This window comes from Talpa europaea, assembly GCF_964194135.1.
Source record: "Talpa europaea genome assembly, chromosome: 11".
NCBI lineage: Eukaryota > Metazoa > Chordata > Mammalia > Eulipotyphla > Talpidae > Talpa > Talpa europaea.
Genome location: NC_140078.1, coordinates 73,818,515 through 73,962,354, shown reverse-complemented (window position 1 = coordinate 73,962,354; position 143,840 = coordinate 73,818,515). Strand labels below are relative to the sequence as shown.

The 143,840-nt window shown below is 44.6% G+C and overlaps 4 protein-coding genes across 8 annotated transcripts; 2 read left to right on the top strand and 2 right to left on the bottom strand.

The window, feature by feature from the left end:
• Positions 1-38,902: 38,902 nt before the first annotated feature.
• KIAA1143 lies at positions 38,903-41,556 on the bottom strand (the record flags this gene model as incomplete). The annotated part of the gene is made up of 3 exons (XM_084247693.1): positions 38,903-39,114; positions 39,771-39,915; positions 41,449-41,556. 3 exons carry the CDS (start codon positions 41,554-41,556, stop codon positions 38,903-38,905), a joined length of 465 nt encoding a protein of 154 aa, XP_084103819.1.
• Positions 41,557-41,822: 266 nt separating this feature from the next.
• Positions 41,823-95,399, top strand: KIF15 (kinesin family member 15; the record flags this gene model as incomplete). The annotated part of the gene is made up of 35 exons (XM_084247404.1): positions 41,823-41,841; positions 44,295-44,337; positions 44,809-44,992; positions 47,514-47,590; positions 50,911-50,948; positions 52,071-52,168; positions 53,381-53,560; positions 55,406-55,615; positions 57,991-58,116; positions 58,787-58,909; positions 60,778-60,901; positions 61,406-61,482; positions 61,707-61,916; positions 62,667-62,844; positions 72,054-72,213; positions 73,316-73,457; positions 75,589-75,786; positions 78,177-78,284; positions 79,355-79,460; positions 80,250-80,415; positions 82,223-82,373; positions 82,569-82,654; positions 83,627-83,696; positions 84,300-84,386; positions 84,959-85,063; positions 85,831-85,953; positions 87,646-87,792; positions 88,496-88,597; positions 88,876-89,040; positions 89,738-89,844; positions 91,490-91,562; positions 91,989-92,026; positions 94,217-94,382; positions 94,637-94,768; positions 95,337-95,399. The coding sequence occupies 35 exons, from the start codon at positions 41,823-41,825 to the stop codon at positions 95,397-95,399; spliced, it is 4,182 nt and encodes a 1,393-aa protein (XP_084103530.1).
• A 1,646-nt stretch (positions 95,400-97,045) lies between these two features.
• TMEM42 (transmembrane protein 42) lies at positions 97,046-100,348 on the top strand (the record flags this gene model as incomplete). Its single annotated transcript, XM_084247597.1, has 3 exons — positions 97,046-97,335; positions 99,408-99,554; positions 100,208-100,348. The coding sequence occupies exons 1-3, from the start codon at positions 97,144-97,146 to the stop codon at positions 100,346-100,348; spliced, it is 480 nt and encodes a 159-aa protein (XP_084103723.1). The 5' UTR covers positions 97,046-97,143.
• An 11,316-nt stretch (positions 100,349-111,664) lies between these two features.
• On the bottom strand, positions 111,665-143,166 carry ZDHHC3 (zDHHC palmitoyltransferase 3; the record flags this gene model as incomplete). Of its 5 annotated transcripts, XM_084248281.1 has the most annotated exons (7): positions 120,503-120,816; positions 123,203-123,333; positions 125,582-125,663; positions 126,322-126,418; positions 132,719-132,843; positions 142,345-142,442; positions 142,857-143,166. In XM_084248281.1, the coding sequence occupies 7 exons, from the start codon at positions 143,164-143,166 to the stop codon at positions 120,658-120,660; spliced, it is 1,002 nt and encodes a 333-aa protein (XP_084104407.1). The 5 variants fall into 5 exon arrangements, with proteins under 5 accessions (XP_084104406.1, XP_084104407.1, XP_084104408.1 ...); XM_084248280.1 differs by lacking the exons at positions 120,503-120,816; positions 142,345-142,442 and adding an exon at positions 111,665-111,925 and having other exon boundaries at positions 142,861-143,166; XM_084248282.1 differs by lacking the exon at positions 142,345-142,442 and having other exon boundaries at positions 142,861-143,166.
• Between the last annotated feature and the right edge of the window lie 674 nt (positions 143,167-143,840).

Below are 143,840 nucleotides of genomic sequence, written 5' to 3'. Positions count from 1 at the left end.
CTTTGAATGTCACGAGTGTGGGAAGGCCTTCATTCAGAGTGCAAACCTTGTTGTCCATCAGCGAATCCACACTGGACAGAAGCCGTATGTTTGTTCAAAGTGTGGGAAGGCCTTCACTCAGAGTTCAAATCTGACTGTCCATCAAAAAATCCATTCCTTAGAAAAAACCTTTAAATGCAGTGAATGTGAGAAAGCCTTCAGTTACAGCTCGCAGCTTGCTCGGCACCAGAAAGTGCACATTACAGAAAAATGCTATGAATGTAATGAGTGTGGGAAAACATTTACTCGGAGCTCAAACCTCATTGTTCACCAGAGGATCCACACCGGGGAGAAGCCCTTTGCCTGTAATGATTGTGGCAAAGCCTTTACCCAGAGTGCAAACCTTATTGTGCATCAGCGAAGCCATACTGGTGAGAAGCCATATGAGTGTAAAGAGTGTGGAAAAGCCTTCAGTTGTTTTTCACACCTTATAGTGCACCAGAGAATCCACACTGCAGAGAAGCCGTATGACTGCAGTGAGTGTGGAAAAGCCTTCAGTCAGCTTTCCTGCCTTATCGTGCACCAGAGGATTCACAGTGGAGATCTCCCTTATGTGTGTAACGAGTGTGGGAAGGCCTTCACATGTAGCTCATACCTGCTTATTCACCAGAGAATCCACAATGGGGAAAAACCTTACACGTGCAATGAGTGTGGCAAGGCCTTCCGGCAGAGGTCGAGCCTGACCGTGCACCAGAGAACCCACACCGGAGAGAAACCCTACGAATGTGAGAAGTGTGGTGCGGCTTTCATTTCCAACTCTCACCTCATGCGACACCACAGAACCCATCTTGTTGAGTGATGAGTAAAGGAAGAGGAAGACCTTGGCATTGAGCATAACCTTCCGCCCCCAAATTAGATACTTCTTTGCTGTTTACTTCCTCCTTTATGAAATGAGGTCTGCTGTGTCTTTAAAAGGTACAGTTTTCCGGGGTACAGCACAAAACAAAAGCAGACATTTTCAGAGGCTAATTTAAAGAAAATGAAAACTAAGCGCTAAAAGCAAAGCCTTTGTTCTTAACTGTGCCCTCAGTGGTCATGATGTCTGAAATGGAATGTGGCTGTCTTAGAAATGGGTCAGACAAAGCTAAGTGATAAAGATCCCATTTGGGGAAAGATTTTTTACTTAATTTGTTTTTTAAAACTAGGGAATTTTTGAGCAACAGGCAGGTTACTGTATAGGTCTGTCTGGTGGAATTCTGGAGCTTTGAACCTTGTATGCTAGTATTTTGGGCTAAGCAGTGACTAGTTAAGACAACCACTTGGGGTAACAATTCACCAACAATTCACCTCTGAGCATTTGTAAGCTTTCCATTCCCTCAGTAATTTTTTTTTTTTAAACAAAACAAACACAAAGCCAATGAACTATCTAATATTCCTAAAATAGAGGTAGGAAACGGCCCTTTCTTTCCTTGTCTCATGAACCTTGGTATGCTAAAGCTCGGGGGCCCTCTGACGAGTCTCTTCTGCCTTTCCCCAGTCTGCATGGCCAAGTACTTGAGGATGGATGGAGGTAGCACACTAGGGCCACAGTGCTTCTGGGCTGTATAGTTTGCTAAGATCAACAATTCTCCAAATAACCCCTAATTCCCATGACATTCCATTTGAGTGAGATTCTACAAACAGCCTCCTCCTTAGAAGAGTCAAAGAATAAAGCTTGCCTAGAGGCATGCCCACTTGTCTTTGCTCTCATTCTACTCAGACCCAGCCAGAGGCTCAGTTTGCATTTCAATCTCACTTTCTGAATGGTCTTTAGAGGAAATGGGAGAGCTCTTCTAATTCAGAGAAGATCAAAGAAAGGAAGGGGAAGGGAGGAGGCAAGCTTGGGAGTCCCATGGTCTTAATTTGTCTTAAGAAGTTCAGAGGTAGTGGAATGTGAAAACTTAGAAGGATGAAGAAACTGGCTAAGGTAAGATACCTTTGTTACCATTGAGCCTTTATTCCTGGTAAAATGATTTATAAAACTATGCAATAGCTAGTTATGTAATAATATTGCCTTGTATTTATACAGATCTTTATTTTTTGTTTGTTGACCTTCACGAATAGAATCAGGATACCCAGCACTTATCTCTTGCTTTCACATAGACCATGACCTAAACCCTCATAGCACTGAGAGAGTTGTTTGCCCCTTTTACCTGAGAGTGGTCACACAGCATTAGGTCAAGCAACACATGATAGCCTGTACTCAAATCTGGGACCAAAATCCAGGTTCATTTTGTTCTGTGCTGCTTGTCTGACTACCTGTAGTCCCCACCTAGATCTGTGGGAGAACCTGAGAAAGGGGTATGTAGTCTCATTTTCGGGTGACGAAGCTGAGGTGACAGATTTTGGGGTGTGCCTTAGGCAGCGTGACCAGCAAGCAGCAAATCTAAGACTGCAATTTGAGTATACTGGTTTTGGGGTCTCTTGCTCCACCCCCACTTTGAGCATGCAAATGTATGGCGTTATCATCAGTGAAGTACAGTGTGACTCTCACACGAAGCCCTGTGCTTTTATTGTCTCATTTATACAAAACTAAATTTTTAAAATCATTTTTATTTTTTATTTTTATTTTCTTAAATTGTTCATTTTTGTTCAGTGTTTGGTCTACACGACTAAATACCAATCAACACAGTTTTTGGTAGTTCACAGAGCCCTTTTACATACAGAATCATTCATAAGAAGTTCAGTGATTTTTCTCTTCTTTCACTTTACCCTTCAAATATAGTTTATAAGAAGGCACATGCAATTGTTTTGGCCAGTGTCACTCCATATCATAAGATTCAAATATGAGAAATCAATAGAATTTAAAAATCAAATTGCATGTGCCATGGCTGACCCTGACAGTGACTGTTCTTGTCCCCATGTCTGGGAATGGAGACACCCAAAGATAAATCATGTGCCTCTGCTGAGATTAGGAACTAGTTAGGTCTGTGTGTTCCCCCCAGCCTCACCCGCATGTTCAGAGGGCTCAGAAGAGAAGAAGATCAGGTCTGAAGATTGGGATAAATCTGTGACAGTGACCCACCAAGAGGTCAAACATATACTCCTGAAAGAGGTCAGCTGGGATTTGTGACTAACAAGACAATTTAACTGAGTTTCATATTGTGTATTTGTCCTCCTAAGTGATGACTGTATTTTCTTGGCTTAAGACTTCCATTCATAAATGATTCAGAAAAGCTACCCAGGTGATTGTGACATAAAGTTAGGTCTGGGAACCATCACCTCAACATTGCAGTAAACAGTGCTTTTCCACTTTGGCTGCTTGTTGGAATTGCCCAGAGCACTTTAGAAATGTTGCATTCCCAGACCACAGTATTTAAAATTCTGAAGGTGAGTCCAGGATGCAACCAAGGTATTGAGCCACTCTAGTCAAACTGTCACACCACCTATATTTTTCGTCAGAGGTGAGGGGCTCCGGCTTAAGGTGTGTTCTGTGTGTGCAGAGTGTTCTTGTGGTTTCAGCAAAACAGGACACTTGACGACACTGTGCTGAGTTGTCTTCCATGCCTCTGCCCACCCTTGGCCATTAGAATTATATGACCTAACATTTCTATTTTAAGTGGATGTACCAAACATTTTATTTATGAGGAAACCAATATACATACATACATTTTACATGAGAAGATTTTATATTCCTCATTCAACAAACTGACTTTTGACATTTGTACTTGTATTTCATCCCCAGGTTTTCCACAAACTTGCACCCAGGTTCAGGATCCTTATCCTGCACAAATCATGTGAGCCTAGACAGTTCATATCCTTCTCCAGCTAGTAACAACGCTCTCTCCCAATTGAATTCCAGCTCTCAAAGTCAGTTGCCACCCACCTTGTTCTGTACAGTTTTTGATAGAGGAGGAATGACTACTTGTCAGAGTTGGCTAAAGTTATCCTTTTTCTTGGGGTAAGTCCCCTCTCTGTTAGCTAGTCTTGAAGTGGATGGGAAGTCTGAAGCCTCGTTTTCCTCAGTTGCCAAGAGCTATCAAACTTTTATTATGAGGGCCTCCCCGGTGGTGCAGCAGGTTGAGCACAGCGCTGTGAAACTATCCGGAGCCTCTGCAGCGCGGGTTAGATTCCCGGCTGGCCAGGGAGATTCCCATATGGTGCAGCAGAGCTCTCCTGCCTTGCCCACTGCTCCCCTCAGCAGTGTCTTCGGTCCATCTGCCTGTTCTGCTCCCCGCTGTCTCTGGTGAATCCTCTCACCCTCCTGCACCTCTGGCCTGTACCCCAGCTCCTGTATAAAACATAAATAAATCTTAAAAAAAACAACAACAAACTTTTAGTATGAGAGAACCAGGCCTTGTGATGGACGCTAATTGTAAAACCAAGAAGTCTTACCGTCAAATAAGACCAGCAGATGTGTATTAAGTGCTGCACAGCGATGCAAAAATGATAGTAAAATCATCATTTGGGCACACAGGAGAGAGACTGCATCAACATACACACACAGTCACATACACCCTTAACACAGTTGACCGTGAATTTCTCCAGATTTAAGAAGGGAGAAAGGGGAGTCTGGGCAAAGCTAATCCTTCTTCTGTGCTTGGGGTCCTCTCCCTTCCCTTGCACAGGCAGTTGTCCCTCCCTATACCTGTTGCTTCTCCAGTTGCTCTGCCATCCAATGTGCCTAGCCTTTTTGGGGTCACAACCACTTTAAGAATCTGGTGAGGTTGGGAAGTCTCCCAGAGAAATGCAGATTGAAGCAACAGTTTTGTGCTCATTTGCAGGCTCCCTAAGGCCAATCCTTGGATCCTCTAAAACCTGCATAACCGCCAGTGACTCTTTGTTAAGTGGGGTCACACTGTGGAATCTAGTCTTTTAAATCTCGCTTTTTCTGGATTCTCTCCCTGAGCAAATGGCAGCATTCTTCCTACCACCGAGACTGGAAAACCAGGAAATTTTCTGCCTTCTGTATATCCTTAAGTCATTTCAAAAATGTTTATTATATACCCTCTTTGTGCAGGCCTAGTGTTAGATCCTGGGTGCCAAAGCAAATAAGGTCTACCAAATCCTTTTCTCATGTTTCTTTTGGGAAAAAAAGTCTGGATTCCTTAATGTGATTTCCTGAGTTCTTCATAATCTCTTCCATCTTCATCTCTCTACTTCCATGTATCTTTCCTGCAGCCTGGAGGCATGTACTTGCTCTTCCCTATGCCTTTGCTCTGCTCACACTTTCCTCATCACTTCTCCCACTCACCCCTGCTACTTTGCCTAGCTTTAGGTTTCTTTTAAGATTTGCTTCTAGTCCTATCTGGGAAATCTCAGACTGCCCTATGGCCAAGGACATATTTACAAGTGTAGCAAAGCACGATTTACTAGGTATCAGGAGTTTAACTGTGCTTTGAAGTGAAAAAAATCTGGATTTAAAGTTGTCTATATAATACAGTTCCAATATAATGTATTTGCATATACTGTTAAAAACATACAGGTAAATCAGAAGTGGAAGAAAAGTAGTTAAGTGACTTGTTCATAGCTATACAGTTGGTAAATTGCAGAGCTTAAACTTAGGTCCTGGGATAATGGAATTATGGATGACTAAAAGTTTTTTTCTTTAACTATAGTTTTTTATACTTAATGATTTGTTCTAACAGTTGGCAATAAATGGCAGGAATGTTATGACCATCTAAATATTGTCCACTGCAGATCTAAGTAAGCTAAGCAGATCTAAGCCTGCTATAATTGTATTTCATTTTTGGAACAGCATTTTTTTTTTTAATGAAATTTCTAGCTGCCTTTCTTTTCCCCTTTATACTCTACTTTTAGCACATCCTTGACTATTTTCAAATTCTCCATCTGATTAGATAATCTGTTGAGTGTCCTGATTTTCCCTTATATATTTCCTTTCCAGGTATCTCCTGCCTTCTGCTGTAGTCTGTCCTTGGTGTTATTTCTGCTGACTGGTCTCTTGTTATCCTTGGCTCTATTGTGTCCTCTATTGTGTCTATTGTATTTTCTTCTTTCTTCATTTACCCCCTCATTTGTCTGCCACCTATCATTTTCGTCATCTGCCAAGAAAGAGTATGTAGACATCAAAATTGTTGAGAACTTATAACTAAGACAATTTTTTCTGCTTTCACACTGGATTGGTAATTGGGCTCTGAAATTCTAGGTTAAAAATTAACTCCAGAAACTTTCAGTCTTATAGCATCCGCCATTGCTAATGAGATGTCTGAGTCTGATTTTTATTTCTCTGACAGTCAATAAATACTATTTACATTGCTATGATGTGTCCCCACACCCCCATGCCAGGGGGCTTTTAAAAGGCTCATCTTCATCTTAGATGTGCTCCATTTCTTAAGGTACTCAGTGGAATTTTTCAATTCAGTGACTCAGGTACTTCTGCTTTTGACAATTTTTCCTTTTTTTACTCTTTCTAGAATTCTTGTCAATCAAATGTTGGACCTTTGGGACTGATTCTCAACTACTTTATTCCATTTCCTTGTTTCATGCCTCTGGGCAAGTATCTTGATTATTTTTTGACCTTTCTAACATTTTTTGACCTTTCTAACATATTTTTTGACAGTAGTTTAATTTCTAATCCTCTTCTTATTTTTCCCTTTTTGTGACATAATCTCTTTTTAGAGCTACTTTTTAAATCTTAATATTCCAGTTAAGAGGTTTTCTTAAGTTTCTTTTGTTACTTGAAATATCCCATCCCTGAAATAGCTCATCCTCCTGTTCTCTGCATCCTTTTTTCTCTTTGTTACCCTGTTTGCCCTCATTGGAGACTTTCTCAAACGTGTTATAATTCTTACTACTACACAAATACACATATATGTCTGTGCATATCAAAAGCCCAATTGAGACCTTTGAATGTAGAAGGAATTTGCCCAATAAAAAACTTTCTACTAGAGTAGAAGGGAGACCTCTAAATGCCAGAACACAGAGATGTTTTGCCTGGGCCTTATATTTCTTTAGCAACAAATGCCTCTTATGTTATGCCTAGATTTGAATGCTATAAAAAGCATGTTGATATCATTTAGAAAACTATCCTAAAATGCAATACTTTGGCAGTAATTTATATACTTGTTAATATTTTTACAAAACATGGACAACACAATCTAAGTGACTAGCAGTAGAGGGATGACTGAATTATGATATGATGAAATACGATGTAACTACACAAATCATTATTTAAAGAAAATTTAGTGGTGACAAAATTTTCACAGTATTAACAAACAATACAAAATAGAGTATGGAGAGCCCAGATTTCTAAAATGTACATGCACAGAAAAGGTGGCGGGGGGGGGGGGGAAGTGGAAGGAAACAAATGCTTTGGTAGATTAATAGAGGTTCGGTTTTCCTGTGTCTGCATTTTCAATGATGGTTCTGAATTATTTTCTGACCAGTAGGGGAAAGTTAATAAAAGAGAAAGACCATGGCTTGTTGAGAGTGGTAAGATGTACTGGTGGGTATGGGATGAGCAATGGGGAGCAACAGAATAATGGCCTGGGGAAATACCCAGTTACCAAGGGCTTCATTCCAGGTGAAGTAGTTCCTTCGAAGACTAGATGCAGTCCCACTATTTTCGACATATTGCCTGTCATGGGGCAGGAGTGTGGATGCTGGGGAGGGGAGAAAGGCATTCTGGAGATCACACAGAGTCCAAAAGAGATTGTGAGATTATGAAGACAGAGCCTGTGCTGCTTTCTCCCAAGGTACTCTCCCCTGTTTCCCCACCCCACGCTCCTCAAGAGCCCCTCTTCATCTCTAAAGGTTATTTGTTAAATTGAAAGAACAATTCTTACAGGTAGCAAAAAGTTCTAAGGTGCAAAAATACACTGTAAAAAATAAGGCGGCCCAGGGTAGCCCAGGTAGCAGTATTTAGAGAAAACCATTGTAAGTTTCTCAAGGCTTTCCAGAGAGGGTTCATCCATTTACAGTCTTACGTATCCCTCTTAAAACAGGAACTTAGAATCTTACACACTGTCTAAACCTTGTTTTTTTTCCTTAGCTTGCTTTGGAGATGGTCCTATTATCAGTCTATAAGATCTACCTCATTCTTTTTTTTTTTTTTTTTCACTGCTGTGCAGTAGTTCCATCCTTTGGATTTATCACAGTTCATCTGGCCAGTGCCCTGTGTAGACTTCTAGGTTCTTTTCTATCTTTTGCTATTACAAGCCATGCCGTGTTGAATATCCCTGGTGCACGCCATCCCTGGTGTGTGTGCTACTTTGCCAGCAGTTTAATTGATAAAGGGTAAGTGCATTTGATATTTTGATAGAAATTGCAAATGTGGTTCCCTGTATGTATGTGAAAAATGCCCATTTACCTGACTCCTCTATAAAGCAATTGTTTGGTCATTTATGTCCTGATAAAGTGAAAAACGCTGTTTTAATTTGCGTTCGATGTTTTCGAGTGAAACTGGATATTGTGTTCAATGTTTAAAAGCCATTGTATTCTGCGAATCTCTTGTTCATGTTCGTTAGCCATTCTTTTCCACCTCTTGGGTCATTGATCCTTTTAAAAATTGATTTGAACAAACTCTGTAGTAAAGAAACTACCCTTCTTATCTGCCATATGTTTTAAATATTTTTCCCAGTTTATAGTTAGTCCATTAATTTTTGCTGTTAAGATATTTAAGATGTAATAATGTCAAATCAAAGATTTGCTTTCAAGACTCACCCATGATTGCCTCTAGTCCTTTGAGATAAGTCCATTTGAAATTCATCTCACAATAAAGGCGGAGATGAATTCTGACCCTGACCCGACCCTTTCTCTCTGGGGTCCAGAAAGATCAACCCAGCAGAAGAGCTACAAAGAGACACCTCCGGGCTACCTAGAGCTGCCAAGCAAGTGCCTACAGCTGACTTCTTCCCGGGGTTGGGTTCATTGAGTGGTGAGCGGGCGCGCATTAGCGAGCAGAAGGTCGAGGGTCGCCAGGGCCACCTCTCAACTTTGGGTGAGCGGGGTGGGGTTGCAGTTCAGAGGTCAGCAGCTGCAAGGAGCGAGAGAGCTGAAGGCAGAGAGCTGGAGGAAGCAGGTAGGCTGCGTGTGCAGGGGATGAAGGAGGGAGACCCAGTCCGGTGAGGGAGGAGGAGCAGCCTGCACCTGCAGTCCTGCAGCCTGCACTGGGAGGGAGAGGGAAGCTGCTCCCTCAGGTCAGCTGGGGGAAGAGGTAGGCAGTGATGGAGGTGGGAGTGTTGGGGATGGGGCCAGGGCTGCCCGGGAAGTGTGGAAGTGTCGGGCATGGGGAAGAGCCAAGACTGGGAGGTGGTGGAAAGGGAACAACTGGGGTGGAGGTGGGAGGGGACCGGTGTGGGTAGAAAAGGTGGAGCTCAGACTGGGACAGAGGTGGCTCTTCCTTTAAGACCTTGGGGCCCCCATCCTACCCAGCTACCATAGGTGGGCTGGCCATGAGCCAGGATGTGCTGTTAGGGACTAGTCTGGCCTCTCAAACCTGGCGGTGAGGAAGAGTACATTGTTGATGGGCCCTGCCCCACACCTTCAATCCTGAACAAACCCCTGTGCTGGAAACATTAGTCTTCCCGTCCTGCCTCCACCCAGGCCTGTAAGTGAAGCCTGGACCGAGTCAGGGATTTGAAATGGCCACCTTTTAATACACACACCTTTCCCACTCCTGCAGGAAGAAAGGATAGGTATGGATTAAAGAAGGAATTCTTCATGAATGGAAAAGCTTTTACTTTAGCAGTTCTACATAGGGCTCTGTTCCTACTGACTGATTTACTCATGGGTATTGATGCTTTTCATCCCCTGGTAGTGGTGAGGCCTGGACTGGGCAAATGGGAGGAGGCAGCATAGGGTTCAGTCAAGTTCAGGTCTAGCCCTGGAGCTGGGCTGGATTCTGCATCACTGTTAAGGGGAGAGCTACACCAAATATGCTGGAACCCTTAAGTATTAAGAAGAGGCCTTGACTGATGATGGGACAGGAAACAGGTGGAGGAGGAAGGAGAAATGTGAGGTCAAAACTCAGGTCTCAAAAAATAGACTATTTAGACTAGCATGCAGGGAGCCGAGGGATCCAGAGGATACCTAACAGGAAGTAAGAGCCTCGGGCAAGGTCTGGGCTTGAAGTGGGAGCAGGGTGGGTTGTACCTCGTCCCGAACAGCTGTGGGGACAAGCACCTTTCCTTCCATCCTACTGCTCAGTGCTGGGCTTTTGGAACACCAGGCACAGACTCTTGAGCTGTGTTTCCAGGGGGACAGGTCCCAAGGTTGACCCTGCCTCCTTCAGGATCTGATGACCCTCCTAATGGACCAGCCTCTGGTGAACAGTATTTACTGTCCTTCAAACCATACTATGTGAACCTTAAACTTTGGGTGCTGCATGCTGTCTAACCCCACTTCCCTGCAGCTGTAAACCACAGTCACCATTACCAGTGGAGCAGAGAATTGACATTTACCTTGCTAAGCATTTCATGAATATTAATATATTTAATTATTAGGACATCACCATGAAATTGGTACTGTCATCCCATTCTACAGATAAGAAAACAGGCACACAGAGGTCAAGTGGCTGCTCATGGCAGAGGTGGGCTTTGACCTCAAACACTCTGGTCCCAAAGGCCACACTCTGGCCCCAGTGAATGATGCCAACTTAGGGGTATTGTTCACTGGGCTTCCTCAAATCCCTAAGTCTTTCTCACCTAGAACATAACTGACTCTTTCCATTTGTTTTTGCTATATATTATTTGTTTTTATTATATATTATATGCTTTTATCTTCTATGTCTTGCTCAGATAAAATTGAGTCCATAGTTGAAAAGGAGAATTTTATTCTGGAGCCAGCAAATGTGAGAGGAGAGTTCTCTGGACGACTCCAGAGGGGAATTCCAGAAGTCTATGCTTTGGGGAAGCCACAGAACAGGGGAGCAGGAGAGTAGAGCCTTCTGAGCAGCCTGGAGACAATTCCATGAGGAGAGACAAGACAAGCACCAGCCAGAAAAACAATTTCAAGGTGAGAGAGGTCAGAACCCCCAGTGGCGCAGCGGTTGAGGGCTGGGTTGCAAAGCTGCCGGCGACCTCTGCAGCGCCGGTTCGGTCCCCGGCTGCTCCCCGGCCACCAGAGGAGGGTCCCACATGGCGCGCAGACCTCTCCTGCCGCCCGCTGCTCCCCTCAGCAGTGTACTTCGGTCCTTCTGCCTGCTCTGCTCCCCGCTCTGGCTCTGGTGAATTCTCTCACCCTCCCACGCTTCTGACTGTACCCAGTGCATGTATAAACAAAACAAACAAATAAATAAATAAATAAACATGCCTCTATTAAAAAAAAAAAAAGCCATATGTGTGCTCCGAGTGTAGCAAGACCTTCAGCCGCAGCTCTCGCCTCCTGGTGCACCAGTGCACCCACAGGGGCGAGAAGCCTTATCACTGCCCAGTGCAGGAAAGCCTTTAGCCAGAGCTCCCACCTCATCTTCCACCAGACCATTCATGCCTCAGAGAAACCTCAGCCTGCCTCTCTAGTCAGAGCCCAGTGTTGATGAGGGTCAAGTTTTCAGCTCCAACACTGGATCCAACTAAGAGGAAGCCAGGCCTTGTCATCAATCTTGGTCTGTGTTGGTATTTCCAAACAGCCCAGGCAGGTTCCCATGAGAGCCTCCAGTGGCTCTGGAGATAAGATGCACACACATATATGCACACAGGAATGACTGAAGGACCCTGGAAGACAAGCTATGATAAAATGCTGAGCTGTGTACAGAGAAAGCAAGATCCATAGAGGAACACGTTGAGGCCTCATGGACTGGTACTGCGTTATAGGGAGGAGGGGACCTTCAGCAAAAGCCTAAGAATGAGTCTAAGTGGTCCTGTGAGGGTGGATGTGGAATCACTGGGAGTTGCAGGCCCCAGATGCACAGGGGAAAATAGGAAGACTGAGGTCAAAAGCCCTGGGGCATGGAGTCTGCATACCAAGGCTGAGGCTGTGCCCACAGGAATTGGCTTCTTGCACCAGTGTGACTGGTGAGCCCCTGAAGGCCTACGCCTCATTTTCCATGGTGCTCTGATGCAGGAATTAGACACAGGCACTTTGAGCACTCCTTTCACTCTGACACATGACATGTCAGGAGCTGTGGAGCCTTTGGCAGAAAGCACCGGCAGGTGTGGGGAGAACGATGCTGGGGGTGACTCAGTATATGGATAAGAAGGGAAGAAAAGGAGATTGATCACATAGGGGGCAGCTAGAGAAATCCAGTTTGTTCATCTCAGACTAGGGTCCCTGCAGCAGGTGACTGCTCAGAGTTCTTTTTGTAGTCAGCGTCCATTCATTTTACAGCTTACTGCCTTTTGTGTAGAAAGCACTATGGTGGGTGTGCTGAAGAATCAGTGAGTGAGGTCCTTCTCAAGGAATCCTGCAGTGGGGGTAAAGCCAACATAAGGTAGAACATGCTGGGGCCAGACAATCTAGAATAATTAGGAGAGGCAGGGGAGGGTGGAGTATGAAGAAAGTGGCATTTGAGCTGATCCTTAAAGCAGGGGAAGTGGGATTTTGAAACCTGCTGAGGGAGTGTTGTGCCTAGAAGGATCTCTGAAAAGCTAGGAACAAATTGGGGATACTGTGTATGGACTGTGTGTGGTGTTGCCTCCGGAGACAAAGATGGCATGACAGTTAGGCTCTGATGCTTGGAAATGCTCATTTACATGAGTTGGAGTGCCCAGGAGCCCCAAACCCTTTCTGGCACTGGATTTTATAGCAGAAGTTTTATGAATAAAGAAAATGTCTGTGCTTTCATTTTCACTAAGCAATGTTAGATTTGAAACACTTGATGTGGCGCAATGTAGTAAATGAATCAGTTGGATGTACTGATGTCCTGGTTGCCAGCAGCTTCCAGATCTGCTGGTTATTTTTTCTTTTTTTAGCCCAAACCAGACTGAGACATGACAACCTGCCATTGTGCAGGCTTTGGTTGTCTTGTGCTGGGGTCGGCCACCAAACCCAGCTCGCACCAGGAGGCCCCACTTTCAATGACATGCTATTCTTTTTTTTTTTTTTAATCTTTTCCACTAACTGTTAAAAAAAAGTAAAAACCATTCTTTGGGGACTCTCTGGTGGAGTAAGGGGACTCTCTGGTGGAGTATAAAGCTATCTGCAGCATGAGTTGGATGCATGGCCAGGGAGCTGACCCACATTGTGCAGCAGACCTCTCCCATCCTGACCACTGCCCCCCTCAGCAGTATATTTCAGCAGATCTGCCTGTTCTGCTCCCCACTCTGTCTCTGGTGAATCCTCTCACCCCCCCAACCTCTGGCCTACACCCCAGTTCTTATATGCATAAATAAATATTTAAAAAATGTAAAAAGCATTCTTAGTGTGTGGTCAGTGCAACATGGGGTAGGCTGGATTTGACCTTGGCTTGCTAACCTTTCAAGTAAGCAAAAACTGAGCTTACTTTCTAGACAAGGAAACACACACTGGTAAAGAAATTCGCTAATTAGCTCCTTGAGGGGATTTATGTGTCAGGAAAGTGGGGCTTTGTGTTTATTGATATTGTGCTGATTAAGCTTGCACCCTTGAGAGCTGAAAGGAGTCCAGAATCTCTGAACTTCAGGGTTGGCTAAGTCAGCAATATGGCTCTGTTTCACTTAGAATTCCTTTCTTTCCCCGTCTGGGTAATGGTTTCATCCTCAGGCAGAGACCAAGATGGCTATACTCTTCTGATTCTCATATCCACTCACAACTTTCTCCATCACTGTTACTGGAACCTCACTCAGAATGCTGAAAGTCCTTCCCAGGAGCCTCCTTTATCTCTTCCTATCCTCAAATTGTTACAGGGCAGGGAGAGGGGCAGCCCAAACCCTGCAAACTTGCCTAGTCTAAATGGGTTCTGCCATCCACCGCATCAACACAAAACATGAGACTTTAATACAATTAGTAAACAATACAGAAAAGGCAAAGAATATAGTTTCTAAATCAAGCACCCAAAGTTACCCGTTCCCTCGTGGGTAAAAGTCCACTCAAGCAGGATTGGCCCAGAGCAAGGCCTCGAAGCCTGCCACAGGTCTAAAGCATCTTCTGGTGGGGACCCACAGAAAAGCATCAAAAACAACCACACAAGTCTGGAGCGAAAAGAGCAAAATCAAAATCAAGACAAAACCTGCCATTGTCTCCTCCCTACGGGTCTCACCCACATCTGTGCCACGCAGTCCATGATCAAAAGACAAGTGCAGTTTCTTCACATGTCTCTAGGCTCCATGCGCCTCCTCCAGGTCTCCTTCTGGCTCCATTCTGCTTCCCTCCTCAGTCTCCTCTGCAGCTGCTTCTCTTTCTGCTCAGCTCCACCCTCCATTTGGGTGGGGCAGGGAACCTGGAACCTCCCCCTTTCCTGGGGACCACCCTGTTACAAAATGAGGTCAACTGTTATAAGATAGATTGGATAGATTGTTTTGTTTACACATGGTTGTCAACAACTGGATAGATTGTTATAGGTCAGCACTAAGGGAAGACAGGGTGACCTGGGTGTGAGTCCTCACCTGCAAGCTTAAGAACTGGGGACAAGATCCAAAAGCTGATATGCAGAGATAATTTTTTAATAAAGAGTTTGTTTACAAGGGGAATTATATTTCCAAGAGGAATTAGAAGAGGGATAACAGAAATAGAGATTGACTGGTCCTCACATCTAGTAACACCATCTGAGCTGAGATCCAGCATGCAAGTCCAAAGCCAAAAAGCCCAAGCCCGTGTTTTTGCTATGTATCCAAGCATGGCTGCTTTACTCCACCGCTAGTTCTCTGCTATCCCTAATTCAGGAAGTCAGGAATTGTAGCCTGTAGTACCTGAGATCTCTTCAGCATCAAGGGGGGGATGGAGCTTGTAAAAATTATTGGGTGGAGTTCATTCCAGACATCAGGGGCACAGAGTTTGCCTCTTATGCTAATGTGATTACACATTCTTCCAACTTCTGTGTGAATGCCTCTTTGCGATGTGATTTACATCGTCCCACTAAGTGATGGGGGTTCTCTTTTTCTCTACCCCATGGACCTGGATTCAGCATGTGAGTTATTTTAACGAATGAAATATTCGTAAGCTTGTTACAAGCAGAGACTTACAAAGTGCATGTACATTGGGGCTTGCCATTATGCTGCTCTTTGAAACTCAGAGCCAGCCCTGAGAAAACCCAGGAGAGAGAACTGGTGGAGCGATCACGTGGAGCAGAGACAAGTTGTCCCAGATGAGGTGCCCTCTACACCAACCTGCCTGGCAAGCTTATTACACAGGTTAAGTGAGACCGTTGAAAACAGCCCACCTGAGCCTGCTCAGACTAGGAAAACTACTAAGATTACCCACGGTATTATGAGAAGTAATACATATTTATTGTTTTAAGCCACTATGTTTTGTGGATTGTTAAGAAACAGCAGTTGGGGGCCTCCCTGGTGGCACAAGGGGTTAAGCACAGCACTATGAAGTAGTCCGCAGCCTCTGCAGCATGAGTTCGATCCCTGGCCGGCCAGGGAGTGACCCACATGGGGAGGCAGACCTCTCCTGTCTCCCCGCTGCTCCCCTCAGCAGTGTACTTCAGTCAGTCTGTTCTGTTCCCCACTCTGTCTCTGGTGGATCCTCTCACCCCCCGCATCTCTGGCCTGTACCCCAGCTCCTGTATGCATAAATAAATAAATCTTAAAAAAAAAAACATAAGTTAATTGATAATATGCCCATTCGCGAGGCAATGGCAGGCAAAGAGAATTGTATTGCCTGGAATTGAATGAAGCGACTCCGCTGGACAGCTCCCTCGGTGCCAAGCTGTTTCCATGACAACCATGTGTAAACAAAACAGCTTTGCAAGAAGTAAAAGGGGTTCCTATCGGGGCTATTTTGAGCAGATGGCGTGTACTAGTCCCCATGGAGATGGCCCACTCTCGCACTTGACTCTTCTGCCCCACAGGTGGGTCTGCGTGATCTACACGTTAGCTGAAGGGCGTGGAGAGCTCCGTGTCCTGCAGCGGGCCTTCTGGAACGCGGCTTGGCTGGGAGGAAGCGAGCAGGCGCGCAGGGCCTTCGGGCGGGCCCCCAGCGCTGGGAGCCCCCGCGCGGCGCGCGTGGCGAGGGCGCGGGGCGCGGTGACGCACTACCGGCCGCGCCGCTGCTCTTCCTGCCCGGCGGCCGCCCCCGGCCCTGGCCGCGCGCACCCGAGACCCGAGTCGTCGCCCCGCAGGCCGCCAGGACCTCACGGTGAGGGGCCGGGGCCCCAGTTAGGGAAGGAGCGGCTACGGGGCGCGCCTCGCCGCGGGGCGGGCTCGGGCCTGGTTCTCCCCGGAGGGCCTGCATGCGCGGGCTGCGGGCGCCCCTGCGGCCTGGCCGAGCCCCGCTCTCTCCCGGGCGACGCACTGAGATGCCTAAGGGGAGGGAGGGAGGGAGTGTTGAATAAATGAACGAATGAAGGTTAAATGACTAACAGGTAGAACCTATGTTCACAAGCGCAATCCTGTGGGTCAGAATTCTCGGTCTGGAGACCCCCTACCGCTTCCAGCCAATCCTGCTGCTTAGAAACTTTTGATGGGACCTTCGTAGTAGGAGACAGCGAAGAATGTAAAACTCACTAGATTGGGGAGCTTCGAGACCCGGGCTATAATTTCCAAGGATTCAGAGGCTGCTGCTTGACCAGTCTGTGGACCCTGCTTCCTTTCTTTCCAAGGCTCAGGTGACAGCATGTTCCTGATACTAAGTATGCAGAGTTTTACTGTCAGTTGCTAAGCATCGCACAGGTTTTAGGGACGTGGTTGCAGAGTAAGTGACATTGAACCCGGCCAATGGGAAAGTACTTACAGTCTAGTGCTGGAAGATATGTATGAGCATTTTTTTTTTTTGGTAATATATTTTTAAAGATTTTATTTATTTATGCATAGAAGAGCTGGGGTACAGGCCAGAGATGCGGGGAGTGAGAGGATTCACCGGAGACAGAATGGAGAATAGAATAGGCAGACTGCCTGAAATACACTGCTGAGGCGAGCAGCAGGCGAGTCAGGAGAGGTCTGCTGCACCATGTGGGTTGCTCCCTGGCTAGCTGGGAATGAACTCATGCTGCAGAGGCTGCGGATTGCTTCATAGTGCGGTGCTTAACCCCTTGCGCCATGAGGGAGGCCCATTTTTTGGCTTTTTTTTTTTTTTTTTTTTTTTTTTTGGTGGGACCCTCGCCGGCGGCAGGGGAAGGAACTGGCACTGCAGCGCTCAACCGCTGGGCCACCAGGGGTGGCCCTTTTTGGCAATATTTTAAGGTGCATTTATCTAGCACTGTTCATAGCATCTGTGTTACTTTGTTTAATCTCAGCATCACATTATCTGTGGTTTTAATGAGGAAATTGAGATACGGGGAGATACATCTTTTGCAAGGGCTCATTTGTCAGTGATCCAAAGCTAGGAGAGAGTGTGGTGGTTTTTTTTGTCCAACCAAAATACCAAGGACTTCAGAGAGTACATTTACGTGTGGTGTTTTTTTTTTTTTAAGATTTATTTTATTTATTTATGCATATAACAGCTAGGGTGTAGGCCAGAGGTCAGAGGTGTAGGGGGTGAGAAGATTCACCAGAGACAGAATGGGGAGCAGAAAAAACAGATGCACTGAAATACACTGCTGGGGGAGCAGCAGGGAGACAGGAGAGGTCTGCTGCAACTGAGGGTTTGCTCCCTGGCTGGGGATCTAATTCTTGCTGCAGTGGCTGCCAACAGCTTCATAGTGCTGAGACTTAACCCCTTGCGCCACCAGGGAGGCCCCATTTAAGTGTGCTGTTATAGAATGGATTGTTTCAAATTCTTGAAAACCATTCCCTACTTACCCAGAATCCGTTAGCTTAATATTGAGGGGTAAGGAGGTCGCAATCAGGAGAAAGACATGAGACCTGAGGAGGAAACCAGTGTCCTGTTGGTTTCACCAGGATGAGACTATTAAGCTTCTTACCTTTCATCCTTCATAATATTCATCTCTCCCCAAATCTGGATTTAGACAGTTCTTTAGCATCTTAAAATCACTGACAATCAGGTTAATTGACAGGAGGCATTTGTGGGAGCACATGCACATTCCTTTTGGGACCGTTTGTAAGCCAGGGAATTCTAAACTTCCTTTAAAAAAAAAAAAGGTTTCTTTACAACACAGCCACACCCATTCATATTGTCTAGTTATGATTTTATGATTTTAAAGAAACTACAAAGGAAAAGTTGAATCGTTGTGACAGAGACTATATAGTTCATTTTGCCCACAAAGCCTAAAATATTTCCTTTCTGGTCCTTTACAGAAAAAGTTTGCAGTTTTACATAAACTACTTAGAGCTGAATGATCCACAGTTGGAAGAATGTGTTCATCACAAGATGTCTTTTCTCCATAGATTTTACATAATAACAACAATGCTTAATCACTGTTGAGTGCCTATCATGTGGCAGGTGTCTTTTTAAATGCTTTATGAATTCTTTTAATGAATACTTCATAGAACGTTAAAACTGTAAGCACTTGTGAATATTATCTAATTTGAAAACTTTTTCAGTTAAATGCCTGTCATGTAGTTCCTCTCAGCTGGGCTATACCAGCAAAGTTTCCTGCCTCAGAGTCCAATCCATTTTAATCTTATTCTGAATGGGAGGCCAATATATAATCCTTTGGTTCTGGCCTTTTTGTTTTTATTCTTTTTGTTGCAGAAACCTTATGAACAAAATCTGACCTTTTAAAAATAACTTTTTCTCTGACTATAAAAGTAATACTTGTTATTGTGGGGAAAATTAAATGAGTAGAAGAATATAAAGGATATAGTAAAGTACCCCGTTCAGTGGCCTAGAGATAAATATGTTAGCATTTTGGTGAGCTTTGTTCTGGGGTGTGTGTGTGTGTGTGTGTGTGTTGTATGTATCTGTATATTAAAATTGTTTCTGTTTATTGAATTTTTTTTAATAATTTTTTTTTAATAGAGGCATGTTATTTATTTATTTGTTTGTTTGTTCTGTTTATACATGCACTGGGTACAGTCAGAAGCGCGGGAGGGTGAGAGAATTCACCAGAGCCAGAGCGGGGAGCAGAGCAGGCAGAAGGACTGAAGTACACTGCTGAGAGGAGCAGCGGGCGGCAGGAGAGGTCTGCGCGCCATGTGGGACCCTCCTCCGGTGGCCGGGGAGCAGCCGGGGATCGAACCGGCGCTGCAGAGGCCGCGGGCAGCTTCGCAACCCAGCGCTCAACCGCTGCGCCACCGGGGAGGCCCCTATTGAATTTTTATTAAGTGCTGGTATGTGCATATTTTTTCTTGTGTTTTATATCCTTTTTTAGCATACTGCATTTTCTCATAAATATTCTTTTAAAACATTTATTTGTATTTTTGATATATTGACACATTGATCCATTTTTGTCCTTAGAAAAGTATTCTCTAACCCCCAAATCAATCATTTCTCAATATTTTATTTTGCAGTTTCATTTTTTATATTTAGTCCTTTAATGAGTTTAGGTTTATTTTGGTTATATGGTATGAAATAGACTCTTACTGTTTTTTCCCACATACTTAAGAAAGAATGCCAATATAATTTGTGAATCATGAATTTATGCTAGGAAATGCCAATATCATATATATTAAATTCTTTTAAATATTTTAACCTTTCAAATATTTATTTTAAAGATTGATTTATTTATGCAGACAAGAACTGGGGTGCAAGCCAGAGGAGTGGCAGCAGGGCAGTGAGAGGATTCACCAGAGAGACTGGGGAGCAGAACAGACAGATTGACTGAAATACACTGCTGAGGGGAGCAGCGAGTGAGACAGGAGAGGTCTGCTGCACCATGCGGGTTAGCTCTCTGGCAGGGGATCGAACTCATGCTGCAGAGGTTGGTGACAGCTTGATAGCACTATGTCTTTAACCCCTGCACCACCAGGGAGGCCCAACTTTCAAATATTTCTTATAGGAAATTAGGAATCTTTAAAACAAAAAACCAGGGTTAAACTTTTAAATGTGTGGATCACTGTTGAAGTTTTCTTGCCCACACTCCTTTGATGATTTTATATTACTCCTTGGATTTCAGTTCCTTTCTTCATGGGAAAAACTCTAAATGTTACGTATGTTTTCAGTCCATATGTCTCTTCTCTATTCCAGATATGTGTGCCTACTTTCTAAATTTCAAAATGAAATGTATCTTTCTCCTCCCCAAACCAAATTTCCACTCTCACTAAAGGTTGTTGTCATCACTGACACTAGAAACTGGCAAACTATCCTGGCTTCTCTCTTTCCTGTTCAGCCCTCCCCAGCATTCATTCAGTCCTGTTGATTCTGTCTCTTAGTTACTCCAGCCCCCTTACTGAATCACTGAAACAACCTCCCAAGTGGCCTTCCAGCCTTCACCTAACCTCCATGCCATGCACCCCTTAGACACCCTTTTTCTCTATACCGTAGGCAGAAACATATGTTTTCTTAAAACAGTAGATCTAATTGTGTTGGGTCTTTTCTCAAACCTTTTAAGATCCCTTTTATAGCTATCTGCTCACTTTAGAGTAACTCCTTTAAAATGGTTGGCAGGATTCTACTTGATCTGAGCTTTGCGTCAAGTCCCTGTCTCATTTTTGATGGTTAATATTTTAATTCTTAAAATTAAAATTTTGGCCTTACTGGATCTTTTTCATTCTTACAAACACTGAGCTTGATTCCTCTTGTATATTCTGTTTCATCTCTATGGTATAGTCTTCTCCTCTTTACCTCAGTCCTGTTTGTCTCTTCATCATCTTTATTTCCCAGGCTAGATTAAATTCCCTCCGCTATACATTTCATAGCATTCATATTTCTACTTTCATAATTCCCATATTTGTAACTACTGATTTTTGTCCAGTGGGATGTAAGCTCTGTGCAATGATGTCATGTCTGACTTCTTCTCCATAGTCTAGCTTTGATTATACCCAAATTCTGCTCTAGTTCACTAGTCTGTAGGATTATGTGATAGGTCCCCTTTATGCTCCTTCTGTAAAGTAGAATAAAAATCTCAGCTCAGGAAATTCTAGATGGGCTCCTGTGAAATGTTTAAAATGCAATACAGGGACAGACCTTGATGAGAAGCTTGTGAGACCAGTCCTGCTATCTGTACCTCAGCGCACCCATCCTCTTCTTCCATGCCTCTGAGCCCTTGATGATGATCAAATCTCTTTCTAGTAGTGCTGCCAGTTCTGCTTTCGGCTGCCAATTCAACTTCTCACTTCAGTGGTATGTGGAGAGATAGATTTGGATGAACAGTTGTGATTTTGACATTTCAGACGTCAGAAACTGCTATTTTTGCAACTTGTTTGTAATTCAAAATTACTTCACGAAGTATTTTTTTAAACTGCAAGTTACATTCTTAGAATGAGCTGTGCCAGAAGAAAAACATTTAATTGATATGACATCTAGAAGAAAAGACAATCAGTATATCTCTAAGTTATATCATATAGAGAGAGTGTCTGATTCTATGCAAGAGAGTATAGTTGAGGTAAATGGATCAGACTTAATGCTTTAGCCTTACTGTGAGGCCACTATCCCATGCAACACTTGATTGTATTGATTGGTTTTTCGTGTGAATTATTGTCTGATGGACAGGGTGCACTAATTGATGTGAATATTCCTATCCACTTTATAGTTACCTTTCCAATTATAAATCACATTCTCATTATTCATCAAAAGCTTGAATGTTTGCTGATAGGTCAGTCTGTCTGACTGCCACTTCTTGGATAGCTCACAGAGTTTGTATGAGTTTGTGAACCTAGAAGGCTGGAAGCCAACCCTGCTAGTCACTGACACTGTTGCATCGATGTTCTGACAAGTTTTGTGTGAGTTGTCAGGGAGTGTCCCTGTGCAACAGTGCTTTTTCATTTTTCTGCTTACAGCAACAGTGATATTCCCGACCCTACCTTTTTTCCCTTATGAGCAGAGCTCCCAGTTTCCCAACCTTGAGTATTTTCCAATCAAAACAAAGAGAAGATTTTGTGGAATTTTGTTGCATGTTGAATATGCAAGGTGCTGAAGAGGAAGACAATGGAAGAGAGAGTTGTCCAGGTGAGTGAACAAGTAACAACCAGTGGGAAAAACAGCAGGACTCTGAAAATTTTATAAGAGAAATTGAAGCTAAGGAGAGAAAAGTATTCTTCCTTTTAGGATGTTGGGGGGTGGATGTGGGTGAGCATCTCTTGGGGCCAGCTTCTCCCCAGTACTCTTTTTTTATTTGCCTTTTGGAAAAGAACTCCCTCCCCCAATTTTACAATAAGAATTTTAATTTCCAGTATGCATAAAGTGCTTAGAAAACGTTTATCCATATACCCACACCTGGACTCTGCAAATAACTTTTTTCTGTATTTGCTTTGTCACATCTCTCTCTACCCTGGTAATACACTAAATACCCCTCCCCACTGCAGACTTTTTTTTTCTTTTTTTAAATAGAGGCATGTTTTTATTTATTTATTTGTTTGTTTGTTTGTTTTTGTTTATGCTTGCACTGGGTACAGTCAGAAGCGCGGGAGGGTGAGAGAATTCACCAGAGCCAGAGCGGGGAGCAGAGCAGGCAGAAGGACTGAAGTACACTGCTGAGGGGAGCAGCGGGCGGCAGGAGAGGTCTGCGCGCCATGTGGGACCCTCCTTCGGTGGCCGGGGAGCAGCTGGGGATCGAACCGGCACCACAGAGGCCGCGGGCAGCTTCGCAACCCAGCGCTCAACCGCTGCGCCACCGGGGAGGCCCACCACTGCAGACTTATTGAGAAATACATGTATCACTGTAACTTAAGGTTTCAGCACTGTGATTTGATTTTATTTACATATACTGTGAGATGATTGTCACAATAAGTGCTCAGCTAGCATCCTCATAAAGATACAATCCCTAGTACTTCTTTTTCTCAGTTCAGTATTTATCCTTTTACATTTTCCTGCTATCCAGTCTTTGAATATAAACTACCCATGTAGCCTGTCTTGCCTTTATCATTCCCATATTGTTTGTCATTTTTCCTTAATCTCCATTGTTCCTGGTTCACTCAATTGCCTCTTCCATGGAGTTCCTTGTTAGTGGTGATCACCTTACCCTCATTCTGTACTTTCCTACCACTCGCAACTCTGAGTTACTTACCCCATTTGTTTTTATTGGCCTTTACTTTAAACTATTACTGAGACCTGTCAAAGTTGGGGCCCTGCAGTTCTAGGGGCCTCCACACTCTCCTGCACAAGAGAAACTCACTCTGATGGTTTCTTTCAGGTTGGGCGAATAAGCCTGCCTCAGAGCAAGATGTCTCTGAAATTGATTCATCAGAGATAGTAACAAAGAGACTCCAAGGGGATGGATACCAAGATTCTGACTTTGAAAGAAATTATGCATGTGAAAGCATGAAGGAAAACCCTCTTGGAGATGTTCCTGGGCCATACCTTTTCCAGGAAGGAGGTTTTCGGGAAATAACTTGCATCCACAAGGAAGCACCTCCTGACATGATTAGCCAAGAATATAATTTTGAGAAAAGCTTGCTTTTGACCTCAAACCTTGTTACACATATCAGGGTTTCTACAGAAGAGAGCCTGCGTCAGTGGGAGACAAGTAGCGTGTATGCCAATGAGATTTCAGAACAAAGTAAATGCCCAACTCTCTCCACTCAGAAAAAGTCTTGGAAGTGTAATGAATGTGGAAAAACTTTTACTCAGCGCTCATCTCTTACCCAGCATCAGAGAACTCACACTGGAGATAGACCCTATGCATGTGAGGAATGTGGGAAAACCTTTAGTCGTAGCTCATTCCTTGTTCAACATCAAAGAATTCATACTGGACTAAAACCATATGGATGTGAGCAATGTGGAAAAACATTTCGATGTCGATCTTTTCTTACTCAGCATCAAAGAATCCACACTAGAGAGAAACCTTATAAATGTAACGAATGTGGGAATTCCTTCCGTAATAATTCACATCTCACTGAACATCAGAGAATTCACACTGGAGAGAAGCCTTATAAATGTAATAGGTGTGGGAAGGCCTTCAATCAGAACACGCACCTCATTCATCATCAGAGAATCCACACTGGTGAGAAGCCTTATTTATGCAATGAATGTGGCACTTCTTTTCGCAAACACTCGAATCTTACACAACATCAGAGAATTCACACTGGGGAAAAACCCCATAAATGTGATCAGTGTGGGAAAACTTTCCAAACAAAAGCAAACCTAGCTCAGCATCAGAGAATTCACACTGGAGAGAAACCCTATAAATGTAAGGAATGTGGTAAAGCCTTTTGCCAAAGCCCATCCCTTATTAAACACCAGCGAATTCACACTGGAGAGAAACCCTATAAATGTAAGGAATGTGGCAAAGCTTTTACTCAGAGCACACCACTCACTAAACATCAGAGAATTCATACCGGGGAGAGACCCTACAAATGCAATGAATGTGGCAAAGCCTTCATTCAGAGCATTTGTCTTGTTCGTCATCAGAGAAGTCACAGTGGAGAAAAGCCCTATAAATGCAGTGAATGTGGGAAGGGCTTTAATCAGAATACCTGCCTCACTCAGCATATGAGAATTCATACTGGAGAGAAGCCGTATCAATGTAAAGAATGTGGGAAAGCCTTTGCTCACAGCTCATCTCTTACTGAACATCATAGAACTCACACTGGTGAGAAGCTCTATAAGTGTAGTGAGTGTAAGAAAACATTCCGCAAGTATGCACACCTTAGTGAACATTATAGGATTCATACTGGTGAGAAGCCTTATGAATGTGTTGAATGTGGAAAATTCTTCAGACATAGTTCAGTCCTGTTCAGGCATCATAAACTTCACAGTGCTGAATAAATCTGGCATTTAGGTTCCGACAATTGTCTAGAAAGGGTGACTAGGGATCTGGCAAGTGGGAGTCACGTAGAATTCCTAGAGGGAGGAATGAAGAAGCCGTGGTTATAGCTCTCTGAGAAGACTATTTCCATACATGGAGGTGGGAGCCTAAAGAAAGCATAGTCTACTTCAGGTGGGCAACAGAATATAAGGTAGACGGAAGTTCCTCTTTTCTGATAAATCATTGATGACTTTATGTAGGTAGCTACTTACCACTCCTTTCTCCCCTCTTGACTCATACTTGTGGAATTTAGTATGTTCATTAAGTACTGTGTTTCCCTTTCTAGACCCCTGCCTCATTATCTCACTGGCCAGTAGGCTGTGGTGCTTTTCCTGACACTGCCCATGTAGAAGTGTCTGCAGTGCTTTTCCTGACACTGCCCATGTAGATAGTGCTAAGTAGTCTACAGATTTCTGAGGCAGCTCTACTTGGAGGCTGATCTCTGCAGATAAAGGTGATGGAGATCTTTCCTGAGCCTCTCATGTTGGAGGGCAATTTGGGGACTAAAAAGGAAATAAGGAGACTTTCACTGTCTTCTTTCATTTTGAATTAACACTGTTTTCATGTAAGTTTCAGCTATGCATCCTTATCAGAAGAGATGATGCCAGTCTTAATGGTGTCAGTTTGTGGGAAGGAAATCATCTGCTCAGAGGGTCAGGAAGAGAAAGGCCCAACTTTGGTCCCAGAGGAATACGGACTTTCCTGGGAGAGAAATGCTCTGTGCTTGGCTGCTGGTGATGAGGAGGCCTCAGTGCAGGAAGTCTGTATGTGACCCAGCAAGTCATCTAAGTATGCCTGCTCTGGCCTGCTCTTGCACATTTGACTGGGCCACTGGTTTGCGGGGGCCAGGGGAGAGGAACCCACCAGGACTATTGGATCCGAACATCCATTAATTGGCCTTTAGGGAAGAGAGAGTATTAGTGATGAAGGAAGAGAGTTTTAGGTTGGCTTGAGTCGGCACTGCTAGACCAGTCTTGAGACAGTGTTGGTGGCTTTACCGGGGAGATCAGGATTGATGTTGATTTCAGATGTTTCCATTTTAATTAGGGCTATCTTATTCTTGGATATTTACCCTTCCTTGTAGGTTTTGTGTATCTAGGGAAAAACTTCTCAAGGAATGAAACTGGAAACAATTTTAAAGAGGGTTGCCTTTTTTCAAATACCTGAAAATCAAGTTAGCATCATTTGCCACTTATTGTGATGGCATTTTTTTATTCTTTTGAGAGAAAGGGCATGTTTTTCCTTTTATTTTCCCACTCCTTTTCATGTTTTTAACTGATATCCAGAGAGTGAACTCTGGAAGACTAAGTGAAGGTAGCATTTGACTGGTACTTGAAATAGTTTCTGTGTTCTGAAACTTACAGATTTAACAACAATGGATATTAAAAACAACTAAAGTAAGTTGATTCTGAAATGTTTGGTTATTTTAGAACTCAGTATTGACTTTTTCCCCCAGATCAACTGTTTTGTGTACATTGATCTGGGCTCTTAGTTGCTGCTAATGGGAATGTGGCAGAAATATCACACTTTTCTTTCAAGATTATGTTTTTAAGAGCTGCCATGAGATATTTTTAATAGAGTAAATGAATATCTTATGGACAAAAAACGATCCTGTCAACATGTTATATTTTATGCACATAAAATATTATTGAAATCAAGTGACAATGTATTTATACTTCTAAACTAAAATTGAGGCTGGAATTCATGTTGGGTCACAGTAAATGTTCAATAAATATTCATTGAATTAACATGTTTGATCAACTGTTGCCCTCCCCAAACTCTAGCAACTTCCTGATATGAGATATTTCAAGCCATATCTACACATTACTATCCTTGGACTCTTGAATGGAGATTAAAGAGAATATTTCCTGAGGAAGAAATAGGAAAAGCTTAAAGGTGAAAACATTGCAGATTTCTTCTTATGAAGATTTTCCAAAATGCACTGGATACAACTGAGTTTTTAATCCTCGGGCTCAAAGTCTGGTGTCATTTTCACCTCTTGGAGAATTGGGAAGGGAAGAATTCATCTTTCTACTGCTTCATCCCATTTTCTCACACATGTGAATATTTGTTACTGATTTTCTCAGTTGCTGACTCACCATTTGCTTGTCACTCCAACTAGCCTCAAACCTGCGAATTGCTCTCTTCCTCAATCAGTCTTCATATCCAATCAACCCCTAATTCCTGCTGAAGTTAACTCTTAAATCTGGAAACCATTGACACTACTGTGACTGTAGTTTACCTCCCCAGTTTTGTTCCTGGATTATTTTCCCATTCAGTCGTCTAGTTTCTTGTCCCTTTCACATTCCTTCTGGATGGTCTTTGCAAATACCTAACTGTGTCAGCTCTTATTCTTAGAATAAAAATCCCAATCACTTAGGGAAGTATCTGAAACCCCTCCTCTGGCCTGTGCCAACATCTCCATTCTCAGTTGCCATTCCCTGTTTCCCACAGTGATCCGTGCTATGAGCTCCTGTGCATCTGCATCACCACTGGACTCTTTCAGTGCCTTCACACTTCCCGTTTCTTTTGCCTCAATTCCTTTCCCTACTTCTTTTGTCCAGAAAGTTCCCAATTGTCACTTACAGATGTGTTCCAAGAACATCTCCTTAAAAACTGAATCTGATCTCAGGTATTACTATTTGTTTCTGTTTCTTGTACCTTCATTTTATGTGTCATGTACATTGTAACAGGTTGTTTACAATCTCTACTGAGCTATCAGTTCCATTAGGGCAGGGGCTAGCTGCTTTATTCATCTTTATAGCTACAGCATCTGGCACTTGCACTTAATGTGCTCAATATTAGCTGAGCTCAACTAAAATACAGAGTCAGGAATTTCTCCTTGCCAACTTGTCAGTTGGGATTTAGGTTACCAGCAGAAAGGAGTATACAAAGTGAGTATACAAGTATGTCCATTAAGTGATTGCCAATAGCAAGAATTCTGTACCTTTCTTCAAGATACAAAGTGTGTGGTTGTATTCAGCAGAATATCTCCAAGAAAAAGAAAAAATATTTACAAATTAGGTATTTCAATGTCCCATTATAGCTTAACAAAGTGCTTTCAGATGGGGTGATGTCAGGGTGAACAGGGAGAGGAAAAATGATTGTAGCTGTAGACGCAGAGTCATGCCAGTTAGAATGTCTATAGCGTAAGAGAGGCGGGAGCAGAACAGTGATGTTGGCCTGGTTGGAGAGTGTGGAAGCACATCCTGAGCTCATGGCTTCCTGGGCAGTGGAGTAATAAAGAACCGGGATGTGTTGCTTGTTCTCAGTGTGCTGAAATGTATTTGAGAAGTCAGAAGGATGCAGTTGGATAAGGCCACATCAGATCTTCAAAACAACAAGAGAAAGCAGAGGTGGTAGTTGCCCAAGGCCACACAGTAAGTGTCAGGTGAAATTAAACTCCACTGTCCCCTCTCACCTTTCCTTCAGATTTCTCTTTATTGGCCAGACCTCCCACACCATCATGCTTATTTACCCAGTTGAACAGGTAAGGTCTCCAACTTGCCCTGTGCTGCAGTGGCTGCAGATAGCTTGAAGCGCAGTCCCTAACCCCTGCACCATCAGGGAGGCCCTAGATCAAGAAACTTTTTGCCTGCCAAATCAGACCTTCCTGACTGTGAGGGTGAGAAAGAAGTTGACTTTGTATATTGCACCATTCCTTCCCTAATGCAGAAATCTAGGCTTGCCCTCAGTAGCTCCAGTTTCACTCCTCTTCAGCTATTTGCTGGAGCACTCATTTTAGTCTTGTGGAATCTTTTGGTGTCCATCCTTCCTATCAACTTTACACCTTACATTGAAAGAATCTCAGCCAAATTTGCTACCCAACACAAAGAGTTTGTAAGCCAGTTGATCAAACCAAATCGAAGATTTGTGGCAAGGAGTGTTTAATTACTGAATCACAAGGGAGACAAGAGGAATCATTCCCAAAGTACTGTCTCACCTTCACCTTCCTAAAGGGAGGATTTTTTTTTTTCTTAATAGGACTATTGGTATTTGTCAGGACTTGGACAGAGGAATTCCCAGAATCTTGATTATAGAGGTGCAGTGTAGTATTATGACCAGATCATACCTCTATGGATCTTATGTTCAGACAATGGTGGCCAAGTGCACCATTGGTGGGGGTTTTATTAGGTAAATGGATCTTAGTGAACCTAAGGTAATGATAGATCACCTAGTATCCTTTGTGTGCACATTACTTTAGGGTTTAACCAATTTGGGCCAGAATGAATACCTGACCATTAATTAAATAGTCTCAAATAGCTTGAATTAAATAGTCCTAAAAGATTTGTAAATCTTTTGCCTTTGGTAGCAAAGTTGCTGTTAAGCTCCAGATTCCTGATTAGTAACCTACTCTGTCTAGGGTACTCCTCTCCAAGGTTAGTTTCTACTTAGCAAAGTTTGCTGACTCTTTGAAGCTTTGATGTTAAGAGGGAAATGGTTAGACCTAGGCTCTCTGTTCTGTGGAATGCCAGAGGCTAATGTCTGGTGGAGATGGAAGAACTTGATTTAAAAGAAGTGCAAAGAATGACATTTGATAAAAAGTTATCAGCATTATTTCCACAATGGAGGCTGACAGTTCTGCAGTGGGTTCCCCTCTTAGCTGAAGGTGTTTTGTGATCTCAGTCTGTGACATTTCCACTCCTGATTTCAGCCTCCTTTTAAAGGGACTCCATTTTTGGAAAATAGTTTATCTGGAAATTTAAGGAGGTAACTTGCATCTCATTTCGGTCCCACCCAAGTGTTTTCTGAGCACCTACTATATACTGCACACGAGGATATGATGGTAAACAGCCCTGTTTTTCTGAGCTCGCACATCAGTAGAAATGCCTGGAAGTGGATCAGGTGCCCTGCTGCCCATGCCTTCCTTCGTGGAATACACTTGTAGGATGCGCCCCTATATGCAGAATTAGTTTTATTAAGTGAGGTAGCAAAATAGGAAGTTTTGTATAAGTAGGGCACGGAGCACTACCATGAGGGCTGGGGAGGTCACCAAATTCTATGCTGAATAGTGGGTACAGAAGGCTTAAGTGCCATAAATTCTTGGTAATTTACACATTAACCTCACAATAACCTGTGAAATTCGGTACCACTATTATCTCTCTTATAAATGAGGAAACAAGTAAGCAGTTTGCTCACACCGAGAATCTGGGATTTAAGCCCAAAGCAGAACTCTGGTTCATCTGATCAATTGTCTTAACCATCCCTAACTAAGCATTAGGGTGTTGGGACTCCGGCTCCAAGGTCAATAAATGTGTGTGAGGAAGGTTGCGATCACCTTTGTGACAACCTTAAAGACCTCCAAAGAACAGCAAATGAGATGAAAAAGTTTTTAGGCTATAAACGTGGCTAGGTTGCAGGATGAAATGATCTGCAGAAACAGCGCCTGTGACGATGACCCCCACTCTATTTTCCACTCAGCTTCCTTACAGGGGAAAGGGGCACGGTGAGGTCCCCTTGGGCTGTTTTAGGAAGCGGGCTCGTTAACTCGGTACAAAAACCCCTCTACGGGGGGCGGAGGGACCACCGAGATGAACTCGCTTCCGCCGCGTAAAGAAGGAGCGCGGAGGTACTCGGCCGCGGCGCGAGCTGTTGACGTCACAGAGGCCGGCGTCGGGGCGGCCTTGGAGTGCGCAGACGCGCCAGTGAGCTGGTGTGTTTGCGAGGCGCTGCCGGCAACGCGCTTTCGCGGTCCTCGCCTGTGGCGGCAACTCCTCGGAGTCGGGAGCTGGCGACCTCGACGCCTCTTCCAGGTGTGCAGGGACCTTTGTTGGCGGCGGCACCCCGGGGCCAGGTCGCTCAGAAGAGGGAAGGAGAAGACTGTTCGAGAGCCATGGTCTGGCAGTCGGGAGATCTGGGTTCCATGTGTATGTACTTGAACGAGCCAGCGGATGTCTGAGCGATTTTTTTCCATTTCCAGAAGCGAATACTGTTTATGATTTTGATCCTCTTCAGTGTTGTACAGGTTGAAAGAGAGTATATGAGTTATCTCTTTTAAGTTTTTATTTTATTAGCAACAAAATACGTATTATGTGAAGACAAATTCAACACTAATTGAAGAGCAAGTGTTTCTTACTGAATTCTTACCAGTTTGCATTCTTCTAAATACTTTCATGTATACATAATGCATCATCACCACCTTATGAAGGGTTATTGTTATTATTTCCATTTGACATTTGAGAAAACTGGAGTTCGCAAAGGTTAGGTAATTTACTTAAGATCCCTTAGTAAGAAGTTACTAAATAGTGGAACAGGGATTTCAAGCTCAGAGTCCAAGCCGCAGAGCCCATGCTATGCTGGTTTTTAGGTTTAGTGGAGGAAGACAGAATATAATGATTATTAAAACAGTGGAGAGTGCTACAGTAGAGATATTTAAAATTATTTCAGAATATTGAGAAAGTGTCTTAGAACATCAAAAAAATTTCCACAAGGGGGCCTCCCCGGTGGCGCAGCGGTTGAACGCTGGGTTGCGAAGCTGCCCGCTGCCTCTGCGGCGCCAGTTCGATCCCCGGCTGCTCCCCGGCCACCGGAGGAGGGTCCCACATGGCGCGCAGACCTCTCCTGCCGCCCGCTGCTCCCCTCAGCAGTGTACTTCGGTCCTTCTGCCTGCTCTGCTCCCCGCTCTGGCTCTGGTGAATTCTCTCACCCTCCCGTGCTTCTGACTGTACCCAGTGCTTGTATAAATAAATAAAATAAATCTTTAAAAAAAAAAAAATTTCCACAAGGAAGGCCGGTGTGGGAGTTCACATTTGAGCTGAATATTAGAATTTGACTAGAACGTGGAATAGAATGGTTTATTTAGTGTCAAATAAGAGGTGCTAGTAGTGGATTCAAATGGATTGGAGTGGAAACCATGTCTGTGTCATTGAATACGATGTTCTCTCTTTTCTACTTAGAAAGGTTCTTAAATTCTTTCCTGTTAGGGTTCTTTAACATAGTAAAAAATAGTAAAAAAATACTATTTTTCTTGGAGAGTCTTCATCATACAGAACTAGTCCTATTTTTCTGAAAAATGTTTCCTCTCTGATTGTGGAAGGATAACTGACAGGGAGTCTCCCTGCTGTTGACTTAGCCCAGTCTCAGCAGTACTTTTCAAATAAAATGAATAGGCAGCTTCAATCATCGGTGAATTGCAAAGGCTCGAATTTTGGGTTTCTTTCCCTCTTATTTGTTTAAGCATCAAAGTGCCACAGAATATTTGTATATTAAGAAGTGATAGTTAACATCTAGTTTTTCACTTTTGTATCACAGATAATAACATGAAACTGAGTGACTTGCTTCAGGTCATTGAACAAGTTACTGTCAAAGCAGAGACTAGAACCCAGACTTTTTTTTAAAAATTTATTTATTTATGCATACAAGAGCTGAGGGGTACAGGCCAGAGGTGCAGGTGGTTGCGAGGATTTACCAGAGACAGAGTGGGGAACAGAACAGGCAGATAGACCGAGGTACACTGCTGAGAGGAGCAGCGGGCGAGACAGGAGAGGTCTGCTGGGCCATGTAGGTTGCCCCGTGGCCGGTTGGGGATTGAACTCATGCTTCAGAGGCTGCAGATTGCTTTATAGTGCGGTGTTTAACCCCTTTGCCCCACCAAGGGGGCTCAGAATCCAGAATTCTTAATTCATTTCAGTTGCTTGTCCCCCTGGCCTCTACTGTAACATCATGGCCTTTGACTTCTGAAGTTAGTGACCACTTCAGTAGGTTTGGAGGGCCTTGGAGCTCATCTCCTGTGGTGGAATTTTTACCCCAGGATACTTGGGGCACCTGCACTTTCTTCAGGTATTGTCCACATGTCTGAGGTCTACCCACCCACTCACTCTTTTGTCATTGGTGATACTCTTCTAAGAGAACAAGGATAGTCATATGGTTACAGATTGCCTATTTCTGGCTTCCTGTGAATCCAGAGTATGAAGGACGTAGGTTGACAAGTTAAGGGTGTCCTTTCTCTTACTTCTGTACCTCACATTCCTTCCCTTCCTCAAGAGAAAAGTCTCCCTGAGAAATTCATTGTTACTTGTATTCCTAATACCTGGGTAAGAGAAAGGTAACGATAGAGCTATTGATCCTGTTTGAAACAAGAACTGAAGTAATTGCAATTGCCATTGTTATTGGCCATCAGAAAGTAAATGACTGGGTATTTGTTGAACTTAGTAAGAATAATACTAGATGAACTGGATTTTTAGGTTCTGGGAACTTCAGGACATAGATTTTTTTTTTGAAGATTTATTTATTTATTCATACAAGAACTGGGGTACAGGCCTGAAGCATGGCGGGGGGGGAGAGGATTCACCAGAGACAGAGTGGGGAGCAGAACAGGCAGATTGACTGAAATACACTGCTGAGGGGAGCAGCAGGCGAGTCAGGAGAGGTCTGCTGTGCCATGTGGGTTGCTCCCTGGCCGGGGATCAAACTTGTGCTGCAGTGGCTGGGGATAGCTTCATAGGTTGTATCTTAATCCCTTGCACCACCAGGGAGGCCCCCAGGACATAGATATTTATGTCCTGAAGAATTCAATCTAGTTTAATATGTATGTATAATATATATACACATCTTTGTATCTATATATAATGCATGGAGAGATGCTTTGAAGAAAGTTAATCAAAATACTATTTTCTCTGGGTGGTAGGATGTCAATACTTGTACTTTTTTTGGACTGACTTATTTATAGAATGAACATTCTTTGTATAATTAAAAAAAAAAGAAAACCTTTGAGACAATCAAAGGAAGTGGAAATGTGTTAAGAGTTTTGGTTTAATGTTTTAAACCACCTGGATTTCTACCACCTGGAGATATTTTTGTGTATTGTATACACATGCTTGATGTTTACATACAGAGACTATAGGTGGATGGTAATTTTCCTAGCTTTTAACTTACTCAAGATTGGTGTATTTATTCCTTCTATATTCTACAATTAATTACTCTGGGTGATTCCAAATTATCTGCATTAATTTTTAGTATTTGAGTGTTTACTTTTAGCATTTGGGTGTTTCTGAACTTCATGATAGGAAATTTTATAAATCTCCCAAGTCCTGCTACAAAATTGCTTTTTTCCTATCACCTTGTTTAATCTTTGTCCCAGGTGATTATGATTTTTTTCCATTATGGAGAAGAGGATAAAAATTAAGACAGGCACATGTGCAGGGCCATTGTTCTGCACATAAGGGCATTTTCTTTTATGAATTTGTTTTTCAGGCAAGAAGACCAAAGCTGATGCCACAGTGTTAAGTGACTTGAGGAGGATTTGGAGAGTCATCAGGGGCTTGCACTTGGTGAAGATGCACTCTGAACAAAGAGCAGCAGGGGAAATCCTGCAGGATAACTGAGAGGACAACACATACACCCGAACACACAGTGTTAGTCTACATCCAGATTCTACTGCATGTGAAGCATTCAAGACTTAACATGCAGAAGAAACCTTCAAAGTGTAGTGAATGTGGAAAATTCTTTACTCAAAGATCATCTCTTACCCAGCATCAGAGGATTCACACAGGAGAAAAACCCTATGTATGTAGTGAATGTGGAACTTGTTTCCGTAAACAGTCAAATCTTACTCAACATTTGAGGATTCACACGGGAGAGAAACCTTATAAGTGCAATGAATGTGGCAAAGCCTTTCAAACAAAAGCAGTTCTTGCCCAGCATTTGAGAATCCATACTGGAGAGAAACCTTATAAGTGCAATGAATGTGGCAAAGCCTTTTGTCAGAATCCATCGCTTATTAAACACTTGCGAATTCATACTGGAGAGAAACCATATAAATGCACTGAATGTGGGAAAGCTTTCAGTCAGAGCATATGTCTTACTCGCCACCAGAGAAGTCATTCTGGGGATAAACCTTATAAGTGTTATGAATGTGGGAAAGCCTTTAATCAGAGCGCGTGTCTCATGCAGCATCAAAGACTTCATTCAGGAGAGAAACCATACACATGTACTGAGTGTGGGAAAGCCTTTGCTCAGAATTCTTCCCTTGTTGAACATGAGAGAACTCACACTGGTGAGAAACTCTATAAATGTAGTGAATGTGAGAGAACTTTCCGCAAGCAAGCACATCTTAGTGAACATTACAGGATTCATACTGGAGAGAAACCTTATGAATGTGCTGAATGTGGGAAGTCTTTTAGGCACCGTTCAGCACTTGTTCGACATCAGAGGCTTCATGCTGGAAAGTAAAATTGGGGATGTAGCCAGCATGGAAAGTCTTATATGGGAAGTTTTCCCTCTAAATTCTTAGGAATTTAGGACTCAGTATTCAACTGAGATGATGTTTGTTGCACAAGAGGCAAAGATGTTCCCCGAAAAGTAAAGAGATCTTGGAACTAGAAAATAGATGTCAGAACTTGAGTTTGATGTCTTCTTTGCCACTCGATGTGTAACCTTACTTTCTCTGAGCCCCAGTGCCCCCACCCAAGAATAATGGGGGTATTTACTATTCTTTTCCTCCCAGAGATTATAAACAAGCAAACACAAACCGTACTCCTTTTTGCTAATGGATCTTATTTTCTACAACAGTTTTCGGCTCACAAGTCAGACAGTACAGAGTATAGAGTACCCTTAGGCTTCCTGCGCCCACCAGGCTGTCTCCCCTCATCAGTATCCCGCACTCGGGTAATATATTTGCTATAACCAATAAGCCTACAATGTGTCACGTCATCATCACCCAAAGTCATAGTTCCATGGGTCTGAACAAATATCTACCATTATAGTATCATAGAAAATAATTTCACGGCCCTAAAAATCTTCTGTACCCCTCCTCCCTAACACTCACAATCACTGATCTTTTTATTGTCTCCATAGCTTTGTTTTTTCCAGAATGTTATATAGTTGGCATTGGATAGTATGTGGTCCTTTTGGATTGGCTTCTTTCACTGATTAATATGAATTCAGGCTTCCCATGTTTTTCATAGTTTGCTAACTAGCTTTTTTTCAAAGTGCTGAACAACAGACTATTATCTGGATATACCACAATTTATCCATTCACATATTGAAAAACATCTTGATTGCCTTTTGATTTTGGCAACTATGAATAAAACTGCTGTAAATTTCCTGAAAATCTGCTTTTAAGTCCCAGGATGCTAATACTGCTGATCTGAAATTAACACTTTAAGAACCACTGGTCTAAGGGGGTGGGGAGAAGAAAATATTGCTTAAAAAAATAAAAAATTAAAAAAAAGAACCACTGGCCTAATAAAACAAACAAAAAACAGCCATTCATTCCATATTTATTATGCTTTTAATATGCTAGGTACTGTTCTGGGTACTAAGGATACAGCAGTGAATAAGACAAAATCCCTCCCTTCTAGACATTAAGATTTAAGGTAATTAAAATGAGGTGGGGTTTGTACAAGACATATAGTAATGGTAGATTAGAAAATCACTTGGCTGGGCCTCCCCAGTGGCGCAGCGGTTGAGCGCTGGGTTGCGAAACTGCCCGCAGCCTCTGTAGCGCTGGTTGGATCCCCGGCTGCTCCCCGGCCACCGGAGGAGGGTCCCACATGGCGCAACAGACCTCTCCTGCCGCCCGCTGCTCCCCTCAGCAGTGTACTTCGGTCCTTCTGCCTGCTCTGCTCCCCGCTCTGGCTCTGGTGAATTCTCTCACCCTCCCGTGCTTCTGACTGTACCCAGTTCTTGTATGAGTAAATAAATAAATCTTTAAAAAAAAAAAAATCACTTGGCTTATGTGAGAAATGTATGTTAAAGACAACTGGCTTTAGGACTGTGTATAATTCAGAGCCTCTCAGGGATCCCTAGTCAACTCACCTAAATTACATGACAGTAGGTCTTAAAATAGAAGATAGATGTGGTACTAAATGCATGATAATGGATGCTCTGAAATTCATAAGTTCAGATTGATGTGGCTGGTGAAGGGTGGAATTCTGACAAGTTCCCAGTTTTGGCTAACTTGTGGAAATGAGGAAAATTGTTAGGATTAAGCAGGGACTTGATGGATCACCTGGAAAGGCTCAGAATTTACAGTGCTTTTCTCCTTTTCTTATCCCAACATTTAGAGAACTCTGAGATGTATTTGAAGTGAGAAACAGACATCGTTCTGGGACAATTATTTGTGGCAAAGGATACTCAGATTAATTCCAGCTGAACAAAATAAGTATAGGTGTTTCTTAATCTATACAGAGATGGAGAAACAATAACAAAATCTGATAGATTACATAATTTGTAAATCAGTTAGGAAAATACTACTAAACTAATGGAATCCAAAAATCTAATCCAAAAAAGAAACACAGAATGGTGTGTTAACATTTGAAAAAGTTTAGCCTCCTTGGTGGATCCAAAAAATTGCCAATTAAATTTAACTATTAAAAGTTTTCAACACATAAATTGACAAAAACGTAAAGGCTGGTGCCAGCTGAAGGCTGGTACACTATTATCTGTATTAATCTGTGTTAAGTGTAGTGCCTCTTAAAGATTGTAAATAAACAAAATGGTAAAACCAACAAACACTCTAAAAACCACCATGAAAGTAAATATGAAAGCTTTAAAAATATTCAAATACTTTGATCTAATAATTCTGGTTCCAACTGTCCATTCTAAGGATATCACCAGAAATACACCTGGAGATTTCTGTAGAAGCATGTCCATCCGACTACTGTATCATGTAGGCAGCACGTACCACAAACCTGACATTGAAATAATACGGCGCTTACTCTTCTCTTACTCCAGTAAATCGAGGCCTGCATTCCAGGGCTGGTGCAATAGCTCCTAGAGGCATGCCATAGGATCCATGCTCCTGAGTCTCCACTTGACCCCCCCAGAGCAAGGGGCTGCCTGCCTTGTATCTGAAAGTGGCACTGACCTCCTACGTCATCAAGTCTCCACTGTAGACAAGATGAGAGGACAAAGGTTCATGTTTGCTAAATCTGTCTTTTTATTTATTTATTTATTTTTTATTATTTATTTATACAAGCACTGGGTACAGTCAGAAGCATGGGAGGGTGAGAGAATTCACCAGAGCCAGAGCGGGGAGCAGAGCAGGCAGAAGGACCGAAGCACACTGCTGAGGGGAGCAGCTGGCAGCAGGAGAGGTCTGTTGCGCCATGTGGGACCCTCCTCCGGTGGCCGGGGAGCAGCCGGGCATCGAACCGGCGCAGCAGAGGCTGTGGGCAGCTTCGCAACCCAGCGCTCAACCGCTGCGCCACCAGGGAGGCCCTAAATCTGTCTTTTTATATCAAAAAATCCAGTAGCTTTATTAGGTAGGCTTCTACTTGCAGCTCGCTCTTTTTATAGTGCTATCAACAATAGTCAAGTTATATATTAGATCCTCACTTGTGTCAAGATCACATATTAGGCTTTCCTGGTGGTGCAGCGAGTTGAACACAACTCTATGAGTCTGTCCACAGCCTCTGCAGTGCGGGTTTGATTCCTGGCCGGCTAGGGAGATTCCCACATGGCACGGCAGACCTCTCCTGTCGCGCCCGCTGCTCCCCTCAGCAGTGCTTTCAGTCTGCCTGTTCTGCTCCCCACTCTGTCTCTGGTGAATCCTCTCACCCTCCCGCGCCTCTGGCCTATACCCCAGCTATTGTATAAATTTAAAAAAAAAAAAAAATCTTAAAAGATCCACTTCTCTTATTTACCAGAGCTGTCACATGGCATGCCTTAGAAGGAGCTGGGGAGGTGTTCATAACTTGGGACATTATCATCTTCCCCATCTAAAATGGGGTTCTGCTAATGAGGAAGATACAACAGGGGATCTGTTTAGTCATGAAATTCTTTGTAGATAATTATGTCAGGATTTTTAATTTTACTGACCTGGAAAAACACAATATAAAGCCAGAAACAATATAATCTCAAAAACATAATTCAATCTCAATTTTGTTAAAAATATGTAATTTACATAGATATACATCCTACATGAGAAATAACAAATAGTAATAGTAGTTAATATCTACAGAGTTGGCATTTCAAAGAGATATTGACAGAAGGACACAATTTTTATCTTACTAAATTTTTCTTGTAGTTTATAAATTTCCTATAATGACACTGTATTAACTACTAGGTTGTCAGAAAAGTTACGATGCATTTTTGCTTAAAAAACACAGAAAAAATACATCATAACTTTTCTGACAAGCCAATATACAATAGGAAAAAGTGTTATTTTACAAAAAACATCCAATGTACTCTTAAAGAAGACTAAGTCCAAAATGTTTACACTTACTCATTTTCATCTTCATTGTCAAAAGAAAGGAGACTACTATTTTTGATTTGCTTTTGTGAATTCTTAACTGAGTCCTGTTTGTTTATTTCATCTTTATTTGTCATCTTCTTTTTTGAGCTTGCTGTTAAACCTGAGTATTTTTCATTTGAAGAACGCTTTACTGGCTTTCGATACATGATTCTTCCATCAGCTGGAGCTGGTTCTTCGTCTGGAGTAAAACAAAGTTAAAAAGCATTCTTCATTCTCCATTATTTTGCTGTCATGGGAAAGTCAAATGGCAAGAAAATCTCATACTGCACCTAAGGATGTTCTTGAGTCAATGCAGTGTGTTCTCTGCTGCCTCTAGCTTATGCGCATAAGACGGGTGGTCACTAAATAATAACTCACTTACTGAAGTATTCAATAATATTGCCAGTCTTTACTTAAATATAATCAGGTTGTATTTTTAAATACTTTGAAAAGTGACTGCTTGGAATTCCAGTATGTCCCCCAAAACAATGTAATAAATATTTAGGAATAATGAGAAATATACTCTATGGCATATTACACCTTAAACACTAATTAAACAGACCTCTGTTGACTAGTAGATAAACCTAACCATCTATTCATTTTTAAATAGGATGTTTTTATTAACTTCTCAATCCTCAGAACAAGCCAGCAGGGTACACACAATTGTTGTCCCTATTTTTCTAATGAGGAAACAGGGGCTGAGAGGTGAAATAACTTCTTCACAGTCACATGTTAAAAGGTAAAGTATGAACCTAGGACTGTCTCCGTCTAACAGGCCATACTATTACATAAAATAATCTCATACTCCAGGATCCTTAAAATTGTTAGAAAAACCAGAATACTGTCAAGACACACCTGCTTTGGCAGCCTTTATTTCTGCTTTAATTTTCATGACTTCTTCAGCTGACAGGTCTCCCTTTTTTAAAACCACCACCTGGGGCTGTTCATCTTCTTTGTCACTGTGATCACCATCTTCATCTGGGGGCTGAAGTTGGATTCGCTAGGGGAAAACATATACAATGTGTAGGTTCCTGACCTGGAACCACATACAACCACTCCTTTCTAGAGGAGAAATTGTAATTACTACAGCGAGAAGGTAACTTTATTGACTAAATGGGTTTGGAGATGAATTTTCAAGTCACTATGAGCAGGCTGACCTCACCAAAGTAGGGAGAGGTCTACCTTCCAGACACCCAGGGGTCTGTTGGATGGCACAAATTTCTGTGTCAGCAAGACCCCAGCTTGCTGGGGTCAGGAGTCCTCTGCTGCATATACTGCCATCATTTCTGCCAACCCAGAGCAGTGATGCACCATCAGTTCCTTCTGCTCTTCATCAACCCTTCTCACTTCTCTCTCTTTTCAAAGTCTGACCAAAAAAAGCAATGAAATACACCGAAGTAGAGAAAGCTGCAAGTAAAAGTTACTCTTTCTCCACCTCTGCTTACTCTCCTTCCTTATAGGGTCTTCACTTGGTGGGCATACAATCAGCTGTTTCTAAATGTATACAAAGGTGGAGGTAAGAACTAACTTTTGGGATACAAACAGGACACTGGTAGATGAAGACCAAGTAAGTATTTCTTGTAAATCACAAAATCACAGATACTAAGAGTTTGATTTAGTGGTGGAGATACACAGGAGATTAAGTAGTTACAATACAAAATGATGAGTATTACATATGAGATATAGATAACTTGAAGAACAGCAGTAATTCCTTGGGGGAGCTTCAAGGCAAAGATGAGGCAGGGGAGGTAAGTGTTAAAGAATATGGTGTTTTGGGTTCACCACATATTCACTAAATTGAGTCGTTTTTAAGTCAATCTTTTTGTTTCCTCTATTAAGCTCTAAGTGACTTGAGAGGTGGGTCTGAGTGCAAGCGTTGGACAGAGTGCTAAATTACTTCTTCACACATCTCTTAGCACACTAGTCTCTTCCATCCAAAGAGGGCGTGTTTTGGTGGGAACCAGATTAAGAGTGGAAGCTCAGGAAGTTGACTTCCACCGATCCCCACCATGAACTAATCAGGTGTAGGTCTTTCCTGAAGCTCCGCTTCTATTCATATCCAGAATATTCAAGGCGTTTGCTTGCTTTCTTCTGGTAAAGAAAGCACATGTATAGTTTCAGGGCATTCCTCCAAAGATGTTCCAGACTCGGTGATATGATCGAATGGGCTTAGTTTCCTTATCTGGAAAACGAGACGATGCTACCCGCCCTCCCCCATCCCTAAGGGTTTTGAGATAAGCAAATAAGACAGGAAAAAGTGACCTTTCTTAACCATCTACCAAGTACGAGGCGCTTTACCTGCGTCAAGTCATTTTCAAGAATACAGCAACACTCCGAAAACGACAAAGAGCTTCCTGTGAGCAAGAGGATGTGGTTGTTTGAAGCGGACCAGCCGGAGGTCCCAGGACCACCCGAAAAGGGGAAGGCGCGAGTGAGAAGAGACCCCAGAACCCCAGGACTCCAGGTCCAAAAAATAGCCGGAAGTGGCGAGGCAGGTCGCGTTACCTCGGAAACGCGACTGGCCCGGGCTCACCTTGGTCTCTACGGTGGGCCCTTCCCTGTAGCCGACCCTCTCCTTGAAGCGGGCCAGGAATGCCGGCTCGGCTGGCCGAACGTACGACACCTGGTTCCGCTTGCTCATGGCAGCTCTGGGGAAAACAACTCCCCGCGGCCGATCAAAACTGTACAGAGACGCCGGCGCCTAATGGTGACGTCACACACGCGTCATTCCCCCTCCCTCTGGCTTAGGGCTGGGCAACATGGCGGCCTCCGTGCTGGCGTCAACGTCCCATTCGAGCGCCAAATTCAAATTCGCGGCCATCTTGAGCGGGCGAAATCCGGGTGTGCGACGCGGCTGGAGGTTGGGGCATCTGCTGCGTCGGTCTCCGGACTCGGGGTGAGGGCGCTATGGCGCCCGGCTGCAAAAGTAAGTAAGGAATCCGACTTTGTGACCTGGTTCCCGCCCCCAAATACTGCCTTGAAAGGACTGTTGCCCGCAGGATGGGCGCTGAGGGCAGGAGCGGATTGTGCGGCGCTGGGCGCTGGGAATCTGCGCTGCGAAGACCCGGCGCTGATGGAACAGCTGCTCCCTTCCGGGGCTCTGCGAAGGGGGCGGCCGTACCCGCCAGGCGCAGTTGTCGGCGCCTGGGCTGGCAGTGAACGGTGAACGGGAGACCTCATCTAGGAGCTTGGCGCCCAGGGGCCCTTTCCTTCTTCGCTCGCGTGCCCCTTCCTGCCATTTCGTCGTTGGCTTCTTCGGGGTCCCGGCGCGGGCGGCCTCTCTGTGGTTGCCTCGGGGTCTGCCTGACTGTCACCCGCCCCTGCGTCTTTCCCCATTACTGCCCCTCCTGAACTTACTCATGTTCCCACATGTCTTTCTCTGTTGAAGGGCCCTCCATGCACTTTCCTTAGTTAAGGGACTTTTAAAGCGTAGACACTAAGTCAGTGCCTTCAGTGATCTCACGGCACCTATTTTCTGGTCAAGGGTTATTTGTTTTTTCTTGGAGGGGAATATGGTCACTTTTACTTTTAATAAACCTTCAGATTTTCACTGGTTTCATAGTCCAATTCCTGTGTACTTTGAGGAGTCTTGCTTATTAAAGTTGATTTTAGCAGATTTGATGGATTTCTGTGAATGGTGTGAATTCTGTGAATGGAGGAGAAGCCTATGTTGGAAGAGTGAATAGATTGTGAACTTTTGGAATTTGAACCTTCCTATGGTAATGCTTCTAGCTGTCGCTTGTAGTTGTCATCTGTTATGTTTTTTGCTTGGCTTAGGTTGATCGTACCTTTAAATGAACACCTCTGCTTTCTTTCATCCATTTGAGATGTTCCTTTCCCTCCATTTTCAGCATTTAGGGAATATTAGCACACAGATTGATATATTGTTGGATTAAAATTAAAGCATCTTTTTGTTTGGTGGAAAGTGATATATGTATGTGGTTGTCTCTGAATGACTCTGTCCTGTCTATACACTTCATTTTTTTGAAGTGATGGAGCAAGGGTATTCACTGCACCTCTTTGTGATTTTCATGGGAAACTTTAGTTATTTAAGTTTGCAGGGAAAGCTGGGGTTGATAACATCCCTAGTAAGTGCCTTTTGCTTTCCCACAGTCCAGATATTGGAGCATGAAGTAGGAACACATGGGAGGAGAGAGCTTTTGCAGTGCTTTCTACACCTTTTACTTTTATGCTCTTGAAGGTTATTTCTTGTGATATTGTTGGCCCCGTGGGTTGTTGTCTTTGAAACCAGAGTGAGAATGTAATAAAATTGAGTTTATGATTCCCTTTTGAACTATGTCTGACTTAGCCTCAGTAACAGGCAGCTGGCCAGAGACAGGATGAGAAACTGATAACCTGCTCCCCCTGGGAAGACAGGCCTTCAGCTGGGAGTTGAGGGAAGAGGGATGCCACTGTTCTTGGCTGTGTGGTCTGATCTGAACTTTCTAATTTGTTTAGCTGGATGGGAGGGAGCAATTGTGGCTCAAGTACCACAGACTTTCTTACAGATTGCCACAAGTTTTCTTGAATAGATGTTACTTCATTTGCTACTTGTCTTTACAACCATTTATAGAGGCTTTAAATGTTTTTTAAAAAATTTTATTTCATCAGTTTCACTAGACAATTAATGGAGTTCCTCACACTGTCATGCTGGAAGTTGACCTCTGGCTTCCCTTTTAAAGAATCATTCTGTCTTCTCAGTTGAGAATAAATGAAGTCAATGAATGAAGGAGTGAGAAGAGCAGAGAGACTGTTGTAATAACCTGTAACTCAAGGGATATTGCTGGCTTGACTCCATGGTGGTCATGGCCGTGGATTTGATATAGGATTCTGGAAATATTTTGAAGGTAGAGGCAGAGATTGGCTAACAGCTTGGCTATGAAGTATAAGAAAGAAAGGGGTCAGGAATGATTCCAAGATGTTTGGCTTGAGCACCTGGAAAAAGAGAGTTGTCACTAAATGAGATGGAGAAGCATGTTTTGAGTAAGGGTGTGGTGAATAGGAACTTGGTTTTGGAGACATTAAATTTGAGAAATTTCCTATTAGAAATCTAATTTGGAGATATCCAGCAGGCAATAAAATATAAAAGAATTTGGGCTTAGGAGAACCTTCCAGGGAGAATTTGGGATTCGCTAGTGTGTGTGTGTGTGTGTGTGTGTGTGTGTAATATTTAAAACCATGAATCTGATGTCATCACCAATGGAGCATGTATGGATAGGATAGAGAGCAAGATCAAGCTGGGTCCTGGAACTCCCCACTGTCAAAAGGTTCAGGGAACTGAGTTGACTGAAAAAGGAGTGTCAGCAATGAACAGCAGGCTAGATAGGAATGGGATTGCTATTTTAAACACCTTTAATGATGTCTTATCTTTTTTTCTAGCTGAGTTACGCAATGTGACAAATGGACAGTCTAATCATCCAAGGTAAGGAAAAAACCTGTTGATGAAAACAAAGAATTAGGGAATGTAGTGTTCATAACCATTAGTGTAGTGAGTGGCACTTATTTTGAAATTAAGCTGGACCCTCCACTACCTGGAAATTTGAAAAACTCACATCATTCTCCCTTCCCTTTCTGTCTCCTCATCTTCTAGACTAAAAGATGGAATTAATAACATAATTCTCCCTTGCAATGATGTTATTGCTACTAAGGGAAATCAGACAAGCAGGGCTTGGAGCGCCTTAGAAATCACCGCCCTTTGGGTGGATTTCAAATTAAGTCTTCTGAACCAAGTCAGTAAAGTGTGTGTAGGCCATGTGAGACTCTTAAAAGAGGTAAATGTGAACAAATAGATCCTGGGCTTTGGGGGAAACTCAGTATGGAAACAGGAAATTGGAGACTGAGATCCCTTTTTAGTTTTCTCTAGTAAACTTAAATGCTACATTTTTGTCTTTAGTAATGAAGGTGATGCCATCAAAGTTTTTGTTCGAATTCGTCCTTCTAAAGAGGGTTCTGGATCAACCGATGGGGAGCAAAATTTATGCCTATCTGTGCTCTCCCCCACGACTCTTCGACTGCATTCCAATCCTGAGCCCAAGACCTTCACGTTCGATCACGTTGCTGACATGGACACCACTCAGGTGATGATCCTTTTGAAAACTTAGCTTTCTGGTTGGAACACAGAAGACTGTTATTTGTGAGGATTTCATTTCTGGTCCCTTTTTATCTTGATAGAGTTCAGAGAAGGATGTGCAAAAAATCCATAAATATTTCAAATTGCATTTTAGCAAATATTTTTCTTTCTTCATCAATCTTTATACCAGAATGACATAAGCCTGCTTAACTTTCTCCATCTAGTGATAGGGGTTAGTGAGGCATCCTTTTCAGAGCTGCTTAGAGTGACAAGTACAGCTGAAATGCCTAATTTAAGGAGTGTTTCTTTCACTGTGGCATCAAATGTGGGTGGCTTAAACAGAAAACATTTCTCACAGATCTGGAGGCTGGGAGGTTTAAGGTAGGACCAGCAGATCGAGTGTCTGATGAGGTGCATTTCTTGGCTTATAAACAGCTCCTTTCTGACTGTGTCCTGACGTGGAGAAGAGAGAGGAAGCAAGTTTTCTTACTCTGCTGATGATTACGTTCTCCCTCCTGGAGATTATCTGCTTAGGCACTACTCCCAATATGAGGTCTCCTTCACCCTCATGACCTAGTTATCTCCCAAGGCCCTATCTCTAAATGTCATCACATTGGGGATCAAGATTCACCATATGAATTTGGGTGGGGGGGGACATGGACATTCAGTTCATACCAAAGAGTGATCAACTTAGATTTCTGTGATGTCAATAACTGCTTTTCTAAGTAACAACAGCTTAGTCAAGATCTAGTCAGCTCTATACAATAGAACTTTCTGCAGTGGTGGAAATGTCCTGCCTACACTTTCCGTTACGGTGCATCTGAGGTAGTTCATCTACAGGCCTGACTTTCAAGTTTCTTAATTTTAATTTAAATTCCTATAACTATATGTGGCTAATGGCCACTGTGTCAAACATCACAGGTGAGACATTTAAATTTTTTTAAAGATTTGTTTATGCATACAAGAACTGGGGTATAGGCCAGAGGTGCGGGGAGGGAGAGGATTCACCAGAGACAGAGTGGGGAACAGAACAGGCAGAGTGACTGAAATATACTGCTGAGGGGAGCAGTGGGCAAGACAGGAGAGGTCCACTGAGCCATATGGGTAGCTCCCTGCCCGGGGTTCGAACTCGTGCTGCAGTGGCTGGGACAGCCCCACAGTGCCGCGTCTTAACACCCTGCGCCACCAGGGAGGCCCCGAGACATTTAAATCTTTAGCTCTTTTATATTTTCATCCATGATATGGCTAGACAGTGGAAATAAAAAGCATATATAAATTTCCTAGTAGCTACATTTTAAAAAAGTAAGGGGAAAAAAAAACCCAGATAAAACTAATTTTATTTCTGTTATCTTTTTTTTTTTTTTTTTAGAGGCATGTTTTATTTATTTATTTTGTTTGTTTGTTTGTTTTGTTTATACATGCACTGGGTACAGTCAGAAGCGCGGGAGGGTGAGAGAATTCACCAGAGCGGGGAGCAGAGCAGGCAGAAGGACCGAGGTACACTGCTGAGGGGAGCAGCGGGCGGCAGGAGAGGTCTGCGCGCCATGTGGGATCCTCCGCCGGTGGCCGGGGAGCAGCCGGGGATCAAACCGGCGCCACAGAGGCCGCGGGCAGCTTCGCAACCCAGCGCTCAACCGCTGCGCCACCGGGGAGGCCCTATTTCTGTTATCTTATTTAACCCAGCTTATACAAAATATCATTTCAACATGTAATTAATATGAGGCAAATTATTAATGAGGTATTCCTCTTCCTCTTTTTTTTTCATGCTCAGCTTTACAAATCTGCTGTGTGCTCTATGTTTTATACTTAACAACATCTCAAATTGGACTAGCCACGTTTCAGATGCTCAGTAGTTTGCATTACTTACATGTAAAATGAAAATAAAAAATATTGATTAGTACCAGTTTGTGAGAAAAGCACTGAAGAAAATATTTTTATTTTACTTTATGCTCAAATCAGAGTAATATTTGCATGCAGTGTGCTAAACAGAACTTGTATAAAGCCTAGACATGGGCCTCCCTGGTAGCGCAAGGGGTTAAGTCTTAGCACTATGAAGCTGTCCACAGCCACTGCAGCACAAGTTCAATCCCAACCAGGGAGCTGACCCACATGGCCCAGCAGACCTCTCCTGTCTCGCCTGCTGCTCCCTTCAGCAATGTATTTCAGTAGATTTGCCTGTTCTGTGCCCCATTATGTGAATCCTCTCCCCACCCCTGCCCCTCTGGCCTCCACCTCAGCTTGTGTATGCATAAATAAATAAAATAAATCTTTTTAAAAAATAAAGTCTAGACATGAGCTTTTAAATGTCTAATTGTATAGATTAATGGACATAATTATGTGCAAGTTTTATCATCTGAGTTGCTTTACCTTTTTTCCTGTAGTGGATATAATTTCTGTGTTATCACAAATGTTAAAAAAATCTTGCAGTTTTTATTGTTATATAGAATGTTTAATTAGCCTTAGGAAACATTAGGAAAAATGTTTTCATTTTAATGAAATCCTTACATGTTTGGTGCTTACATTTGTAGGAGTCTGTGTTTTCAACTGTGGCCAAAGGCATTGTGGAGTCTTGCATGAGTGGATATAATGGTACCATCTTTGCATAGTAAGTTGTCGACTGTATCCTTATTCAAGGGTACAATAGTGCTTTTTTGTTTCCTATGGCTGCTCTAGCAAATTATTACAAACTTAGAGGCTTGAAATAACAGATGAGACGTCTGATACAGTTCTCATATGCTGTGTGCTCTTTTGGAAGCCTAAGAGAGAATCCACTTCCTTGCCTTTTCTGTTTTGTAGAGGCCACACACATTACTTGGCTTTTCTTTCCTAGTCACATCTCTGTGTTATTACAGCTGGGCCAAGTTCTCTAATATGAAAGAATCATTTGATTAGATTGACCCCAGCTGGATAATATAGGTGAAGGTGGCTAAATTTCACCTCCTGGAAAGTATCTACATATATCATGTGAAATTCTTCTATAAGGAAGATTTGTCTCTTCTCCATTTATTTCTTTATTCAGTTATATGCAATGGAATCATGTATATTTATTTTATATTAATACTTTGGTTTATAATACTGCCTTATTTTATCTTGTTGCTCATATTGTTATAGTTTGGCCACTGGAAACTATTTGAGATTGTGTCTCTTTGATATGTCACATCTTGTTTTGAACACTTTCTTACTTTCTGATACTACAAGAGGCTCCTCGCTCATCTTGTATTTTCTCTGTCCTTGGCCTAGAATCAACAGTTTTATTGGAGAATGGTATTTAGAAATCAAGATCTAGACACTAGGTGTGTTTGTTACTGCTGGAGTGTTGTTGCTTCTGTTCCTTTTCAGCAAAGAGAACTAGGTAATTTATGTAGAGAAACTAAATCATGTCTATAAACATGGTGACATATATATATACACACATAATTAATCATACATATAGTTATGGTATATAGACATGAGTTAGTATATATATACTTTATATAAAGTATATATTTTATATATGTACATATGTAATTTTTATATTTATCAATTTGTTTATAATTAAGCTAAACATGGATTTATACTAAAGTCTCTGGCTCTAATTCAAGATTTAGAATGCACATGGGTTCATTCTAGAATCCAGTGAATCCAAAGTGTTTACTCTAGCCGTCCTTGCATGTAACTTCCCTTGTGTCTGACAGCAAGAAATCTGGCTCCTATATTTATCTTACATTTGCTTATTTATTCAATCCTAATATACAGGTAGAACAGTTTTAAAGTTGTTATCTGTATCCTGTGTGAGATCTACCAATGGCAGTATTTATATACAGTTCCCTTTGGTAATCCATGTGCTAAGTCTATGGTTAACTTCATAATAAACTGCCAAATTGTCTTCCAAATGTATAGTACAGTGATCCTGAATATCTGAATATTGGCAACCTTAAAATATTGCTGTAGATTTAATGTTGACCTGTAAGCTGGAGGGACCAGAAGGCATTGTGGTAAATTTGGCAGTTTTACAAGGTAAATTTTAGTATAATTTCAGATTTATTTCATAAATAGGAACACAGTTTGTAGTGTAATTATTTCTTCTAGCAGTAGACTTTCTGGTTTTAGTTAGAACTAGCAGTGTTTCATAGGATATCATGAATGATTGATATATATATATATATATATATATATATATATATATACACTATGAGAAGAAAAATGTAGTTGGGGCCTCCCCGGTGGCGCAGCGGTTGAGCGCTGGGTTGCGAAACTGCGCGCGGCCTCTGCGGCGCCGGTTCGATCCCCGGCTGCTCCCCGGCCACCAGAGGAGGGTCCCACATGGCGTGCAGACCTCTCCTGCCGCCCGCTGCTCCCCTCAGCAGTGTCCTTCGGTCCTTCTGCCTGCTCTGCTCCCCGCTCTGGCTCTGGTGAATTCTCTCACCCTCCCGCGCTTCTGACTGTACCCAGTGCATGTATAAACAAAAACAAACAAACAAACCAGCAAAACAAATAAATAAAGCATGCCCCTATTAAAAAAAAAAAAAAAAAAAAAAAAAAAAAAAAAAAAAAAAAAAAAAAAAAAAAAGAAAAATGTAGTTGGACTTTTGTTTATTTATTTATTTATTAATAGAGGCATGTTTATTTGTTTGTTTGTTTGTTTTGTTTATACATGCACTGGGTACAGTCAGAAGCGCGGGAGGGTGAGAGAATTCACCAGAGCCAGAGCGGGGAGCAGAGCAAGCAGAAGGACCGAAGTACACTGCTGAGGGGAGCAGCGGGCGGCAGGAGAGGTCTGCACGCCATGTGGGACCCTCCTCCGGTGGCCGGGGAGCAGCCGGGGATCGAACCGGCGCTGCAGAGGCCGCGGGCAGCTTTGCAACCCAGCGCTCAACCGCTGCGTCACCTGGGAGGCCCCAGTTGGACTTCTGTTTCCAATTTTTGCTATTCTAAATAATGCAGCAATTCAAAAAAATGTAATTTTCCTAAATTCTGCCTCTCAAAGATAGTAAATTATCATTAGTTGTTGAGGATATTGTAAATAATGCTGCTGTGAACATAGGGGTGCATATTAGAGTTTTTTATGCACCTTTTCATATTAGAGTTTCCATTTTCTTTGGGTAGACACCTTGAAGTGGTCTTACTAAATAATATATTTTCATTTTTAGATCTTTGAGGGATCTCTATGCCATTTTCCGTCCAGCTACATTAATTTATGTTCCCAACAATGGATGAGTTTTCCCTTTTCTTTATATCCTTTCCTAGATTTATTGTTTCCCCAGTTGATTTTTATTAATAATTTATAATACATTCATGAAATACTATGTAGCTATTAAAATTGAGTTATATCTATTTACTGGTTTATAAAAACGTGAGATAAAATTAAGGGAGGGAACATGTTGCAGAGCACTTTGAAAAATATTCCGATTTTGTAAACAGAATTAAATGAAAACTCTGATGGACTATTTTTGTATTCTTTGGAAACATTTGTTAGACAATTAACAGTGATTAGCAAAAGGAAAATGTTTTTTCATATTTTACCTAATGTAATTTTTGAAAAGAATGAAGTTTATGTGGGTAAAATTTATACAGTAATAGAATATATAAAATATGAGGGTAGGGCCTCCCTGGTAGCAGAAGGGGTTAAGCACCACATTATAAAGCAATCTGCAGCCTCTGCAGCACGAGTTCGATCCTCGGCCTGCCAGGGAGCAACCCACATGGTGCCGTGGACCTCTCGCCTGCTGCTCCCCTCAGCAGTGTATTTCATTCGCTCTGTCTGTTCTGTTCCCCACTATGTCTCTGGTGAATCCTGTCTCCCCTCGCATCCCTGGCCTGTACCCCAGCTCTTGTATGCATAAATAAATCTTTAAAAAAATTTTAAAAAGGCAAATTATTTAAAAAAATATATGAGGGTAGTCTTAAATTTTATGTGTAAAAGTATATAAACCATTTTTTTTACAGTGGACAGACTGGCTCAGGAAAAACATTTACTATGATGGGTAAGTAAATACTTTTTGACTTTATCTTCTCTTTCTGTGATGATATAGTACCTAGTACATTTTTGGGAAGGCATAATTTATATGATGCTGACTTCATAAAATTAAGAATATTTCCTATAGTTTTGTGAGATTGCGAATTCCATGATAGGAAAGTCTATGTTTATAATTATGTTTCCAGCTCAGTGTTTAGTGCAGAGTAGGTGCTCAATAAAACTTTTGAATTGAGTTTCATGAATTTAATATACCTATATACCTGTATAACCACCAACCATCTGAGTCAGTCAGTATCCCAATCCCTGTCCCCTAAAGTATGTATTACTCTGAATCTATCATTAATTTTGCTTGTTTTTCAGCTTCTACAAGTGAAATTTTACGCTTATTCTTTTAATGTCTGACTGCTTTCCCTCAGCAATGTTTCTTGATGCATTGTTATTGCATGTGATAATTATTTCCATTGCTTTACAATATATTATTGTATTTAACTTAGCTACTCATATTTTCCTCTTTTCCCAGTGTTAACAAAATAAAGAACTATTCTGTAGTTTTCTGTCTCCATAGAAACCTTGTAAAATATTCTTATAGAATCTTTCTACTAGTCTGGCTTTCACTGCCCAATGCAAAAATGTACTAGCTAGTACCAGTTTTTAGTAATACTCTATGGGGTAGTTATTACGTTATTATCTTCTCTTTTACAGTTGAGAATTCTGAGAGATTAATTATCCTGTGGTCACACAGCTAGTTTGTACATGTGAGCCTATGAGAATGATTGTCATATACAAAGTTTAAAATACAGTTATTTGATATTGCTGGTAATTTGGTATCTGACTATAGGAAAAATTTCAAACTTGTTACATATATGGGTATTTTCATTATCAAACAACAACTTCTTTTAAATATATGTTGGTGACTATTATGTGGGACTTTCCTTCTATCCTGTATGTAGGCAGATTCTATTATGTGAACTTTCATAGACCAAAATTTAACTTGTTTTGAGGTACAAATATGAAACTGGCTTTGCAATGTGTCAGCTTACTTTTGTACAAATTGCCTTTTAGCGTTGCCATTTTAAAGGACTCCTATAACAGTATAAAAATAAACAGCTTTTTCTTATATATTTTTTAGGACCATCTGAATCTGACAATTTTTCTCATAACCTGAGAGGAGTAATCCCGCGGAGTTTTGAATACTTATTTTCCTTAATTGAACGTGAAAAAGAGAAGGTAAAACTTATTGTAAAAATAAAGTGGTTCTATGATATATAATCTAGTTTTGAATAGTTAGCTATTAAGAGTTGGCTCATGAGACATGGAGGGACTTAGGTGGACTCTGATGTGGATAGCCTAGTGTGATATCCCTTTCAACTATTAGGATAAAATTTAGGATTCTGAGTTTAAATTTAAGTGTTTAGTTTATAAAACATACATCATCCTTGCTGGTGAGATTGTTGGCTTAAAAACATTATACAGTGATCTTTAGGCTCTCAGATTTTGAAAGTGTAAAGAAAATCTTAACTGAGGAAAACAGATCACTACACTCTGCCTCCTGTCTGTCTCTTGACTGACAGTTGGCTACAGATGGCCCAAGATCCTCCTCATCTCACATCTAATGGTGATGGGCCCATTCTTTCCTCTTTTGTAGCACCTGCTAGTACCTGACCATTATCTTGTTTCACATGTGTGGCTTCATCATCCTGGAGGTGTTGGTGTTCCTCCTTCATTGGTTCCCAGAGTGGACCATTTTCATGATTGTGCTTCTTGGTGAAATCTAGGCTTAATGATCATTAATGTTCTAGATTCTATTGCATTTGTACCAAGGAGACTGATATATAACAGTGGTTTACCATTTGTCCCCTAACCTTGCAGTTGGACATGTACATGATATGCTGGTGAAATAAGTTTAGTGTCATGCAATTCTTCTGTAGTTAGCAATCCTATTGAGAGACTAAGTTATTTTTAGTCTTTTAAAGAATATAACACTTGTTTCAAGTAAAATTTTGTGAGGATGTCCAATGTAAGACAAAAATGGAATTGTTAATTGGACTGCTCCATTCCCATCTACTTGTTTTGCTCTAGCATACATTGCCTCCTGAATCACAGTTTGATGCTGCTTTAGAGTGTAATGCTGTATTGGAACTAATTATCTAGATTTTTTAAATTTTGATTTTTTGGTTACATTTTTGCTTTTCCATATAGTGCACATGTTCTACTCACCCTCCACTAAACCACCCATGTGGGCATCTTCTCCCTCTCCTACCCCCTGTGACCTCTGGTTACCTAGATTTTTTAAAACTGACTTTTAGGTGTTTTGTAGTGTGTAAAGGATGACATTGTAGGAAATTTATACCTAGTGAAGCATGTGAACTATTAATGTACATAAAGATAGGGATGAATGCATGAAAATAATATATTTAAATAAGGCTTCTCTTTTTGCAGGCTGGCGCTGGAAAGAGTTTCCTTTGTAAGTGTTCCTTTATTGAAATCTACAACGAACAGATCTATGACCTGCTGGACTCTGCATCGGCTGGACTGTACTTAAGGGAGCATATCAAGAAAGGGGTCTTTGTTGTTGGTTCAGTGGAGCAGGTAGTGACCTCAGCTGCTGAAGCCTATCAGGTACCCTCCCTTGAGCTATTTGATCCTTAGGCAATGAATGTATCATGCTGTGAAAAGCTCCTTAATCTCAAAAAAGCAAGAATTGGGGTATTAAAAATATTTCCAAAGGCATAACATAGAAGATTATTGAGAAGAAAAAAGAATATTTTATAGATGTCCTCTTAGTTAAAGTAGAATCTTGAGCTTCTTGATTTTGCAACATTTTAGTGCTGTGTATTCCTTTTGGGTACTCTTAAAAACCAGTGGTTACAGTTTGTTAGCGTACATATTTCTCTAGTAGTTCCTACTGGTAGCTGTTTGCTTGAGGAGCTCCTGGATTATGCTTTTTATTATTTTATTTATTTTAAAGATTTATTTATATATGCATACAAGAGCTGGGGTACAGGCCAGAGGGGTGGGGAGATGGGGTGAGAGGATTCACCAGAGACAGAGTGGGGCTGACTGACTGAAATACACTGCTGAGGGGAGCAGTGGGTGAGACAGGAGAGATGTGCTGTGCCATGTGGGTAGCTTCCTGGCCGGCTGGGGATCGAACTCATGCTGCAGAGGCTGTGGATTGCGTCACAGTGCTGTGTTTAACCCCTTATGCCAGCAAGGAGGCCCTGGACTCTGCTTTTTAAACCAGCTAAAACTGCTCTCTTCCCCTTATTTTCCACCCTTCTATGTTAGGTGTCAAAAAACAGCTTCTTTTGATCATTTAACTCAGGAGAAACACAGCTCTTTCTTTTTTTTTTTTAATTTTTTTTTTAATAGAGGCATGTTTTATTTATTTATTTGTTTGTTTGTTTGTTTGTTTTGTTTATACATGCACTGGGTACAGTCAGAAGCGCGGGAGGGTGAGAGAATTCACCAGAGCCAGAGCAGGGAGCAGAGCAGGCAGAAGGACCGAAGTACACTGCTGAGGGGAGCAGCGGGCTGCAGGAGAGGTCTGTGCGCCATGTGGGACCCTCCTCTGGTGGCCGGGGAGCAGCCGGGGATCGAACCGGCGCAGCAGAGGCCGCGGGCAGCTTTGCAACCCAGCGCTCAACCGCTGCGCCACCGGGGAGGCCCGAAACACATCTCTTGACAGGAATTTAGAAAATAGTCTGTACTTTTTATGGAATCTGACCCGGTCAATTAGTTTTAATTTTTTTTTTTTATTATATAATATTTGACATCTACAAAATATTGCCACTTGCATATGTTATTAACCCTTGTTCTCTAAATGTAGTTCTCAGACTGTCAGTATTACCTGGGAGCTTGTTAGAAATGCTGGATCCCTAGCCCTGCCTCACATGTACTAAATTAAAATCTGCATTTTAACAAGGTCACTAGGTGATTGGTATGTATATTTAAGTTTGAGATGTTCTTCTCTTGTGGTGTCCGCATTTCTCATGTTATATATATATGGGACTGAGCCTTAAAAGGTTCATTTGGCCTCCGATCACATGGCTAGTAAACAGTAGAGTCAGGGATTGAACTCATGTTCATCTGATTCCGGAGCCTGCAATATGAGCCTTCCTGTGTTTGGATAGGGAATAGTTCCAAAAGAACTGACAGAACTTTTGTTTTGAAGTTAATTTCCAAGTTCATCTTGTCTAATTTGTTCATTGTCTAGGTAAAGAAAGATTCAGAAGATTTGTGATTTGCACTAAGTTGACACAAGTAGAGAATGGCAAAGCCAGTTTTAGGTTCTGTGCCTTCTGATTTCCTATTTATTCTCTTTTCATAACGTGGAAAAGGAATTTAACAGAAAAAGACTTGAGTACGTTCCTTGGTACCATCCTTTACAAATTTCCTACCGATGTTAATGGCTGTTGCATACCATTTAAAAGTTGTGTTAACATATTTTATTTTTTAACTTAGGTATTGTCTGGAGGATGGAGAAACAGACGTGTGGCATCAACATCAATGAATAGGGAATCCTCTAGGTCTCATGCAGTCTTTACAATTACAATAGAGTCAATGGAGAAAAGCAATGAGACTGTCAATATACGGACCTCCCTACTCAACCTGGTGGATTTAGCAGGATCTGAAAGGCAAAAAGATACCCATGCAGAAGGAATGAGGTTGAAGGTAAGAATTGAATTATGGTCTTCAGGTCTTCAGTTCAACTTGTGTGTGAATCTTTATTAGAAATCAATATCAGGCCGACTGTTGTGACAACTACAAAGAAATAAATTGCTCACATCTGAAAGGAATAGAAATTTTTGTTTTGGGGCAAGAATAGTGAATGGACATGTTATAGGACAAGAGTTTGAGTTCAGAAGGATGACAGTACAGTGGCAGCATGTAGGTATGGCATGGACTGATTAGAGTCAGAAATGGTGGAGTAGTGTCTACTTTTTGCACGAAAGGTATGCTATGAGTTTTAGCCACCTGAGCTCTGGGGCAATTTCAGGCAATCTCAGGGTCATGTGTCTATTGAGATATGAAACATAAGAAAATTAGCAGATTAAGTTTATAGTATGACATATGCTGGACCTGTTTTAAATGCTATATATTATTTAACCTTCCCAACAAGTCCAGGAAGTAGGTACTATTCTTTCTCTTAAGCAATTAGTGAAACTAAAGTAAATTTTCCAGGGACTCTCAAGCTAAGGACAGAGCTGAGATTCAAACCCAGATAGTCCAATTCCACAGATAGGGCTCTTACTTGTGACTCTAAACCCCCTTTCTGATTTACTTAATGGTACAGATGGTGGCAACTCTGAACTCAAAGCCTCTTGCTTCATAATTTCTACTTGTTTTCTCATTTTTCTATATTTCTCCCACTGCAGACCCACTTATTAAAATATGTTACCTGCAGTAAAATATGTAACCCAAACATTTTTGTTTTTTCCCCAAGCTGCTGTCTTAAGGATTTGTGTTGTAGTTTACAGAATTAGACTGAATATCTGAATATTCCCTTGTAATAAGTGCATCAGTGACTTTGTGGAATGTGGAGGTGGGTTATTAGTTATACCTTTATCATTTAGCAAATGGATTTTTTGAAGACAGAATTAAAGTTTTATTTATTTTTAAATTATATATTTTACATTATTGTTCACTTTTTTTTTTTTTTAACAGTGTTTGCTTTCTTTTCTCAGGTATAGTTCCCATACCACCAATTCACCCACACCCCATCACCATAGTCTCTTGTGCACTTCCCTCTCTTGTTTTGATCCCCCTTCCTCCTCCTCCCCTGAAAATGTTTCTGATTTATAGTTGTCTGTTTTTGTTATGTTTTTTGTTATTTTTTTTTTCCTTGATCCCTTATTTGGTTTCCCTGTGCTCCTCCTATAAGTGAAGCCATCCGATATTTTTTCTTTTTCCTTCTGGCTTATTTCACTGAGCATAATACCTTCTAGCACCATCCATGTTGCTGTGAATAGCATGAGTGTATCTTTTTTGATTACTGAATAGTATTCCATTGTGTATATATACCACATCATCTTGATCCAGTCATCTATTTTTGGGCATTTGGGTTGATTCCAAGTCTTACCTATTATAAATAGTGCTGCAATAAGCATAGGGGTGCAGGTGTTCTTTTGAATTAATGTTTTTGTGTCCTTTGGGTAGATCCCTAGGAGTGGAATTGCTGGGTCATATGGTAGCTCCATTTTTAATAGACTAAGAAACCTCCACACAGCTTTCCACAGTGGTTGGACAAGTTTGCACTCCCACCAGCAGTGTAGGAAAGTTCCTTTTTCACCACATCCTCACCAAAATTTGTTGTTGCTAGTTGTTTTTTTTTTTAATATGTGCCATTCTTAATAGTATAAGGTGGTATCTCATTGTGGTTTTAATTTGCCTTTCCCTGATTATGAGGGATGTTGAACATTTTTTCATATGCCTGTTGACCATTTAGCAAACATTTTAATATAAAGTGAAAAATATGCCTATTAATGTACCGCCCCAACTTTATTCCTAGTTTTTAATCACTACCTATAGGTCATTTTTGAATTATTACAATCATAAGGTGACATTGAGTTTTTTCCTTCACATGATTTTTGTTTTTGTTTGTCTTTGAATATTAAAATTGCAGCACATGTCAAGTAGAAAAAGGTTACAAAATAGTTGAGGACATCTTTTTGATGAAAAGTTAATTATCCTTGGACCTCCCCTGGTGGCCCAGCGGTTGAGCGCTGGGCTGTGAAGCTGCCCACAGCCTCTGCAGCGCTGGTTCGATCCCCGGCCACCGAGGAGGGTCCCACATGGCGCGCAGACCTCTCCTGCCTCACCCGCTGCTCCCCTTAGCAGTGTATTTTGTCAGTCTGCCTGTTCTGTTCCCTGCTCTGGCTCTGGTGAATTCTCTCACCCTCCCGCGCTTTTGACTGTACCCAGTGCTTGTATAAATAAAATAAATAAATCTTTAAAAAAAAAAATGAAAAGTTAATTATCCTTAACAAATATTTTCTCAGAAAAATAAAAAGGATATCAGTGCACCTAAATTTTTTTCATTTTTTTAGGAGGCAGGTAACATAAACCGATCACTGAGTTGCCTGGGCCAAGTGATTACCGCACTTGTTGATGTGGGTAATGGGAAGCAGAGACATGTTTGCTACAGAGACTCCAAACTTACCTTCTTACTTCGGGTAAAGTAGATGATTGGCTTTGTGGACTATTGTTTTGAAAAGATTTTATTTATTGGGCCTCCCCTGGTGGTGCAGTGGTTGAGGGCAGGGCTGCGAAGCTGCCCACAGCCTCTGCAGCGTCGGCTCCATCCCGGGCCACTGGCGAGGGTCCCACATGGCGTGCAGACCTCTCGTGCCGTGCCCGCTGCTCCCCTCAGCAGTGTATTATCAGTCTGCCTGTTTTGTTCCCTGCTCTGGCTCTGGTAAATTCTCTCACCCTCCCATGCTTCTGACTGTATCCAGTGCTTGTATAAATAATTTAGTTTAAAAAAAAAAGATTTTATTTATTTTTGCATAGAATAATGAGGGTGTAGGCCAGAGGTGTGGGTGGTGAGAGGATTCACCAGAGACAGAGCAGGAAGCAGAGCAGCAGATTTGCTGAAATACATACTGGGGGAAGCAGTGGGTGAGACAGGAGAAGTCTGCTGTGCCTTATGTGGGTTAGCTCCCTATCTGGGGATCAATCTTCGGCTGCAGCAGTGTTAGTGCTGAGGCCACAGGGAGCCCAATGGGCTCTTGTTTTGGTATTGTTCACTGTGATTGATAATCTTTCCCTCTTGGTACTTTTTCTTTCCTTGAAAAGATTTTATAGCTTCTTGTCTGAATCCGTACCATTCATATCATTGAACAGGACTCCCTTGGAGGTAATGCCAGAACAGCTATAATTGCAAATGTTCATCCTGGATCCAGGTGTTTTGGGGAAACCCTGTCAACACTTAATTTTGCCCAAAGAGCCAAGCTTATTAAAAATAAGGTAAAATACCTTTCATTAAATGAGTTAGGAAAAAAACCTAAGCTTGCAGTAACTCACTTTTGTGATTGCTGTAATATTAGCATTAGCTTATATTTATTTGTTGAAAGTTTAACTTTAAGCAAGATTTCTATTTCATTGTTTCTAGCCTTCTTTTGTTGCACTCATGTAATTTGAGGTACAGATTAAATTTTATAGTTTTTATTCTTTGACTTTTTTTTCTTAAGGGCAAAAGTTTTTCCTTCATAATTGAGCTGGACATAATAGGTAGATTGATTTCCCTAAACCAGGCTAACAACTGTGTGTGTGTGTGTGTGTGTGTGTGTGTGTTTATATGGAGATGCGGGTGGGATATTTGTTAAGAAATAATTTGACAAACATTGTCTTTCAAGTTGTTTACAACTCTAGGAATTCTCCATCTTTCTTTATAAGAAGCTTCCTTAATACTAGTGTACACCAGTGGTCAGAAAAACCTTTCCTTTAAAGGGCCAGTTGGTGAATATTTTAGGCTTCCTGTACCATATGATATGGTCTCTGTCCCAACTGCTTAGCTCTGCCTTTGTAGTGAGAAAGCACCATAGACAATATGTAAACAAGGGCCTCCCCGGTGGCGCAGCGGTTGAGCGCTGGGTTGCAAAGCTGCCCGCAGCCTCTGCAGCGCCAGTTCGATCCCTGGCTGCTCCCCGGCCCACATGGCGCGCAGACCTCTCCTGCCGCCCACTGCTCCCCTCAGCAGTGTGTTTCGTCAGTCTGCCTGCTCTGCTCTCCGCTCTGACTCTGGTGAATTCTCTCACCCTCCCGCGCTTCTGACTGTACCCAGTGCTTGTATAAATGAATAAATAAATCTTTAAAAAAAAAAAAAAGTCTTTGGAGAGTGAAAACTTCAGGGGTAACTAGAATTGTGATGTCATTGCTGTGACAATAATGTCAGAATTTATAAGGGCTCCTTGAAATGAGGCTGACCAGAATCAGAAGTGACTGGAAATGGCTTCTTAACACATACTACAACAAAACCAGGAGCCTTATGCTAGTCACTGTCAATGGTAAGGCCCCTGCTGCAGCCTATAGTGGAAGATGGCTAGGATAGTGAGGACTTGTGTAAGGATGAACTCTTTAGATCTTTCTCAGTGGGAAGATTTTGCTTAAGAGAAGAACATGGGGACCTAGGGACTGACAGAGCCTTTTTTTGTTAACTGGGATATTGGGTATTCATAACTCGATCCATTCAACCTGATTGGTACTCAACTCTTGGTTCTTGTTATCACTTTGTGGGTTTTGTGTTGTGGGCCTTCTGGAACCTCTTAGAAGTCATCTCAACTAAGACATTTCTTTAAGATAAAGAGGCATTTCTTTAAAATAGCATTTAACATAACAGAAGTAAAGCTGTCAAATCAATCCATCTTTTTAGGAAGACTCTTAGGAAATAGAGGGTTGATATCCTCTGAAAAAGTAGTTTCTCCCAAGCTGATGGAACTCAGACTAACCCTGCAATTCATTACACCCTTCTAGAAAGACAAGACAGAAGGGAAATGACAGCCATTGAGGTGTTTTCTCTTCTCCATGAGGGCAGGAAGAAGGGATTAGATGGCATGGCCAGGCCAGCAGAGCCCAGCACTAGGCAAAAATGTGGAGACCTAGGTCGCAGTTGAGGAGAAACATAATGAGGGGAGAGACTGTCTGGCTCTGTTTGAAGATACAGGGAAAGGAAACTTCCTCCTCACTCTAGTACACTGTGTGAATCTGGTGGTGGTGACTGAGAGAATGAAGTGTAGGTTTTTTGGTGTTTATTACTCAAAATCATATTTAAATATAAACACAATACTGTACACCCTCAAAAATGTTTCAATGCTTTAAAAAAAAATCTTTAATAGGCTGTGGTAAATGAAGACACCCAAGGTAATGTGAGTCAGCTCCAAGCTGAAGTGAAGAGGCTCAAAGAACAACTGGCTCAGCTTAGTTCAGGACAGATCCTGTCAGAAGGCTTTCTGACCAGAGGTAAGATGGGCACAATGGCCTTTATCTTGAGGAAGACCATGTGTGGATGCTAGTATGGAATCCTCTGATGAGAGGCCCAGCATAATACAGTGACCTGAAATTCTCCATAGGTGTCGCTGTTTATTTCACAGTACAAGGTACTGTAACCAGAAAAAATACCATAGATGCTGAATTCTGTGAGATACGGAGGGAAGGGACATGGGAATAGTTTTGAATTATCCGTCCCTATTAAATGTTAAGAGATACTAATAAATTTCATTGAAATTTTCTTCCAAGATTCTGTCATATCCTATGTAATCCATGCATGTTTACTAACTAGACTCAGCAAGACTTAACTTTTCTTCAAAGCACAGCTGAATGGATTCATTTGAAAATCATGATGTGGTGGTAACAGTCTGAGTCTTTAGATTGAGGTTGAGGGCTATTTTAGCTCTTTCCTTGGTTTTAAATTTGAGAGCTGAACATCTTCTTTTTCCCCTTTCCCTTTTTTTCTTACTGAATCAGACAAAGATGAGACTAATTACGTGAAGTATTTCCAGGAGGCAATGTTATTCTTTATGAAATCTGAACAGGAAAAGAAGGTAGGAAACTGAATTATTACAAAGGGGATTCAAGACACTTATTTTTTTGTGCTGTGCTTTTCTGCATGAAATAAATGGCACAGGTAAATAAAACAAAGGAAGGCTGTGAAAACTCTATTTTGCCTTTGAAATTAAAGATGAAGTTAGTATTTGTTTCTTGGTTTATGAAAATTTAGGGAAGCTAAATTATTTTTTATGTTTAACCAAAATATGAATTTCTTAAGTCTCTGGTAGAAAAAGTAACCCAATTAGAAGACCTCACCCTCAAAAAAGAAAAATTTATTCAATCTAATAAAATGATTGTGAAGTTTCGAGAGGACCAAATAATGCGCCTAGAGAAGCTCCACAAGGAGTCTCGGGGGAGTTTTCTGCCTGAGGAACAGGATCGTTTGCTGTCAGAGCTCAGAGATGAGATTCAAACTCTGAGAGAGCAGGTGAGTACATGACATTTTCTGTGATTCTAAAAATAAATTCAAGACATATAATGTGTCTCTCAAGTTTTGTAGTTTAGTGCAATGGAAAGTGTTTTAAAAGATTGCTGCTGACATTGTGACTGTGTTATTCCATCACCACCCCCACCACCCCACCATGGGCAGTTAGGAGTATCTAAATCACTAGTCTCTACAGTTGAGTCCTTTAAAGTTTTTTGTTTTCCCTCTTTTCCTGGGGAGGATAGAGAGCTAATACAGACTCATTAAAAAGCAAAGATAATCTGTTACCAGCTTTTGTCTATCTTTCAGATATTTTTATGTGTATTCAAATAATATGGATATTTTTACTGTTATTCCTTCTGTGCACAAAGGCAGGTTACATACACTCTTTTTTGCACCTTTCCTTTTCTTTTAATGTATCCTGGTCATTTAAGAGTGCCCTTATTCTTTTTTATGTGTTAATTTGACAGTATCCTTTGCATACAGAGTCTGCCTTAATATACACCCTTGTGTTCATCTCCATAGGTACCTTGGGTGAAAGTTTCAAGGGTACAGACCCATAGGTGTGATAAGGGGATTGTAGGATGCGTACATATTCAGTCTGATCACAATGTCAAGTTGCTTCCATGGGGCTTGCAAAAGGCTGCCACCAGCAGTGCGTGCCAGTACATGCTATTTCCTGGTGGCTTTTCAGAAAGACTTGTTCATTGGTGAAATGTATATAGATAACTCTGTAATTCTTCTGTGTCATAGGTAGAGCACCACCCCAGAGTTGCAAAGTATGCAATGGAAAATCATTCCCTGAGGGAGGAGAACAGAAGGTTGAGATTATTAGAGCATGTGAAAAGAGCCGAAGAAATAGATGCCCAGACCATTGCAATACTAGAAAAAGTTTTCTCCGAAGTCTCTGGCACAGAGAAAAGTGACAAAAGTAAGCAAAGGCTGTTGTATTATATGTCTTGTAGGGGGGGCTGTTTTAATGGGGATTTATATTGCCTTGCAGGTAAACTCTTCATTTTAGCTTCGACCTGATGTGCTAATTTCTTGCATGCTTTTCTTTTTATGTTATCAGTGGCATTTTCTAAATTTTTTTCTAAAATCAGAGCAGTAAATTTACATAGGCTAGTAGCTATAACAAGGAAGTATATTATATTTTACACATATTATATATGTGGTATGTAATGTATGTTGTCAAATACCTCATTATATTTTGTCTTGTTGATAATGGGGATTGGCTCAGAAAACAGTGTAATTTCCCTGTTTTCATGTGTGAAATAAAAAGTGCTTAACTAACCAGCACGTGAGTGGATGTAGAATTGAAATGTTCACTTACCTGAGCAATGAGAAGGGTATCCCGAGGCTCCTGCACAGTGTCCTGGTCTTGGCGTGGAATGTTCAGTGAGCTGTTGTTCTGCATTATTGCCACGAGGTTACTTGTTTTACTCTGAAAAGCACTGTAGTTAGTATTCTCTCTAATTTGCAGGCTTGGCTGCTGTTATTAATGGTAACTGTATTTCATCCTACTCTTAAATATTTTTTTAATTTTATTTAATTCTTTATTTTTAATTGCGGTAATATTGGAGTACCTCCATCAGATATTACCACTGTAGTGCACCCACCACTAACTCACCCATGTTCTACCACCAAAGACCATTGTGCTTCCTTCCCTCTTGTTCTTACCCCTCCCCCAGGCCCTCATCCCTCTTAAAGCTGCAGTTATGTAGTCAGCTTCGAAGGGTTGGTTTTTAAGCTTGTCTTTATCTGACTGTTAGTTACTTTATTATTCCATATATGTGACACCATCCAGTATTTATCTTTCTCCTTCTAACTTCATTTAGCATTATCCCTTCAAGCTCCATCCACGTTGCTGCAAATGGCAGCAATTTTGATTTCCCTTTTCCAAATCTTCCATTCTGTTATAATTTAATAAAGAATAAAATTCATAGTACTGGGATTGTGGAGAGACAGAAGATTTTATTGGGGTTATTTTTTCTCTTGAGACTTAAACTTTTAGGCACAAAATTAAGCACAGGTTTTTCTGTATTACTTAAGCCTTTTTCCCCTATAGTGCTATGTATTTTGTTGCCCACTTTGGCATCAATAATATCTTACAGCCTTCAGAAGATTCTAATGATAATTTCTGAATCCCACCATCTTGTAATTATATACATTAGTCTCTAAACAACCTTTGCTGTTTATTTTTCCCCCCATTGATACTCAGTGCATCTTTCTTCAACGTATTCTTCTAAGCAATCCCTGAAAATGTTTTCTACCAACTTCTTTAAACTTGCTGCTTTGCAGTTTGTTCCCTTTTCCAATAATTGGCTATTGCCTTTAGTGCTAGCACTAACTCTACAAGAGGCAGCTATTGCTGTGTCTCCCTTCTGTGCTGTGCTGTGCTTCAGTCATTATTTACTGTCTCTTTTCATGGAAACCCTATGGAAAGAGCATTGTCTTGAATATGCTTCTCTGTCCTGTGATGTCCCGACCCGCGGGATTCGGAGGCACGAAAAGAGAAGGGCTGAGGATTGAAATGAGGGGCTTGAGACAACTTGACGCTAGCATTTGCTTCTTTATTTTTCCTTTATCCTTTTCCTACTTTTCCATGTCTTTCTTTTCCCTGTCTTTCTTACTTCCCTGGCCTTCTCTCTGCTCCTCTCGCAGTAACCCTTGCCGTATCTCCTTACAGTCTCCTCGCAGTCCTTTCTCTCTCTCGCGGTTCCCTTCTTATACCCTGGTCGCTCCTCCCATCGTGCCTCTCAGTCTCGCGTGATTTACAGGAGAACGCAGGGGTTTCTCCGAAGGCGAAACAGTAAATCGAAACCTAATTCATCGAGCACATGTGCAACATGGCGCATGCTCCAGGCGGCTCTGGACATCTCCCCCTTTTTTCTTTTAAATGAGACACCTGGCCTGTCTTAGGTTGGCGCATCCCATATCCAGCCTTACCCGTCATCGCTAATCCGGCGCACTTGGTCCGGACCGCTGTCTTAGGTTGGTCTGGACGGGCTACGCTCTTACCCGTCTTTGGCTTTCAGGTTCTCTAGGGCTAAGTTGACCCATCCGGATACCACTGGGGAGTCCTGGTCAAGTACCATGGCGCCAAGTACTTGCCTGACCGCCATAGCACAATAGCTCTTTGTTTCGCCTCCGTAGCCGACGGAGAAACCATACACTGAAGGCACAAAAAGTCAGGAGCTAAGGCTACCACCCTGCCCCAAGCTTGCAACTCTGGGAGGAGTCCTTTAAACCAGGCAATGAGACCCTCACCCGTAACAGGGGTAACACAAATAAAACTGTACAGAGGGTTACAAGGAATGTGAGCAATTAACAAAAGTGTGTCTATCCCTTTTTACATTAGAGCTGTCTGCTGACCAAGCACAAAAAGTCCATTCTGCAAATGTCCATTCATATATTACTGTGTTGACAACGCAGAAGCAACACCGGCAGCTAAATTGTCCATAGTGTCTGTATTTACAGCAGCTTGAGTAACAGCAATGGCGGCGGCAGCCGCGGCCACTGCTATTGAAACGGCAACAATAGCTGCAGTGATGCTAAAATCACGTCTCCTCCTAGGTAGAACAGGGGAAAGGTGTGCAGAAACATCCACGGGCATGACTAAAATAGAAGGTAGACGAACGATCACCGCTCTCTCTGCACTCCGGGCCCAGGAGGCAGAGAGGGGGCAGGTCTCCGCTGAACAGTTCAACACAGTGGCATTTCCTGCATTATTGGGGAGGACAAAAAAGAAGGGAGGGGACAGACAGACAGCAGTAGACATACTCTATAATCTATTATTCTGAATACTAACAGATTGTTCAATGGTAGAACTAATGTTCGCAGAATAAGTGCCATTATATAATTTCACCTCACCCTGGCCCAACAGGGCACTATCCAATGGCTTGGAAGCTAGACCAATAGTAAGATTAGTGGCAAATACTTGCGGAAAAGTGGAATCATGACGATCAATGAGGAGAAAAAAGGCAGCTGATGCACAATCGCCCATCGTACTAACATCTGGGACGCTTGTGTCATCAAGGTTAGCAGGGTCAGGTATATTGACAAACCGAACCAATCGAGCAGGAACCCATCGGGGTGCTTCTGCATCCTGTGGGAAAAGACAAATGCTGCCTGGCAGCTGTATTAATACTGGCGTGGGTGGTTGCCACTCATTATTGACCTGGTCCTTCCATCTCGCTTGCAGCATCGTGACCTGCCGAGGGTCTGGCGATCAGTGCCGATCAGCAGCTGACTGCCCCTGGGTATCTTGGGTCAAAAAATTAAGGGTAGGGCCTCCCTGGTGGCGCAGCAGTTGAGCGCTGGGTTGCGAAGCTGCCCGCGGCCTCTGCGGCGCCGGTTCGATCCCCGGCTGCTCCCCGGCCACCGGAGGAGGGTCCCACATGGCGCGCAGATCTCTCCTGCCGCCCGCTGCTCCCCTCAGCAGTGTACTTCGGTCCTTCTGCCTGCTCTGCTCCCCGCTCTGGCTCGGGTGGATTCTCTCGCCCTCCCGCGCTTCTGACTGTGCCCAGTGCATGTATAGACAAAACAAACAAACAAACAAACAAATAAATAAAAGAAACATGCCTCTATAAAAAAAAAAATTAAAAGATAAAAAAAAAAAATTAAGGGTAAAGAGAGCTGTAGTTAAACGGTCCCTGGGGGAGTGTTCTCCCCCTGTTTGTTTTAAAAGCATAGTTTTCAGAGAACCATGAGCACGTTCAACTATACCCTGCCCCTGCGGGTTGTATGGAATTCCCGTTTTGTGCACAATGTGATGGACCACACAAAAGGAGGCAAAAGCCTTACTGGTATAACCAGGACCGTTATCTGTCTTAATGACACGTGGGCGGCCCATTACCGCAAACACTTGTAGCAGATGTGAGCGGACATCAGAAGTCTTTTCACCGCAATGTGGGGAGGCGAAAAGAAAACCAGAGAATGTGTCAATGGAGACATGGACCAGGCTCTGTCGTCCAAAAGAGGGTACATGAGTCACATCAGTTTGCCAAATATGGTTAGGGAGGATGCCCCGGGGGTTAACTCCTGGGGGAGGCACAGCTGCTGGAGCAAAAGGTGCACACCTGTGACAGGCACGAACAATGTCACGAGCTTGACGACGAGTCAACCCGTAACGACCCTTAAGTGACGTGGCGTTGGTGTGCAAGACTGCATGTTCTTCCATAGCACTCTGAAGTGCTGGACAAATTAGACGTCCCCTAGTAAGAGAATCAGCTGCGGCATTGCCAGCCGCTAAAGGTCCTGGCAATGGAAGATGACCTCTGATGTGACCCACAAAAAGGTGATGAGTTCTCTTACGAATCAGTGTTTGCAACTGATGAAGGAGGGGTGCAATGGAGCTATGAACAGAAATATGAGCAACAGTTTCCAAAACATTTAAAGCATGTACCAAATATTTGCTGTCAGAATACAAATTGATAGGTTCTTGTGAGTAGGTCTCGAGAGCTGAGAGGACGGCGGACGCCTCAATGACTTGGGCCGAACCACTGGGCACCAAGACCACCTTCCGATCCCCTTCAGAGACAAAAGAAGCTGTACCATTACTGGATCCATCTGTAAACACTGTCCGCGCCCCCGCAATAGGTTCAGTAACGAGGATTCTGGGGAAACAGACTGGATGATTTTGTAAAAATTTACATAAAGGGCTGCTGGGATAATGCGAATCAAAAAGTACTGAAGTGGTAAAATAAAGGATACTCCATGTTTCATCGTGGCGTATTAACCACTGAATTTGTTCTTTGTTATAGGGGAGAATCACCGCTCGCGGGTGAGTACCTGAAAGATGTAGGCTAGAGTCCAGAGCCGTTTGTACAATTCTGGCAACCGAATGAAAATAAGGCTCTAAGACTCGTTTTGGACAGATGTTAAGATGGATCCAATAAACGGGACCATCTTGCCATATAAGTGCTGTGGGAGTAAGGTTACTACAAAATACCAAGACATCAAAAGGGCGAGAGACAGACAACCTATTTAAGGTCACCTGGGCTTGAGCCTTTTCGACTCTAGTAATCGCTTCACGAGCTTCCTTCGTATGACTCTAGGAGAAGCAGGGTCTGCTTCTCCTTTCAGCATGTCGAAAAGCGGCTTCAGCTCTCCCGATGTAATAGAGAGTGAAGAGCGTATCCATGCTAGATCGCCGCATAAGCGTTGGAAATCATGCAAGGTGCGAAGGTGAGCTACTGCCAATTTTGGTACTGCTGGAGCATAACTGCCTTTACTCAAATGGTATCCTAAATACTGAAAAGGCTCAGCCATTTGTAACTTCTCAGGAGCAATCTTTAGACCTGACATCAGTAAATGATTCTCCAGGTCCTAGAAACAGGCATACAGCAGGTCAGACATGGGAGCTGCCAGTAACAAATCATCCATATAATGATATACATGCACTTGCGAATGTTTGACTCTAACAAGAGCAATAGCTCTGGAGACATAAATTTGACAGATGGTGGGACTGTTTGCCATACCCTGAGGAAGGCATACCCATTGATATCTATCATGTGGGGCAGCAGCATTAATGGCCGGGATAGAAAATGCAAAGCGTTTGGAATCTTGATCATGTAATGGAATAGTGAAAAAACAACCCTTAAGATCTAGGATCGAGATATAATGATCTCGCGGAATGGCACTTGGAGAGGGAATGCCAGGTTGCACTGGTCCTATAATCTCCATAGTTGCATTCACTGCCCTAAGGTCCTGTAATAGTCTCCATTTTGCAGACTTCTTTTTGATAACAAAGATGGGAGTATTCCAGGGGGAGGTAGACGGGACTATGTGTCCGGACTGTAGCTGTTCTTCTACTAACATTCTTGTGGCCTCTAACTTCTCTTTCGGCAGGGGCCACTGTGGTACCCACACAGGTGTGTCAGATTTCCAGGTGATAGGAATGGGCATGGGTGGAGGCCTAATCACAGTGGCCCCTAGAAAAAAGGGTAACCAAGCCCTCGTTTATCCCCTGCTTCCCTCGTCACTTCCTGTAGATTAAAAGAGGGAGGCCCTTGCTGTTGTTTACCCAAACCTTGTCCAGGAACGTAGCCCTGATTAACCATCATTTGGCCAGCTGGACTATCCGTGACTAATGAAGCTCCCATCTCCACCAGAACATCTCGTCCCCAGAGGTTCATGGGGATTCCGGGGAGGACATAAGGTTGAAATTGCCCACTATGGCCCTCATTGTCTCTCCAGCGGAGCACAGTAGTACTCCTGGAAGGATTTTGGGATATTCCCAGACCCTGCAAGGAGGTGTATGCGGTAGCCACAGGCCACTGTGAAGGCCAGTGCTCCTTGGATATAATGGAAGTGTCTGCCCCAGTATCCAAAAGGCCCTTAAATGTTCTGCCATTAATTATCAATTCAATTAGAGGCCTCTTATCTAATGTCAGAGCCAAATTCACAACAGGGTTACCTGAAGAGCCAAAACCTTCAGCACCGCGAGTTACACGGTGGACTTTTCCGTCACTGGCTAATCTTGGTAATGGTATAATTTGAGCTATTCTGTCACCAGGGGATATAGAGATAACTCCATGAGCAACAGATGCAAGAATCTTAATTTCTCCAGTGTAATCAGTATCAACAAGGCCTGGGATGACCTGAAGGCCTTTAAGGGCACTGGAGCTGCGGCCAATTATTAGTCCCACAATTCCATCGGGGAGAGGACCATACTGGCCCGTAGGTAAACATTGCACTCCCTTGTTAGCAGTAAGAACAGTATATGCGGAGACACTCAAATCGAATCCACCACTTCCTGGAGAGGTGCGGAAGAGGTCAGAGAAAAACTTTGCCTTATTTGGGGATTGCTCTGAACTGCCCCTATAATTGGCTGAGAAGGTTGCCGGGGCTGCGCCCTCCCCCACGCGTTTCCCGGCTGTCCTCCCATGGGGGGGGGTGGTCAGCGGATTTCCCTAATAATCTGTCTTAGACCAACACTCCGTTTGCCCAATGACTGCCCTTTTGGCACCGTGGACAAACGCCTGGTTTCTTTTGAGGGTTAGCAATTCGTGGTGCCGTAGCACCCCCGCTCCGCCCCAAAAACGGGCAGGAGGCCTTTATATGCCCTTGCTGACCACAAGCGAAACAGACACGGTTTCGGGGTCCAGTTACTGGACCACGCAAGGCCTGAGCGATCACCGCACCGGTAACTTGCGCTTCACAAATATCTTTACAAAGTCTTACATAATCATCCAAACTAGCCCTAGCTTTCCAGGGTCTAATAGCTTCCTGACACCATTTATTAGCATTTTCAAATGCAAGCTGTTTAACTATTGGTAGGGAGGCATCAGTGTTACCTAGAATTCTGCCAGCTGCAGTCATCAATCTTGCTAGGAACTCCGCATAAGGTTCTGTCGACCCTTGAATGACCTTTGTTAATTGAATGTCGGCTCCTCCTCTATCGCCTATTGCCTTCCAGGCTGACCGTCCAGCTGCTGCAACTTGGGCAAATACAGCCGGATCGTAATCCTTTTGTTGGTCATTACTATCATATTGCCCTTCTCCTGCTAACATATCCTTGTTTCTAACCGGAAATCCAGCATCAGCATTGAGTTTAGCTGTATAGGTGCAGTTCTCTAAAAATATACCTTTCCATACCAAATAATCCCCTGGGGAAGTCACCGCTCTGACTAGCGCCTTCCAATCATTAGGAGTCAGATTCATGCCGAACCAGCTAACCAATAAGGTATGCGTAAAAGCGCTCTGGAGGCCATACTGAGTAACTGCCTCCTTCAAAGCCTTCAAATCTTTAAAAGATGTGGAGACATGTACTCTAGTATGCACCCCCTGAGGATCTGTCCCTTCCACTACTGGATAAGCATAATTAGGGGCCTGGGAAGCCAGAACTCTTTCCATCATAGAGCACAGTCTTTCCATTAATGGAAGATCAACCCTGTCGAGTGTTCTAGGAGGTGGCTCCCCACGTGTTTTCCATCTCCTTTTACGCTTCCCTGCCTTATAACAACCGAGGCCTTTCTCATCCTGTTCCTCGTCTCCTCCCGACTCATCAGTAGAATCATCTGGAGAAGGGGCTGTTGTTATTTTTTGAGTAGAGGAAGGGGGACTTACCGATGTAGAACTCTTAATGGAACTTCTGTCTTCTTCCTCCGTTTGTCTCGCTGTCCTGACGGCCTCAGTGGCTGAGTGGCAGCAGTGCCACCGGCATTAAGAGCATCTCCCACCACTCTCCAGACCGTCAAAGTAGTGCCAGGAAGAGACTCAAGGCCATATAATTGCTGATGCAAGACAATATCTCCTTTCACCTTATTCCAATTGTCACTGTCGACCTGATCCTGCTTCAGAAACCATTTACTAGTAATACTAAGGGTCTCTACAAATCCTTTAAGAATTTTTCTACTGAGAAGAACCCCAAACTCTTTTAGGAGAGCTTCCAGGGAAATAACTAACTGCTCCTTGGACTTTGAATTGCCCATGATCCCAGCTACCTTACCTTACTTTACTTTACTTGCCCGCTCACCACAGCTGGTCCTTCAGCGGTTCCTTCGTTCTTTTTCGTGCCCCGCGCTGGGTGCCACCTGTCCCGACCCGCGGGATTCGGAGGCACGAAAAGAGAAGGGCTGAGGATTGAAATGAGGGGCTTGAGACAACTTGACGCTAGAGTTTGCTTCTTTATTTTTCCTTAATCCTTTTCCTACTTTTCCATGTCTTTCTTTTCCCTGTCTTTCTTACTTCCCTGGCCTTCTCTCTGCTCCTCTCGCAGTAACCCTTGCCGTATCTCCTTACAGTCTCCTCGCAGTCCTTTCTCTCTCTCGCGGTTCCCTTCTTATACCCTGGTCGCTCCTCCCATCGTGCCTCTCAGTCTCGTGTGATTTACAGGAGAACGCAGGGGTTTCTCCGAAGGTGAAACAGTAAATCGAAACCTAATTCATCGAGCACATGTGCAACATGGCGCATGCTCCAGGCGGCTCCGGACACTGTGACTTCTCAGTTTCTCAAAAACAACATCTAATATTCTGATTGACAGTGTTGTGTCTTTCCTCTCTTGGGTTATAGGCTCTTACATTTTAGGATCCACCTTCCAACCTGTTTCTCAGTTTTTTCTCCTTGTGCTTCAAAATAGATACCTGGCAGAGAACTTAGAAAATGTACTATGTTATTTTTCTTTCAAAGATCAAGTTGTTTCCTTATTACCCGATCAGCCGGTATATTCTCCTAAAGCTCTGAAAGAGTCAAGTTCATTAGCAAACACTGAGAAGCTAAAAGCACAATTCCTACAAAGTCAGAAAGAGAGGAATAATTTAAAGCAAGAATATGAAGAATTCAAAGAACTAAGTAGGTAAAGTATCAATGCACATTTGTGCTTACCTATTTTAATATCTTAGTGTTGATTTGTTTTAGTGTTTAACATTGACAATTTAATTGAGCATTTTGCTTTAAATATTAAATTCTCAAGTAGAAACTAATTTGTTTAGACATGAAGAAAAAGGGCTGGCTTCTAGCTCTTTAAAAATGTATGTAGGGCCTCCCCTGGTGGTGCAGTGGTTGAGCGGTGGGTTGCGAGGCTGCTTGCAGCCTCTGCAGCTCCAGTTCGATCCCTGGCCACTGGTGAAGGTTCCACAAAAAAAAAAAAAAAAAAAAAAAAAACCAACAATGTATGTAATGAGCTAGATGATACAAAAGTTTTAAGTAATATATTGAGATGAGCATTGAACGTCCATATAAATTCTTTATCTGGCCACCAATTTAAATGTCTGTGATGAGTTTAGTCATAATTTTTAGAAGCTACTTGAGGCTCTTTTTGTAAAAGAAAGATTAACCACATTCATATTATAACTAAAAACCTACCCTAAAATATAAGGATGTGTTTATTTTAATAATAACATATCATGTATGACATTAATCATGGGACTATTTGGGGTTTTGAATGGGTGCTCTATCATTTACTCGTTGAGTATCTTCATTAGTTCTCAACTTTTTTTTTTTTTTTTAAAGATTGATTGATTGATTCATACATACATACATACAAGCACTGGGTACAGTCAGAAGCGCGGGAGGGTGAGAGAATTCACCAGAGCCAGAGCGGGGAGCAGAGCAGGCAGAAGGACCGAAGTACACGGCCAAGGGGAGCAGCAGGCGGCAGGAGAGGTCTGCGCGCCATGTGGGACCCTCCTCTGGTGGCCGGGGAGCAGCCGGGAATCAAACTGGCGCTGCAGAGGCTGCGGGCAGCTTCGCAACCCAGCGCTCAACTGCTGCGCCACCAGGGAAGCCCAGTTCTCAACTTCTAAGCTGTATTTTGCCCAACTGCAAAATGGGAGTAATAATTTGCAATTATCTCTGATTTAAAGAGAACTTTCAAGTTAATGTGAGAGTGTAAACTATAAAGTACATATATGTAACATTACTTAATACCCAAAATACTTGATTTTATTATATCTTAGGAAAAGGCAACTAGAATTAGAATCAGAGCTTCAGTCTTTGCATAAAGCCAACCTTAATCTTGAAAATCTTTTGGAAGCAACAAAAGTCTGTAAGCGGCAGGAAGTTTCTCAGCTGAACAAAATCCATGCTGAAACAATTAAGGTAGGTATCTGAAGTGTATCAGTGCTGTCTCATTTTGTTAGGAATGGAGAGATTGCATAGTTCATTTCCAAATACAGTCTCCAAATACAGATCAAATCTCCTGTAGACAGTTTAACCCCGGATGACACCTGTCCTCGTGTTCTGATATTCTGTTATTTCTAGGAGACTTTTAAAAGTAATTTTCATTTGTTTGAATAGGTAATGTCACATGACAGGAAGTTTTAAAGGTATAGAGTATACTGCGTGAGTCTCTTTCCTTCTGTTGTCCTTCCCCCTGACTGACCAAAACCCTCTTTGGAAGTAGTCGGTGTCACCAAGTATTTTTGTTTTCCTTATTTTCTTATTTTACATAAACATTAGAGGATTATACACATCATTCTACAACTGAGCTCTTTGGTTTTTGAAACATAGTGATACATTAGAGTTTGTCCTCAATTTGAATTAGGGGGAAAAAGAACTTTCTCTCCTTTTTTTGTTTTTGTTACTTTGTTAGTTTTAACAGCTGCATATTATCTGTTACATGACCATATCACAATTATTTCATCCTGGAGAATGCTATTTTTTCCCTCATGAAACTAGACTTCTACTTGTTTTTTTTTTTTTTTTTTTTTAAAGATAGCCTTTAAAAATGTGCAGGTATTTATTTTTAAATACTTGGCAGAGCATCACCCAATGTTTTATAGTTTGTGTCAGTATCCCTTTATTATAGTAGAATTATAGCTTTCACTTATGACTGAGTGAACAAGACTAAAGGGATTAAAGAGTTTGTCAAGAGTAGCATAGCAATTCAGATGTTTTGTTGTTCACTTTTAATTATATGATTATTTTATGATTGTATTCTCCTTGTTTAAAAGAAATAGACATGCATTTGCAAGTTCAGTTTAAAGTTCCATTTGAGCATCTCTGCCACTCTGGGTCTAATCCTCATCTTCCATCCCCAGGGATAATTTATTAGCAATTTGGGAATTCTTTCTCTTGGCATTTTTGAGCAGTAAATATTCATGGACTGAGAAGATATATAGAGTTGTTTCATAGCTTATTTTTTTGTTTTGCTTTGCTTTTAAAAAATAGATGGAGTTGTCTTCCTTATTTTATCCAGCAATAGTAGGACTTTCTTAGTTCAGGGACATGCCTTGGGTCTTTCAACATTAGGAACTCTACCTCCTTTTAAATCTAGGCTTCTGTGTATTGGATGACCTGAGGTTTGTTAGGTGGTTTCTAGTACAAACACTCTTGGGGTAGATTCTTGAAGTGTGGGCTCAGGCCTTGTCAGCATTGGAGTTAGGGGCCACCATGTGCCTTTTCAGCCCAGAAGCACTCAGTCCCCAGGACCCACATCTTTTCATATGTTTGTTGGCGATTTGTATACCCTTTTCTATGGGAGAAAAAAGCCCATTTTTCCTATTAATTTTTTTTCTTCTGTAGATTTTAAATGTTACATATCCTGCCAGTATATTCTACCATCAGATTGTCATCTTTGTGATTCTTTTGTTACATAAAAGTTTGAAGATTTTGATACAGCAAGGCTGATGGATTTTTTAATTCTCATAATCCCTATACATTTTTAAGGTCCAAAAATCTCAAGATCAATTATATATTGTTTTATAATTTCATTGTAATTGAGGTGTTTAATGCATCTCTTTTACTTTTTAATGGTATGCCATAAGGATTTATCTTTTATTTTTAATAAGCCATGTTTTCCCCACTAATTTCATATTTCCACATAAAAATGTTTTATTTCTGGTCTTTGTGTTTTCAATTTGACTATTCACAGGTCAATAATGCACTTTTTAATGACCATACCCTTATAATGTATTTTTATATTGCTCAGAGGAGTCTTCCAAGTTTGTTCTCTTTCTTATTGCTCTCTTCTTGCATTCATTCTTTCTGTAAAGTTTGAAATTAGCTTATCAACTTTCATTTTTAAAAGATCCTATTGGAGTTTTGCTTGAGATTGTATTGTATTAACAGATTCATTTCTACTTCGTCATTTCTGTGTGCCTCCATAGGAAAAGGACCCTTCCTTTCTTTTGATGAAAAGCATTTTGATTTTGTCCTACTTACATGATTATTAAATGCATTTTTTAAAATGTGTGCTGATATTGTTTTTTTAAATAATTTTGTACTGCAGATTATAACTACGCCAACCAAAGCTTGTCAGCTTTGGTCTCGACCAGTTTCCAAACTAAGCCCTGAAATGGGAAGATTTGATTCTGTATGCACTTCGAATTATGGCAAATTAGATAATGATATCTTAAATGAGCCAGTGCCACCTGAGATGAGTGAACAAGCTTTTGAGGCCATTTCTGAAGAACTGAGAATGGTGCAGGTAAGATTTAGGTTTAGAAAAAAATACATGTTTATTTAAGCAGTTTTTTCTTTCATCATTTTAAGGCTATAATTTGTAGTTTTCAAACTCTTTTAGTATTAAAATCATCTTTTATGAATAGGTATGTAAAGGTTCCTGGCTTGGAAACCAGCTCACTCTTGTTCTTTTAACTTACTCTGGGATCTTTTCCAAGTCACTCTCCAATCTCCTTGGGCTTGGTTCTCTTGCTATATAAAGTGACCAGTTTGCACTAGCTTTAAGTTCCAGAACTTGTTTATATTGCACAGTGCTGTGCTGCTAAAGAAAGTTAAAATGGTTAAAAGAATTTTAGTCACATCAAAATTTAGACTACTCTTGCTGTACTTGAAATAACATGTGAAATTGATTGTCTCAGTTCTGCTAGTCTGGCAGTTGAAATTTTTTCCCATTGTCCAAGTTCCCAAAACTAGTCCTTTCCAGGGCAGGAAGGCCTTTCTGGTGAAATTGTTACACCTTGGTGGACTTGCACAATCTTGGCGGGGCTCTTTGTCTTGAACCCAAACAAATTAAGGACATGGGCCACAGGGGATACGCTCAGGAGGATTTATTAGTGATAGGAACAGCTCCCTGCAACAGAGAAAGAAACCCCTTTCCTTGAGAAAGGGGTTGCCAGCTTGCAATCTAAATCTAAGGGTACTTATACTGTTTGTTGTAAACTGGCTCTGCTAAGCTGCTACATTGTATGGTTGCCACTTTGCCCACATTCTCAGGAGAGAGATGCTTCCCTTCTCTCTCAGGAAGGGACACAGACTGCCACAAACAGGTGGTCTTCTCTGCATGTTTTGCCACTTCCGCAACCTTTTTTTTTCTTTACTGGTAACTTTCCCCTTGTCTGTTACTGGGGTCACTTCGTAAGAGGGAAAGGGGAAGTCCCAGGTCCCCTGTCCCACCCAAAGAAGGGTGGAGCTGGTCAGGGAGGAGTAGCCAGAGAGGTGGCTGGGAGAAGGAAGAGGATGGAGAGCCAGAAGGAGACCTGGAGGAGGCACATGAAGCAGAGAAACATGTGAAGAAGCTGTACTTGCTTCTTGGTCCTGGGTGAGAGTCCCTTGGGGAGGTTAACAGTGGCAGCGCTAATCTTGATTTTGATTTTGCTCCTGCTGTTGGAGATGTGCTAAGCCCCTTTTGCCCCTTTCCTATGGGTCCCCACCAGAAGGTGCCATAGCCTGTGGCAGGCCTTCGGGCCTCAGTGCCCCTGCTTTGGGCCAACCCTATTTGGTTGGGCATTTACTCACGAGGGGATGTGGGGATGGTTAACATCGGGTCCTTGATGTGGAAACTATATTCTTTGTCTTTTCCTTTTCTTCTCTTTTTTATACACTAATTGTATGAAAGTTCTTTTCCATTAAAAGTCTAATGCACTAGATTATATTTTGTCTTGATGCGGCAATGGCAGAACTATTTAGAGCAGGCAGGTTTGGGGGTTCTCATCCTACCCTGTAATACCTTTATCCACAGCATGTTCTCAAAATCATTATGCAACCCTGAGGAAACTTCTCAGAAGCTGTAAGATAACTCCATGAGTTAAGGCAGGCTTTTAATTTTAATCATTTTTTTCCTTTGTGTTTTAAATTAGCCACTTTGACAGACTACAAGTGGAACTCTGAAAACTGAGAAGTCATTAGTGTAGTCTTTTTTTTTCTGGATGCAATCTAATCTTTGATACCTTTGTCCATAACAGGTTTGAAAACTGCTTTTATTTTTTTTTAAGATTTATTTATGCATAGGGCCTCCCCGGTGGCGCAGCGGTTGAGCGCTGGGTTGAGAAGCTGCCCGTAGCTTCCCGCAGCCTCTGCAGCGCCGGTTCGATCCCCGGCTGCTCCCCGGCCACCAGAGGAGGGTCCCACATGGCGCGCAGACCTCTCCTGCCGCCCTCTGCTCCCCTCAGCAGTGTACTTCGGTTCTTCTGCCTGCTCTGCTCCCCGCTCTGGCTCTGGTGAATTCTCTCACCCTCCCGCGCTACTGACTGTACCCAGTGCTTGTATAAATAAATAAATAAATCTTTAAAAAAAAAAAAAAAAGATTTATTTATGCATATAAGAACTGGGGTACAGGCCAGAGGTGTGGGGGTGAGAGGATTCACCAGAGACAGAGTGGGGAACAGAACAGGCAGACTGACTGAAATACACTGACTGCTGAGGGGAGCAGCGGGTGAGCCAGGTGGGTAGCTGCGCCATGTGGGTAGCTCCCTGGCCAGGGATTGAACTGAGGCTGTGGATAGCTTCACAGTGCTGTACTTAACCCCTTGCGCCACCAGGGAGGCCCGAAGCTGCTTTTTTTAATGTAGAGGAAATGGTAGAATGTTTAAGTACTCCAGTTTAATAATGTTGATAGCTGAAGGCTTTGTGTTGCAGGAACAAATGAGTGCCCTTCAAGTGAAGCTGGATGAAGAAAAGCATAAAAACCTAAAGCTTCAGCAGCACATTGACAAAGTGGAACATCATTCTACACAAATGCAGGAGGTGAGTCAAGAGCACGGCCCCAGTGGGCCTCCCCTGGTGGCGCAGTGGTTGAGCGCTGGGCTGCAAGGCTGCCCGCAGCCTCTGCAGCGCCGGTTCATTCCCTGGCTGCCGGCAAGGGTCCCACAAAAAAAAAGAGCACAGCCCCAGAAAAATGTATGAAACATCCTCGCAGTGAGTGTTACAGGAGAAGTGGCTTCCCAAAGCCTCAGGCAAGGTTTAGCTCAGGTGTATTCTCTTCGTTCTTTTTCTTTTTCTTTTTCTTTTTTTTTAAAGATTTATTTATATATGTATACAAGAACCGGGGAACAGAATAGGCAGATTGACTGAAATACACTGCTGAGGGGAGCAGCGGGCGAGTCAGGAGAAGTCTGCTGCGCCATGTGGGTATCTCCCTGGCCAGGGATCAAACTCGTGCTGCAGTAGCTGTGGATAGCTTCATAGGTTGTGTCTTAACCCCTTGTGCCAGCAGGGAGGCACCTCTACTTTGTTTCTTTGCAAACTGCTTTGGTAATGAGACAGACAGGCATCCCTTGCTTGAATTCTTTTTTTTTTTTTAAAGATGTATTTATTTTATACAAAACTGGGGTACAGGTCAGAAGCGCGGGAGGGTGAGCGAATTCGCCATAGTGGGATGCAGAACAGGCAGAGGGACCAAAGACACTGTTGAAAGGAGCAGCGGGTGAGGCAGGAGAGGTCTGCTGCGCCATTCGGTTTCTCCTTGGCTGGCGGGGAATTGAACCAGCGCTGCGGAGGCTGCGGACAGCTTCGCAGCACGACGCTCAACTGCTGTGCCACCGGGGAGCCCCCTCGCTTGAGTTCTGACCCAGTTAGTCTGTATTATCATTGGACCCTTTCCTGTTTGTTGGAAAGAAAGGAAGAAGAATGCTCCAGGTCCTTTTTTGGTTATCTTCACCATAGCTCTTGGGAGAGACCAATTTTCTTCTGGTCTGAGGCCTTAAAAATAGATTTTAAAAACAAAACCAAACTAGATTTTGAAAACAGAAACAATGATTTGGAGTGTCTAAACATGCCAGTGTTATATTTCCAGTAAATTTACTTCTTTTCCAAAGCTTTTTTCATCAGAAAGAACTGATTGGACCAAACAGCAGCAAGAGTATCTTTCACAGTTGCATAATCTTGACAACCAGCTTCAAGACACTCAAACTAAGAATGACTGTAAGTTTGAATAGTTGGTGCTTTGTACCCTGAATGAATCTAGGAGCTTTTTACTCATATTAGGAAACATGATCCTTATGCTTTTGGTTGTTTTCTGTGGTTTATTTTTTAAATTATATGACCAGACTAGTTTGCCTGTCAGTGGTAATAGTTATAGAGCATGAGGGTATTTTTCGCTTGACTGCTCACAAACAGATGTTACAGATGTTTGCTGAAAGTATTAACACTACTTTGATTGACAATGAAGTGTTTTGGGTTCATGTGATAAGTAAAGTTTTAATACTTACAAAACTTAGATGTGGGAGTAGCATTTGCTTCCCAGTTGTTTCCAGTGTATGTCTCCTTTCTTCAAGATATTTGATCTAAAAAGTTATCTAATTTAATTCTAGTTAGAGTTTCTTTAGTAGTCTAGAGATGCTTCACCCGTATTAGAAAGTTCTGGTGCATTTCTAAGAGCTATTTCAATACGTAAGGTCACTTAAAATCTGTTAAATGTTTTGATTTTTTTTTCTTTTTTGTTAAGATTTTTGATGTACATTCTACAGGAGAAATGTAGAAAGTTGAGTGACCTGTGGGATGTATAACTTCCCTTTTTGGTAGAAATATACCAAAAACCAAAATAGGAAACCCAGTGCTCCTGGGTACCTACCACTTGTTTAACATTGTTTCTTCAGATGTTATCTTCAACTTGTTTTTGTTGATTATATGAAGAGTATCAATTTTATTTGCCTGCTTTGTAAAAAATATATGTAAGGAAACCATTGAAGATTTATTTTGTTTGTTTTTTAGTTTTGAAAAGTGAGGTGCATGACCTTCGAGTAGTTCTTCATTCTGCAGACAAGGAGCTATCTTCTGTGAAATTGGAGTATAGCTCATTCAGAGAGAGTCAGGAGAAAGAACTCAGTGGCCTTTCTGAAAGATACGTGCATATACAGCTTCAACTAGATAATGTCAGGTACTGTTGCCTGATTGCCTATAACCCAGGGCTTCTTGAAGTGCTAGTGCTATAAACTCAACTCAAACTAGTTAAACACACAAAAAGATAATTTATTGGCCCACAATATTGGGAAGCCCCTGATGTGATTTTGATTTTAGGGACAAACTAGATTAAGCCTCAGACAATATTGTCAGTGCTTATACTTATATTCTCACTCTCTCCACTGCTTCCCTTCTCTGCTCCCCTATCTGTATTGACCTTATTCTCTCCTAGTTTATGGACCTTCTTCTGTGTCTCTGGGAACACATTGCCTGACAGCTCCATATACTGGATCCCAGCATAGCAACCCCTGTAAAGGAATCCTGTCAACACACATCAATCCCAGGGAAAATTTGAATGTGTCATCTGCTTATCTTTGGACTAGTCACTTAACAGGGCTTGAGAGTGTATTGTTCCAACCTAGTTTTGTGCCTGTTCCAGAGGGAAAAGTGGGTTTTTACTAGACGAAGAGACATTATGAAGTTGACCAAATTAACATTTGATCACCACTGTCCACAATAATACTCCAGAAGGTAGCTGGTTAATCACGTGCTGATAATCTTGAAACACTGTAAGATGTTAAGTTATTTGTGTGTTCACTGTTTTTTTCTTACTAATTTTAACATTTTGTATCACATAATGAAAAACATTTTGTGTTTTGGGTACTATTTCATGATTCTATGGCAGTAATTTAGTAATGGACATTTGGATGTGATAATGCGTGACTTGTCATTTGAGAAAAGGTGCTTAGTAAGCAACTATTGAATTTAATTTAAAAAAATTTTTTTTTTTAGAGATTTATGTATTTATGCATACGAGAGCTGGGGTACAGGCCAGAGGTGTGTGTGTGGGGGGGGTGTGTGTGTGAGGATTCACCAGAGACAGAGTGAGTAACAAAATAGGCGGATTGACTGAAATACACTGATGAGGGGAGCAGCGGGTGAGACAGGAGAGGTCTGCTGCACCTTTGGGTCACCTCCCTGGCTGGGGATCAATGCTACAGTGGCTGCAGAATAGCTTCATAGTGCTGTATCTTAACCCCTTGGGCCACCAGGGAGGCCCCTATTTATAACTTAAGCAACTAATTTATACCATCTGCTCCTGCTCTGCTTTGAGTTAGTAAAGCAGGTAGATCTGTATCTAATAACCTTCTTCATGTAAGCTGAGACATCTGATTTGGATGGTATAGAGATCAGATTGATGACTAGTTCTTGACTGAGCTCTGGGTGTTTGGGCATATCACAGTTGTTGAGGAGGGGTGCAAGAGGATGGTAGTCAAAAAAGCAGTGAATAATCACGTGAATTACAAGATAGTTCTATGCCAAGGAATTTTTCTTTCTTAGATGGAATCCACATTTGCTATCTTAAAAAAAAACTTCCTAGAGTAGGGAAAATATGTGACAGATGGAGTTGAACTACCAGTGAAACTAAATTACTGGCCATTCCCTAGCTTACATGAAGGTTAGGTCCGTTATTCCCTAAGTGAGTCTTACTGCCAACAGTTGCTTATCAATAAAGCATGGCTGGCTGAAACTTGGGGGGAAAGAGTGAGGAAGTATTTGGCTGTTGTCTGCTAAGCCCACCTGGTTTGTCCCATTCCTCTCTGGAAAGTATGACTGGCACATTTATGCATCATGGACATTTCACAAGTTCGTGAGGAGCTTTGTTTCAGTCAAGGCTTCTGTACATTGGGAATAGTCTGTAGATGGGATAAATTAAACTACAAATAGTCGAACTAGCCTTTAATGTTTATATTAACCATTGTAAAAATGTTTTTCTGATAAAGATTTGAAAATGAGAAGCTTCTTGAGAGCAAAGCCTGCCTGCAGGATTCCTTGGAGAATTTACAAGAAGTAATGAAGTTTGAAATTGACCAACTTTCAAAAAACCTTCAAAACTGCAAAAAAGAAAATGAAACTCTGAAATCTGATCTGAATGTAAGTTTGGAAGGGTTGTTGGTGGATTTGGCCTGGAAATGTGTTCACTGGAGTGATGGGCAAGGGTTGTTTGGACCTCTTCCTAGATCCTGTACTGATCTACAGTGCCTGCTGCATCAAAAACACCGTGTATATTGGTTGACTGCTTATTACCAGTAATGATCACTTAAAATCTAATATGACTTTGTCTTTTAGAATTTGGTGGAGCTTTTTGAGGCTGAAAAAGAGCGCAATAACAAATTATTATTACAATTTGAAGAAGATAAAGAAAACAGTTCTAAGTGAGTGCTATTTATCTTTTCCGTTAGTTGACTAGAATATCATTTACCACCCCACCCCTTTCTTTACAACAGTTTTCTTTTAAAAAAAAAAAAAAGCATTCAAGATAAAGATCAAATTCTTCTGTATAAAGTTAGTTTGTAGAGAACTTAATTTTTCAGAACTTTCAGTAGCTAACTATGGCCTTTTTTAAATGATTAGCTATTGCTGGTGATCAGAACTCAGGACTTTCTATGGCACAGTCTGTATGAAAAGAGGACTTCTCATTGTTCCTTTTATTATTGAAAAGTGGATACTGATTTTTTTTCTGTCTCTATCATTCTTTTTCTAGCTATTCCCCTCTGCTCCACCCCCTGTCCCTTAAAATGAATGCTGTTGTCTTCCCTTCTTTCCAAGTTGTTTTCCTTGGTGATCACTGTTAGTCTCTTGCTCTTAGTCAACAGGATGATTATTACTCTAATGAAAAAGATTTTTTGTTCAATAGATACTAAAAGAGTTCTTACTATGAGGCAAATTTTCTTCTAGGCCCTGGGATACTGGTGAATACATATCATGGATACATGTACCTAATTGAGAAACATAATTAACATTTAGTCATTCATTCAAACACTTAGTGATATCCAACAAACTGGCAATGTTCTATAAATTACAGTATTTAGAGGTGTTAACAGTGAACAAAACATCCCTATTCTCTTTCTACCTCAGAGAGATAGGGAATGAATGCTATATCTGTTAGGGGCTCCTAAGTACCCTAAAGAAAAAGAAATTTGTGGCACAAAAGTGGGTTCTCATTAAATAACTGTGAAGAAACAGTTCCAAGTTAACAACCCCCTGCTGAAATAAAATGCCCACCACCAACTATGTGCCTAATAAAGTGCAGCAGCATTGCGTTGAATCTCTTCTGAGATTAGAAGAGATTGAATAGACTCAGTTCCGTGAATGAAATAGAGTAAAAGATAATTTTTCTCTTCCAGAGAAATCTTAGAAGCTCTTGAGGTTGTACGTCAGGAGAAGCAGAAAGAGATGGCCAAGTGTGAGCAGCAGGTAAATGCTGTGTGTGCTGACTATAAGGTGTGGGCTGTGTAACTTTTATTTTATTTTAGTTTATTATAAAAACTGTTTCAACTTTCAGGTGTTGAAAATGGTAATAAAAATATGGAATTTTGGGGTGATTATATCTTTTTTTTTTTAAAGATTCATTTATTTATGCATACAAGAACTGAGGCACAGGCCAGAGGTGCTGGGGGTGAGAGGATTCACCAGAGACAGTGGGGAACAGAACAGGCAGACTGACTGAAATACACTGCTGAGGAGAGCAGTGAGTGAGACAGGAGAGGTCTGCTGTGCCATGTGGGTAGCTCCCTGAACAGGGATTGAAGCCATGCTGCAGTGCCTGCGCATAGGTTCATAGTGCTGCTACTTAACCCCTTGCGCCTCCAGGCAGGCACTGGTGACTGTGTCTTTCAATTCTTGTTTTTGTAATTCTCGGGTGGCTATAATAATAATTTGTTGGTGGTCTCCCCATAAATGTTATTTTCAAATGTTATACCTGGTGTACACGGTATATGAAAGGCAGATTTCAGTTTTTTCATCATGTACGTATTGTGTGCGTAGTTTATGATTTAATTTTTTTCTGGTTTTCCATAGATGGCAAAAGTACAGAAACTAGAAGAGACTTTATGTGCTACTGAAAAAATAATCAGTTCTTTGAAGAAGTCTAGAGATACTGATAAGGTAGGAAGAGGTTAAAGCTACATCCCTCTACATTGTCTCTATAAATGCATCTTTAACAGTCTCCCAGGGTGACTGATAGCCAGCATTTCTGCATGCATTTAAGCCTTGCTCATCCAAGGTAGCTAGAGTATGTATTTTTTTGTATAATTCTCCATGTAACTTCAAGACCATAATATTTCCTCACTCTGATAGCAGTGTTTCTAAAACTCATTCTGCCCCTAAGTAGTATGCTGCTAGTGCCACCCTTTCTTGTTACCTCTGAGTCCCATGGTACAAATTCTCAAGTCCCTGTTGTTTAACTAGAATAATAAAAAGAATATGTATGTGCAAATAATAAAATTAGCTATAAATTCCTTATTTGTATACTTCTTATTCATTCATTAAAACTAAAGTAATTGATTAAAATGGCATAAGGCCATTAAAATGTAATTTGGTAATAAAGTAATGTGACATGATATTTTGCTAAATTAAAGTTGACTTCTGATGTCTTTAGGAAAGATACATGATTTCTAATTTGAAAGTGGTCCTCTCAGTGTCCTTGGATATGAAGATAATGTTTCTGTCCTTGTCAGGAAGTTGTAGCTGATCTCATGAGCCAGATCCAGGAGCTAAGAACGTCAGAGAAACAGAAAACAGAAACAGTAGACACTCTGAAACAAGAACTGAAGGACATAAATGTAAGTTCTGTTACCAGCAAGACCGTAAATTTGAGCATGAAGCACTCTTCACAGGCTCCACCAGAAAAAAAGATTTTGTAGTCAAATAGGCTTGGAAATATTAGTTAAAGCTCAGCAGGTTTCTGTATTTGCTGGACTTGTGGTATTCTTATGTGGCAACGTGCAAGTAGCCTGTAGGCTGCAGAATTCTCAGATTTCCCTAACCTGAGGTAAGCTCTATGCACTACTTGTGAATTGCTGATCAGAAACAGACTGCTTGTTGCCTGTGATAGTTAAGTTTATGTGTTGTACTTACTTGAAGAGTTACATTCAGACACATTCATTATATGGAAACAGAGGTTGTTTTTCCATTATTGGACTTTATTTTTTCTTAACATACTTATCACTTTGCTGTTTATTTTTCCTGGATATATCTAAGTTTATATGTAGCCTGGATATATATAAATGTTGATGCTTCCTCCTTCACTTTGGGCCAAGATGAAGCTTTTTGTCAATGTTCCTCGCTTTTCTGTACTCCACATTTATTTCTGGATGCTGTGTCCTGAGAAGGTTGACAAAACCAGATGTGTTTCACTGATACCATGGGACTTCTCCACTTCTTTACTGTTCACACATTGTTCTTCTGTTACTTCAGTTAACAAGTATTTATTGAATTGTGTTATTCTGGTTATCACGTTGGAACTAAGACTCATACTTACGTTATTTTAATCTGAATATAAACAAATAATAAAGCAGACAGCTCATGTGTCATGCCTTCTTTTCTGCAGTGCAAATACAATTCTGCTTTGACTGACAAAGAAGAGACCAAAGTGTTGGTTAAGAGGCAGGAAATGGAAATTCTGGATCTGAAAGAAAGCCTTAGACTGAGAATACTCTCTGAGGACATTGAGGTAGATGGCTCTTTACTTGTTATCATGTGTGTGGAGATTATTACTAACTAAATTCAGGATTTTTTTAAGGGAATAAGTCATTTTCCCTAGGTCATGAGGCAATTAATAACACTGAAATTGTCATTTTATTGATTTAATTTGTTTCTGTTCATTTTTGCTGACACCATGCTAACTCCCTATAACAGACCCTCTTTGGAAAGGGGAGCAGGGTGGAAACTGCATTTCCTGGGAAGTAGCGGTAGCAGAGGGAGTGATGGAAGGACTAGTTACCAGGTGAACTCTGGGTAACCACTTGTATTCTAAAAAAATTAAGAAGTACTATCATATCTTCAAAATTTAAAATTTCAAGCAACACACATTCCTTCCAGAGCTATTTTAGGCAAATTCTACATGTCTTTAGTTTTCCCTTTTTTCACAGATGATATCCCACTGTGTATACTGCGTGGCACTTGCTTTAGAAATAAGGTTTTTCTTGCTAAACTGTTCTACCCATGAAACAAATTCAACAGATATTTATTTATTCATTCATTAGTTCATTCATTCTTCAAATTCAACAAATATTTATTAAGCCCAAATACCATACACTCTGAACCTGGCTTGTGATTTGGGAATGGAAGGATGATAGAAACGCTGTTATTTACCTCAAAGTATACAATCAAGTTTAAGACATAGCTGTAACAAAGAAGCACAGAAAAGGGAGGGAGGGAAGCAATTATGCTTAGAGAATTCCATGGAGCTTCCCAGAGGTGATAGTATTTGTACAAGACTTTGCTTGGGAGGGAAGTTTGGCAGCTGTGAATGTTTCTGGAGTGTCCTCAGCAAGAGGATCAGTTGGGTGTAATGGGCTGGGGGTGCAAGAGCTGAGGTTGTGTGTGACACACTGAGCCTGTGTATAAAGGCTCTTGAGGAGGATCAACTGTATCTTAAGGAATTGAGCAAGGTAGATTTTAAGTCCAAGCAGAAGGCCTGGAACTTGATCCCAACCAGTAGTTCTAGTGGAAATTAATGGGTGAGATAAAATTGAGAAGTGTTTCAGAACAATAGTTGACCGCTGTTGGTATCCAAAATTGGATAGGTGCAGTGCAGGAGGAAGCAGTCAGTGGATGCCAGTTTTCACCTAGGTAAATATAAGTGGTTCTGTGTACATCTAAGAGGTGGAAAAAATATAGAGACCTGGGGAATGAAATCATTTTATGCATGCTGCTGGATAGGTGGTATACTCAGTGATTTGTATTTATATCCTCCTGTATCTTAGAAAGGATTTGAAATCACTAACACACAATGTAGGAAGGTAAAAATTGAACTAAATGAGTCAAAGGATAATAAGAGTAGGGAAATAAGTTATTTGGTGCATAGACCTTGGTATTAGACCACTAAAAAGTTGAATTGTGGCTGATTACCTTGTGAAAGTTATATTTCTCTCTGTTGTACCTCATTTGTCACAGTTTTAAAGTAGAGCTAACATACTGTCACATAAGGTGTTGTGAAGATGAAACAAGGCAATAATACTTGGAACGTGTTCACAATACTGCTTGGCACCTTATAAGTGCTCAGTGTATGTCTTTAGTGTGAGCCAAAAATGACAGTTTTACTTTCAAACTTCCTTAACGTTTAAAAAAATCCTACATAGTGATGTTTGCAGAGCCTTCTTGGAGACCCACAATTAAGAAATTCTTCTTTGTCTTCTATCAGAGAGATATGCTCTGTGAGGACCTGGCTCATGCCACTGAACAGCTGAACATGCTTACTGAGGCCTCAAAAAAGCACTCTGGGCTACTGCATTCTGCTGAGGAGGAGCTTTCCAGGAAGGAAGCCCTGATCCAGGAACTTCAGCAAGAGGTAAGATGCAGGAAAGCAGATGGAGAGGGTGGGGCAGGAAGAATGATGCATGACTGAGGTTGTCATGTGTGATGGGCCTTGCCTCAGCTAATCTGTGTACAAAGGGGTGGGTTATCTGGGTACTACACTGCAGGTCTTAATGACTTGGTTGTTCACATGAGTTCATGCTTGCTTAGCTGCCCCTCTGCCTACCTCCACAAGCAAGTTCTAATCACTATGGTAAGGTTGTGATTGATTTTTATTGTTCTTTTGGCTATTTTGTATTTTTCTTAAAACCTTTTATTACCTCTGGAGCTTAAAAGGGAAGGCTTATTTTTATAAAAATGTAAATTGTCATATAAAGGAAGATTAGTATAATTAGTAGTAACTAAGTTATACAGCTACAAAAGGCAACCCTAGATTTCGTATTACTTTAAAATAATTGTTTTGCAGAAAGGAAATGGAGGCATGATGTTACCTGACTTTATGCATACAATAAATAAAACAATATGATTTGAGATAAAAATACATATGTAATCATTTATGAAAATTGTTGAGATTTGTTATTTTAATAATTTACTGCTTTTTGAATTTATCTGTTCCTGAAAAAATAATGTAAACAGCTTATTTCCATGTAGCTTGGGAAGCTTGTCTGTTCTAATTGGACCATGTGCCTCATGTTATTTTTCTAACTTGTAACCTAACATCTATTCCATTTCCCCAGCTCAACCAAAAGAAAGAAGAAGTAGAACAGAAAAAGAATGAATATAACTTCAAAATGAGGCAGCTGGAACATGTGATGGATTCTGCCGCCAAGTATCCCCAGGTACTTTTCTGAGAAGTACATTTCACAAGGTATAGTTTTATGAGTGATAAAAGCTTGGAAATTACTAGACTGTAGCTTATGGAAAAATATTTTCACTAATATGTTTTTTGCTTTTCACTTGGTAAGAAGATACTAGCTTTTTATTTTTTTACTTGAAAAAAGAACATACTAGCCTGAGTATTATTTATGTGCTTGGCCATTTACATTTAAAATGAAATCTTATATAGCATGACTTAATTGGGTATTTGGATAAGATTTTATTTTATTTTATTTTTAAGAGTCCTAAAACACCACCTCATTTTCAAACGCATTTGGCAAAGCTTCTGGAAACACAAGAACAGGAAATAGAAGATGGAAGAGCCACTAAGATTTCTTTGCAACATCTCATAACAAAGCTAAATGAAGAGAGAGAAGTCAAAAATGCTGAAATCCTCAGAATGAAGGTAATTGGATAATTTTTTTTCAAGAAATTATGTAAGCAGTATCCTTCAGATTACTGAGGAGACAATTCAAACAGCACAGAACTTAAGGATGGGCAAAGAAAAGTGTTCTCTGACTGACCTTTGTTATTTATTTAAAGCAACTCTTAGTGCGCTGCTGTCAGACATGTGGATGTTCCCCACAGCCACATGATTGGCATGATTTTGGTATTTAGGAAAAATTGGGTCAGGTTAAAAGAAATCAAGCAATAGATAAGCACAAGTAGGTGAGAAAAAGACTGCTTGTAGTCAAGTATTTCTTCTGGATAGTAATGCTATGATTCAAGTTAGGATCCAATTAAATATTTTCAGAGGTGGGCTGTATTTTTTTTTAATTATTTTGTTTTGTTTTTTAAGTAGAATATTTTAAATAGAATCAAATAGAACATTTACCAAAGCAGACACATTTTGTCATCTTTTCTCAAAGATTTAAAGGAATTATTTTGTGTTAATAAGGGATGGTTTAAGACATTGAGGGTATGACCCTCTAGACCCATAGAGCTAGTAGTAGTTGATTGCTTTTCTGCTGAGCCTCAGTGTAGTGTCCTGAGCATAGGAGGAGCTTAAAAGAAGAAAATTTGTCTCAGTCATGGCCTTGGGGAATAGAATCACCCCTTCTATAATGCGTTTTCTGAAAAGACGTGCTTTGATGTGTTATTAGGAGCAGTTGTGTGAAATGGAAAACCTACGCCTGGAAGCTGAGCAGTTAAGAGAGAAAAACTGGCTCCTGCAGGGTCGTCTGGATATTAAAAGACAAAAGGACAACAGGTTAGAACAAGCCACCCGAACTCTGTGAATAAATCTTGGCCTACGTAGATTAAATTGGAGTCACAGCGTGCATGTTGCTCCCCCTTATCTAGAAGATAATCCATTGGTTGCTTTTGCAACCTATCTGATGAAAGTATTGCTTTTTCCAAAGTGGGAGAAGGAGGCATTCAGACTTGCCTGCTCTGTTAACCTCTGCATTGTTGTAGAACTATGGAAATGAATCGAACCAAATTGTCTATTTCTATTTATAAAAAGGGAGCAAATAAATACGGCAACAAGACATGGTTCGAGAGGTCCTGCAGGCAAAAGGTTCTGCAGAAAAGGGAAGAATTTCCTATCAGTTGGTTCTGCTTCATGATTCATGGTCCAAGGAAAGCCCCTGAGCAGCAGCTCTGGGTTGAGGTTTTGCCCTGTGTGTTCCGGCTTCAGCTCAGGCAGTTTCCTATTAATAGTTGCATTTGCTCATGGCACAGTTGTAGTGTCGGGGCACCCACTCTCAGCCAGGTCCTGTGTCTGACACTTGAAAGTGTTGTGACTTTGAATACATTTGTAAATCACTAGATCTTCTGTTTTCTTGGCAATTAAATGAGGAAAATGATAACTCCCTTACAAGTCTTATTATTTTAAAGACTAAAAATAATAAGATGCTGGCTACAGTGTTTGGCAGAGGGGAGTCACTTGGTAGAGGGTGGTCTTTCAGTTTATGAGGTAGAGTTATAGTCCTGCCTTTTGTTGACTTTCTGAGTGAACGTTGGAGTTGAGTGTGTCCTATCACATCATGTAGTGAGTTGAAGTGACTCAAAAGGGATTTGTATTTGCATTGGAGGCCCTGACTTAATCTGGCTTCCCAGGTCAGGGGTATCTGCTGTCCATACTGTTGCCAGAAGGTCTTTAACAACAACCTTCCCATTCATGCCTCTCCCTGTCCAGAATCAGCCCTGAGATACACTGCCCAAACCCTAAATGTGACAACAGATATTTGAGGGTCGTAATGGTAGCGATGCCAACAATCTGTATTTAAATGCCAACAATCTATATTTAAATCTTTATTTATTTTAAAAGATTAATTTATTTATTTATACAAGCACTGGGTACAGTCAAAAGCGCAGGAGGGTGAGAGAATTCACCAGAGCAGAGAACAGAACAGGCAGACTGACGAAATACACTGCTGAGGGGAACAGGGGGTGAGGCAGGAGAGGTCCACTACACCCAGCAGCCGGGGATCAAACTGGCACTGCAGAGGCTGTGGGCAGCCTCACAGCCCAGCGCTCAAAGGCTGCACCACCAGGGGAGGACCTACACATTCCTCTTATTAAAGCCTTTTATTTAGTGTTCTTTCTTGTTAAGTTAGTTTGAGCATGGAATATTGAATGTTTCCAGATCATTTATAAAGCTACAATTTAAAATACTTTATCTCATAGCCTCATGCCTCTTACATGAGGATCCAGTCCATATAGAACATTGGGGAAGTGCCTTATTTCCTCCCCATGCGTTGATCATGTTTATCACCTGTGCTGACTTGACCTAGTCACCACTGAGTTAGTTTCCTTTATACAACTTGACATTGCTTCACATGAAAGATGAGAAATTGATACTTGAATACACTTGACAGTGCCTCCCCATCTTCCCTTCTTCATCTGTACAGTGAGCAGAATCATCCAGACAGTCAACAGCTGAAGAGTGAACAAGAAGAAATGATCAAAGAAAGACTTGCTAAGGTTTGTTTTTAACATAATTGTTTCTTGTTTGAAAAATACTTTTTATATTTAGCATCTATGATTATATATTTTGGAAGTAATTTTACTATTAGAATTTCTTTTTTCTGTATTCCTACTGTTCAGTATTTACTGCCAGCATTTAGACATAGTTGAAAATTAAGAATGAATTTGTCATCGTGCTTAGATGGTGAACCTGCTGCTCAGAAACTCAGAATTCTCACTTAGCAGCCAGGACCAGTGCCTCTTAGGCCTTTGGGGGCACAGTGCTGCAAGGCTCCCATGTGTGTTTACCTGGGATTGTGGAAAAAGATGATGACTTAGTTGATTTTACTACCACGAGGGAGAGTAGACTATTTTCTGTCTTTTTTTAGCAATGTTATTTAAGAACTTAAGCCATTTTTTCTTTTTGCTTTTGTCTTTCTGTAGAATAAATTAGTTGAAGAAATGCTGAAAATGAAGGCAGAGTAAGTATACTATTTTGCAGTACGAGTTGTTGATCTTGTCTTTATTCTCCTTCAGTAACATGTGAACATGCTGTTTTTAAACTAATATTTACAAAATTATTTTCTTAAATACCATTTGCTAAAGGGGCATTTAAAGGGGGTTCTTTAAAACAAAACGAAACTTAAGGGCCAAAAAAAACTTAGCTTCCCTTAAGGAAGTGATGGTTTTCTCCTCCTGAACAGAGAACAGTATAACTGCCTAGGTCTCCCTTTTCACTTCTGGTTTCCTCTGATTTAAAACCTTGAGACCCATAGCTCAATCCTCTGCTTTCTTAGGGTGGTGGTCTGGGTCTCTCTGTTGTCTATAGATGAATTTATTCATTTAGTTTTCATGTTTATGTAATCTTGTAAATAACCTATTTCTTTTGACAAGTTAAAGTATCATTTCTGTTCAAAATAAATAAACTGGTTAGTATTACCAAATAAAACGATAAAACACTGGAAAGATAATGGGTTCTCTGGCTAGATACTCATCAGGAACAGACAGTTTTGCTTGTTTTGTCTCCTAAAAGAATTTTGAAACACTGAGTATCCTAAAGCACATTTTTTGAAGTAGACTTTATATCTAAAATATTTCATTATAGGTTTAAACTGCTGCAAAGGATAGAAATTTTGGCATACTGAAAATAGTGCCATCTGAAAATAAAGTTATGGTGTTCTTTTCAAAGTATATAACAGATTTGCTACTTTCTAAGCAAAGTAAAATTTTACATTTTTGGTTTTTCCTTTGAAATTGAGTCTGTTTTATGCTGCTCAGAATTATATCTAATTTAATGTATTATTTCAAAGTTTTGGTTACCCTATTATGCAACTTAGCAATGAAAACATGTATATAAAGGGAATTAATTTATAGAGGTTTATTGTATTGATGACTTGAAGCATTATATTTCTTTTGGATTGAGTTCTCATTACAATTACTGTTAATCAGAGTATCCTAAATTTTGTATTGTAAATTTTTTTTTTAAGTATCATACCAAGTAACATTCTGATACAAGTGCATCTCTGTGCATTTTATCGTAATGCTTTTTCTTTTTTAAGCTCATTATTTTGCTATAATTAATTATAGAATGAGATAGTATCCAACATTAATTCTTTTTTTTTTTTAAGATTTATTAGTTATGCATATAAGAGCTGGGTGTAGGCCAGAGGTGCGGCGTGGGGGTGTTGAGAGGATTCACCAGAGACAGAGTGGGGAGCAGAACAGGCAGATCTACTGAAATATACTGCTGAGGAGTGAGACAGGAGAGGTCTGCTATGCCATGTGAGATAGCTCACTGGTGGAGATCAAACTCATTGATCAAATGATTGCTCTAAGGTAGGGAGCACTGGACAGACCATGCAGACTATAATACTTAAATTACATTTACTCCAAGTGGGCTTAACCTATGTTTCCTTTCTGAATTTTCATTATCTAATAAATGGTTTGAGGAGTTTCCCAAAATGAAAGTTTTGAATAAAACAAAAATTAAAAAAATAAAATATGTGGAGGGGTTAAAGTCTCAGTGCTATCAAGCCAACCGCTGTGGCCTGAGTTTGATCCCTAGTCAGGGACCTAACCCACGTGGCGCAGCAGACCTCTCCTGTTTGACCTTCTGCTCCACACTCTGTCTCTGGTGAATCTTCTCATTTCCTGCACCCCTGGCTTACACCCCAGTTCTTGTATGCATAAATAAATAAAAGTATTAAAAATATATATCTGGGGCCTCCCAGGTGGTGCAGCGGTTGAGCGCTGGGTTGCAAAGCTGCCCGCAGCCTCTGCAGTGCCGGTTCAATCCCCAGCTGCTCCCCGGCCACCGGAGGAGGATCCCACATGGCGCGCAGATCTCTCCTGCCGCCCGCTGCTCCCCTCAGCAGTGTACTTTGGTCCTTCTGCCTGCTCTGCTCCCTGCTCTGGCTCTGGTCAATTCTCTCACCCTCCCACGCTTCTGACTGTACCCAGTGCTTGTATGTATAAATAAATAAATAGATCTTTAAATAATAATAATAATAATAATATATCTGCATCTCATTATCTTCCTGTGCTAGTAGTAGTGGAGGGCTGAGTATTAATGATATTTTAAAATCAGGATTCTGGGCTTGGGTGAAAACTGTCTATTGAGTGTTGTTTTATAATTGTGTTCCTTTGGAATAAAGTGATATTTACTCTTATAGCCTAGAAGAAGTCCAGAGTGCCCTTCAGAACAAAGAGATTGACTGCCTTAGAATGACTGAGGAAGTTGAACGGACCAGAACTTTGGAATCTAAAGCATTCCAGGAAAAGGAACAACTTAGATCAAAGCTCGAAGAGCTGTACGAAGAAAAGGAAAGAACATCCCAGGTATGTTTGCGTGTCCATTTTTCGTGTGTACTGAGGACAGGTGAATTAATGGGCCAGTCAGCATAAGGCTCTTTTACGTGCTTGGATGACCTGGGTTCAGTTGCTCTAGCACATGCAGATGCATGTGGTCATGAAAGCTGGGAAATGGGGCTCTGTCTCTCACTGCCTATGCTCTTGAAGTCATGAAATACTTTCATTTTAAAAGAAAAATAAAGAGAGCTCATTCTTCCTTTCCTGGTTTGATTTACCTGCAGGAGATGGAAATGTTAAGGAAGCAAGTAGAATATCTTGCTGAGGAAAACGGAAAGTTGGTAGGTCACCAAAACTTACATCAGAAGATTCATTATGTAGTGCGGCTGAAGAAGGAGAATGTCAGACTTACTGAGGTAAACTTTGAAAATTTTTCTAAATTATTGTTTTAAAATAATTATTTAATTTAAATTTAATTTTTTTAAAGATTTATGTATTCATGCATAGAAGAGGTAGTCCAGAGATGCAGTGGGTGAGAGGATTCACGAGAGACAGAGTGGGGAGTAGAACAGGCAGATTTACTGAAATACACTGCTGAGGGGAGCAGCAGGTGAGCCAGGAGAGGTCTGCTGTGCCATGTGGGTCACCTCCCTGGCCAGGGATTGAACTCGTGCCGTTGTGGCTGGTGGTAGCTTGATGGTGTTGAGACTTTAACCCCTTGAGCCACCAGGGTGGCCCCTTAAATTTAATTTATTGAATCACTTAACTGCTTTCTTCTGGGGACTTACTTAAGTTCAGTTACTGCTATTCCAAGCATAATTCTATCAGGTTACTATCTATGCACATCAAATTATTGTTTTAGGTTAAGTAGCTTAGAAATTGAAATTGTGGTCTTAATTTGAAAAATAAAGTAAATGTATGCTAGTAATATGCTCTCATCCTGTAAAAATTAGAGCCTTGATTTTTTTCTTTCTTAATTATCAGGAGACAGAAAAGTTGCGTGCTGAAAATGTATTTTTAAAAGAAAAGAAAAAGAGTGACTCATAAGAATCCCAGGCATCAACTTATTTGGAAAAATTCTTGTAAAAGTAAGATGCCCACCCTTGCACACTTAGTGGAGCTGAATTAGACTGTGATTATTGATTAAATGTGTGTTTGTGGGGGACGGAGGGTGATGGCAGACCCTTAGGTTTCTGATGACCGTTCTGCATCCACTTACTTCCTATGGTCAGCAATTTGTTGTTAAGAGGCTGCTACCCCATTTCAAGACCTTAAACCAACTGTAAATAATGGGAAACCTTTGCTTTTTTAAAATAAAATCTGTCGCCAAGGTTTATAGTGGACAGTGGCCTGATCATTTTTTCCTTAGATACACCAGAAGCTCTAACAATATATAGCAATTCCTCAACTTGCAGTAAGGTTGTACAGCATGTATGAAAAGCAAACTTGTCAATATAAAATATTTTTGTATTTCTATTTTATTCTCATGAGCATTTTTTATGATTGTAAATATGGCCATTTTTCAAAATGTAATTCTTCTAAAAATAATAAAGTGGTTTATACAGTTCGTTTATTAGTTCATTTAATGAACACCTACCATATGCCAGGGCACTGACCACCAGAGAACAAAGCAAGCAAAAATCTCTGCCCTCAAGGAACTAACATGTGTGTCAGCACCTGTTACTTGTTATTGTAATATTCCATTGGATGGACATCTGACATTTAATTTATTCACCATTTGATGGACATTTGAACGATTTGCAGTTAGAGGCTGTCATGAAAAATGCTGTCATAAATATTTGTGTAGATCTGGGTGTGGACATAGATTTCCTGTCCCTGGAGTAATCGGTGGAGTTGCTGGGTCACTTAGGAAGCATGTATCTAATGTTTTAAGACACCGCCAAACTGTTTTCCAAATGTGCCATTTGTCTTTCCCACCTCAGAGTGCTCCAGTTTCTCCACATCCTCACCAGCACCTCTTACAGTCATCTAGGTGGGTGTGTAGTGGTATATCCCGTTTTACTAATCATATGAACACTTGATTATGGACTACTCAGCAATTAGAGATAAGCTGATACATGCTGCAACATGGGTGAACCTCAGACATGCTAAGTGAAAGAAGCCAGACCCCCAAAACCTATTATTGTGTGATTCCACTTAGGTGAAATGTCCAGAAAAGGCAAAAAGATAAAGGTGGCGGTATGCATCTGGGCCCTTTGATTTGTCAGAAGCCCTGACCCCAGTCCTCTGGCCTTGTTAACCTGGAGGTTTCTACTGCCCTCTGCCGAAGCCTCTCTCCTCCGATTGATCACATCCCCATTCCGCGCTTCTCAAGCTGAAAGGTGCAGTTGATCCCTAGCGGTCTTGTTAAAAAGCAGATTCCAAAAAAAAAAAAAATAAATAAAAAGCAGATTCCGATTCAGTGACCTGGGTTGTGGCCTGGGATTTGGTATTTTTAACAAGTTCTAAGGGGAAGCCAATGACGAACCACACTGGAATGAAGTTTCAAGAACGGAACCTCCTGGGCGGCCCAGTTAACGTTCTGCAACAGCCATCACAGCACCACGGAGGCCTCCGACCCGGGTCCCAGCGTGCTCCCGGGCAAATTTGAACCCGACACAGGAGGCCTCCCACCGTCCCAGTCGCCCACTCCCTTTGAGGCCACCATGGAGGCCGAATGGGCCTCTCTGCTCACGTGAGCGTCTCGTCACGTGAGGCCGCTGTCCAATCGCGGGGCGCGCTCAGCCCATCGGCGCGCGCGGCGGGCGCCCGGAGAGGTGGCGGCGGCACCATGGCCTCGAGCCCGCTGCCCTCGGGCGGCGCCGTGTCCGCGGCCGCCTACCCTGAAGCCCCTGCCGCGTTCCCCCTGCACCTCCAGGCGGGCGCGATGCGGCGCCGCTTCCTGGGCGTGTTCAACTGCCTGTGCGCCGGCGCGTTCGGGGCCGTGGCCGCCGCCTCGGCCAAGCTGGCCTTCAGCCGCCAGGTGGAGCCCGGGGCGCTGCTGCGGGCGGGCGGGCGGGCGGGCGGGGGGCCGGGCGGGGAAGGGGCTCTGCGGACCCCGGGGCGGGGCGGGGCTGGGGGAGCAGGGCGCCGCCTCCTCTCCACCGGTCGCTTGGGCCGGGTGCCCCGCCCCGGCGCCGCTGTCAGCTGGGCCGGGAGAGCCTTCCTCGATGCTAAACCAAACCTTCACCCAGTGTAGGCGGTAAGAGACGTCGGGGACTGAGGCCTCTTCCCTTACCAGGGACCTAAAATCTGTCCTTCGGTTGGGCTAGTTCGCTCTTGGGGAAGACGCACATCTCCTACATCCACTCTCTACCTCTCATTTTATGCCCCTTGTGCCTGAAAATTTCTCTCCACGTGACTCAAGGTGAGACGCCTGTTGCCCATTTTACTCCGTAATTAACGGGTGTTATGAGAGACCTACTTTGCTGTCAGGAAAGTGGGGATTTTGGGGTACCCTAGGTATAAGGGAAGAATGAGAGAAACGGTGTGGATATTTCCCTGATGTTGAGACTTTTTAACTGCCTCCCCACGTCTGCTAGGGAGCACTTCACCAGGCCCTGCAGAGCCTTTAGCCAGCTTGGGCTTGTTAGAGCGGCAGGCCAGGGTTAGCCGCTACCCCAGATAATGGGCTGATTCCTTAGGTTTATACCTAATTAGAACTAATCCAGTGGGAGCTGCAATGCTTGAGATTGGCATCCTGTTGGATGTCACTTGAATTAAGTGATCCAGAGCCAGATAAGTGACTGAGCGGGTCTTTTCAGTTGTGCACCAGGCTCTCAGCACTACTATAAAAAAGGCACACAGGCTGTACAGTGCTTTTGTGCAAATTATAGGGCGATACACTTAAAACATTGTTTATTTAGCTGCTGGAAAACTGTTACAGGAAATAAGAGTTTGATGTTTAGATAGGCACAACCCCCAGCAAGCAGCCCTATCCCAATCAGGTTTCTAATTTAGAACCAAGCAAGGCTGCCTGCATATCCTTAGTGTTGGAGGCTTTTGAAGATTCTCTTCTCTCAAGCCTCTCCTTTCAGAAAGGAAAAAAAAAAAAAAAAAGAAAAAAAATCTGCAAGTTCTCCAAGTGAGTCCTGGGACCTCCAGGCCAGCAGCCTCAGGTGGTTTTCCCCAGGCAAGCTGTGTCCTGGTTCAGAGCAAGAGCCACATTGCCTGGGGTTGAATCCTGTCGCCTCCCACCAGCCCTGCACTTTAGGCAAGCTGCGGGATACTTCAGTTTCTTTATCTGTGAAATGAAGTTCATGAATGCATGAGAATGCACTTAGAAACCTCAGCACAGGGCCTCCCTGGTGGTGCTGGTGCCTGAGCGCAGCACTGTGAAGCTGTCTGCAGCCTCTGCAGTGTAGGTTTGATCCCAGCTGGGCGGTGAGAATTCCACATGACTCAGCAGACCTCTCCTGCTTCGCCTGCTGCTCCCTTCAGCAGTGTATTTTGGTCACTCTGCCTGTTCTGTTCCCTGCTCTATCTCTGGTGAATCCTCTCACCGCCCCTCCACTGCGCATCTGGCCTGTACCCCAGTTTTTGTATAAATAAGTAAGTCTTTAAAAAAAAAAACAAACCTCAGCACAGGGCCTGGCTCGAGTAAGAGCTCTCAAATACCCAGTAGGACATGAGTGTAGCCTGTGCAGGTTGGCAGGAGACATGACCAAGTCATGTTTTGCCTGACCCCAGGAAATGAGGACTTGGCCCCTGATTGACTCCTGCTAAACACTGAATAACAGATACTTGACCCTCAGGGATTGCTTTTTGAGAATCAGTCATTGTGGAACCAAAAAGGTAAATACTGATTATAGATTAGCATTTTCCTTCTGCCCAAGGTCTCATGGCCAGCAAGATGGCCAAATAAGTACCTCCTCTCTGTTTAAGCTATAAAGCAGGTTTCTGCCCACTGAGGGTTCAGTGAAGTTCTGTGCAGGAAAACTAGGGACCCCCCAGGCTGTGGAGGGATCTCAGTGGGGCCTGGGTATGCTGTGAGGGGGCTGCAGGTCGTACTACCTGGGCTGGTGGGTAAGGCTGCAGTGACACTTTCTCCTGCAGGTGAACGTGGGCTTATGCATCATAGGCATTGTTATGATGGCCACCACCAATTCTCTGATGTGGACATTCTTTAGTCGGGGCCTCAGTTTCTCCATGTCTTCGGCCATAGCATCTGTCACAGTGACTTTCTCAAACATCCTCAACTCGGTAAGTAGCCTGAGGGTGTGGGTGTCCTGTCTCAAACCTGGGTTCTGGGAGGGCACTTTTCAGATAGAAGAAAGGACAGAGGCGGGGAGCAGAGGTGGGGCTGTGACATAACCCCTGCTCTCTGGCCCTCTAATCTCTCAAACATGGAGGAATTCTCAAATTAGGTGGGATTGAAATTCAACTGTTAAAAACCTACCTGTTCGCCATTCCTCTGGACTAGAGCCTTCATCTGAAGTCCCGTGCAGACTAGGGGTCTGTGAACTCCAGCCTGAGCTGGAGGGTTGAGGTCGATCCCTCTGGTGGTCTGAGGTCAACCAGACAGGGTTGAACCCTCTCTGCCCTGCAGTTGAGGGAGGTGGGCATGGTGGCCCAGGTCTGGTCACCAAATGCTAGGCATCAGCTGCCAGGCTTTGCTGGTCTCGCTCTTTGCACTTTGCTGGGGTCCAATGCTGTGAGGAAGGGACCCTTTTGGCTTGTACAGGTGAGACAGAAATGAATAGAGTGATTTGCTGAAGGTGATCGCTGGGTTTTATGCTCAGAACTTATAGCTCCCTTCGGGTCTCCCTCGGGGGGCAGTCAGCCGCTGGGGAGTGAGTGTGTCCCCGCTCACCACCGTCGAGTCCCTGGGGCTCACAGCTGTCTCTGTCCTGCAGGCCATGCTGGGCTATGTGTTGTACGGAGAGTGCCAGGAGGTCTTGTGGTGGGGAGGCGTGTTCCTCATCCTCTGCGGACTCACCCTGATCCACAGGACTTTCCCTCCAGTCTGCAAGACCCTTCCACACAAGCGCCAGTAGCCCCGGGCGGCTGGGCGGACCAGCTGGAAAGACGGACGGGCCTGATGCTGTGTTGGCACGTGGGGACCGCCGTGTCCTAGGGTGATCCGACCCTCAGCCAAGGCGAGATGCTAAACTGGCCAGGCCTTCAGACCAGCCCTGCGCCCCAGGGAAGCGGGCCTGTAACCCAGCGGCCTGAGGGCGGATAGCACTGGCTTCTGTAAGGGAGGTGCCACCACTTGGCTGCGCCCTGCGGGTTGTCATTATCTACAGCGCTGTTGATTCTCACATTCCTGGGCCGAGGCAGGTGCTGGAGACCATGTCATTGGTCTGTTTCATGTGTGGTCCTTAACACCATCATGTGATTGTAGTCCTGTTGCCTGACCAAAGCTGGTTTGGGATCAGGGACCGGCAGGGCTTTCTGAACGTCATACTGATGTATCAAGCCATCCATGTTGTGCTTCTTTACCGTGGCAAGAGAAGAAAAGCTGGATTAATAAATACTTTTTTGTAAGTTCAACCTATCAGATCTGGAGTCTTCATTGTTTCAAGCAGTCTGAACTGCCAGTCCCGGAGTGGAGGAGGCAGGCTGGAGCTCCTGCCCGAGAGCCCCAGCCTGGGTTGAGCTGCTCTCCTTCCTGCAGAGCCCGGCCTCTGCACGGATGCCTGCCTGCGGGCACCTGGCCGCCTCCTTCAGGAGGGTCTGCCTGTTCTTTTGCTACTTTTAAGGAGAAGAGCTTGATCTCATGTTGGGGACCTTGTTTTATTTTACTTACTAGGAAAAGAAACTGGCCCAGAGATTGCTCCTGCCCGTCATTTCACCTTGACGCCTCTTCTGTCCTTTGGTTTTCTTCCCCAGATTCCCTGGCGCTTGTGGCTTACCCCATGTGAATGTGATTCCTAGTTAAAATGATGAGTGTGAGGCCTGCATCCCGGTGACATGCTCACCTGTTCCAGTTTCCCGGGGGCGCCCTCTCAGCCCTCCTGAGTCTGACTTTTAACAATCTCTGCCATAGGGAGGGGCTTGGTGGCCAGCAGGTTTGGGGAGAGAAGGGTCTTATCCAGACTGGCCCCTCCTCCCCATGCTTGGCCACCTCCTTCAGTCACCTGGCCTCTGTCTCATTGTACAATTGACAGGTGAGCTTTCTACAGCTGTTCCATGGCTCTGGGTTAGATTCTGGCCCTAGACCACCTCTCAACATCTCTTTTGCCACCTCCTCAATACAAACATCTGCATCTTAACAGTTTTGAAGCCCACCAGCCCCATACATTTGCCTTTGCCTTAGCCTTGGATTCCCTTCACCTCTCCCTGGTAACTCCTACTCTCCTTCAGTACCACCAGGGCACAGTTTGCTGCTTTTTTGAGTTCCCACAGGGGTCAAGCAAATGAGTCACCAAATGTTAATCGATGAACCCTATTTAACAATTGAAGCCTCTCTGCTATACCATGATGGAGGTGTTCTTCTTATTCCCATTTTAGAGGTTATGAAACTAAGGCTCAGAGAGGTTGAGTACTTTGTCCAACGTTACACAGCTAATGAGTGCCAGAACCACATCAGCCCGAGTCTGACTCCAGGGCATGGCTCTTAATCCCTTACTGTCCCACTGCCACACTAGAGAGCCCAGAGAGGCCTATGGAAGAGGAGCACATTTTACAGAGTCAAACGTCATTCCTAACATCTGAGCCCTTTTCTTTCTTTTTTTTTTTTTTAAAGATTTTTTTATTTATTCATACAAGAACTGGGGTACAGGTCAGAGGCGCGGGAGGGTGAGAGAATTCACCAGAGACAGAGTGGGGAGCAGAACAGACCGACGAACTGCAGACACTGCTGAGAGGAACAGCAGGCGAGACAGGAGTGGTCTGCCTTGCCATGTGGGATTCTCTCTGGCCAGCCGGGATCGAACCCACACCGCAGAGGCTGTGGACAGCTTCACAATGTGGCGCTCAACCTGCTGTGCCACCAGGGAGGCCCCTCTTTTCATCAACCACCTCCTACCTCCGCTGAGGGTCCCTGATGTTCCCTGGATCACATCAGTTCTCACTGATGTGTCTGCTACATCCTGCCTTTCAGGAAGACGAAGACAATTTGGGGCTCTGCAGACAGGGCCAGACCCAAAAGCTCTTGAGAGTCAGTGTCAGGCCTCCTGGACAATCCCGAGAAGGACAAGAAGTCCATCTTGGAGCAGACATTGTCCTGAAGGGCCCCAGCCTCCCCTCCAGACAGCTGCTGAATACACAGCAGCCTGGGTGTGGACCTAAGACCCTCTCACCCTTGGTTCAACAGACAGGCCTATAAGAGGAACTCAGGAAACAAGATGTCTCTCTAAGAGGAAGATTTGTCATTGCACAAGAAGCAGAGACCTCTCGTCAGCTAAGAAGAATGCTGGGGAGTCGTCACTGTCGCCTTCTTCGTTTCAGATGTATATTAGTTTGATAAACAACATCCACATCTGGCTTCCTGGTGAGCAGATGGTTTCCTGATGGCTTGAACTTAGTTTTGTTGTTCTGGAGTTTGAATTCCAGCTTCAGCAGCCAGTGCCCAGTTAGGTCAGTGTTACTGGTTTTTTGTTGTTTTTTTTTAAATTATTTTACTTCTTTATTTTAGAGTACAATTCTATAAAATTTTTTTAAGTGTAACTGCAAAGTTTTCAACTATCACCATGATCTAATTCCAGAACATTTTATCACCACAAAAAGAAACTCACATACCCCCGAGCAGTCTCTCTCCATCCCACTGTCCCCCAGCCTCCTGGTACATACTGATCTGCCTTCCGTCCAGATGGACTTGCTTATTCTGGACATTGCACCTCAGTGGAATCGCACGGCACGGGGCTTTTGTGTCCAGTGGCTTTTGCTGGCGTCCGTGCGCATCCATGCAGGTATCGGTACTTTGTTCCTCTTGGTGACTAGTATCCCACTGTGCGTGTGCACATTTTGCTTATCCCGTCTTCCTCTGATGGCCATGTGGCTTGTAGCTACCTTTGGCTATTGGGAAGAAATCTGTTAAGGATTTTTGTGGACACATTTTTGTCTGGACTTGCATTTTCAATTCTATTGGATTTATACCTAGGAGTGCAATTGTTGAGAGATGTAATTCTATGTTTAGCTCTTTGAGGACCTGCAGACTGTTTCCCACAGCAGCCATGCCATGTTATGTGAGTGCTTAAGTTTCTCCATGTCCTTATTATGTCCATCTTTTTTATTATAGTTGTCCTGGTGGCATCTCATGATGGCAGTGAAGGGGAGAAGTGATCAAACTCTAAATAATGCACTGTGAAGGCAGAGGCCATAGGATTTGCTGATGAGTTGAATAAGGGGTATGAGAGAAAGAGAGAGGATGCCTTTGTGATTTTGACCTGTCCAATTTGAAGAATGCAGATGAGAGCAGGAATGGGCAGGAATGTCAAGAGCTCACTTTTGGGCCTCCCCTGGTGGCGCAGCGGTTGAGCGCTGGGTTATGAAGCTGCCTGCAGCCTCTGCAGCACTGGTTTGATCCCTGGCTGCGGGCGAGGGTCCCACATGGCGCGCAGACCTCTCCTGCTGCGCCCGCTGCTCCCCTCAGCAGTGTGTTTCATCAGTCTGCCTGTTCTGTTCCCCGCTCTGGCTCTGGTGAATTCTCTCACCCTCCTGGCGCTTCTGACTGTACACAGTGATTGTATAAATAAATAAATAAATAAATGTTTTAAAAAAAAGCTCACTTTTGAAGCTGTTCATTTTAAGATGCTTGTTACACTTCCGGGAGGAGGTGTTTGGTAGGCAGGAGGGTAAGGGGCAGTCTGGAGGCCCTCAGCATCCAGACAGTATTTGAAATCATGACTGGATGAGTTCTTGGAGAGCTTCCCCTTTTGCTCAGGGGTCCCAGAGTTTTTATTATATATTTTATTTATACATGTGTCATTCATTGACATGTCTCAGAACCACAGGCAGCAGCTAGGGTTGAGTAGTGAAAAAATGCCCCACCCAGGCTAAGAGGAAATCCTGATTGGGACTCTAAAGAGGCTGGGATATAGGTTGGGCTGAGTTCCTTATTTTTTATTTATTTATTTATTTATTTATTTATTTAAAGAGGCATGCATTTTTATTTATTTGTTTGTTTGTACATGCACTGGGTACAGTCAGAAGCACGGGAGGGTGAGAGAATTCACCAGAGCCAGAGCGGGGAGCAGAGCAGGCAGAAGGACCGGAGTACACTGCTGAGGGGAGCAGCGGGCGGCAGGAGAGGTCTGCGCGCCATGTGGGACCCTCCTCCAGTGGCCGGGAGCAGCCGGGGATCGAACTGTCGCTGCAGGGGCTGCGGGCAGCTTCGCAACCCAGCGCTCAACTGCTGCGCCACTGGGGAGGCCCTGGGCTGAGTTCCTTAAAGAGTCTAACACGATTGCTGGCAACACCAGAAACTAAGAGCACGGCCTGGAACAGATTCTCCCCTCTTGCCTTCAGACAGGCATGGCCTGCTGCCAGCAGGTACTCACTGGCTCGCTCTGACTTGTGGTTCTACTTCTCTGCTTTAGCTTATCAGAAAAATATGCACCTGACTCCCACAAGTCTCCCCCTAAATCCCCCAGCATGTTATCCTCACTTGCACCTTTAAGAATATTCTACAAGGGCCTCCCTGGTGGCGCAGCGGTTGAGCGCTGGGTTGCGAAGCTGCCCGCAACTTCTGCAGACCCGGTTCGATCCCCGGCTGCTCCCGGGCCACCGGAGGAGGGTCCCGCATGGCGCGCAGACCTCTCCTGTCGCCCGCTGCTCCCCTCAGCAGTGTACTCCGGTCCTTCTGCCTGCTCTGCTCCCCGCTCTGGCTCTGGTGAATTCTCTCACCCTCCCGCGCTTCTGACTGTACCCAGTGCTTGTATAAATAAATAAATAAATAACAAATCTAAAAAAAAAAAAAAAAAAGAATATTCTACAAGCTGTCTGTGGAAAGCCTGGGCATTGTGCCGCTGTGGACCTTCGACCTGGCTGAGGCTGACTAAGCCCTTCCTACAAATGGCAGAGATAAGCTCTCTGGGACATTGCACTTGGCACACATGTACAAGTATTTCTGAAATGGGAATTCCCAGGAGTGAGTGCTGGTGCAAAACTGCTTCTGGGAGAGAGTGTGTTAATTTGTGCTCTACCAACAGATCTTTTTGATCTGTTGAATAAATCTAATGGTTAAATAATCTCATAGTTGCTTTAAATTGCATCAGATGGTGCGAGCTAGACTCTTTTATGTTAATTGACTATCTCCTGTGTAATGTGTCCTTCCCCTGTTTTTTGGAGTCACTTATTTTTTCACATTAAATTGTGTATGGGCTTGATAAGAGTGTTATGTGTTGCCAATTGTTTATCATGGTTTTCTTTTTTTTTTCCAACCCCTAGGATATCTTCCACCATTAGAATTTTTCAACTTTAATGTCAAATTTGTCAATCCTTTCCTTTAAGGATGCTGGGTTTCCTGTCACCCCAGGTATATAGCAAGTTCTCCTATGCTCTTTCTACAATGTTTGGCTTTATTTATACTATATATATATATATATATCCATAATTTAATGTCTGGGGGTCTGGAGTACTGTAGAATTTTAATTTTCTCAAATGATCTATCATTCCCTAGCTTTGAAATGCTGCTTTTATTATATAGTTAATTCCTATATATAGCTGTGTCTCCATGACTCTGCTTATGGAATTTGTCTTCTCCCAGTGCGTGTCCTGTCATTCAACAGACTGCAGTTCTACAGAGGTAGGCAAATGTCCTCCCACCCCCATTTTTCATCTTCATAGAACTTAAAAAAAACTGTTGGGGGTTTAGATTAGTACTGCTTAGAATTGATTGATTGATTTTGGGGGAGAACTATGCAAAATGGGGATATTGAGTCGTCCCCTCTCCGTGTGTTGTTCCAGCTACTCAGGTCCCCTTTAGGACCTCTATAAAAGTGTTTTTTTTTTTTTTAAATAACTCACACATTCCTAGTTGGATTCATTCCCAAATGTATCTGAGTTTGTTGTGAATGAAGTATTTTTCCATTATTTGTTCCATTTGCTTGCCGGACCAGCAAGAAATTAATTACTGATTTTGATAAGCTGATATTTCTAGCAAAGGACTTTACTGAACTTGAATGGCTTGTTCCTAAGAGGAGAATTCTGCTGGCCGACTTCTTAAAAGACATCCGAATATTTGAAGGAGAAGCCAGTGGACCGCTATTCCCGTCGACCAGGGTTTCCCAGGCCTTCCCAGGCTGACTGCACGTCATCTGGGGACTTGTGAAAATGCAGATTCAGGTTCCACAGGTTGGGGCTTGCCTCAGTTCTTGCAGGCTCGCCAGTGTGCACCCCCGGCCACACTGTAAACAGCAAGAGGCTAGGTGATTCCTTTGTGGGACTCATCATAAACCAAGTACTTCTCTTGGGTTTCACATAAGACATACATAACTCACGCTGACGCCCGTGAAGCAGGAACACCTGTAGACCTAGACAGGCTTCCCAGGAGGGCCTGTGAGACGTCAGAGCTGGACGAGCTTCGAGAAAGCAGCTCTTCAGCCACCTGGATTTCCAGCTGAGATAGCTGAGGTCCAGAGAAGTACCTGAGTCATCAAACCCCTCATAGTCAGGCCCTAGATTTGGGGGGGCCAGATGTATTCCCAACTAACCAGGGGGCTGACCTTAGCCTCAGAGACTAGACCTCAGTTTCCTCATCTGTGAAATGGGGACAGAGATGTTACCTGTGCACACCACAGCACTGACATGGGAGTGAAATGGACAGGAGGATGGCACACGCGCCCAAGGGGACCCAGGTCTGTCTTGCTCCAGAGCCATGCTTATGCCCAGTGTGCTCTTCTCCCAGGGCAGATGTGAATGGGAAGGAGGTCTGTAGCCCAGAGGCACAGACTCAGATTGACAAGGCTAGTTGGTAGGAACAAGGAGGGCAGTGGTGGACATGGAGGCGTGTGGTGGGCAAGCAGGAATGAAGGAGACTGTGGCAGGAGCTGCGGGGGCTGCTGCTTACCTCAGCTAATGGAGGCCACATAGGACCAGGGTCCAGCACGTCAGGGTCTTCTGGGTTCCAAACGAGCCAGAGGTTGTGTGTAGCCCTCTACACTATTAAGCTTCTGGATCTGACAGGGTAGCAACTAATTCAAGTTGTGAAAATTACTGTGTGGCTCAGACACACCAAGTTCTGAGGCTGAACTTGGTCATCAGCCTGCCAGTTTACAACAGTGCTGCCAACAATGGTGATGCTGCCAGCGGCCCCCACCCTGGCTGCACATTCCAGCCCTGACCAGCTGTGGGGCTCCCAAACCGTGGGGCTGAATCATCAGTGTTTAGTGTAATCTCCCTAGGTGTGCCTTGTGGTACCCAGAGTGACGTCTGCTGTGCCCTTAAGGGGCTAGGATCTTTTAGGCATGGAGCTCAGGCCGGGGAGCTGGGCCCCTCACACAGCTCAGCCCCCCACCTCCCTAGAGCACCCTCAGCTGACTGCACGTCTCTGTGTCTTTGAATTTTCCAGGACATTGTAACCTGGCCAGGTCATCCAGAACACCCCAGTGAAAGCTGGATACAGGAAATGTGTCATCAAATTTACTTCCAATGAAGTGAAAGAGGCTCATGCTGAGATTCTTCTCATCACTGCCTGATGCTGTGGAAACACAAGCTGGGGCTCTGAGCCCTGGCTGAGGATTTCAGCATTTCCCACCATGGGCCTACCTTGCAGATGACTCAAGTACTTAATTAGATTTCAGATAGGTAGATTTGATTAATCATAGAGGGTAGATTTAAGAGCCAGCTGGGGGGAAGATAAGGCATTCAAAGGCCAATACAAACTATAGGAAGCCAGGCCCACGGGGCCAGGCCATATGGAATCACAGCATCACCTTTTTATAGCTAGAAACATTCAGCTTGGGACATAAACACAGACACACACACACACACACACACACACACACATACATACCTGAGTCACCGCCTCAAAGAACCTGACCACAACTGCCTACAGTCAGGCATCCAAGCTGGATTCCTCCCTCAGAGCCATAGGCTATGAGAAGCCAGAGCTGCCCCACTGGGGCCCCCTGAGAAACTGCCACCTTGTTAGCCTAAGGGTTCACCTGCCCTGGAGGCGGCTGCCCAATAGTCTGCTCCCATCTCCCATACCCCGAGGGTCCACTTTCCTGTTCTCAGAAGTCTCGGGCAGGCCCAGCAGAGGGAGACGCTGAGGCCAGCAGCACCCCCTCCTCTGGAGCAGGGTCTCTGGGTCCCCTGGAAGGAGGCACCTCCCAGTGCTGGACTGAAAGTCCTTCTGTTAACTGAAGCTGCTCCTTTTTACTGCCCTCCAGAGACTTGCTCAGATGATCACTATGCTTTTAATTACACTCTGACTGCTTTATGATGACTACGTGGTTCCCTGGGTCACTCTTTTTTTCCTTTGAAAAAACCTCCTTAGGTATCTTATGTGGGGATCCCTTGGGCGCAAGGAGCCACTGGATCCTCAGAACTGAATGGGGCTTTTTTCTAGGCCCCATTCAGCATGTTCAGCCTGTCAGGGTCTGTCACTTCAACTGGCTAATACTCTACCAGGGGCAAGCTGTGGGGTGAATGAGGGTTATTTTGTGTGTAGCTTGCATGACATTCAGGGGTGATGCACTGGAATCTAAAGTCAAAAACCCTCCTCAATCCTGGACACTTCACCCCCAGTGCCCACCTCCCTGACATACAGTAGATGCTCAATAGATGCTCGTTATACAACAGGCTTTTCCTTTTCCTGCAACTGTGCCATACATTTGTCTCCCACAATGGAAATGGGAGAAAGGCTTTTCCTAGAGGTGCTGTGACAGGGCCTGGGGTGGGGGAGATGCCGTCCAGAGGTCCAGACTGGAATGTCCTGCTAAAACAGAAGACGCCAGCCACTGAGGTTGAGCAAAGAACTTTATTCAGAGAAAGAGGCAAATGTTCACGGCAGCCTCCCACCTCCCGGAAGGCCCCGTTTTGCCGTCAGTGTAGTACTGTGTGAGGCTAAGCAGGTTATGCAGTCATCTGCCTCGGAGAAAAGGCCACAGGTCTCTGGTGTGAGGACATCGGGCTCAGGGCTGAGTTATTGCCTACACAATCCTGGCAGGGCCCAGTCCAGCCCCTCCCAGAACGGGTTTGGTGTGGCTGAGGTCTCACCTGGAGTGGGGCGCAGTGCGGTGGCAGGGGCTGGGGCTCACTCTGCAGGTAAAATGCCTCCCCACCAGCCAATCTGAAAACCACCGACTGGAGCAGCTGAGTACCTCTGCTTTCAGGCCAATCTGGCCCCCTTCTTCAGGGGCATGTGGTTTTGCACACACCTCTGACCTCAGGCCTGAACTTAGCAGGCTGACTGTCAGCAAACAGTGAGCAGTAAGGCCTCTTCCCTCTTCTAACCGCTGCTTGTTTGGGACTCCCGCGGGTGGGAGTCTCTGGTAGAGTCTGGTAGAGTCTCTGGTAGAGTCTGGTAGAGTCTCTACCTTCACAGGTAGAGTCTCTGGTATACAGTTTAATATACTGGCTCCCTGGGGCTGCCTGCTGGGTTGGGACAACAAATGGCAGGCTGCCACACATAGACTAGCTCTCTCCCAAAGTGGTGGGCACACAGCAAGCTAATGGGCTTCAGAAGCAGCCAGGGCTCCTTACACTGTCCTTAGTGAATACTAAAGCTGATATGAACCAAGAAAATGGCCTTGTGGCCTGGCTTGTGTGTGGAAGGCTGGGGCCTTTCTGGTTGCTCTGTCAATGCTGGAGTCTGTTGTGCCTCTCGTGGGACGTAATCAGAAAATTCTGGGCAGGGAGCAGCAGAGGTGGCTGTGTGAACACTGGCCCTTCTGAGAATTAAGCCCAGAATCCGGTGGGCCATCATGTAGACCGGGGGTCTGAGAGAGCCATGCCCTTCACAGAACACCCAAGGACACCAGCCGAGCACGAGGTCTTTGCCTGGCTCCCCTTCCTTCCCACTGCCACCACCGCCGCCTTCCCAGGTGGCCTGGGCTTTGCCTCCAAACACTGAACTTCTCCCATTGAACTGGGGCCTTAGGCTCCTGTGGGCCAAGACTCATGCTCGTTTGTCTGGAGGGGCCCTGAAACAAAGACTTTGCACAGGCAGGCTCTGCCCCAGGGCCTGAGCCCCCACTGACCTGGGGGCAATAGGCCAAAGAGCAGAGCAACGGCTTAGGCCTGGGGCGGGAGTGGGGAAGCTGTTCTTATACCAAAGCGTTGCATGAATCTGCCTGTGGACTTGGTTGCTTCATCAACCATTGGAAAGGGGTTTTGGAACCCCAGGGCCCCTGTTCGGGCCTTCAGTGATAGTGGTAGACTCCTCGGGCTTCAGATGAAATGACCAGGCTCCAGGCACATCCTGACAGTGTGTGCGTGTGCCTGTGGTTCTGCTCGTCTGTCTTCCCGGTTCACCAATTTGTAGGCCCTGACCACCACCCGTCTTTTCAGAGACTACATGGGCACTCTCTTGGGAGAACAGTCAGGAATTCTGCTCAGCCATGAGCATGTGTGTTGTTCGACTCTCCAGGAGGGAAGGTCAAAATGCCGTTCTCAGGAGAGGTCAGAGTCCCAGTAGCTCTAAATAGGTGCTCCCCCTACTGACGCCCACCTGCACCGAGATTTGCGAGGGGGCAGATTTGCAGCACGGCTGTCTGACTCAGTGTTGACTCTAGTGTCATGGAAGGGAGCTAGGTTTGGGTGCTACGTCATACTTCAGGCTTGACGACCTGGGCGGGTCTGCACATCTGCGTGTGTTGGCCCAGTGCTGGGTCCTCCCCCAAGCCCAGCCTGATCTCCAGGCCTTTCCCCTAAAGGGTAGACAGGCAGCAAGGGGGGCTCTTTCCAGGGCGCGAGTGGGACCCTCACAGTCTCTCCAGGCTGGTGTCTCCTGAGGTCAGTGTCCCGCCCCGGGCCCCCCAGGGCAGCTTGCCCTGTCCTTCCAGCATGACCGCGTGCCTCGTTCTTAAAAGCCAGGAGCCAGGACCTCGGCTTCCCAAGAAAAGATAGATATCCCAAGAAAAGTCAAAGTAAGTCCCTTTCTGCCCCTGGGTGGCCCTGTTCAGAGCTTCCTTGGCTGGCCCAGCCTGTGCAGGCTGACGAGCCCTCTCTGGGCAGATTCTTCTCAGACGAACCGAGGGGAAGATTTTCATCCTTCTCTGACATCCCACGTCCACCCCCACCCCCACCCCAGCACGGAGGCCCTCCACAGGGCCAAGTGTCACGGAGGGTGTCGATGGGCGACGATGGTGAGTGGCCTGAGGGGAGCAGGGGACACGGCCTGCCCGGGAGCCCCGTCGCCACCACGCAGCGTACAGGAGGACAGGGGGGTTTCAGCGTCTGGCCCTCTCCCCGCGGCAGCATCACTCATCTGTCACCTCCACACAGTCCTGGTCCTTCCTGTCCTCCGACTGCTCCTCCGTGCTCTCCGTGTGCTCGGTGTCCGACAGCGACGTCGCCTGCCGCACCCAGGAGTCCCTGTCACTGATGGGCTCTGGCTGACATGGTGTGGAGAAGGGGCTGAACCAGCTCAGCGAGAAATCCCCACCAAAGGTGTCTTTGATCGTCTTCCAGCTGCCCGTGTGCTCCCTGGGCTGCTGCTTTCGTTTCAGGCGCTCAATGGCCTGGAGGGACAACGGGATAGAGTCAGCGTGGAACGGGACAGGCATCCTCAAGCACCTCCGGCCCTGGCACAGCGGAGCCCTAAGATGGGCTGCCAGGCTGCAGCCTGCTGTGGGCCAGGTCACAGCGGGGCCTTTGGGGCCGATGGTGGGAAGCGCCCTAGAGCAGTGCAGCAAGCAGAGCCTTCACAGGGAACTGGCCTGTGTCCCACGCCCCCACCCCAGGAGTCCCTTCTCCCCTCCCAACGGTCTGCCCAGCCTTGCTAAATAAGGCCTCCTGCTGTGCAGGGGCCAGCTGCCGAGTGGCCAAGGGCCCAGGAGTCACCTTCCCAGGCATGAGCTGGGCCACCCACCCTGCGATCACTGAAAGCAGGCGCCTCCCTAAGTATTCTGGGCCACTCCCCCACAGCAGGTGCAGCATACTTAGCAGGAAGGGGGGCAGGTGCAGGAGGATCACAGGACACACCAACACATGAGATAAGGGGGCAGACATGTGTGCATGCAGCTGGCAGCCAGAGGGCACACGGGTTCACCGTGGAGAGGCGAGGGCTGGTCTGGTCATGCAGCTGACACGCCCCATGGCCTCTCCCAACCGGCCCACTCACCTGCCTCTGGGTGTTGGCTGCAGGTCAGCCAACGGGCCACAGAATAAGGGTGTTGGGTAGGGGGAAAAGCCCAAAAGAGTTACAGACAGCCAGGCTAGCTCAGGCCCTTCACACCCTCCTCAGAGGCTTTTACCCTGCACCAGGACCTCTGACTTCTTCATCTCTTCTGGAAACCAAGGGGATTTGCTGTGGGTTTATGGGTACTGCTCATTCCCATGTCTCTGTCACCTCAGAGCATCTCTGTGCACCTAGATTTAGGTTTTCTCTTGTTTTTCACATAAGTTCCTTACGTAATTGGTGTAATCCTGCCTGTTATGCAGAATGACAATTGGAGGTGCACACACACGTGATCTGACCATACCCTGGGCCAGTTCTGTGCTCACACTCGTTCTGCCCACACCACCTAAGAGACTAAGCTTCAGTGCTTTTGGAAAAAATTGCTGTTAAAGACTCTGAACTCAAAGCATCTCTTACAAAGAGTAAAACAGTAACTCTACAGTAGGGAAACTTTATAGATACATGAACCAAATCAAAGTTAACAAAACCAATAAGGGGCCTCCCCGGTGGCGCAGCGGTTGAGCGCTGGGTTGCGAAGCCGCCCGCAGCCTCTGCAGCGCTGGTTCGATCCCCGGCTGCTCCCCGGCCACGGAGGAGGGTCCCACATAGCGCACAGACCTCTCTGCACTGTACCCAGTGCTTGTATAAATAAATAAATAAATCTTTAAAAACAACGACAACAAAAAACCAATAAGGATATAGCTTATCAACATCTCGCAACCAGGAGGGCACACATCAGGTCAGGAGGCCCTGCCAGGAGGCACAGCGCAGAAGGACAGGGCACAGAATGCCTGGCCTGCAGCCTCCGAAAGGCTCAGAGTCTGATGGAAATGTATCGGACCCAGATGCGAGTTTTATCTCAATTTAAAAAAAGGGTCAAGTTCATGAAAGACAAAGACTGTTGTGGATTGGAAGGGACTAATGAGACATGGCGCATGATGCAACGTGGATCCTGGAACAGAAAAGGATATTCCTGGGATGAGGAGAAATCTGAATAAAACACGCAGATTAGCTGACAGCATTGGATTGATCAATTTCCAGGTTTCTATGTTTGCATAATGGCTATATAAAAATGTTTACAGTGAAAAGTCTGAGGGGAAGTTGGTGCTCTTTGCTCTATTTTAATCAGCTTTTTGCAAGTCTGAATTTATTTCATAATAAAAAAAGTTAATTTTATAATCAGAAAAATGCTGTTTTAGAAAGTGGACCTTGACGACACAAGTCTTGAGGGAGCCCCTGTGGGTCCTGAGCACAGGGTGCTCGGATCAACCCCTCAGCAGGCCTCTCCACTTAGTAGGTGGCTGACTTTGGGGATCCTGCATTCCTTCCAGGGTAATTAACCCAGTTTCAGGGGCACAGAGGGGACACCCAGAGGTGACAAATGGCTGTATCCACACTGAGTGTGAAGTCTCACGACCAGCCTGAGCAGAGGAGGGTGTCAGCACTGACCCTGAGCAGGTGGAGAAGTAGAGGTTCAGAGAGGTCACGGTCATGGGCAAAGCTTGTCCTGGCCACACATCAGCACCAGGACTAGAGCTGGTGTCTTTTCTCTGCCCAATGTGCTTTCAGGACAAGGCCCTGGTCTGCTGTGCTGGTCTTGAGGGTAGCGAAAAGCCACAGAAGAAAAAACAAAGAGCACATGGTACTATTTTTCATCCTGGTGGCACGTTCCCATGCCAGAGTTCACGGGCTACAATCAACTTCCTCTTAACTCGTCAAAACCTTCCCGACGGAGCCTGACCTGTCCACCACATGCAGCTCCTCGGCAGTGAGGTGGATAAAGAGTGTCAGCTTTGACTCAGGAAAGAAAATTCTGCAAACGAATCTGCTGCATCAAAAAGGACTGAGAGTCTGGACTCTCCAGCTCAGGCAGTGGGGCTTCTTCCTCCTGGTAGGACTCAATTTTGAGTTTGGTGGGATTTGAGCTGTCCCGAGGCAACGACCTTAAACTGGAGGTTAGCAGACGTGGCGGTAGCCCCCTCATCTGGCCCAAGTAAACAAGAATGGCTGATTCCTGGTGAGGCGGCCCGGCCTAAACCAGCTCCTCTCACAGAATGGGTGTGAATTGGGCCTTTTGGGCCTCCTTTGCTGGGTGACACGTGAGCTGCGATCTATAGACACACCACCAGTGCCCCACTGTGAATGTCCTGAATCTAAAGCAGGGGGAGGCAGAGACCCAAGTCTGTGGTCCATACACAGGTTGCCTCTGCTCCCTATGTCGTCCATGTATCAAGTCAGAGAAGCTAATGGGCTGTCTCAGAGGTGGCCAGATGACCTGGGCTCTCTGCTCAGTGGTTTCACATTTGCCGCCCACAGTAGTAAATCCTGCGTGCATGTACTCACAGTTTCATGAACCAATATGTACCTTACAACGTGTAATTTATTTTTTTATGTCTTTCAAATAATGCTTTGCAAACTAATAAACTGATTCACTAATCGCAAACAGCTGTGACTCACGGTTTACAAGGTACAGCTTTAAGAGTTAACATCCACCCCACCACAGTGTCTGGGCGCCAAACTGACATTTACATTATCTCATTTAACCCTCACCTCGCCCTTGTGATTTAGATGGCCATCCTGACTTCACAGATGCGAAGACTGAGGCCTACTGACTGCTCGAGTTCACACAGGAAGACATCACCCCAGCTATAAAGGTTCAGGGGGTATTTTTTTTCCCTGTCAGAGCATGTGCTTCCCCCCGATTTTGCAAATGCTACTCTGGCTTGCTTTTCATAAATCCTTGAATCATTTTCATTAGCTCCTGTGTGCGAGGATGGAGGGGCTCTGGAGGCTACTCGGCTGTGACAGGTGATCACACGCTCAAGACATTGATGAGTTTTTCTTGTGGGAGAGAGTGGGACCATGAAGCCTTCAGCTTCTGTTTTACTGTCAATGCTTGGTCTTCTAGGAGGCTATTCTCAGGTCAAATATGTACTACAGGTGCAGGGTAAATGAGATGCTCAGGCTTTTACACCACCAGCCTTTGTGGCTATCACTTGCAGCCTTGAATGCACGAGGCGCTTGGGAGCATGGTCACGGGGCACGCAGGCCTGATTGTGGACACCTGGAGTGTGGTGTGGGCACGTGTGAGTGGGCACACCTGAGCCTGGAGGCGGAGCTATTAGGGCAGCGTCACAGAGGATGGTATGCAGAGGAGAGGACACTAGAGAGAGTAAAGATATGGCGGGCGCTGGGAGGCCTGCCAGCCCTCCAGCCCTCCTGCCTGCCCTGCACCTGGTTACCTCACTACAAATGGTGGAGAAAGATCATTAAAAGCCTGAAAAAGCCACTGAGGGCTCTGGACTCTGCTCTACCCGGCTGTCTGGATCCACAGAGAACCTGCCCCGTGCTTGCTTCACTACCAGAGGGTACAAGAAAAAGGCAGGTGGGGATGAGGCCCACAGATGGAAACCAAAGGCTGGGACACACGCATGTGCCCGCGCTGAGCCGATTCCTCCCGGGCCACCACTCTCCCCTGGCTCCACTCCTCCCCTTCCCTCCCGGGGTGGTTTTTCACCCGAAGGGCCCATGGCCGAGAAAACAGTTGGAAAGATGAGACGTGCAGAAGGACCGCGGGACAGACTAATAATCGGCTCCTCTCCATTCATTTGCTGTGAGGCCACATGTAGGGTAAGTGCTCTGGTCAAGCTTTTTACGCCGCTAGTCTCTGTGGCTGTCACCTGCCGCCCTGATCGTATTGATGCGGGAGGCGCTTGGGAGCGTGGGCTTGGGGTGCGCGTGCCTGATTGTGGACACCAGGAGTACGGGTGTGGGCCAGCGAAAGTGCACACCCGAGCCTAGAGTCAGGTATATGGGGATGACGTCACTCAGACAGAGGATGGCTGTGGGAGGATGGGTGGTGTGACTATGGGAGAGGCAAGACTACAAGAGTAGGCCAGAGAGGGCCTAGGGAGGAGTGAAAAGATTTGCTGGGGGGCTTGGTTGCTGCCAGCCTCCTGGCCCTTGGGCCTCCCTGCCTTGCCAGCCTACAGGCTTGCCACTACACTGCAGTTAAGGGGAGGAGAGGTGAACAGTCTGTACACCCATCTAGTACCACGCTGGGCCTGGCAGCACACAGGACCCCAGCAGGCATCAGGGACCACCTGTAGGGTCACCCCCACAGGCCCCAGTAGATTCTAACTCAGGCGCCTCAGAATCACCTGCTAAAATGCAGACTGCTGCGCCCCACCCACCCAAGAGTTTGAGTGGTCTGGGGTAAGGCTCCAGAAAGTACATTTCTTTTTTTAAATTTATTTTTAATTGAGGCAATACTAAGATCCCCCAGAAGGTATTGCCACCGCAGTGAACCCATCACCAAATCACCCCTAGTCGACCCCCATGGTCCACTGTGCTTCTTCTCTCTTTGTTCTTGGCCTTGCCCCCCACCCCCCTCTTGATCTTGGGATGCTGCAGTTCAAGAGTCAACGAGAAAGTGCATTTCCAACGATCCCTGGTGATGACATTGCTGAGGGGCTGGATCACACCAAGTCATCACCAGCAAGTTCCTAGTCTAGCTAAACCTCCCTCTCCTCACATCTGATACTGGGGTCCCCCTTCTAGATTAAGCCCCTTCACCCCCTGGATAGCTCACCCCCCCAGGTGGATGCTCCACAAGCCACGGCATGAGACAAAACCCACTAGCCTGGCCAGCAGAGCCCGACACAGCCTCCCGAGGACTGGGGTTTTTGCGTGATGCCAACCTCAGGAAGGTGTTCCATAAATGTTTGCTAATTTACCTCATCTGCAAGCTTTCTGCACGGGGAAGGTGGGGTTAACTTTCTAAGAGCCTAGCCAGGATGAGCTAAAGCTGGTTATTCGAGGTGTCTCATTTTGGGTTCTTCCAAGGAAAAAAGTATTAGAGATACAATTCTGTGACACAAAGGAGATGGTAGCAAGTGTTCCTCTCCCCCAGGTCACCTTGCGTGTGCGAAGAGGCCATGCGAATATGCAGAGATTTGTTTGGGCCTCGCCTTCCGCAGGCCTGGCGTGGTGGCTCTGAACATAAACCCGCAGCTGACAGGCAGGCAGGAGTGACTTAGTCCACGCCTTGCCGGGTCGCCGCCTCTTCCCTGCTCACTGCCACCTCCAGAGCCCGCGTGCCGAGACTGTGGTGCTTCCGGCTCGTTCCCCATGTGTGCAGAAGGCCTGTGCCCAAGTAAAGCGCCGTTGTGTCAAGATGTCCTTTCCACTAGGTGTCTGGGAACATGGAGGCGAGCTCGGGGACAGATGTTCCCACGTGGACGCGGGCTGAGGCAGTCGCTGTCGCCAGAGGATAGCCACGGCCCGTAGTCACGGTGCTCTCGGCAAATTGCTGTCCATCTTAATGAAAATGCAACAGGGAAAACGCAGGGCACCTTGGTCGATCCTGTCTTCCAAGTCTCTTTCACTGTGGCCCGAGGGCTGGGCAACTTTCATTCTTTCAGCCACAGGGATCATAGAAACCCAGAGGCAGAATCATGCAGAATGTGGGAAAGAGCCGTCCCCTCTGGGGAGGAGAGAGGTAGTGCGCTCAGGTTTCAACAACCAGTTTCTATTTTCAGGACGCCACAAAAACTCAATACTTCTTTAACACTATTTAGTACACCCTTTAGAACTTCCATGGGGGAAAGAATCAACTTGGGTCCCTTGAAAAAATGCCCTTGAAGAGAAGGTATTTTGAAGGCATCGGAAAGATTTTGGACATTCTCCCTCTGCTCGCAGGAGACAGAGCCATTAGTCACTTTCTTACAATAGGTGGACTGCAACAAGTGGGAAAATGTGGGAAACACATGCCATAGGTTTAAAAAAGCGTTAAAACAAACTTTATACCTCAGCCTTCACTCTAACTTAAACAAGCTTAATAGAAGTCAAAGCTAACTTAGAAAAGGTGGCGGAGCTCTTTGGTTAAAGGCGGAGGCTGATGGAGAGCCCCTCACGGCAGCTCACCAGAGCTGTTTGTGGAGATTTGCAGTGATTTCCTTTGGCTTGATGTCTTCTGCTGGGTGGACAGAGGAAAACGGGCCTCTTCCCCATGCCTGACCCCAGGGAGCAAACTGCACAGACTTGGCTTGTTCTGTGGTAACTGAGGGCCCATCAGCACGAGGGAGGGGACTGAGGCTGCAGAAAGCCAAAGGAGAGTGGGCTGGTGGGACAAGCCTTGTTCAAGAGCAGAACCCTAAATGTCCTTTAAAAGTGTCAAAATAGAGGGCCTCCCTGGTGGCACAAGAGGTTAAGACGCAGCACTGTGAAGCGATCCGCAGCTACTATAGCATGAGTTCGATCCCCAGCCAGGAAGCTGACCCACATGGCGCAGCAGACCTCTCCTGACTCACCCGCTGCTCCCCTCAGCAGTGTATTTCAGTCAGTCTGCCTGTTCTGTTCCCCACTCTGTCTCTGGTGAATCCTCTTACTCCCCCGCACCTCTGGCCTGTACCCATTTCTTGTATGTTTAAATAAGTAAATCTTTAAAAAAAAATAAGTGACAGAATAAATGCTCACTCAAGAGAGGGCGTATAAATACATGTCCTTTAAAAGGAATGAATCAAACACCCAACAGAACAATCCCATGTTGGCTGGTGAATCCGCTCTCCCTGCAGGGTAACGTGGTGAGAGAGCAGAGCTTAATCAGAACAGAGTTTGGAAAAGTTTTATTGCATTTTGTCTCCATGTGGAAGCACTGACAGAATTGAAAAGAGGCAGCAGGTTCCACTTGTCTGAAAAATCACGCGGCTAGATTGACTCCCTATCCAGGACTGAATTTAATAAACCTTATCCCCCGCCCCATCCCAAGCAAAAGCTAAAAAAGGTTTGTGGCGATCGCATAAGAAAAATCAAACCCACGTGTAAGATTTCACAGACGGTCAGTGTTCAGATTTCAGTAGGTCTCCCTATCTGCTCAGCCCCCATAGGCCTCAAGCCTTCCTCTTTCAAACTCGAAGACAAGAAGTGCCTCCAGATGGAAAGGCAACTCGGCCTCGGGGTCGTAGGCTTGGGTGCATCTGTCTGCTGATGGCAGAGAACTCGACGGCCATCTACTGACTTTAAAAATTTGGGGGCTGGAATGTCCCCCTCGCATCATGGTCGCCCCACGTCAGGACAACCGTCTCCCAGGTTAAAATACAAATAAGACACAGCTACGTGCACATGTATGGGTCTAAAACATCCGAAAGTGAACCCACTTCAAAGATATACAAAATGAAGGAACGATGGCAGGAGCTGCATGTTGGGGACTGTGGCTGTTTTATTGGGCGTGGACACAGTTTAACATTTTGTGTGGGGAGAGAGAGGTAGGGTGGTAAGAGTAGAACAAACAGGGAAATGCAGCTCGCCTGAAATTGTGTAATTTTTTCTTCTTGATTGTGTAAGGCATTTTGAACTGGAAAAACTTCTTTGCTTCACATTTTCCAAATAATCAGAGGGAACCTAATTGGTAATTCACAATACAAATAAGACCCCCTTTAGCTCTCTCCCCAACCCCCTAAAAAGTCCTGTACACCCCAAGCCCATAAAGTACAAGGCAGGCAACCGGCTTCATGAATTAGGAGGCAAACCGTGTTCATCTGGAGGCTGACACTGCTGTTTCAAGGGCCCTCCTGAGGGCCCCGGCCCTGCCCCCTCAGGGCTCAAGGGGGAAGTGTCCATCTTCCATGAGGGTGTAAAGTCCCAGCGGGGCACCGGTCACTGCCTCCTGGGCAGGGGGAGGTTACAGCCTCCTATGCGTCCCCACCAGGCATCTGGATGGGTCCACAGCGTCACGCCTCACTCAGTTAGTACAAGTGGGCACGGCCTGGAGACAGCACCCTCCACGTTAGTCATGCCAGACAGAAAGCAGAGAGGAAACCAGAGGCCAGAGAAGTGATTTTAAAAAGGAAAAAGAAGAGCAGCTTCGGTCACCAAAAAATAGAAAAGGATGATCTCTTAAAAATAAAACATGGGCCCATTTTTTTTTCTCTGCAATGCTCAGCCATTTTACTTGAGACATAAAAAGTTTTAGAGTAGTTGCTCTGCTGTGTTCAGTTTAGACATTCATGAGAACGGATCGGACGGTGCTGTGATGTGGTTTGTGTCTGAGTGGCAATGCTGGTCAGGGGTCCTTCAGACCACATACTGGTAGGGGTCTGCCTTCCCTTGGTCTGGCGTGGCAAAGGGGCTGGCCCAGCCTAGAGAGAAGGGGTGGCCAAAAACGGCTTTCATGTTCATCCATTTTGTTTTTTTAGCCCATCTTCTCTCTTCCTTTTTCAATTGTTCTATTCCCTGAAAATAAGAACAATCATATTTTCAGTCAAGCACTTTATTGCTGTGGTTTTTGGGGAGGGATGTCCATGTGAATGGAATAAATGCTTCCTTTTGAAACCACGAAACTAGTCGCTACATTATACATTTTCCTTTTCTTTCTCATATAAAAAGTGTTTCTCAAGGAAAAGTCATGCCTTTTTTGGAAGGGTGGGGCCAGGCAGATATTCACAAGTCCTTCCAGGAAGGGAGGGAAAAATGAGCAGAATCAGTGCGCACGTAAGCCGTCCCTCCTAGTTATGCCGTGCGCTGTGTTTTGTTAAGTGGGGGCGCACGGCAGGGCCGCAGAGGCGCTCTGGCTGCGCTGGGCTGTGTGGACGTGCTGTGAAGGCTTCAGAGCCAGAAGCCTCGGTGCTGGCGGGGAGCTTTCGATCACGACGGCCAACGATGGCCCGTGATTAGTGACAGGTTCAGAGGAAGTCTGAAGCTACTATGACCACTTTGCAGACAAAAAAAAAAAGGAACAAATCAAATAATCGCTCTGGCGAGGTTAGTCTCACCAGCTAGGGAGGCCTGGAAGCACCCACTTAGCAGGGCAGGCGAGGCACACCGGCGAAGGTGGAACAGGGGTGAGAGACCAGGTGAGAGAGACATCACCAGAGAAGAGGAAGGAGGAAGAATTAGTTTAGGTTAAACGAGCCGCACGGATGACCAGTCAGCCTCCGTCATGGCCAAGGTCACGCTCATGCTCTTTCCAGGAGAAGCACGACAGCAGCCACCTCAGCAATTGTTTCGGAGCCTGTGCCACTCCCCTGCTAAATCTCACGAAAAAATGGCAGGGCGGGGAGAAAGCGGATTCCTCTCTTGCCCTTTCTTCAGCTGGAGAAGATCAGCAGGCAGGGCCTGAGAATGTGCACCTGCCCGAAAAACAGGAGAAGGGGCCTGGCAGGAGCCAGGTCAGGGGTCTGTCTGCCATGGTCTCATGAGGTGAAGGAGCAAGGGCAGGGCCTGAGGGGACAACCCAGGCTGAGCCCTTGATTGGCGCCCGGGAAGGTTAGGGGGTCAAGGGAAGACACCTTTTTTTTCCGACGAGCTGCGGGCCCTTTCCTCCTTTCCTTTCCTTTCCGTTCCGTTCCAGTGCAAATCCCTTTAGGAACGGCCTCGAGAGGGAAGAACACGGAGGACCAGGGCCTTCAGAGTTTTCCTTCTGGCTCCCCCAACCCAGGGCCCGTGTGGCCTGGTGACATTCCAACAGTGAGCGGGCCCAACAGTCACCTCTGGGTTCCCTGCAGGTCTCACACAGAGAAACTGGTCACATTTACTGCGGGCCACGCAGCTGGTTCTATGCCATTGGCTACTGATTTTACAGAAACTCTTTTGCAATGATGGTATTTGTTATATAAGAAAAAAAGCTGTTGAGAGGCTTTTAAAACATTGGAAATGGCCACAGATCCATTGAGGGCACCATCGTTCTCTTTGGGGCATGAAGATTGCTGTCTTCCTATGTGCTCCAGCTAGTACTGCCTACCAACGGGCCAAACACCCCGCAGACTCGGGCACTGTGGAGGGCTGTCTGTTGAGAGCTGCCGCTGGGGACCTTGAAAGCCAGGGTGGCTCATGACCTCACGACTCTGCTCCACACACTGGAGCTAAGTGCTTCCCTTCCTCCTAGGGCTCCTTATCTAGGCCTCAGAGTCAAAGAAGAAATGCTCTGTATGACGCCACAGACTGACCCTCTTTAGGCTTTTGGACACGTTAGGAAGGCTGGGAGGTGACAGCAGTGGCACCAGGGCAACGGATTCCAGTTGGCTCAGCAGTGGCTTTGGAGCTCCGGGGAGCTGCTGAGCGAAGGGGCGAGTGGGTGTGGGGGATGGGGAGAAGGCAGTGGATGAGTTCCAGAGCAGGGCCAGGTACAGATCACCTACAGACCAGGTGAGAGCTTGCTGCCCACTGCTCCGGGTTCTCAAACCTACCCTCAGGACTGAGTCACGAAGTCACCTCTGGGAAACTAACCCTGTCTGTGCAGCCTGGATCAGGGCACCCTTGTCTGGTTTCCAGACTTATGGCTCCCGGACAGGAAAGGTGTCCCAGTGTCAAGCAGCATGACTGTCAGAGTTCAGTGTACAAGACAGCACCGTGAAGGGATGGAAGGACTCGTGGCCAAAGAACCTTTCACCAAAGCTGTTGCTATGACCTGCTGTGCTGGCCCCAAGAGGGTAGGGGTTGAGGGGGTGGTGGTGGTGGGGTGTGTGTGTGTGTGTATGTATGTGTACACACACACCCAGGGTCACTGCAAAAGGAGGAAAGTGTCCTGTAAAGCCAGGGCCTGGCCGATGAGCTTGCGGATCTGACCTGTGAAGCGTCTTTCCCCGGGTGCAAGTGCATAGGCCGTGCAGGCGCCACTTACCGTCTCGTCTGTGCAGATGGAATGCACCTGGGTCCCAAACATTACTGATGTGAAAATGAGGAAGAGCAGCCCTTCGAAGCACAGCAGGATGAGCAGGATCACGGTGGTGGGTGGCGAGAAGGAGCTGCACTCTGAAAGAGAAGGAACTCATGGGGCTCAGGGCTGCCGCCCAGTGCCCACTGCCCTCCACCCAGTTCCCCCATGGCTCCCACTCTGCCTCCTGCCCTGCAGGACTTTCTCCTGGGTGCCACACACCTCTGGCCTCCAGGCCTCAGGGAGAACCATCCTGTCCCACACCTAGCTGTACCCGCGCTCCCTCAGGGAAGACCTCTTCCACAGGCCAGGTGTCTGCCGGGCTTCCCTCTTTAACATGCATCATTCCTTGCTCCTCAGTAGCAGAGGAGCTGGGGGCCTCGAGTCTCTTCCATCAGGAATCTTAACCAAAGGCAACAGAGAGGACACAGGGAGGATTCTGGGTACTGGAATCATCTACACAGGGCTGGAAAACTCTGCTCCAGACACCAAGGCCTCCTTCACTGTGTGAGGTTGGGAATGCAACCTCTGTAAGCCCCAGCTTTTGTCATATGCAAAGTGGAGGGAGAATGTCTCTTACCTTGCAGGCTTATTATGAGATTGAAACAAGGAACTGCTCAAAAAATCCCATGGGCCATGTGCTTTACTCTTAGTGGACACTAATAAAATGGCCCTGCCTGTTCTGCTCCAAAGAGAGATATGCCTCAGAGATGGTCTGTATGACCGCCATCACTGCCCAGTCTGTTAACATGACGCCAGAGAGCAAGTAGTATCTGTGATAAAATGCCCTTGTTGGACTACTCTAGCAAGTTGCCAAGGCCACATCTGTAGTTGAACTGGGTCCCTGGGGCCTGGCAGAATGTATGTACTTACAGATTATTCACCAAGTGATCAGGAACTTGCTGTGACCCACTCAGCTACACAGAATGGAATAGTCTGTAGAAACCCCTTCACCCCACCCTCTGCCCTTCTCCCTTCTGTCTACTAGCTGGGCCTTCCTCTTGCAGGCCTGTGCCAGAGCTCTGGTGTTGGAAAAATGGACTGATGTGGTGGTGCTACGGGTTAAAGTGTGAAACACCCTCATCCTCTGTCCCTCTGTTGAAGCCCAAACACCTAATGCTGTGTTATTTGGAGGTGGGGCCTTTTGAGAGGTAGTGAGCTAGAAAGGCCGTTAGGGTGGGTGCTCCTGTGGATGAGCTGGCTACTACACACGGGCTTCTCTTGCCCTGGTTGGAGCCAAGCCATGCAGAGGAATGGACAGGGCAGAAGAGTAGAAGGGGAAGTTGCAGACTTTGAACACAGGCAGGGAAGACCTCTTCGTATTGGTTGGGAACTAAAGAGATTGTCCTTTACACGGCCACACAAATTCTTGGGAAAAATAATGGCAAGAAAATGCCTAAGAAGTCAGTAGACACAGGAAGGGCAACATTTCTAAAAGATGGTGAAATGAAAGTGTGAGATCCAGAAGGTGGCCCCTCAATTCCTTCAGCATCTATTTAAATTTGTTTTTCACAGTTCTTAAAAATTAAGTTTTTTCGCCCTCTAGTTTTTTCTCACAGGATTTATGCAATCTTTTGGAGTTCCTTCTTCAGCATTTGTACAGTTTTCCCCCAACGATTTATTTTATTTATGCATATAAGAGCTGGGGTGTAGGCCAGAGGGGTAGGGGTGAGAGGATTTACCAGAGACAGAGTGGGGAGCAGAACAGGCAGATCTACTGAAATACACTGCTGAGGGGAGCAGCAGGCAAGACAGGAGAGGTCTGCTGTGCCTTGTGGGTAGCTCCCTGGCCGGGGACTGAACTCATGCTGCAGTGGCTGGTGATAGCTTTATAGAGCTGAGACTTTACCCCTTGTGCCACCAGGAAGGCCCCAGCATTTGTACATTAATGGGATATTCCTAAAGCAGGAGAATTTGTCTATAATCTTAATATAACTTGCTGATTAAGCAGTTAAAAAAACAACCACAAAAAATAAATCACAAAAACCTCCACACCTAGCCAGGAAGTTAAAAATGGACTTCCATAAGACTGGAATATGATAACCTTTGACTAAGAGGCTTCTGCACTGAAATTCTCTCTCCCTGAAGAGCTCCCTGCTTGGGAAACATCTCCTTGCTGGGGGCACCATCCATCCAGAGGGGCTGCCCAGCTCACTACTGTACCTGTGGGACTGACTTCAAGGGGTTGTTTTTTTCAGGAAGAAAGTTACAGCTTCCTGCTGTTTCTTCCCCAGTCAGTCCATATGCTTTCAGAAAATCAAATGAGGTGGACCCCTGGCACCACGATGGAAACACAGAGCACATCCCACCCCCAGAGCAAGGAGGGAAGTCCTGGCTCATACTCACTTGTCCAGTCTTCTTCAAAGCAATGCAGGAAGTGGAATCCCACCATGATGAGGGCGTGCAAGGAAATGAGAGCTATGTACATCTGAAACAGGAAAGCAGTGCAGATGCCACCATTGTGAGAACCTTCCGAACAAGCAGGCTCCCGGAACCTCCCACTCAAGCATACTTAGTTAGGCCGAGGGCTGGCCAGGATGGGAGGCCACAGAGGCTTGTGGTGATTCCCCCTCACTCTCCCCCTGCCCCCAGTCCTGGGTCTGAGGTGAGCAGCCATTCCCTAGAGGGCGTGGGACAAGAAGAGAAACGGGTGCCCGTCACCAGGTGTGACCTGGGCTCTAGGTGGGCTGCGCTGCCCTCTCCCCACCCCACAGCACCCCAGGCCTGCTGCCTCATCTCACTCTGAGAAGTCAGGGTGCTGACTGCCCAGGGCCCTTACAGCCCTTCCACTAAATTCATCCATGCACCAGCAGCCAAGGGAGAGCTTGCAGTCCTCAGCAAAACTGCCTTTAGCTACTAGAAGTGGGAGCTCCTGAGGATGGGAGCCCAGAACGCAGCCCCTGCTTACAACTAATCAACTCGAGTGCATTTCTTAAAGCTCAAGCGTAGGGCTGGGGAGCGCTGCGGCGGAAAGGCAGAGGTCTACACGGCGGGCAGTACTCTGAATGGCAGCAGGGTGCTGAGGACTCCTGAGGGAACAAAGCTCCACTGCTTCCCAGAGGGGGCAGGCCCGGGAGGTGACTTACTGTAAACAGGACGAAGTACTTCTGGTTGTTCTCGCCGACACAGTTGTTGACCCAGGGACAGTGGTGGTCCATCTTCCGAATGCACCGCTTGCACACACTGAAAAAGCCCACAAGGCAGACCTTTAGGGGTGTCCTCACAATGGCCAGTGGGCCCTTAGGGACACAAGCCTGGGCCCCAGTCCACTCCTCCAGCACTGCCCAGCATTTTGCTGGGTGGGTGTGGCAGCGGGCTTAGAAGGCAGAGCCAGGAGCCCAGGGTCAGACGGGGACATTATTTTACCTCCAAATATCTTGATTAATGTAAATCGGGTGAAACAGACATGGCTAAGAGGTTGCTCTCCTGAGGTAAAAAGCTGAGAATTTTGTTTATTGAGAGGATAGAATAAAGACATCTCAAAAACTTGACGGGATGAGATGGGATAGAGAAAACAGCTGCTCCTTGTTTCCCCAAAGACCAAAAATCTGGGAAGGGGAGCAACGTCCTGCCAAAGCACTGCCTTGTACTATTAGGGAGGGTAGGCTGAGGAAGTGAGCACTAGAAGAGTTCAGAGCAGGGCCAAGGCAGAAAGGCCGCCTCCAAGAACCTTTTAGCCCTAAGACAATATCCAGTTAGTTGAAAAAAGCAGAAAAGTCATTTGAGTTTAAATATTTGAGTATAATGTTGATCAGATGACTTCACTAATTTGCAAATTATTAACTTGCTACTGGGTCATATTTGGACAGAGGCTGTTTCAAGTGTGTTTGATAGCAAACACCCACTCCTTCTCAAACCATACAGATCAGTGATATGAAACGAGTACAAGGCTAGAGGGGGCTTGAAAGCAGCTACTTCCCAGTGCTCAAGTCTGGAAAGACCCATGTGTCAGTACATGGGCGCATCAAAACCTGCTCCATTTTTAATTCATTAATATAGGCTGCTCCCTAACATTGATTTTGGGGGCATCATTTGTTCAAAACAGTTTGAAATACTCTAAGTATGAGTTTGGAGATAACACAACTATATTTATTTTTAAAGTTTCTTAGGTTGCACCTGCTTTCTTTCCATTAGTTTCCACAGCTAACTTTCTCCAGGTGACCCTTGGGGAAGGGTGGGCTGGGGGCCCTGCCTGGAGGATCAGGGTGTCACATGCATGTGCTGGTGCTCACGGAGTTCTGGTCCTCACAGGGCAGGGGAGGTGCAGGAGGAGCTCTTCTGGGTGTGGGAGTGAGCTGTCCCCCGGATCCAGGCTGAGAAGCCGTGGCATTTTCTAAGCATGGCACAAGGTTTGAGGCCAAAGACCTGGGTATGCAGAGCTCCCCTAGGCTGGCTCACCGCCGAGCTTCAGGTTTCCCACCACGGGGAGTAAGTACTGTCATAAGGACTAAGGAGAACAGAGATGGCGCCTGCCTTGGGTGAGTGGTGAAGTCACACAGGCTTCTAGCCTTGGTCTTCTCTACAATTTCGGAGGGCCTCGCTGACACAGAATATTGGGGGTGGACTCAGTCTGCGAGATGCTGACCCAGCCCCAGAATCTCCCTGGTAACTGGGAGGACAGGGTAAGAAAGGGAGGCCTAACTGGGCATGGAGGGAAACAAAGTCAGGTACCAGCAACTCTATTACCTGGTGTCTCTCTCTGTTACCAATTTAAACTGTCTGGATACCTAACATGTATTTTAATTGACAAAGTTTGTTCCCAGTATAGAATTTTAAAGATACAGACAAGTGAAGAGTGAACTTCTGTGTCCTGTGTCTCAGCCACCAGGCCCACATTTCCTCCACAGAGCCACCACCCCTGTACCCCATTGTTTACATGTCCTTCCCCAAGATCTGGGGTTTCTTAATTCCCTTCCTGTCAGGGGAACAGACTCTTGAGGGTAACCACCTCCCTACTCCAGGCTCTTGAGCAACTTCTCTTCCCTCTGTACTTATTTCTCACAGGGTTTCAAGTGCGTGCTCTGAGGCAGTATTTGCTCAGCAGCAGAGAGGCACCAAGTTGCCTGTGAGCCTCTGAAAGCTGCCCGAGAGTTTAAATAAGCCCTCATGGCAAATATGGCCTTTGCTCTCCTCCCAGCCTCACTGAAGAGACCAGGCTACTGTGAAACCAGAAGCTGGGTTTCACAGTGGCTGTCTTATTGGGCAGCCAAAGTGAAAAACACCCATCCTTTAGGGAGCAGGGGAAAGTGAGCACAGCGTGTTCTCGAATAAGCTCATTGCATTCAAGGTTGCTTTGTTATAATGTTGGCGGAGAAAGCAATCCCGGCCAATGTGGAGTGAAATGATGTTATTTCAGGACCTGCTTTCTTTAGCCATTGGTTTTTCTTGAAGTCATAGTTTCTAAGAACCTATCAATGGCGTTAAGTGAGGACTCACTGAGTAGCCTACTGAGAAACGGGAAGGTTGGTCCAGAGTACTGGTCTCCAAGTTTGCCACAAAGACATGAAGTCTCAAGGTGGCACTTCTCCCTTTGGAGAAGTCGAGGCGCTCCTTAGGGAGCAGAGCACAAGCCGGCTCCCCAGCCAGTGGTGGTGCACGAGGTCAGGGTGTCCATCGGTGCACATGGCTGGAGACACTGCTCAGAGGCTGAACGGCTCTAGGCCAGGTCTGAGTGGGTCAGTGAAGCTCACCCCAAGGGGCGACTATCCACACCCTGCTCCTGTTTCACATCAGGCACCATTTGTCATGAGTGCGGAGAAAGCTTCCCTCCACAATCCCTGACACCCCGCTGGGAAGGCAGTCTCCCAGAGGCAGGCCTCTTCCCAACTCCCAGTGCACAGTGAGCAGGGGGCTCAGCAGAGTCCCCCTCCCCAGACACAGCAGGGCAGCCCAAGCATGGTGGGCAGGCAGACCTCCAGGCCCTCTTCACTCGGGCTACCTGGGGACATCCTGGTACGCAGGCACCAAGGACATGGCAGCAGGTCAGAAACGTGCAAAAGCCGTCACTGGAAAGGCCAAATGTCTTAAATGGAGATATTTTTAGTGTCCCTGCTTCAAGGTTTCCCAGCTGTTTTCTGTGTTTCTTTTTTAAATCAAAAAATGTTTTTCTTTTTTTGTGTGTTTTTAAATCATTGTCTTAGAAGACTGTCGATGCTTCCCCACCATTTTCTAGCACTTCCTTCAAAAGCTTGTCAGAGCCCAGCAAGCTCAACGGTGGCTGTATACAGTCAGGTCCTCTGGCATTAATGTGCCCTCTCTCCAGGGGATGTAAGGGCCCTTCCTCGGTCCTCAGCCCCAAAGGAGCTGGCTAGGCCCTCCCGCCCACCCCCGGTGATGATCCACCCCAGAAGCATAGCTGTGTCTGTGAGGGTCCTGTGTCTCCCACACAGCAGGACTTACCAAACTCTCAGGCGGACAAGCGCATCTGCCCTGCCTGGGTGGGGGCTCTAGGGTCAGGTAGCCCAGGGCTGGATCCGAGGCTAACCCACCACTCACACAGATCTAAGGGTCCTGCGTAGCAAGGGTCTGCTGAGTGAAGGGCCTGACGCCAGATAGGGAAAGAACAGCCTAAGAAATGGGATCCACCACATCAGATTGGGGTGCCCCAGAAGGATAAGAGAACAGAGCAAGAAGGTACTTGGTGGACCACACCCCACACATCGGTTTTCATATCATACTTCATGGCTTTGATCAAAATTATAAGGAAGAAGGTAGCTGCCACATCCTGACCACAGCTCGGAAATGATTTTAGGTAAGGCAGGGCAGTGCAGTGGAACGAACACTTATTTTGGATCCCCACTTTGGGCTCTGAGCAAAGAAACTCAGCAGCTCCAATCTATTCTCTGCAGAATTAGCTCTCATCTCTCAGGGTTAGAGATGTACGTAAACGCTTCAAAAACAATACTAGCACAGATTTTATCAATAATCAGAACCATGAGAAAAACAAGAGAAGACGCTGATAGGGGCCCTGAGCAGCCCATGACCACTCAGCTTGGCACACGGCACGTGTGTGTCTCTACGGTCAGGACTGTAAGGGGTCTGAGGCTCGCTCTATGTCACAGCTCTCCATCCTTATTTACGAATCTAACACGCAAGGCCAGCACACTGGCTGCCCACAGTAGCATAAGTGGCCCCCCCGCAACATTTCTACATGCTTTCATGGTCCTCGCCAACAGAAGAGTCAATGCCAACAGAGCAGCCTGGGGTTCCAAGTGCTTCTCCTGGGAAGGAAGATGCACCCACATACTATAGGACTGGCAGGAACAACTACAGGTTCAAGGTTGGGGAGTGTTTCTGGTGCCCACCAGAGCTCAGAGAATGCAGACAGTTTTCAATTCCAGGGACTCTGTTGGGAGGAGAGGAACGGGGAAAGCACGTGTGTGCACACACGCACCAAGACTGCGATCCTCTTTCTCTAACAGGGAGCGGGCCTCTCAACCCAACCTGCCATAAACCTGCTCTGCTGGGGTGCTGGGGACTCTGCTGATCCAAAGTGTGAGAACCCAGCTGATTTAGGCCAACACAAGCCACCACAAAGGAGCGGTTGTCAGCACACATTTCCTGAGGCAGGAACAGGCTACGCACAGGCAGCTTCACTCAAGTTCATCTGAATCAGCAGCTCTTGTTTTGCTCAAGTTGATTTGTTTACTAGCACTCAAGAATCTCTCCCTCAGATCATCCTGAGGAGAGAGGCAAAGAGGAGGCGGGAAGGAAAATGCCAGGCGGTGGAGGCAGTTCCGAGGGCTCAGGGAGGAAAGAGAAAGAACCACAGCAGTTGCTCGGAAGTTCTTTTCCAAAACAGTTCCCACTTCCCTTTTTCTGGGGCAGCCTATAATCCAGCATATCCTGAGGTGCACATTTGCTCTATTAACAAATTGCTTCCTCCTGTTGAGCTCGGTGACTCACAGAGTTGCTCATGTTCAAGCCTCACAAGTTAGGGGAGAGCAACCCTTTCTACAGAGGAGAAAGCTAAGGCTGAGATGTGGCATCAGACCCAAGGTCCACAGTGTGGCGGTGACAGAGACAATTTCCAACGCTGACCTCTCCAAGGCCATGGCCTGCTCCACACACAGGGTTGCCTTGTGGAACCACATGAGCAAGTTGGGCCTTTTCATCTGGGTGTTGTTTAGGAAACAACTGGCTGCCCCAGCCTTAGGGTGGCAGGAAAGCCTAGACAGATGCCTCCGTCTAGACAGAGGGAGCAAGTTCAAATCAGCTTCTAGCACAGCTCTTAGAAGCAAGCTGACCCAGAGAGAGAAAACTCACAGGAGACAGTAGTTACCACAGGACCCTGACCAAGCTCCTCAGTCCTCACCTTCAAGAGGTGACCACTAATTAGGGAGGTTTCCACATCTCTCCCACTCAGATAGGCAGAAAAACAATACAATTACATTAGGTCATAGGAGTCATCTCCAAACTGGAGTTCTAGACTGGGACCTAATCCTGTCTCTTATATTCATTCAACAGGAGTGACCTTGGAGCCATCACATAACCCCCACCCCCTTGACCCTTATTCCTTATCTAAGGAGATCCTACCTATCTCTGGGGTGACTCTGAGGACAAAAGATGACTGATGACGAGATAGAGCGGGCTGAGGTGCCTGTGCCGTATAAGGAGCTGACTGTGGGATCTGAATGATGGAGACTGACTGCTATCTTCCAAGAGGTGGGCATCAAGGCCCACAAAGAAACACCACCTTTTAGCAGCTCAGATCTCTCACAAAACCCAGGGTTCCCACAGTCTCAGACTGACAAGGATGACCTCCCAACACCGGGAGCCAGTTCACTCCTCCACAACCCCTTCCCACCCCAAACACATTCGAGTCTGAAAAAGGTCACAAATGACACAGACTTTAGCTTTTAAATGTAGTTAGCATTTAAAGTATGCTTGTAATGATAAAGTGCAATTTTTAGCTAGATGTCTTCTTGTGAAGAAGACTCAAAACCACAAAGAAATCTGAAAACCAAAGGGAAAAATCCCTCCAGATAAGATGGGAAAATGGCTTTTTTAGGCTGAATTCTACAGTCGTCACAATCTCTAGAAATTGTTTTAAATAAAGTCCTCATTCAAGGAAAGCCCCTTCGCCACTCTCCACAGCTCAAGTGGACAGGGCCGGCTCCTAGAGAGTCACGCACTGGGCATTCACGGAGTGATGCTCTGAGACTGCCTGGGTGCCCTTACTCAAGTAATCAAACTGTGCGGCAGAAAGAGCAGGAGTCCCGAGTTTAAAGACATGGAGATAAACAGGGAGACAGTCAAGGGTCTGTGCAGGGTCCTCTGTCAGCTGTGGCACAGCCACATCTGGGGACAGACCAAGTCCAAACCAGCTGCCCTTTCCAATCCAGCAAACTCATGGGGCGGGGGGAGTGACACAGGGCGGGCACTCCACGCCCAGAGGAGAGGCATTCAGGAGTCCTGTTGCTGACGGCGCTGGGGGCAGCGGTGCTCGCCAGAGTGCGTGTGTCTGGGTGGGCGCATGCGTACCTGCAGTGGTGGGCTCGGTCTGGCTTGATGCTGCAGCATTTGGGACACTTGTACACCACCTGCCCAGGCTTCAGCTGTAAACTCTCGATGAATTCCTTAGTGGCATTTCCTTTAGGCACCGCCCCCTATAACAGAGGAAAGGCATCAGGGTTGGGCTGGGGGCTCCCTCACATCTCACATTCCACAGTGGAGATGGTCATTTGAAAGCACCGACTACAAACACATGGACTGGACATTTTCATCCCAACAACAAGAGGACATATTCAGAATTATGCCAACACTGACGAATATTTACTGACAAAGAATTTTCCTGAGGAAGTGCTACCAAATTAATCCCTTTACGGTTACATTGTTCCTGGTGATTTCCTATTTTCATTTTACTGAACTTGCTTTCATTGAACCCATTCTTTCCTATGTAAACAGTCTAGTGAGATTCAACTTACCAATTACTTTTTGGTCTACATTTAATTTCCTGGTATCAGCTACAGTCTTTGAGAGGGCAAAATATCTAAGAGTCTGGTATTTCCAGGTCAAAATTTGCAACTCTAAATTTTAATTGGTTCAGTTTCAAATGCAATCAGTCTGAATTTAGTTCTTAGTGAGTCTTCAAGCCACGGTGAACCAAGGCCCTCACATATTCCACTTGCTCTCTGACCAGAAGTGCCCTCTGATTTGCAATGCCATTCTGTTAGGATGTTTGTGACTACTTTGCTGTCCTAGATGTCCATGCTTTTGGTGGAAACAGTACCAGGGCTAAAATGCCAGAGTTAGCTTAGGCTGTGCACCTGGACAAACAAGGAAAACAGGTAATACCAGGCCCAAGGAGGGGCTCAACAGCCAACTTCACCAGGTGCCTCCTGGAGCTCAGCTTGTATACCTGCGTTCCTTGCTCTGGATCTGGGACTCAAACAAAGCCTGTGCCTCCAGAAGGCTTCTGGTTTTTTGGAGACTGAACTCAATCCTAGAAGACAGTTCTAGAATTCTAGTTTGGCAAAGAGAAGCTGCAGCCAATTGACCAAGGGCTAGAGAAGTCTTAAGGGCGATTTAAGAGCTGTCCTGAGGAATAGTGCAGGACAGAGGAATAGTCTAGGTGGACTTTGCGGGGGGGAAGGAACTCCAGCCTGAGAAGGGGCATAACGAGGCAGTGAGGTGAGAGTAAGCACTGCTTATTTGGGAGACAGAATATCAGTGTGGCCAAGCCCAAGGCACACAGTATGAGCGTACGAGACTGGACTGGTGGGCTGGGGCAGCCCGATGTTCCACGCCAGACCTTAAGGCCCAGATAAAGTTTTTCTTTCTAGGCAGCCCAGAGCTATCAGACAACGTTGGTGCTTTAGGATGAGAACCCAGTTGCTGATGCTGTGTGGATCCGGTAAGAAGAGAGATAAAAATGCTAGAGACCAGCCAGGAAGTTACTGCTGATGTAAGGAAGAACTGAATTATGAGGATGGAGAAGCGTGGAGAGGAAATCCAGAGATCCAGACGAAAGGCGTAGGGAACTAAGTTAACATTGTGATGGTGGAGTGGGTGATGAAAAGAAAGTGAAGAGATGAGTACAAATAAGGCTTCAATTTTTAGCAGCTAGTATAGGGTGGTGCCCTTGACCAATGGGAGAACACAATGGAAGCAAGCTCTGGGAAGAGACGACCAGTTCACACTCAGCATGTGCGGTGTCTGAAGTGCCCGGGAATCCCCAGTGGGAGGTGGAGCTCTGGGCCTAAGCAGCAGGAGAGAAGAGCAGTCAGCACCATCGCACAAGGGCTAAGTGGCGGGCTCGGGAGTCTGCTGGCTCTGAGTTCTGTGTTTGCAAGTGGTATGCAGGTGAAAGCCTGGCCTCTCTGTGCCTTAGTTCCCTAACAGGTGAGCCAGGACCCATCTTACCTAACTCCTAGTATTGCTGTTAGGGTTAAACAGACATAGCCACGATAACCTGTAGAGATGAGGGCTGTCTTAGAGAAAATGCTCAGTACTGCAATAGACTGAATGTTTCCCCCCCAAATTCCTATGCTGAAATTCTCAGGAGGTCTCACATAAAAGGGCCACAAGAGGAAGGTGCTCTCATTTGGTATTTTGCTCTTCTAGACTGAATCAGAGATGTCATTTAACACTGTCTTTCTAAGAGCTAAAGGCTAAGGTCTGAGGTCAGTTCTCACCCCTCTGGAGTGACTGCATTTGCATAAACCTCATAGAACTCTCATCCCCACCCAGGCAAGACCCCACCTGCCCAGCCATTGAGCTCATCTCTCAGAGCCAGTAGCTGCTGGGCCAGCCACCCAGACTGCGGAGTGGGTAACACAGGCACTATGCAGTCTCTGCCTCAGGTGCTTCCCCCCACTCCTTTTTTAAAAGAATATGCTCATCTAGCTTATCTCTACAGATTTCAGAATTTTCCGTTGTGAGTTCACAGTAAGGAATTTTGTTCTGCACAATGCTGGACAGATGGCAGGGAGTTGGGGCCTGCTGAGACACTCCTGCCCGTGTGCTCATGCTGGCTTTGCCCCCCCCCCCCACCTCCACTGGTTCTTACACGCCTCCCAGGATGTTTAGAAGCTTCCGTGTTACTGAGCCTGCAGATGAAAATGTACTGATCTTTCCCCTCATTCCCAAAGTAATACTTGTTCATGACTTCAAAATAATATAGAGAAAAAATTAAAAGAGAAAGCCCTACCCTCTGATTCTATCACCCAAAGATAAGTACTATTAACATTTGGTCCATATTCTTTCCAGTATTTTCTCTTTGTACATCATAAGTTAAAGATATTTTCAAAAATCTATAGATCCAAAAAATGTTCCTACATTTCTAAAATATATATTTGCTGCATAGTGGAATGTATTTAAATCTGGGAGAAAGGTGTGATGCAGCTCTCCCTTGGTGGCTAGCTTCAACTTCTAATACTTTCTGCAGCTCCCATCCACTTTCTTTTCTCTTCCAGAGATAACTGAGGCTGCTGGAGTAAACTCCCTTCATTTTCTTTCTCTCTCTCCCCACTGTCTTCCCTCCAGCCCCCTCCTAAACACACAGGGACCCAGCTCTCCTGGAGGACTAGTGCCCCAACAAAGCCTCATTTTAGGGTCCCAACTATTCCCCCAGAGCTTTCCCTCTTATTCTTAGTTGACTTCACACTCTCTCTTCCCTTAATAGTTAAGCTTCTAGATTTCTATGCATTTGCTGTTTTGTTTACTTCTTACTCTCTTTTGCTCCGGTTCTGTCCCCTCCACACCAGGGAACTGAGTCACAGTGGCCAAATTCACAGGTCGGTTCTTAGCCCTCCCCTTCCTGGGTTCTCCTCACTGACAACTTCCTCCTTGTTACCAGCTGCCCTGCTCCCTTTGGGTCTCCTCCTGCCTCTCCTTTCTTGAGATCCTTCCCTTCCTGAACAATCAATCTACTACCACCTCTTCTGTGCTCATTCTGGACAAACTTGCCCATCACCACCCAGTGACCATCAAATCACCAGCACTACCCCAGACCTCTTGAGTGCAGATAATTCTACCTGGTTGGTCAAAAGACAAAAGCAAACTCTCCAAATTCAACATACTAACACCAAACTTATTACCTTCTTCCCAAACTGTCCCTGGTTCCTGGCCCACTGCACATCTGTCTATTCTGCCCATCTGGGGTAGAAATCTGGTGCCATCCCCAACTTTTCTAGCCCTCTGCCCCACATTCCTACCTACTCCACCAGGTCAATTCATCCCCAAACTGTGCCTCTAAGCCCATGTATTAAGGCCACTGTCAAGGCCTTAATACAACTTCATCAAGTGCCCCAGGTACCAGCATCTCTCAGGTCTTCCTGAATCCCTCTCTCCCTCGCCTCTTGCAGCCCACCTCCATCCTTTCCCGCCTCCTCTTGTCCATACTTAACTGTCTAAAACTTGAATTCGATCAGGTCATTCCTTGTCTAAAAGCCTTCACTTGCTCCCTAGCATCTTCCCATGGCCCAGAGGCCCAGCTCCCGGGCAGGGCTCTTCCAAGGTTACCCCAAGCCAGCCCTGGACCCCCACCCAGTGTCACCTCCTTCCCTGACAGTCCGGCCTGGCAAGGTGCCTGGAGTTTCCCAAAGGCATCCAGCTCCCTTTAAGTCTTTCTCTCATGCCCACAGGATCCCCCTATTAGTGTGTCCCCTCCAGGCTGCCAAGTACCTCCTTCCCTCTTGCGTCTAAACCAAACTCAGAGATTCACCTCCTTGGCTTTTTTCCTGTTGGCCCCAGGCCACACCCAATACAGAACCTATTACTTTGCCTTGTGCTCTCACAGGTAGTATTTGTACTATAACAGCTACCATTTAATTACACAGATCTCTCCTACAGGTCTGTAAATTCCTGGAGGACAGAGACAATGTCTTTCAACTTGTGACTCGCCCAGGGCTTGGCAAACAGCTGTATTCAATAAACCTAAGCTGAATAATAATGATGATACCATAGACATTTATTGAGTGCTTACATGCCAGGCACAGTTCCAAGTGCTTTATTATATTTTGTCAGTTAATTCTGACAATTAAGAGGTAGAGACTAGGATATTCCTCAATTTGTATACAAGGTAACTAAAGCAAAGAAGTTAAGCAACTTTCCAAGATGACAAGGCTAACAAGTAACAGACCCAGGATGCAGATCCAGGCAATTCAACTTTAGAACCTATTCCTCTATCAGAAGACACCTTACACATATATTAAATATTTCCATGAAGTAACTTAAAGAGGCTTTTAAAAAAACTGCTTTGAAACCATAATACCATTTTCCTGCCAAAACCTGAATCATCACACTAACAACAGTGAAACAGGCTTGGGATAATGTCTGTTTCATTAAGTATCTAGGATAACATGACAATGTAAAAAGGACACAAAGGAAAGCAACAGAGACAGGTTCCAGAAAAAGACCAGTGATTCCAAGGAATCAATACCGCCATTCATTTCAAGCAACACGGGTGAAAACTGGCTTGCCCCTGTTCAGGGGCCATGGGACCAAGACATGTTAACCTCCTGGTCCAAGCAGAAATTCTCCTAATAGCTCCCTCCCTTGCCAGATCTGGGCTACCTGAGTCGTCAACAGGAAGGTGCCAAGTAAGTAATCCCCGAATTGGTCACTTCCTTCTCTTTGGAACCAGAAGGATTTTTCTGTTGGCAATTCTAAGTTGCTCAGTGGCAGGTATGAGAAGGTGCCCAGCTCTAAGGAGAACACAGCACCCAGCCTCGAGACAAGTCCCCCACCTGGCACCTGATGTGCCAGTACCTTGGAGCAAGATGGGCATGGCCCTTGTCTGGTTACACCCAGCACTCAGCCTCTAGTGGTTACTTGACCTCCTCTTCCTCTTCTGTGCTCCTGCAGGTCTGAAATCACATTGCCAAGCTAAAGCCTGAGGAAATATTGTACTAGTTAGCGATTCTGTACGCAGTGTGTGCTCAAAAAGTTTGCCAAGAGAGATTCCAGAAGGGAATACTGATTGCATATTTGAAGTGGGTCCTGAATTTTGGCAGCTGAAACTAAAAAAAAAAATATCAGTGGCTGCAGTGATCTGTCTGAGTCACGTGAGGCCTGTTTATAGCAAAGTGTACACAGGGTGGGACTCCAAGGGAGGGAGGGGCTGACAGATTCATTTTCCTTAACAATGTGGTTACATTGAATTCCTCCTTTTCTTGAATTTGAGGCTTGAGATAATTTACAACGAGGTCAATAAATGATTAAGTCAAAAGAAGGGAGGGGCAAAGAAATGCTGATTATAAGTATTGATACAATCTCTGTGACCCGGGTAGCACTTGTCCTTGAGTTTCCTGGCACTAGGGCAAGAAACAAACTATGTTTTACAGCCCAGGCCTAAATTTTAAAGGGGATCCCACTGGACTCCTGAGGGAGTTCACAGGATGTGGAAAGGAAAAGGTGGTGAAATTGGGTGGGGGCGGGGGTGGGGGGGAGTGGGAGGCAGATGCCAAAGGAGATGCATCCAGGTTGTCTCTGGGCCAGTGGCACCACTCTGGGCCTCAATTCTGGTGTTTCAGGAATGGAGATGGCTCCTTTGATGACATCCCACAACCTCAGAGCCGGCAGGGAGAGGCACCATGAGATCACACACCAGGCCAACCCACCAGCCAAGGGAGGCACCGCCTCAGTTCGCTCCCCTCTCTACGGGCCAATCTCTTTACTCCATATCTCAAAAGAGAGTTTTACTCTGGAGGGAGTGGCTGACACAATAGTGAGTCATTCCTCTCTTTCTTCTGCTCAAGCGCTAGGTGAACCCCATTCAAGACTGCATCGGAGTCAGCTCTGCTCAATGGTCCAGAGAGCTGAGGTGGAGGCACCTGTTCTGATGACACATTTGGAATAAGATTTCAAAGCTGGAAGTGGTACAGTAACTAGGGAAGACTGTAAGAGACTTTTTTTGGTTATATCCAAAAGGGCAGGTTTATAACCAAAAGAGGAAAGCAGAAGATGCACAGATACCAGCAGGCAGAAAGAACAGCATTTGAAAGGGATGGGTTTGTTAAAAGAGACGCCTGCACTGATGTAGCCGTGCAGTTTTGGGCTCAAGGAGAGCTGCCTACAACAGACTTTTTTCTACTAAAATACTAACAAACCCAAATGACCCACAATGCCTATATTATGTTATATCTATATTGTTTATAACCATAGGATATAAGTTCTGAAGAATTACAGGCAACATGAACTCCTGAGACACAAACCATAATCCTATTAAGGAACTCCTTAGAACCCTGCAACGATGCCTTTCTAAAAACAGACTGCCCCCTGGCAGTGTTAATAAGGAACCCCTAATTAATCTGCTTTCAGTGTGAGATCTGGACCCCCATTAATGCTCCCTGGAAACTCAAGGTGCCTCCAATGCGCCAGGGACTCCATCCCTGTAGCTCCCCTCATTTGCTCTGCATACTGGGTTTTACATACGACCTCATGTACTGAGTAGCAAGGCAGGCGGCAGCATGAATGGTCTGAGAAGGGCACATCCACAGGACATGCTCTGAGTTGGCCCCTTACTAATGGTGAAAATTTGACAGATGCTTCGGGTTTTTTTGGCCCAGTTTTCTCTGGGTCCACCAACCACACACACACCTATGCAAAGCAGACAGGTGTTTGTGAGCGGGTCTATGGCTCTCACTCATTTGGTGTTAGAAGTCGAGCAACAGACCACAGTGAGAATTGCTCTCTCTGGCATCCAACCAACTGCAGGGGGTCAGTCTGGGGAGGTCCCTGGAGAGGTTGCCGCATCAATTGAGGGGTGAAAGAATGCACATGTGTGAGAGCAGCAGGAATGCCAGGGTAGAAGCCTCCTTTCTCCCTTTTCTTGCATTCTCATGCCTTCTAGAATCCAACCACTTCTATACTCCACTCTGATTCTAACAACGCTCCACTAGCTCCAGGCCTGGCTGTCGATGGTATGTACTATAGATACAGTGTGGCTAGCACAGAAGCCTTGATTTTTCCTCCAAAATTTGTTCTCCCCAGACTTTCCCATGCAATAAATTGCACCAGCAAGTCCCCCCAGACACTCAAGTAAAGACTCTGGAAGGGATACTTTCCTAACCCTCTCCATTCTGTTAGCTTTTCTGAAGTGGTTCTCAGACCTGGCTGAACAGAGGGACCCCTGGGAGCTCTGAAGCATCCCAATATCCAGGGCCTGTCCCAGACCAATTAAAAATAGAATCTCCGGAGTGGGGCTCAGACATCAGTACTTTTTAAAAGGTTCCCAAAGGATTCTAACGTGCAGCCAGCCTTAAGAATTAGTGACCGAAAATATACTCCCAAACTAGCAGCCTCTCTCCGGCTTCTGCGCTCCTCTTGGGTCTGCGCTCCCACATCTGCTGTGGGAAGCGGCACTACCTCCCCTGCTGCGAGCTGTCCCACCCTCAAAGTTCCACCACGAGCACAAGGCATTGTCTGTAAAAATCAGGCTACATCCTGCTCTCTGATGGCTTCCTACTACATTTAGAATAAACACCAAAGTTCTCATGAGGCCTACATGGCCCTGCCCGATCTGGCTTCTGGTAGCCTCTCTGCCTTGTCTAGTCCCTTCTGCCTCCACCTACATGCCTCAGTCACCCTGTCTTAGTCCTCCTTCTCAGACCTGCCAACAAGTGTCTGCCTCTGGGCCTCTGTACCTACTCTTTCCCCTGCCTGGAGGGCTTTGCCATCAGATTTCCATTTGCCTGACTCATAGCTTCCTGTCGTCCAGGTATCACTGAAAATGGCACTAGCTCAGAGAGGCTGCCTCAGATTCCCTTGATCTAAAGTAGTCCCTTTTACCCCAGAACAGTCATCACCATATCACCTTGATCACAGAGTTTTACCATCTTTAAAGTATGGATCACACCCTGAAATCACCTTGATCAAGCACATCTTTACTACCTGACCCCCCAGGCTAGGATGTGAGCCAGGACTGTGGTCTGTCTTGCTCAGAAAAGAAGTTCTGACATAGTATTCCATCTACCAGGGCTTCTGATCCCCAGAGATCCTTCTCATTGCTGCCAGAGCAATCCTTGTAAAATGACAATCTGAGCTCATCACTCTTTCATTTAAAATCCTGGGGGGGTGGGGCTATCGACTGCCCTCATCATCCCAACCTTACTCCTTTGGTGCCCCCTATACACCACCAATCTAAACCCATTTCTAAGTTCCTACTGTTCCTAACAACCCCTGCATTCCTGTCTCTGCAGGCTGCTCATCTGCCTGGAGCACTGTCAGTAGCTTCCTGCCCTGCCGCCCTCCACCTCCCTGCCAACAGCCACAGCTCTGAGAAGAACTGGCTGGGGCACCACTCCTCTGAGCAGTCACTCCTGCCTCGGTAGGTTGATACCCCCTCCCTGTTCTCCTACAGCAATGGTGCTCCCCTTTGTCAGTGTGATGGCCTCCATCACATAGGACTAGTCTCACCTGCCTTCTCTAGATGCTGGGCACCTTGAGGGTGTGAACAGTGTCTGGGGGTGAGCAAAACAGTATCTTTTATTTCTATATCTCCAACAGCAAGGGCATCATAAAAATTTCTGAATAAACCTTTAACTTATTTTCAACATGATCAAAGTGTCACTGATGGAAAACTCTTTTATGCCCTTTTGTTTGGGTGCACATATGGCCATAGTCATGCACTTCATTTCCTGCATGCTACTCTGATCCCAGAGGTGGCACTAACACGAGGCCAAGAAGCCCTGCCTGCTGGTGTGTGTGATCTCCTGAGGCACGTGCATGAGGAGAGGCACTGTCTGGACAGGTTGCTGGCATGAAATTGAGCTGGGAAAGCGGCTTCCCTTTGGGACAGATTAACAATCCACCAGCTGAGCCAGCAGGAAATGGAGCCTTTGGAGAAGGAAACTAGTTCAGGACCCATCACTGTTACTGTGCTTTCCCTGGGGCTCACAGACATGAAATCTGTGTGGCCAGGGCCACACCATTAGCAGTACTCTCCCTCTCTTAATTTAAACACACTTGTCCAACACACTGAGATAATTAAGCCATAGGCGGTCTTTATCAAATAACGCACTCTCTTGCTTTTCCCATACGAGATAATGAACAGGAATGGAGGATTTAATACCAGGGTACACAACATTCAATAGCCACTTGCACAGCTTGGTGTATTTAGCTAAGTCATCGGGCAGAACACCACCGCTTTACCCACTGATATTCACCAAGAGGCACTTGCTGCGGCCTGAAACAGGCTTGTCCAGCTTTTCAGGAAAAGATGAGCCTCGCCCAAACAAAGTGAAGGCCATTTCCGTGCAGGTTCCTGGAATTGGATATGGCTTTAATTTCAAATCCACCTAGCTCCAGTCCTACCTCCACTGAGCAGCCCTGTCCTGACCCAACCCCCCAACATGCTTTCTGTTCTGATCATCTGGCTCCAGTCTCCACCGTTATCTGACTGTGCCTTTCTAACTAGAGGCTGGTTTCCCCCACAGCAAACCCCTCCCACAGAGCAGGCGCAATCAACAAATACCTCAGAGTACATCTGGTCTCATTCCACCAAGACAGATAGGCTGTGGTCCAGATGGTGTTCCCTCAGTAGGGCCTTAGTCCAGTTTCCCACCTTAACCCCAGCCCTCCAGTTCTCCACATTCCCAAGGTCAGGGGACTCATGCAGGCGGTGGCCATGCCAGGGCCAGAGGAGAGTGTGGGCTGGTCAAAACAAGCCCAGACATACTCACGGGGTCCGTCAGCATGGCCCGGCAGTGGGAGGCCAGAGCCAAGAAGGCCAGCAGGTTGAACACAATTCCATTGATGATGCTGTACACGTAGTCTCGGGATGGGATCAGCATGACAAAGAGGACCACAAACTCTGCATAGAGGACCAGAAACCAGGTGACGATGGCACAGGCGATGCCACAGCCGTCTCGGATAAACCACATGGTTCCCACAGGACTGGGATGGGGAGGTGGGACGCACTTCTCCGGCTGGAGGTATTCTGGTTTCCGCTCAATGTCTCGGAAGTGGTGGGTGGGGATAAGCATCATAAGCTATTCTGTCCATACTGGCATCTGGAAGAGAAAGAGGAAAGAACCCAGAAATTTGATGTTGTCTTGTCATCAAGAAGATATGAAAGAATTATCTTTCTAAAGGGAGCTATGAGTATTTATGTGGAAACCTTTTGTGGAAAGGTGCCTAAATTGACTCCCGAGTTAATTTAACCTTTGTGAAATAGGGCCAAAGCCTTTACATTTTACATGGCAGCTAACAGAAGGGGGCTGTCTAGGGCAAATGCCAAGATCAGACTGGCAGCAACATACCAACTTAGAGGCAGGACTGAAACCCAGGTCTTCTCATTCATTAGGGACCCACTGGCTAGGCAGTGTCTCCACAGACATGTTTACATGTTGGACAAAGGCACAGGTTTGGGGAGGGGTTGCTGAGCACCAAGTCTTCTGGTAAAACTCTCTTGACCCCATATGTTGAGGCTGTTTGGGGGTAACAGGAAAGTGGTGGTTACCTAGGATTGGCCTTAAACTGCAACCCTTAAGACATCCTACCTCACCGTACTGGATTAGTTAACGATAAAGGGAAAACAGTGACAAGGATGGGGGACATTCTTGAAACAAGCCAGGCTTTTTAGTTTTATGGACAAAATGGGTTATTTTCTCAGAATACGAGCATCTCTGAGGTCTGCTCCCCATGTGGGTGATGGGGCAAA